We start from the raw sequence: 139,032 nt of genomic DNA, 5'->3' as shown, positions 1-139,032 counted from the left end.
GCCCAGCTAATTTTTGTATTTTTAGTAGAGACAAGGTTTCACCATGTTGGCCGGGAGGGTCTCGATCTCCTGACCTCGTGATCTGCCCACCTTGGCCTCCCAAAGTGCTGGGATTACAGGTGTGAACCACTGTGCCGGCCTCTATAGGCTTCTTAAACCTTTTACTCAAGGCATATGTCAGACCCTGGTCAAAGTAATACAAAAAAGGTATATACAAAAATTGTATTAACTCCAAAAGGTGGAATGTAACTCTTTGAGAACTGCTCCAATAAGTAAACTCAGGTATTATACACATATAGGAAGGAGAACTGTTGCCACTGGTGAATTGTTCGTAGCTTTCACTCTCCTCATGGGTATTCATTTTTAAAGAAAGTCTCCCTCTGTTACCCAGGTTGGAGTGCAGTGGTGCAATCATAGCTCACTGTAGCCTTGAACTCTTGGGCTCCTCCAGCCTCAGCCTTCTGAAGTAGCTGGGACCACAGGTGCTTGCTACCACACTTGGCTAATTTTTGTATTATTGGTAGAGATGAGGTTTTGCCACGTGGCCCAGGCTGGTCTTGAACTCCTGTGCTCAAGCAGTCTTCCTGTCACGGCCTCCCAAAGTGCTGGGATTATAGGTGTGAGGCATTGTGCCTGGCTCTGCCTCAGCCTCTTCAGTAGTTGGAAGTACAGGCACAGGCCACCTCGGCTAGCTAACTTTTAAAATTATTTAAAAATTTGTCTTTTAATAGCTTTTGTAGACAGTCTTACTCTGTCACGCAGGCTGGTGTGCAGTGGGGGGATCATGGCTCACTGCAGCCTCGACCTCCCTGGGCTCAGGTGATCTTCCTATCTCAGTCTCCCAAGTGGCTGGGACTACAGGCATGTGACACCACACCCAGATGATGTTTGTATTTTTTATAGAGACGGGGTTTTGCCTTGTTCATTCTGGTCTCAAACTCTGGGTTGCTAACAATCCTCCCACCTTGGCATCCTTCAGTGCTGGGATTACAGGCTTGAGCTATGGCACTTGGCCTCCCAGGTAGTTGTTGAAAGGCCTAGCCTGAGGCCAGGCGTGGTGGCTCACGCCTGTAATCCCAGCGCTTTGAGAGGCCGAGGCAGGCAGTTCACCTGAGGTCGAGTTCGAGACCAGCCTCAACATGGAGAAACCCCATCTCTACTAAAAATACAAAATTAGCCGGGAGTGGTGGTGCATGCCTGTAATCCCAGCTACTTGGGAGGCTGAGGCAGGAGAATTGCTTGAACCTGGGAGGCAGAGGTTGCAGTGAGCCGAGGTTGTGCCATTGCACTCCAGCCTGGGCAACAACAGCAAAACTCCGTCTCAAAAATAAAAAAAAAAAGAAAGGCCTGGCCTGCCAACGATTCGAGTGGCCTCTTCCCCCACCCATCCACGGTCCCTCTCTTCGGGTACCACTGCGAATTTGCTTGGGGTAACAGAGGCTAAGGCCAGTATGGAGGCTGCAGAGGGAGGGAAATGGAGCTCCCATGGGTGCTTCCTGGGTGGCCCAACCTATTCTGCATGTGGCCTCCAGCTGCTCAGAGCAGCTCCAGAAGGAGTGTGGATTCTGATAAGCCGCAGAGCCCTGGAAAGCAGGAGACTATGTGCAGATGCCCTTGGCAGGATGCTCTCCCTTCTGTGGTTGGACCTCTGGAGCCTGGGGCCATATTCGGGAACAGTGTTTTGGTTCTGACATGCATAGAGTCCCTGGGTTCAGATGGTAATCTGTATATATGAAGAAAATCTGTGAAGGTCAGGTTCAGAGACAGAATTGTTTGGGACCTCACCTGCAGAAACCGTTTATGAAGTTGACTAGCTCAGAAGCTTAGACTGTCACGTGGTAAGAGTTTCCTGCTGGTGGATGTGAAGGTCTGGAAGGAGGGAGCGTTTCCACACTGTGAGGAGGGGATGGGGGGTATAAGAGAAAGCCTTGGCCATGTCTCATCCTCAGTTGCCGCCCCCTGAAGGACACCTGCCTCTCCCTCCTGGTCCAATCATGCCTGGCCTGGTCTTGGTTCCCCTCTGAGGTTCGACTCTGAGGTAACGAGATTGCTCTGCTGGACACTGAGTCTGTAATTCCTAGTACACACTTGTAACCCCAATGGAGAAGAAAGGAGCAGGAACAGCCCTTTGAGTGAGGAAAAAGATAGTGCCCTGTCTAAAAATCGGGAGCAAATTTCACTAAAATGGAAATATCCAATGACCAAGTTGTAGGGAGGGAGCTGGCTCTTAGACGGTGGCTAGAACCCCTCACTCCCGCTCCGCAGGTCCAGGTACCCAGGGCTTCTACTGTCACTCCGGGATGAGGGGATGGGGGCCTGGACCTCTGTCCAATCAGGAGTGCTGGGGCGGGGCCCTGCCAACTGTCCATCCTGTGAAGGTGGGGACGCATTCCCGCTCTCACCTTGGTGACCGTGCCCACTGAGGTTGAGATCCAGTCTTTCCCGCTGTGAAAGGGACCAGGTCCCTACGCCACAACTGCTGTCGCGCTGTCGCTCTGTCGCCTGCACTGTGACCTGCACTAGTCACGGGAGCCCTAGAGAGGTAAGCCAGGACGCCTGGAAATGGTGAGTGTTTGGGGCCAGCTACCCGAAACCCGGCAGGGGCTGGTTGGAAACGGCCAGAACCGGCTGTGACGGGACCCCCGGCCCCCTGTAGGCGACTTCGGGGTTTGGGACCCGAGTTCTGGCACATCTCGGCCCTCAGTCTCCTCGGCCGCAAGGTGGGGTTGGGCCAGCAGCCGGGACCCTGGGCATCCTGTCCCGTCCCTGCCAGGTGACTGCGGTCCTGGAGCCCTCTGGGCAGCCCCGCGCCCGCAACCTCGCGTCTTCCCAGATTGTGCGGGGGCCACACATGACATAAGGAGAGCCCTGCCTTGGGTGTAGGGTTCGTGTGGGAGGAGCTGCGGTCCCTGGGGCCCCCAGTACGTTTTTTTCCTGTTAAACTCGGCTGGGCGTGGTGGCTCACGCCCGTAATCCCAGCACTTTGGGAAGCCAAGGCGGGCGGATCACGAGGTCCGGAGATCAAGACCATCCTGGCTAACATGGTGAAACCCCGACTCTACTAAAAATACAAAAAATTAGCCGGGTGTGGTGGCGAGCGCCTATACTCCCAGCTACTCGGGAGGCTGAAGCAGGAGAATGGCGTGAACCCGGGAGGCGGAGCTTGCAGTGAGCCGAGATCACACCACTGCACTCCAGCCTGGGCACACAGCCAGACTCCGTCTCAAAAAAAAAAAAAAAAAAAAAATGGGGAGCTTCTGGGTTGCTGAACACATGGCGAGGCTGGGATGGTGGGACACCCAGAGAGAGCAGGGAGGCTTTGTATCCCCCCACTCCACCTCTTGCTCTATCATCCTCATCTGGCTGTTCAGCTATATCCTTTGTAATGTCCTTTATAATATATAGGTAAACAAAAAATTAAACTGAGGCACTGTTACAAATTGAACAGTTTGAGCATATGGTGATTTATGAATGAGAATTACCCAGTCGTGGTTTGTGGTTTGTTATCAGAAAAATTTAGAAGAATTGCATTTTAGTTGTGTTTCGCTTCCTTAGGTAGAACTTTAGTGCACTACAAACACTTTGGTCCAGTTGCTGCTTTTAATTTCTTCACACTGCCCATGGAGACTGGTTTCTCCCTGCATTTTCCGCATCTATGGGATGCAGGGTCTCAAATCCTCAACCCTGTGACCCCAGCCTAATTCTTGCAGTAATGTTAGGAAATTTTCAATTTCTTTCCCAAATCTCCAAACGTTAACTCTTTTTCTCCAATTCACAGTATTATCAACGATTTGTTCTTTATTGTAGAGTATATTTCTTCATCTTTTCTCTCACATCAATACAGTATTTAATGGTTACCATTTTTTGACAGGGTCCATGGATGACAATTTTAAAATATTTGTGTTGTTTCTGAAGATTTCACATAAGAGGAAAGTAGAGAATAATCATGTTACACACCAGTGAAAAAACTCTATTTATTTATTTTGTGTGTGTGAGACGGAGTCTTGCTCTGTTGCTCAGGCTGGAGTGCAGTGGTGCAGTCTCGGCTCATTGCAACCTCTGCCTCCTGGGTTCAAGTGATTCTCTTGCCTCAGCCTCCCGAGTAGCTGGCATCCACCACCACGCCCAGCTAATTTTGGTATTTTTTAGTAGAGACAGGATTTCGCCGTGTTAGCCAGGCTGGTCTTTTAACTCCTGATCTCAGGTGATCTGCCCACCTCGACCTCTCAAAGTGCTGGGATTACAGGGGTGAGCAACTGCACCCAGCCCACTGATGTATTTCAAACAGGTTACCTTATGGTGATATTCTGTCTTTGTTTAAGGATATATGACATCTTTCCATTTATTACCCTTTACTTTGATGTCTTTCAGTGTATACTTTTTGCACAATAATTATTTTATATCCTTCCTGAGAATTTTAGGGACTTCAAGAAAGTTAATTGTGGTTGCAGTGGCTCATGCCTATAATTCCAGCACTTTGGGAGGCCAAGGCAGGCAATTCACTTGGGGGCAGGAGTTTGAGACCACTCTGGGCAACATGGCAAAACGTTGTCTTTACTAAAAATATTAACATAAAAATTAGCAGCCAGGTGCGGTGGCTCACGCCTGTAATCCTAGCACTTTGGGAGGCCAAGGCAGGCGGATTGCCTGAGCTCAGGAGTTCGGGACCAGCCTGGGCAACACAGTGAAACCCCGTCTCTACTAAGATACAAAAAATTAGCCAGGCGTGGCTGCGTGCGCCTGTAGTCTCAGCTACTCGGGAGGCTGAGGCAGGAGAATCACTTGAACCCAGGAGGCGGAAGTTGCAGTGAGCTGAGATCACGCCACTGCACTCCAGCCTGGGAGACAGAGGAAGACTACGTCTCAAAAAAAAAAAAAAAAAATTACATTCAACGAGTTGTTGCTGGTAATTCAACATGCACTGAGATTTATTTCTTTAGAGTTTGCATTGTAGAAACTGAAAATATTGCATATGCACTGAATACATAAAACAGTTCACAATGAACCAAAATACTGATGGAGCCAGTATTATAAATTATAATTTCCTTATGTTTCTTCATAGTTTCACAACCTGTATGTGTGTGTATATGTGTCTGTGTGTGTGTGTGTGTGTATTTTTTTTTAATTTTTTGTATTTTTAGTAGAGATGGGGTTTCACCGTGTTAGCCAGGATGGTCTTGATCTCCTGACCTCATGATCCGCCCGCCTCAGCCTCCCAAAGTGCTGGGATTACAGGTGTGAGCCACTGCACCCGGCCTTATTTTTTTATTTTTTAAAAAGTATTTTATGGATGGGGGTTATCACTATTTTGTTCAGGGTTTTCTGGAATTCCTAGTCTCAAGCAATCATCTTGTCTTGTCTCTCCAAGATAGTTAGATTACAGGCATGATGCACCATGCCAGGCCACTAATTTCTTTTTTTTTTTTCTTTTTTTTTGAGATGGAGTCTCACTCTGTCACCCAGGCTGGAGTGCAGTGGCACGATCTCGGCTCACTGCAAGCTCCACCTCCTGGGTTCGCGCCATTCTCCTACCTCAGCCTCCCGAGTAGCTGGGACTACAGGCACCCATCACCACTCCCGGCTATTTTTTTTTTTTTTTTTTTTTTTTTGTATTTTTAGTAGAGACGGGGGTTTCATCGTGTTAGCCAGGATGGTCATGATCCGCCCGCCTTGGCCTCCCAAAGTGTTGGGATTACAGGGGTGAGCTACCGCACCTGGCCACTAATTTCTTTCTTTTTTTTTTTTTTTTTTTTTTTTTTTTTTAGACAGAGTCTTGTTCTGTCTCCCAGGCTGGAGTGCAGTGGTGGGATCTCGGCTCACTGCAAGCTCTGCCTTCTGGGTTCACGCCATTCTCCTGCCTCAGCCTCCCGAGCTGGACTACAGGCGTGCGAGCTGGGAGACTCACCAGGCCGACCCGCCCATCTGCCGGCCCCAGCTGGATTACCTAGCATGGTTTTTTTTTTTTTTTGAGACGAGACGGAGGTTTCACCATGGGTCTCTGCTCCTGCACCTCTGCCACCCATCGATTCTCTTGCCTGGTATCTGGACCCCACCCCCTGCAATGTATAGACCCAGGCGGCTGGTCGCTCCTGACTCAGGATCCACCCCCCTCCCAAAGTGCTGGGATTACAGGTGTGAGCCACCGCACCCGGCCACTGATTTCTTTTTTTTTTTTCTTTGAGACAGAGTCTCACTCTTTTTTCCCAGTCTGGAGTGCGATGGTGCAATCTCAGCTCACTGCAACCTCTGCCTCCTGGGTTCAAGTGATTCTCCTGTCTCAGCCTCTCAAGTAGCTGGGATTAAAGGCATCCACCACCACGCCCGGCTAATTTTTTGTATTTTTAGTAAAGATGAGGTTTCACTATGTTGGCCAGGCTGGTTTCGAACTCCTGACCTCAAGTGATCCACCCGCCTTGGCCTCCCAAAATGCAAGGATTTCAGGTGTGAGCCACTGTATCTGGCCACTAATTTCTTTTTATCACTGAATAATTTATTGAAAAGCTCATCTTGAGCTGGGCTTGGTGCCTTATACCTGAATTGCTACATGGGAGGCTGAGGTAGGAGGATTGCTTGAGGCCAGAAGTTGGAGATCAGCCTGGTAGATACAGTGAGATACCCCATGTCTTGGGGAAAAAAAATTTTGCTCATCTTGTCTGACTTTAGCTTTTGGCAAATATGGATAAGGCTGCTGAAAACGTCTTTGTGAGGACTTTTCTGGGGACATAAGCTTTCAATTCATTGGGGTCAATATGAAGGAGGGTTACTGATGAATCATGTGTTAAGACCATGCTTATCTTCAGAGCTCACCAGACTGTCTTACAGAGTGACTGCAGAATATTCCATTAACATCAACAGTGAATGGGAGTTCCTGTGGCTTCCCTTTTTTTTTTTTTTTTTTTTTTTTTTTGAGGTGGGGTCTCGCTCTGTCACCCAGGCTAGAGTGCAGTGGTACGATCTTGGCTCACTGCAACCTCCACCTTCCGAGTTCAAGCAGTCTCCTGCTCAGCCTCCCAAGTAGCTGGAATTACAGGCACTCGCCACCACGCCCAGCTAATTTTTGTATTTTTAGTAGAGATGAGTTTCACCATGTTAGGCAGGCTGGTCTCAAACTCCTGACCTCAGGTGATCCACCCACCTCAGCCTCCTAAAGTGCTGGGATTACAGGCGTGAGTCACTGTACCCAGCCTGCCTATCTTTTAATTAACTAGTTTATTTCATACAATAATCAATCATTATTATAAAAAACATAAAATTTACCAGCTTAAGCAGTTTGATGTATACAGTTGAATTAGCTTGAGAGCTCTACATAACATCTAATATGAATTATACTTTTTTTTTTTTTTTGGCTACTGGCTTTTTACAATTATAGCATCCTGTCTGAGGTTTCATGCATGTTGCAGCAGGGGCCAGGATGTTATTTTCTAAGACTGAACAATATCCTGCTGTATTTATATGCTTACCATATTTAGGTTATCTATTTAGCCTCTCAGTGGGCAAGTGCATTGGTCCACCTCTTGGCTATTGTGAAAAATGCTTTTCAAATATGTCTTCAAGATCAGGCTTTAGATGGCAACAGCAGACTCTGGGGATTATTTGAGACAGGAGAAAGGGAGAAGGGCAAGTGTTGAAACACTATTGGGTACTATGCTGTGTACCTGGGTAACGGGATCATTTGTACCGCAGAGCTCGAAATCTGAAAGTGCTGGAATTACAGGCATGAGCCACCATGCCCAGCCCTGTTCTTTGGTTTTTAAAATTCAAGTAGACATTGGGCACAGCAGCTGGCTATAGTGTTAGCTTCTTGAAAGGCTAAAGCGGAAGAATCGCTGTAGCCCAGGGATTGGAGGATTTAGTGCACCATGATCTCACCTGTGAATAGCTACTGCACTCCAGCCTGGGTCACATAGCAAGACTTTGTCTCTAAAAAAAGGAAAAAAAAGCCAGGCACAGTGGCTCATGCCTGCAATCCCAGCACTTTGGGAGGCTGAGGCGGGTGGATCATGAGGTCAGGAGTTCGAGACTAGCCTGACCAACATGGTGAAACCCCGTCTCTACTAAAAATACAAAAATTAGCTGGGCGTGGTGGCACGTGCCTGTAATCCCAGCTACTCAGGAGGCTGAGGCAGGAGAATCGCTTGAACCCGGGAGGTGGAGGTTGCAGTGAGCCGAGATTGGGCCACTGCACTCCAGCCTGGGTGACAGAGTGAGACTCGTCTCAAAATTAAAAAAATAAAAATAGAAAGGAAAAAAAACCTTAATTTTTGCTAGAAAAAAGGTTTTTCATTTAGGACATTAAAGAAAATGTTTCTTGGCTGGGTGCAGTGGCTCATGCCTGTAATCCTAGCACTTTGGGAGGCCAAGGTGGGTGTAATCACCTGAGGTCAGGAGTTCAAGACCAGCCTGGCCAATATGGTAAAACCCTGTCTCTACTAAAAATACAAAAATTAGCTGGGTGTGGTGGTACTCGCCTGTAGTCCCAGCTACTCGGGAAGCTGAGGCATGAGAATCGCTTGAATCTGTGAGGTGGAGGTTGCAGTGAGTTGAGATCACACCTGGGTGACAGAGTGAGACCCTGTCTGAAAAAAAAAAAAAAAAAAAAAAACTGGGCACGGTGGCTTATGCCTGTAATCCCAGAACTTTGGGAGGCCAAGGCAAGTGGATCACCTAAGGTCAACAGTTTGAGACCAGCCTGGCCAACATGGTGAAACCCCGTCTGTACTAAAAATACAAAAATTAGCTGGGTGTGGTGGTGCACACCTGTAGTCCCAGCTACTTGGGAGGCTGAGGCAGGAGAATTGCTTAAGCCTGGGAAAGAAAGGTTGCAGTGAGCTGAGATCACGCCCCTGCACTCCAGCCTGCGTGACAGAGTAAGACTCTGTCTAAAAAAAAAAAAAAAAAAGCATTGTGAGAGATGATTGTATACAATATACAGTGTACCCGATAGCCAACCATTTCTGATAGGGTACTGCTGAGTAGGAACTTTAGCCTTTGGTTTTGATAAAGATCCTTCTGAGACAGTGAGTCTGACTATGGTTCCTCTGTTACCCTTCATTTCATGATGTTCTTAAAATGAGGGCCTGTTGGGCACGGTGGCTCACGCCTGTAATCCCAGCAATTTGGGAGGCCAAGGCGGGTGGATCACGAGGTCAGGAGATTGAGACCATCCTGGTTAACACGATGAAACCCCGTCTCTACTAAAAATACAAAAAATTAGCTAGGCGTGATGGCGGGTGCCTGTCGTCCCAGCTACTCAGGAGGCTGAGGCAGGAGAATGGCATGAACCCGGGAGGCGGAGCTTGCAGTGAGCCAAGATTGCACCACTGCACTCCAGCCTGGGCGACAGAGTAAGCCTCCATCTCAAAAAAAAAAAAAAAAAAAAAAAAAAAATAGAAAACACTGGGTTTTCACTAGGAGGGAAGAGATTGTTCTGACCTTTTTTTTTTTTTTTTTTGAGACAGAGTCTCGCTTTGTCACAGTGGCAGGATCTCCACTCACTGCAAGCTCTGCCTCCTGGGTTCACGCCATTCTCCTGCCTCAGCCTCCCAAGTAGCTGGGACTACAGGTGCCCGCCACCACGCCCAGCTAATTTTTTGTATTTTTTAGTAGAGACAGGGTTTCACTGTGTTAGCCAGGATGGTCTGGATCTCCTGACCTCATGATCCGCCCGCATCGGCCTCCCAAGTGCTGGGATTACAGGCATGAGCCACCACGACCGGCCAAGATTGTTCTGACCTTTATAAACATAGGTCACATATATAGGTATATATATATATACACATAGGTCACATATATAGGTATATATATATATATATATATGCGGTTGCTATGTTGCTCAGCTAACCTTTATATTTTTTTCATGACAGCACTATCTTAAGGCCTTACTGGAGGTGGGAAGATCACTTAAGCCTAGGAGTATGAAACCAGCCTGGGTAATATGGTGAAACTTTGTCTCTACAAAATATTTAAAAATTAGCTGGGTGCAGTGGGGCACACCTGTAATCCTGGATACTCAGGTAGCAAAGGTGGCAGGATCATTTGAGCCATGGAAGCAGAGGTTGCAGTGACCTATGATCTTGTTACTGCACTCCCGCCTAGGCAATAGAGCAAGACCCGGTCTCAAAAAAAAAAAAAAAAAAAAAAGAAATTAAGGATCTTTTTTTATTATTATCTGATCAGTGAGGTGAGAAGCAGGTGAATAACCTGCAATGGGCAGCACAGCCTGAGGCCAGTCTGGAGCCTGCAAAGGGAGGAAAATGGCACTTCCCTGGTTGTTGCCTGGGCATTTTGTTCTCCCCTGCAGGTCACCTCCAGATGCTCAGAACAGCTCTGAAAGAGTGGATTCTGAGAAGCTGCAGAGTTCTGGAAATCCGGAGACTCATGTGCAGATATGCTTGTGGCTTCTGTCTCTTGTGGGGTTCTTACCTCTGGAGTTTGGGGCCCTTTCCTGGAGAGTGTTTTGTTGGCATGCATAGGGTTGCTGGGGTCAGACTCTAATTTCTTTTTATATATTTATTTTGAGACAGGGTCTCGCTCTGTCACCCAGGCTGGAGTGCAGTGGAGCTATCTTGGCTCACTGCAACCTCTGCCTCCCAGGATCAAGTGATCCTCCCACCTCAGCCTCCTGAGTAGCTGGAACTACAGGCAGGTGCCAGCACACCCAGCTAATTTTCTTGGTATTTTTTGTAGAGATGGGGTTTCACTATGTTGCCCAGGCTTGTCTCAGACTCCTGGACTCAAGCGATCCTCTCACCTTGGCCTCCTAAAGCGCTGAGAGTACAGACATGAGCCACTACTCCTGGCCCAGACTGTAATTCTACACGTGAAGAAAATGTATGACTGTCAGGCTCAGAGACAGATTTGTTTAAGGATCACCTAGGGGAAGGTTTGATGAAGTAGATAGTTTATTTAGGTCGGAAGTTTAAACTGACCCTGGGTGAGAATTTCCTGCTGGTGAAAATAAAAGTCTAGAAGGAAGGAATGAGCATTTCTGCACTGTGAGGAGGGGATGGGGGGCGGTGCGAGGAAGGCTTGACCTTGCCTCTTCCCAAGTTTCTGCCTCCTGGATGACATCTGTCTCTCCTGGTACAGTGGCACCTGGGCTGGGCTCCACTCCTGGTCTAAGGCAAATGCATGGCTTTGTCAGGGCAATAGGCTGTTGGCCCCCTAAAGGCTTGCACTGACATGAGGCAGATTGATTAATAGAAGAAAAGGCATACAAATTTATTTAACATGTATACACAGGAAGCTTCAGAATGAAGGCCCACCCAACAATAAGATGGGAAAGCTTATATACCATCCTGAGGCCAGGAAAAAAAATTCAGGTTATGTTGGTAAGTCAGATTTAGTGGCAAGACAGCTTAAGAGAGAGGGAAAGTAAGAGGCTTAGATAGCACAGATGGACTGTTATGTAAAAGACGCAAGGTCCCAGAGGGACTAGATGGTAAATGCTTCTTTTCAGACGTTTACTTTTTTCTTTTCTTTTTTTCTTTTTTTTTTTTTTTTTTTTTTTTTTTTGAGACAGAGTTTTGCTCTTATTACTCAGGCTGGAGTGCAATGGCACGATCTCAGCTCACGGCAACTTCCGCCTCCCGGGTTCGAGCGATTCTCCTGCTTCAGCCTCCCGAGTAGCTGGGATTACAGGCATGTGCCACTATGCCTGGCTAATTTTTGTATTTTTAGTAGAGATGGGGTTTTTTCCATGTTGGTCATGCTGGTCTCGAACTCCTGACCTCAGGTGATCTGCCTGCCTTGGCCTCCCAAAGTGCTGGAATTACAAGTGTGAGCCACTGTGCCTGGCCTACTTTTTTCTTATTTAGATGTTTTTTTTTTTTTTTTTTTTTTTTTTTTTTTTTTTTTTTTTTTAAGACGGAGTCTTGCTCTGTCGCCCAGGCTGGAGTGCGGTGGTGCCATCTCGGCTCACTGCAAGCACCACCTCCAGGGTTCACGCCATTTTCCTGCCTTAGCCTCCTGAGTAGCTGGGACTACAGGTGCCCACCATCATGCCCAGCTAATTTTTTTTTTTTTTTTTTTTGTATTTTTAGTAGAGATGGGGTTTCACTGTGTTAGCCAGGATGGTCTCAATCTCCCAACCTCCCGATCTGCCCGCCTCAGCCTCCCAAAGTGCTGAGATTACAGGTGTGAGCCACCACGCCCGGCCTTCTTATTTAGATTTTTAAGTAACAGAAATGGAAGTCTTACTGTGTTGACTAGGCCAGTCTCAAATTCCTCGCTTTAAATTTTTCTCCCTCCTGTGTGTCAAGCGCGTCCGTGTGAAGAGGCCACCAAACAGGCTTTGTGTGAACGATAAAGCTTTTAATTCACTTGAGTGCAGGTGGGCTGAGTCCAAAAAGACAGTCAGCAAAGGGAGATGGGGAAGGGGATGCTTTATAGGAGTTGGGTAGGTCGGCCGGGCGCGGTGGCTCACGCTTGTAATCCCAGCACTTTGGGAGGCCGAGGCGGGCGGATCACAAGGTCAGGAGATCGAGACCACGGTGAAACCCCGTCTCTACTAAAAATACAAAAAAAAAATTAGCCAGGCGTGGTGGCGGGCGCCTGTAGTCCCAGCTACTCGGAGAGGCTGAGGCAGGAGAATAGCGTGAACCCGGGAGGCAGAGCTTGCAGTGAGCCGAGATTGCGCCACTGCACTCCAGCCTGGGCAACAGAGCGAGACTGTCTCAAAAAAAAAAAAAAAAAAAAAAAAAAAAAAAAAAAAGGAGTTGGGTAGGTAATGGAAAATTACAGTAAAAGGTGGTTATCTATTGTTAGCGGAGGAGGGGGTCACAAGGTATGTGGTGGGGAGATCATAAGACTCATTGTCCAGAAGAAGAATGTCACAAAGTTGATTGATCAGCTAAGGTAGGGCAGGGACAAGTCACAATGGTAAAATGTTGTAATGTTGGTTAATGAGTTAAAGCAGGAACTGGCTGTTTTACTTCTTTGTGGTTTTTTGGCTGCTCCAGACTTCTTGGCTCCTGAGGCCACCTGGATGTATATGTGCAGGTCACAGGGGTTATAATGGCTGAGCTTTGGCTCAGAGGCCTGACAGTGGGCTTCCCAAAGTGCTGGGATTACAAGTGTGAGCCACTGTGCCCAGCCTCTGTTTGGGTTTCAAAGGTGTCATTCTCTCAGTGTATCAGAGATCAGGGATAGGAAAAGAAGGAGAGAAAGGGAATAGCTTTATTAATGGAGAGTCTCTACAGTTAACAGATTTCATCCCCACAAAAGACAGCTTTGCAAGGCTACTTCTGTTTGCTGCCAAGCAATGGCCATTCAGAATTTTCAAAGAAATATTTTTTTGGTATGCAGTATTTTTTTTTTTTTTTTTTTTTTTGAGATGGAGTCTCGCTCTGTCGCCCAGGCTGGAGTGCAGTGGCATGATCTCAGCTCACTGCAAGCTCCACCTCCCGGGTTCACGCCATTCTCCTGCCTCAGCCTCCCAAGTAGCTGGGACTACAGGCGCCCACCACCATGCCCGGCTGATTTTTGTATTTTTAGTAGAGACGGGTTTTCACCATGTTAGCCAGGATGGTTTCGATCTCCTGACCTCGTGATCTGCCCGCCTCAGCCTCCCAAAGTGCTGGGATTACAGGCGTGAGTCATCATGCCCGGCCTAGTATGCAGTATTTTAATTTACTTCACCACTGACTCTGGAACTCCCTGCACACACTTGTAACTCCCTGCAGGATGAAGGAGAAGGGACAGCCTATTGAGTGAGGAAGAAGATAGTGCTCTATCTAAAAATCAGGAGCAAGTTTGGCTAAAATACAAGTATCTAATGACCAGGGTGCAGAGAGGGAGCTCTGTCGCCCAGGCTGGAGTGCAGTTGTGCCATCTTGGCTCACTGCAACCTCCACCTCCTGGGTTCAAGCAACTCTCATGCCTCAGCCTCCCGAGTAGCTGGGATTACAGGTGGGCACCACCACACCTGGCTAACGGTTGTATTTTTAGTAGAGACAGGGTTTCGCCATGCTGGCCAGGCTCTTCTTAAACTTCTGGCCCCAGGTGATCCACCTGCCTTAGAATATTATCTTTTTTTGATAATAGGTATGGCTGGGCCATCTTGTAGAGCATGTGATCTTGACTGGGTAGAAAGCATACGCTTTGCTGGACAGTGTTAAAATTGCAAGTGGAGTACTTGTTAATAAACATAAAATCACTGATAAACCCACTAAAATGTGTTTCTCATTGTTCATAGAAGTTTTTTGAGAGACAGACTCTTTGAAAGTAAAGAAGGTAACATGGAGAAGTTTTCACCTAGATTCCAGATGACATGTTGAAGAAGAAAACTCTTCCCAGAGTAAAATTACCTCAAAGCAGTGTGTGTGGAGAAGTTGGCATAGGTCATTCATCCCTTAATGGGAATATGAGAGCTGACACTGGACACAAGCCAGAGTATTGGGAATTTGGACAGAATCCACATAATTGTAAACACTGTAAGAAAGCCTTCAGCTGTCTTTCCTACTTCTGAACACATGAAAGGTCTCACACTGGGAGGAAACCCTATTATTGTAAATAATGTGGGAAAACCTTTATTTCTGGTTTAAGCATTCAAAGACACAGGGTAACGCACAGTGGAGGTAGACCTTGTAAATGTAAGCTTTGGGGAAAGCCTTGATGTGTCTCAGTTTACGTCTTATTCATGAACGAATCACACTGGAGAGAAACCATATGAATGCAGACAATGTGGTTATTCCAGTACCCTTTGAATACATGACAGATCTCACACTGGGGAGAAGCCCTGTGAATGTAAGGAATGTGGGAAAGCATTCACTAGTGCCAGCTCCTTTAAAGCACATAAAAGAACTCACACTGGGGAGAGGCCATATGAATGTAAACAATGTGGAAAAGCCTTCCCCCATCCCATTTCCCTTCAAGTACACAAAAGAACTCACACAGGGGAGAAGTTGTATGAATGTAACAAATGTGGGAAAGCATTCTATAGTACGAGATCCTTTACTAGACATGAAAGGGGTCACACTGGTGAGAAGCCTTGTGAATGTAAGAAATGTAGGAAAGCCTTCATTTATTTCACTTCCTTTGAATGTCATGAAAGAATTCACAGTGGAGAGAAAGCCTGTGAGTGTAAGCAATGTGATAAAGCCTTCCTTTTTCATAGTTCCGTTCAATATCATGAAAGGACTCACACTGGAGAGAAACCTTATGAATGTAAGAAATGTGGGAAAGGGCCGGGCGCAGTGGCCCATGCCTGTAATCCCAGCACTTTGGGAGGCCGAGACGAGAGGATCACAAAGTCAGGAGTTTGAGACCAGCCTGGCCAATATGGTGAAACCCTATCTCTACTAAAAATCTATATGTATATATATAATAATATATATATATTAGCCAGGCGTGGTGGCTGGCACCTGTAGTTCTAGCTACTCGGCAGGCTGAGGCAGGAGAATCGCTTGGACCCAGGAGGCAGAGGTTGCAGTGAGCTGAGATCGCGCCACTGTACTCCAGCCTGGGCAACAGAATGGGACTCCATCTCAAAAAAAAAAAAAAAATGTGGAAAAGCCTTCCAATCTACTTCACACCTTCAAATGCATGCAAGGACTCACACTGGAGAAAAACACTATGAATATAAGCAATGTGGCAAAACCTCTGGATGTGCCTCAGACCTTCCAAAGCATGAAAAGACTCACACTGGAGAGAGTGAGCAATGTGGAAAAGCGCTTAGTAATTTATCTTCATTTCAAATACATGAAGGGGTACACAGGAAAGAGAAGCCATATGAATGCAAGCAATGTGGGAAAGTTTTCAGTTCTTTCAGGTCCTTTCACTGTCATGAAAGGACTCACACTGGAGAAAAACCCTATGAGTGTAAGCAATGTGGGAGGGCCTTTATTTCTTCCAATTCCATTCTATATCATGAGAAGACTCACTGGAGAAAAACCCTATGTGTGTAAGCAATTTGATAAAGCCTTCATTTCTTCCAGTTCCAGCTGCTATCATGAAAGGATTCACAATGGAGAGAAACCCTATGAATGTAAGCAATGTGGGAATGCCTTTAGATGTGCTTCAAACCTTCTAAAGCATGGAAGGACTCACAATGGAGAGAAACCCTATAATCCTAGCACTTTAGGAAGCGGAGGCAGGAGGATCACTTAAGCCTGGGAGTTTGAGATCAACCTGGGCAACTTGGCAAGACTCCATCTCTATTATAAGTTTAAAAGACTTCTAAATCATGGTGGTAGTAGTGGTGGTAGCTGAGGAACCCATGGCAAGGCATGGTGGTATGTACCTGTAGTCCCAGTTACTCAGGAAGCTAAGGTGGGAGGATCACCTGAGCCTGGGAAGTCCAGGCTGTAGACAGCGGACTGTACTCCAGCTTGTACAACAGACTGAGACCCTGTTCCCCTACAAAAAACTAAAATATTTCTACGAATAAGCTTCAAGGAGAATCCTAAATGATTCCTGTAAGATGGTCACAATGAAAAAACTCACATAAGATGCCTTACTGCAAGGGTCCAACCCTGAAGCCACTAAATCTAATTACAAAGAATTAACTTTGTAATTCACTGTCACCTGATAGCATTCAGAAATAAATACAAGAGCAGAAAGCTTTGGATTCAGCTTAGCAGAGCCCTCACTCAGAGACCTAAGACATAGAGTTGGAAATACTCTGGTTAGATACAACACCTCCACTAAGAGCTTATGACAGTTTTGTCTTCATAAATATATAGGTTAGCTGGGCAAGGTGGCAGGTATGTATATTTGTTCATAAAGTTCAGAACAAGCTGTTCCCTCCTGTCAAAAGCCCGATATCTAGGGCTGGGCGCGGTGGCTCACGCCTGTAATCCCAGCACTTTGGAAGGCCAAGGCAGGCAGATCACCTGAGGTCAGGAATTCGAGACCAGGCTGACCAACATGGTGAAACTCCATCTCTATTAAAAATACAAAATTAGACCGGGCACGGTGGCTCATGCCTGTAATCCCAGCATTTTGGGAGGCCGAGGCGGGCGGATCATGAGGTCAGGCGTTCAAGACCAGTCTGGCCAACATAGTGAAACCCTGTCTCTACTAAAAATACACAAAAAATTAGCCGGATATGGTGGTGTGCGTCTGTAGTCCCAGCTACTCAGGAGGCTGAGGCAGGAGAATTGTGTGAACCCGGGAGGCAGAGGTTGCAGTGAGCCAAGATCATGTCACTGCACTCCAGCCTGGGCGACTGAGCAAGACTCTCAAAAAAAAAAAAAAAAAAAAAGCCGGGCACCGTGGCTCACGCCTGTAATCCCAGCATTTTGGGAGGCCGAGGCGGGCGGATCACGAGGTCAGGAGATCGAGACCATCCTGGCTAACATGGTGAAACCCCATCTCTACTAAAAATACACAAAAAATTAGCAGGGGGTGGTGGCGGGTGCCTGTAGTCCCAGCTACTCAGGAGGCTGAGGCAGGAGAATGGCGTGAACCCAGGAGGTGGAGCTTGCAGTGAGCCGAGATTGTGCCATTGCACTCCAGCCTGGGCAACAGAGCAAGACTCTTGACTCTTGTCTCAAAAAAAAAAAAAAATGCAGGGTCATGCTGAACTTAAAGGGTGTGGATGTAGATTTTCTGATCATTGAACACATCCCAGGGAACAAAGCGCCCATGATGTGCCACCTGACTTAACAGATCCCGTGGGCAAAGGAACCCATATATGAACTTCCTCTGCCACATCTAGATGATCCTTAATGAAAAGAAACACATTGTACCTACACTAAAAGAGGAGGCTGCACAGAAAAAAAAAAAAAAAAAAAAAAATCCCAGAAGGCCCAGAAATAAATTCAGCCAAAAGGAAATGCAAACACAAGTTAAAAAACCAACCGCAGGGCAGGTGCGGTGGCTCAGGCCTGTAATCCCAGCACTTTGGGAGGTTGAGACCGGCGGATCACAAAGTCAGGAGTTCGAGACCAGCCTGGCCAACATAGTGAAACCCCTTCTCTACTAAAAATACAAAAAATTAGCCAGGCATGGCGGCACCCGCCTGTAATTCCAGCTACTTGGGAGGCTGAGGCAGGAGAATTGCTTTAACCCAGGAGGCCGAGCTTGTGTGAGCTGAGATCGCGCCACTGCACTCCAGCCTAGGCGACAGTGCAAGACTCTGACTCAAAAAAAAAAAAAAAACCCAAAACCTTACAAAAATCAAAATCAAATACTGTATCAAATATCTCTCTATGGGCTGGGTGTGGTGGCTGATTACATGCCTGTAATCCTAGCACCTTGGGAGGCAGAGGCAGGTAGAACACTTGAGGTCAGGAGTTCAAGGCCAGCCTGGCCAACATGATGAAACCCCGTCCGGTCTCTACTAAAAATACGAAAATTAGCCAGGCATAGTGGCAGGCACATGTAATCCCAGCTACTCAGGAGGCTGAGGCATGAGAATTGCTTGAACCCAGGAGGCAGAGGATGCAGTGAGCCAAGATTGTGCCACTGCATTCCAGCTAGGGCAACAGAGCAAGACTCTGTAAAAAAAAAAAAAAAAAAAAAAAAATCTTTGTATGATACCTCTTTGATAAAGTTGGCTGTGACAGACAAAATGCAGTTAGATATTGCTGACTGGCAGGTTCTGGGTCCATGTGTTACATGACACTTTTCACTTTGTTTTACATTTCTTATTGCCTGGTGTTGACTTGGTAGTGAGATAGTAATAAAGAGATTCCGTCGGCCGGGCGCGGTGGCTCACACCTGTAATCCCAGCACTTTGGGAGGCCAAGGCAGGTGGATCACCTGAGGTCAGGAGTTTGAGACCAGCCTGGCCAACATTGTGAAACCCCGTCTCTACTAAAAATACAAAAAATTAGGTGGGCGTGGTGGCAGGTGCCTGTAATCCCAGCTACTCGGGAGGCTGAGGCAGGAGAATCACCTGAACTCGGGAGGCGGAGGTTGTGGTGAGCTGAGATCACGCCATTGCTCTCCAGCCTAAGCAACAACAGCGTGACTCCTTATCAAAAAAAAAAATTCTAATTGTTTCTTTTACATTACTGATTCGAACTAATGAAAAAAAGTTTAAAGTTTGTTAAACAATAAAAGTGAGTTTGATTTAGAATTCTGACTGAGGACTATAGACCAATATCCATAACCTGGGAGCAGTTCCGTCTCACTGCTCCTATGCAGTGAGTATGTTCAGCTCATGTACAGATGATGAGGATTCACTATGTGAAAAATCACATCTAAGTTTGGGTGCAAGAGTACATCTGGCCATAGTTCAGAGAGGCATAATCACTAACCCCGTCAGATATTATTATTTTTTTTTTTTCTTGAGATGGAGTCTCGCTCTGTCGCCCAGGCTGGAATGCAGCGGCGCAATCTCGGCTCACTGCAAGCTCAGCCTCCCGGGTTCACGCCATTCTCCTGCCTCAGCCTCTCCGAGTAGCTGGGACTACAGGTGCCCACCACCACGCCCGGCTAATTTTTTTGTATTTTTAGTAGAGACGGGGTTTCACCGTGGTCTCGATCTCCTGACCTCATGATCCGCCCGCCTCGGCCTCCCAAAGTGCTGGGATTACAAGCGTGAGCCACCGCGCCCGGCCAAGATATTATCTTATGTGTTACAAAATTAGCTAATTTCTCAGACCAAACCCCACTTTGAATGATTTGCCCTCATTACTCATTTGGGTCCTGGAGGTCCATATTCTTTTTTTTTTTTTTTTGAGTCAGAGTCTTGCTCTGTCACCCAGGCTGGAGTGCAGTGGCGCAATCTCGGCTCACTGCAAGCTCCGCCTCCCAGGTTCACGCCATTCTCCTGCCTCAGCCTCCCGAGTAGCTGGGACTACAGGTGCCCACCACCACGCCCAGCTAACTTTTTGTATTTTTAGTAGAGATGAGGTTATACCGTGTTAGCCAGGATGGTCTCGATCTCCTGACCTTGTGATCCGCCCACCTCGGCCTCCCAAAGTGCTGGGATTACAGGCGTGGGCCACCGCGCCTGGTGGAGGTTCACATTCTTTACCTACCCTGCTCTGTGGCCCCGGAAGCTGACTTCCAAGTACCACAGCAGTCAGGTTCCCATAGCCTCTGGCTTTCGGTGGGCCCAGCTCATGGGAGGTGCTGGCAGGAAAGCAGGTAATAAGAGAGAAAATCAGGACCTCTAGTCCACTGGCTGCCACCCTGCTGTCCTGAGAAGTTGGCAGTCATCCTTTCCTCTGCTCCTGCTGAATCACCCTCTGCTAAAGCCCAGGGTGTTCCTGGGGTCTGATAACAGCTCCATCTTGTCTCTGCTTCAGGCCTAGTGATGTGCTTTGCTCCCTGCTGTTGGTGGACTGCTCCTCTTGTAGGTATATCACAGGCTCCCTGTAATGCTATTGGTTCTCTATTTTAAATAATTTTGTAGGTATATCACAGGCTCCCTGTAATGCTATTGGTTCTGTGTTTTAAATAATTTGTCTCACTTAACTACACTTTTGAGTGTTATACTCTTCCTTCCTGATCTATGTCCAAAACAGAAGTCTCAATAACATGTAAAGATGCAGTGTGTTAAGCAAAAGTGGAAGATACGAGGCCATTTCAGGTAGATTCATATGCTGCAGTCCTACAATGGTATATGGTTAACAGGAAAATGAGGCCATTGGGGTGACTTAGCTCAGGTTGTGCTAATGAAGTGCCATGGGCTGTTTCTCAAACAGCAGACATTATTTTTTATTTTTTTAAACATTTCTCCAGCATGAGATATCTAAAATCTAGCTGCCACGCAATATGATTCCTGGTAAAGACCAAGTTCCTGACTGGGATATAGACACCTTCTTGCTATACCCTCATATGGAAGAAAGAGTGAGGGTTTTCTCCCTCTCTCTTCCCACCCGCCTTGGCTTTCCAAAGCGTTGGGATTACAGGTGTGAGCCTCTGTGCCCAGCCTTCATTGGAAGTCACTAATGCCACCATGAGAGTCCAACCTTGTGACCTTATGTAACCCAAATTATTTCCTGAAGTGCTCATCTTCAAATGACATCATGTTGGGGTATAGAGATTCAAAGTATGAATTTGGTGGGTGACTAAATTCAATACACAGCAAGGGCTACAAGAAAGAAGTTCATAAAAGGGGCTTTGGGCCCATGCATGCAGATCTGACTGTACAGATGGCCAGATGGTGAGCATGTTCAATGGAGAGAGGTCACAGATAGCTATATATTAGCATGTAGGGGCCAGGGGCAGTGGCTTATGCCTGTAATCCTAGCACTTTGGGAGGCCAAGGTGGGCATATCACTTAAGGTCAGGAGTTTGATACCAGCCTGGCCAATATGGTGAAACCCCATCTCTCCTAAAAATACCAAAAATTAGCCAGGCATGGTGGCACATGCCTGTAGTCCCAGCTACTCGGGAGGTTGAGACATGAGAATCGCTTGAACCTTGGGGGCAGAGGTTGCAGTAAGCTGAGATTGTACCACTGCACTCCAGCCTGGGTGACAGAGTAACACTCTGTCTCAAAAAACAAAACAAAAAAAAACATACACACACACACGCACACACACAAAACCAGACTGGGCACAGTGGCTAACACCAGAAGTCCCAGCACTTTGGAGACGCAGTCGAGCGGATCACCTGAGGTCAGGAGTTGGAGACCAGCCTGGCTAACATGGTGAATGAAACCCCGTCTCTACTAAAAATACAGAACAACTAGTCAGGCGTAGTGGCAGGCACCTGTAATCCCAGCTACTTGGGAAGCTGAGACAGGAGAATCAATTGAACCTGGGAGGTGGAGGTTGCAGTGAGCCGAGATCACGCCATTGCACTCCAGCCTGGGCGACAAGAGTGAAACCCCCTCTAAAAAAACCACAAAAACAAAAACTTATGCTGGGACAAAAGTCATGATCAAGGACTATTCTTGGGAAACCAGAATATATGGTTAGATAATTTTTTTCTTCTTTTTTTTTTTTTTTTTTGAGACAGAGTGTCGTTCTGTTACCCAGGCTGGAGTGCAGTGGTACAATCCTGGCTCACTGCTTACCCCTGCCTCCCAGGTTCAAGCGATTCTCCTGCCTCGGCTTCCTCAGTAGCTGAGACTACGGGTGTGTGCCTGGCTAATTTTTGTATTTTTAGTAGAGACAGTGTTTTGCCATGTTGGCCAGGCTGTTCTTAAACTCCTGACCTCTGGTGATCGCCTACCTCGGCCTCCCAAAGTGCTGGGATTACAGGTGTGAGCCACTGCACCCAGCCTGGTCAGGTAACTTCTGAGACAGTTTTGTACTTTTTATGACTGTAGGTAATGTGGGAAATGCATTAGAGCAGCAGTCCCCAACCTTTTTGGCACCAGGGACCAGTTTCGTGGAAGAAAAGTTTTTCTCAGAGGAGGGTGGGGAGATGGTTTTTGGATGAAACTGTTTCACCTCAGATCATCAGGGAGGTTCTTATAAGGAGCACACAACCTAGATCTCTCACATGTGCAGTTCACAATAGGGTTGTTGCCCCAAGAAAATCTAATACCACTGCTGCTCTGACAGGAGGCAGAGCTTAGGCAGTAACACTCACTTCTGCTTACCTCCTGCTGTGTGGCCTAGCTCCCAACAGGCCATGGAGAGGTACCCATCTGTAGCCCGAGAGTTGGGGACACGTGAATTAGAGGACACTCAGGTGGTGTTCAGTGGAGAATGGATGGCTTCTTTGCTGTGTAAGAAAATCCTCCATATATTTGGTCACCGGGATATTGCATCGTGTAAATGCACAGGAAAAACATTTTGAGTTTTTCCACTCTTAGATCCCTGTGCAATTTAGAGAAATCCAGTTACCACAGTGTGTGGATGTTGATGCCACCCTCGCCACAAGAGGGAGCATCACTGACGTTGCCTTTCTGGAAAATGGCTCAAAGGACTGTGCTCTGCTCTGCTCTGTTCTGTTCTCTGCCCTGCTCTGCTCTGCCCTGTTCTGCTCTCTTCTCTTCTCTTCTCTTCTCTTCTCTTCTCTTCTCTTCTCTTCTCTTCTCTTCTTTCTCTTCTCTTCTCCTCTCCTCTCCTCTCCTCTCCTCTCCTCTCCTCTCCTCTCCTCTCCTCTCCTCTCCTTTACTCTACTCTACTCAAGGTCTTGCTCTATTGCCCAGGCTGGAGTGCACTGTCGCAGTCTCAGCTCACTGCAACCTCTGCCTCCCAGGTTCAAGCGATTCTCCTGCCTCAGTCTCCCGAGTAGCTGGGATTACAGGCGGCCGCCACCCCAGCCAGCTAATTTTTGTACTTTTAGGAGAGACAGGGTTTCACCATGTTGGTCAGGCTGGTCTAGAACTCCTGACCTCAAGTGATCTGCCCCCCTTGGCCTCCCAAAGTGCTGGGATTACAGGCATGAGCCACCGTGCCTGGCCCCTGAAATACATTTTAATACAGGATGTAGGCCGGGCGCGGTGGCTCATGCCTGTAATCCCAGCACTTTGGGAGGCCGAGATGGGCAGATCACGAGGTCAGGAGATCGAGACCATCCTGGCTAACATGGTGAAACCCCGTCTCTACTAAAAATACAAAGAATTAGCCAGGCATGGTGGCAGGTGCCTGTAGTCCCAGCTACTCGGGAGGCTGAGGCAGTAGAATCTCTTGAACCTGGGAGGTGGAGGTTACAGTGAGCCAAGATCGCGCCACTGCACTCCAGCCTGGGTGACAGAGCGAGACTCCGTCTCAAAAAAAAAAAAAAAAAAAAAAAAAAAAAAAATATATATATATATATTATATATATATATATATATATATATATGATGTAGGCCAGGCATGGTGGCTCACATCTGTAATACAAATACAAAAATTAACCAGGTGTAGTGGTGTGTGCCTGTAATCCCAGCTACTCGGGAGGTTGAGGCAGGAGAATCACTTGAACCCGGCAGGTGAAGGTTGCAGTGAGCGGAGATCGCACCACTGCACTCCAGCCTGGCCACAGAGTGAGCCTCTGTCTCAAAAAAAAAAAAAGTGTGTAACAATTGGTGAAAAGAAAGGTTCAAAAAAAAAAAAAAGAAAAGAAAAGAAAGGTGACACTTAAATTTGGATTCATTTACATGACTTTTTTTTTTGAGATGGCATCTTGCTCTGTCACCCAGGCTGGAGTGCCGTGGCGCAATCTCGGCTCAATGCAAGCTCCGCCTCCCAGGTTCATGCCATTCTCCTGCCTCAGCCTCCCGAGTAGCTGGGACTACAGACGCCTGCCACTATGCCCGGCTAATTTTTTTTGTATTTTTAGTAGAGACGGGGTTTCACCGTGTTAGCCAGGATGGTCTCGAACTCCTGACCTGGTGATCTGTCCACCTTGGCCTCCCAAAGTGCTGGGATAACAGGCGTGAGCCACCGTGCCCTGCCTACATGACTTTTTTACCTTGTTAAACAGAGAGCAATCAACCCTGTGAACCTTATGTTCCAGATTCTGACAAGTGTGTTGAAAAAATTCTACACACTAAATGAAATAAGAGTAATGGGTGAGAGTGTGACCTTGAGTTTCAAGTTGGGGTAAGAGGGGAAAAAAGAAGACAGTGTCTTGAGGTGGTGACATTTGTAATGAGATCTGAAATGACGTATTAGTATATGAAGTCAGGGGAGAGGATTCTGGGAAGATGGCAGAATAGGAAGTATCAAGCAGAAACTATAGGAAGCCATTTTTGTGAACTGAGTTCCTCTGCTGGGCCCTCAGAAACCAGACCTACTCCAATGATTAGGAAATTACACCTAGGCAATCGTCATTGCCCCATACACTACAAAGAATGTTCAGTAAACAATGGCTTGAGAAATGCGCACAGTCCAATCTTTGGGTAAGCCAGGTGCAGAGATGTAAAAAAAAGACTGTCCTTGGCAAAGTTCTATGGTCACATCATGTTTGAGGCAGTTCTGCATCTCATATGAGGGCCTTATTGGAGTTCTTGTTTATCTCTGCCAAGAGAGTACTGCACAGCAGACGTCATTATTGCAACTTCTGTGCCATTTATTTATTTTGAGACAGAGTCTTGCTCTTTTGCCAGGCTGGAGTGCAGTGGCATGATCTCAGCTCACTGCAATCTCTGCCTCCCGGGTTCAGGGGATTCTTCTGCCTCAGCCTCCTGAGTAGCTGGGACTACAGGCATGTGCCACCACGCCCAGGTAATTTTTTTGTATTTTAGTAGAGATGGGGTTTCACCATGTTGGCCAGGATGGTCTCAATCTCCTGACTTCATGATCCGCCCACCTCGCCCTCCCAAAGTGCTGGGATTACAGGCATGAGCCACTGCACCCAGTCACTTCTGTGTCATTTAATTGTTCACCAGTTGCCACAGGTCTATCTGTGTACACCTGAGTTGCTTGAGTGGTTCTCAACAAATGAATTTAACTTTCATTGTGGCGTTGAATTTTTGTATATATCTTTTATGCATTATTTTTTTTTTTGAGACGGAGTCTTGCTCTTTCGCCCAGGCTGGAGTGCAGTGGCGCAATCTCGGCTCACTGCAAGCTCCGCCTCCCAGGTTCACGCCATTCTCCTGCCTCAGCCTCTCCGAGTAGCTGGGACTACAGGCGCCCGCCACCACGCCCGGCTAATTTTTTGTATTTTTTAGTAGAGACGGGGTTTCACCGTGGACTCGATCTCCTGACCTTGTGATCCGCCCGCCTCGGCCTCCCAAAGTGCTGGGATTACAAGCGTGAGCCACCGCGCCCGGCCTCTTTTATGCATTATTTTGACCGTGGGCTGACCAATATCATGAGTAAAAGATTTAAAAGGCCTGGAGGAGCCAGGCATGTTGGCTCATGCTTTTAATCGCAGCACTTTGGGAGGCCAAGGCAGATGGACCACTTGAGGCCAGGAGTTTGAGACCAGTCTGGCCAACATGGTGAAACCCCAATTCTACAAAAAACACAAAAATTAACTGGGCATGGTGGTGCTCGCCTGTAGTGCCAGCTACTTGGGAGGTTGTGACGAGACTTGCTTGAACCTGGGAAGCAGAGGTTGCAGTGAGCTGAGATCGTGCCACTGCAATTCAGCCTAGGCAACAGAGTGACACTGTCTCAAGAAAAAAAGGCCTATAGGTAGGAAGCAAAATGTAAATAATGAGAAAAATATATATTGTGAGTTCACACTTGAAATATGTAATTTTAAGAAAATTTGGTGATGCTGCAAATAAACTGAAGATTGTAATTATATAAATTACAAGTTTTTCCTGAGAAAAAAACACATTTTCAACCTAAGTACATTGATCTTAAAGGATTTTTCCTTTGCTTTTTGAGCTTGGTTTGTGAAAAAGTGCAAAAATAAGACATGAATAGTCAAAATAAGAATTTTTGGCCAGGCATGGTGGCTCATGCCTGTAGTCCCGGCACTTTGGGAGGCCGAGGCAGGTGGATCACATGAGGTCAGGAGTTTGAGACCAGCCTGGCCAACATGGTGAAACCCCGTCTCTACTAAAAATACAAAAAAATAGCCAGGCACGGTGGCAGGTGCCTGTAATTCCAGCTACTTGGGAGGCTGAGGCAGGAGAATCAGTTGACCTCAGGAGGCAGAAGTTGTGGTGAGCCAAGATTGCGCCACTGTCCTCCAGCTTGGGTGACAGAGTGAGACTCTGTCTCCAAAAAAAAAAACAAAAATTCATGTCTCACAAATCAAGGTATTTTCTGTGTGTCATTACACATAGTTAAGGTTTGGTCAGTCAGTGATTGCTTCTATGTCTGCTGGGACCTGGGATTTTACTCTAGGGAGACTGAAATAAGCTTTTGTGAAGAGAAGCACCCATGACACCTTAAAGGAAATGATTGGCTTGTTCCATGCATGACTTTTCCATGATGTCATTAGCTTCATAATATTAGCATAAGGGGGTTCCTGACAAGTTTGCATCAACAGCATGTTACCAGAGAAAGAAAGACTTGATTGGAATAGTGATGCTGACTTTGTTCCTTACTGGGCAGGAAATTCAGTTTTCAAAAACATATTGGCCCCATAGAACTCAAGGTGATTTTTTTAAAAAGTAGTAGCCGATTGTGGTGGCTCATGTCTGTAATCCCAGCACTTGGGGAGATGGAGGCGGGAGAATCACATGATCCAGGAGTCAATGACCAGCCTGGGAAACAGGGAGACTCCATCTCTACAAAAAATAAATGAATAAAATCATAGTATATACCTTGATAAGAAGTGAATTTATATATTTTAACTGAGGTATGTTATGGTTAACAATGTCCATAAATTATACGGAATGTATCAGGGTTTAGAGAATAGTATGGTAAAAACTGGTCCAGAAGTCTGATGGCTGGCCTCCTCTCACCAGAAGGCGGAGTCTTTTGCCCCTGAACAGGCACATGTCATACACCTGCAATGTGAGATGATGCTCTTCAGTGACCATGATGGAGCAATACAAAAATAACTCATTCTTGGCAGGGCACGGTGGCTCATGCATGTAATCTGAGCACTTTGGGAGGCTGAGGTGGGTGGATCACGAGGTCAGGAGATCGAGACCACGGTGAAACCCCGTCTCTACTAAAAAATACAAAAAATTAGCCAGGTGCAGTGGCAGGCACCTGTAGTCCCAGCTACTCGGGAGGCTGAGGCAGGAGAATGGCGTGAACCCGGGAGGCAGAGCTTGCAATGAGCCGAGATCGAGCCACTGCACTCCAGCCTGGGCGACAGAGCAAGACTCCATCTCAAAAAATAAAAAATAAAAAAAAAACTCATTCTTTAACCATGTCTTGAAATGTGACAGAAGAAAGTACTTTAAATAAAAAACATACCCCCAATTTTTCTCTTCTCACGAATGTGACGACCTTGTAATTCTCATACATCTCACAGTCATCTATGGCTTTTGGTCATACTCATTACTACAGTATATTACACCCTCTTTGACAGCAGTTATGCCACTAGTGGTCTTTGGTCAGAAATCACTCATAAGAACATAAGATGACCTTTGCTATTTAGAATAAATGAAAATTCATGATCCAGATAAAAACCAAGAATATAAGCATGAAAAGTAAAATCTACATGAGGAAAAATATGCCTGACATCCACATGGCAACACTGACTCAGTGTCCACGGGATAACATGGTAACATTATCAACTTGATCTAATACATGATGCTAATGGGATGTTGTAATATAGCTTCTTAATTAAAAAATAATAATTGTTAGTGTGCAGTTGTTATAGTTAATAAGCTTATTTCTAAAATACATGAACAAAAGTCTTTGTTGCCAAGAAACCACATTAGTGTTTTTAGTCAGGTATACTCATACAAAGTTAAAAACGAAGTGAGACATTACATTCAGTTGTGAATAACAGCAAATGCTTGAAATTTCCTGATAAGAGCAAGGTGGCTCTTCTCACATAAAAGCCCTTGGTGAGACCAATCACTGCACAGTGCAGCAGAGGAACAAGCTCCCATTTAGCTGGTTTAATCAAGAACAGGGTCACTATCTGTAGAAACAACAATGCTTGCAATACAAAGTAGACCTCTTAAACCAACTCAATCTATAGAAGAGTTGGGCATCAGAGAGTATTTCCAGCCATAACAACATTTATTAGTTCTTTGGTAAACATTTTAACATTTCTGAAGAAATAGCAAAGTGGGCATGTATCTTTAATGTGGAGCACCTGGGGACATCTCTGGAGACCTACAACTCTGAGGAACAGAGACAAGTGATTTGGGGGATACTCTCGATTAACAAGCCAAAGAATCAGGAAAATGGGCTGGAAGCGGGTAGCCACACACCTCTCTCCCTGTGTGTTGCCTCTAATATGTGACTGATGTCTTCCTTTTCTGTGCCTTTGAAATCTTATGCAAGATTGGCTATAGGTGAATTGTATTACAGAACCATCCAAGTCCTTCTAGATTTTATTGTCCTATCACAGGTCTCTCTTCTCAATTCAAAAGGCAGTTATCCAGAGGTTCTTTCACCACTCTCTTTTCTCGTGTGTCAAAGGAAGTGGGACAACAGAAAGCTTCTCCCATTTCTTCCACTAATAGGATTTCTCATATATTAATGGTATGAGTTCTTTCATGTTCTCGACATGAACTGGCACGAATAAAGGCTTTGCCACATTGCTTGCATTGATAGGGTTTCTCTCCAGTGTGAGTCCTTTCATGATATCGAATGTAATTGGAAATAAATGCCTTACCACAGTGCTTACATTCATAGGGTTTCTCTCCAGTGTGAGTCCTTTCATGGTATCGAATGGAACTGGAACAAGTGAAGGCTTTGCCACATACCTTACACTCATATGGCTTATCTCCAGTGTGTGTCCTTTCATGTATATGCAAGGAAGAGAAATACCTGAATGCTTTTCCGCATTGCCTACATTCATGGGGCTTCTCTCCAGTGTGCGTCCTTTCATGTATACGCAAGGAAGAAAAATACTTGAATACTTTTCCACATTCCTTACATTCATGGGGTTTCTCTCCACTGTGCGTCCTTTCATGAATTTGAAGTTGTGAAGCACATCTAAAGCCTTTACCACACTGCTTACATCCATAGGGTTTATCGCCAGTGTGTGTCTTTTCATGCCTTTGAAGGTCTGAGGTACATCTGAAGGCTTTACCACATTGCCTACATTCATAGGGTTTCTCTCCAGTGTGAGTCCTTCCATGCTTTTGAAGGTGTGAGCCACATCTAAAGGCTTTCCCACACTGCTTACATTCATAGGGTTTCTCTCCAGTGTGAGTCATCTTATGATACTGAATGGAACTGAAAGAAATGAAGACTTTCCCACATTGCTTACACTCATAGGGTTTTTCTCCAGTGTGAGACCTTTTATATCTACGAATTTCACTAGGAAAACTGAATGCATTCCCACATTCCTTACATTCATTGGCTTTCACTCCTGTGTGAGTTCTTTCATGTACTGGAAGGGTAGTGGAACGAGTAAAGGCCTTACCACATTGTTTACACTCATATGGTTTCACACCAGTGTGAATTCGTTCATGGATAAGACATAAATTGAGAAAATAGAAGGCTTTCCCACAAAACTTACATTTATAAGGTCCATCTCCACTGTGCATTACCCTCTGTCTTTGAATGCATGAATGGGAAATGAAGGTTTCTGCACATTCTTTACCATCATAGGGTTTCTCTTTACTGCAAGCTTTATCATGTGATTGAAAGGAGTCAAGGTAACTGAAGGCTTTCTTACATTCCTTATTTCTATATGGATTCTCTCCATATTCCTGATACTCAGATGACTTGTGTCCAGTGTCAGCTCTGATATGCCTATTAAGAGATGAATGACCCATGCCAACTTCTCCACACACACTGCTTTCACATGGTGTTACTCCAGGAAGAGTTTTCTTGTTCAGCATGTCATCTGCAATCTGGTTGAAGCTTTCTCCACAGTGATGACTTTCTTTACTTTCACAGAGTTTCTCTCTCATAAGACTTCAGTGAAAAATGAGAAGCACATTATTAACGGTTTGATTAAAAGTGACTTATAGGGCCGGGCACAGTGGCTCATGCCTGTAATCCCAGCACTTTGGGAGACCGAGGCGGGTGGATCACCTGAGGTCAGGAGTTCAAGACCATCCTGGCCAACATGGTGAAACCCCGTCTCTACTAAAAATGCAAAAATTAGCTGGGCATGGTGGCGGGTGCCTGTAAGCCCAGCTACTCGGGTGCCTGAGGTGGGAGAATCGCTTGAATCCCAGAGGCAGAGGTTGCAGTGAGCTGAGATCACGCCATTGTGCTCTAGCCTGGGTGATAAGGGCGAAACTCTGTCTCAAAAAAAAAAAAAAAAAAAGTGATCTATATTGGCTGGGTGCGGTGGGTCACGCCTGTAATCCCAGCACTATGGGAGGCTGAAGCAGGCAGATAGCTTGAGGCCAGGAGTTTGAGATCAGCCTGGCCAACATGGCGAAACCCTGTCTCTACTAAAAATACAAAAATTGGCTGGGTGTGACAGCGTGCACTTGTAATCCCAACTACTTGGAATACTAAGACACAAGAATACCTCGAACCCAAGTAGTGGCAGTTGCAGTGAGCTAAAACCACACCACTGCACTCCAGCCTGGGACAAAGCGAGACTCTTGTCTCAAGAAGAAAAAAACACTATTTATATCATTAACAACTATTGCACTTGCATTTTTAACACTGCCCGGCAAAGTGTCAGCTTTCTGCTCTGTCTGAATCGTTTGAATATTAATGGGCTATATGCTCTACAAGATGGTCTGGGTATATATATTTTTTAAAAATTAGTATTTCTATGGGGCTTCGTAATCCTATTTTCAAGTAAACTATTTTAGAAATACTAAACATGTGCATCTTTTTTTTTTGAGTTGGGGTCTCAACTCACCCTGTTGTCCAAATTGGAGTGTAGTGGTACCATCATGGCTCACTGCAGCCTCAAACTCCTGGCCTCCAGCAATCCTTTGGTCTGAAAGCCCCAAAGGACTGGGATTTGGGGTATGAGCAACAGTGCCCAGCCTAGCCTATGTTACATTTAAACATATGTTTTTAGGAAAACTTTCTATGAATACATAAATTTGACACTGGGCTTATTTCTTTTGCTTCTTTTTAATATTTTCTCACTTTTTTTTTTTTTTTTTTTTGAGACGGAGTCTCGCTCTGTCACCCAGGCTGGAGTGCAGTGGTGCGATCTCAGCTCACTGCAACCTCTGCCTCCCGGATTCAAGCAATTCTCCTGCCTCAGCCTCCTGAGTAGCTGGGATTACAGGCATGTGCCACCACGCCCAGCTAATTTTTTTGTATTTTTAGTAGAGACAGGGTTTCACCATATTGGCCAGGCTGGTCTCGAACTCCTGACCTTGCGATCCACCCACCTTGACCTCCCAAAGTGCTGGGATTACAGGCGTGAGCCACCCTGCGCCCGGCCTATTTTCTCACATTTTAAGATTTTCTGGAGGCATTGCCTTGTCTTGTGAGAAAAAATTACCTTAGATTTCTCCTGGGATTTTTGTACTCTTCAATGCTCTGAACTTTCCATGTTTTTCCTAAAACACAGACCCAGAGAAAACACAGATCCAGAATTAGTATGAATTTATTTAAAAATCATTAGATTCTGTATTCATGGTACATGGTAACCATGCCTGATTTATTCATCAAAGTGTTTTCTGTACATGTTCCAAATCAATGAACAGCATTGATGAGCTAAAAACATTTGTTCTCTAATTCACTGGGAAGTAATATTGTCATTCTTACCTACAGAGGTCAGGTTCTTGAAGGTTTCCTGCATCACATCCCTGTAGAGATTCTTCTGGGAAGGATCTAGCAAAGCCCACTCCTCCTGGGTGAAGCTCACAGCCACATCCTCAAAGGCCACGGAATCCTGAAACATCTCACATATGTAAAGGAGGACAGGTAAGACTAACAGCCCTGGGGGCCTATACTTTATTCCTAAGAAGTTCCCATGATACTGCGGACTCCAAACATTTATCCCATGACTTGGTCATCACACCTCTTACTTTCTGTCTATACTCATGTCCTCCCACAAACCAAGCCTTTTTTTGTTAAGAGAAAGGGTTTTTGGCCAGGCGCGGTGGCTCACGCCTGTAATCCCAGCACTTTGGGAGGCTGAGACAGGCAGATCACTTGAGGTCAGAAGTTTGAGACCAGCCTGGCCAACATGGAGAAACCCCTCCCTGCTAAAAATATAAAAATCAGCCAGGCGTGGTGGTGGGCGCCTGTAGTCCCAGCTACTCGGGAGGCTGAGGTAGAAGAAGGGCTTGAACCCAGGAGGTAGAGTTTGCAGTGGGTCGAGATTGTGTCACTGCACTCCGGCCTGGGCAACAAAGCAAGACTCCATCTCAAAAAAATAATAATAAAATAAATAGGCCAGGCACAGTGGTTCACGCCTGTAATCCCAGCACTTTGGGAGGCCGAGGTGGGTGGATCACCTGAGGTCGGGAGTTCGAAACCAGCCTGACCAACATGGAGAAACCCTGTCTCTATTAAAAAAAAAAAAACACAATTAGCTGGGCATGTTGGTGCATGCCTATAATCCCAGCTACTTGGGAGGTTGAGGCAGGAGAATCACGTGAACCCGGGAGGCGGAGATTGCGGTAAGCTGGGATTGCGCCATTGCACTCCAGCCTGGGCAACAAAAGTGAAACTCCGTCTCGAAAAAAAAGTAATAATAAAATAAATAAAATCTACACTAATCAAGAGAAAATGGTATTAACAGATGGAAAGATAGAAACGAATGGAAAACAGCAGATTCTGAAAACAGTGAAACCACGACAAAGCAGGTATCACCAGCCAATTATACAAGTGGTCCTCACTTACCAGAAGGAACAGGGATAGATGGTTATCTACAGGAAAACAATCAATCATCTCCATATGAATTAATTCTAGAGTTGCCTGTTACCGTGAGTTCTTATGTTACCTTACCATGCATTTTCATTATGGGTTTCACTTTCTTACAACAGAAGAAACCCGCACTCAAGCCAGGTGTAGTGGCTCACGCCTGTAATCCCAGCACTTTGGGAGGCCAAGGCAGGCCTATCACTTCAGGTGAGGAGTTCAAGACAAGTCTGGCCAACATGGTGAAACTCCCTCTCTACTAAAAAACACAAAAATTAGTCGGGTGTGTGCATGCCTGTAATCCCAGCTACTCGGGAGGCTGAGGCAGGAGAATCGCTTGAACTCGGGAAGTGGCGGTTGCAGTGAGCTGAGAGAGCGCCACTTCACTCCAGCCTGGGCGACAAAGAGAGACTCTGTCTCAGAAAAAAAAAAAAAAAGAAGAAAGCTGCACTTGACCTCAACAGTTTCCAGTTATCCACCTCCTCCCAGTTCCTGCATCTGCTCAACCCACATATGTGACTTACACGGCTGCCTCCTGGTGACCACCTCACTGTGGAAAAGCTAGATAGACCAACTTGACTTGCCCCACTGACCCTTATACCCACATGGATGGCACAGACCACCTCTTAATCACAGCCTGATTTCACAGAACTAGCACCTGCTTGCTCTAAATCTACCAGAAACAACTCCCTAAGAGAAATCTCCTTGGGCATTGCCCTGGACCCCAAGAAAAATTCTGGCCCAAAGGTCCCTGTCTGTCTTTCTCCCCACCTGCTGGTTGAATGTGCATCCTGGATGTTCCCCCCACTCTGTGTTGCCCTGCAAGGCGTGCTGCCCTCATTTCTCTGGAACTGTGAGTAATGCACTGTTATGTCATGGATTTGTTGAGATGACTCTGCTGTGGCTCACTTAACCTACACCTTTCCCTTAATAGCAACATCCAACTGGCTGACCAGCTATGTGTCTCCAAATAATGGAAGCTGGGACTGGGGGAGAAAAACTGAGCATCCCAAGGGGTTGGCTATCTAGATGAAGAGTGTACCAGGAGTCTCCTCCCATTTGGGAAATTCAGTTGCTCCTTTGGGAGGCCCCACACCCTGCCTCAGGCTATCCTCTGGGATACAGGGGCTGATATTCAGTAGGCCAGGAGAGATGGGAGCTGTCGGCATTTTGGCTCAGCCCCAGGTGGTTCTGAAACCCAGGACCAGGGAAAGATAGATTGGGACTCCTGAAGACACATCACCCTGTAAAGTTTTCAAAAAGGAAACAGGCCAGGCACAGTGGCTCACGCCAGTAATTCCAGCACTTTGGGAGGCTAAGGCGGGCAGATCATTTGAGCTCAGGAGTTCGAGACCAGCCTGACCAACATGGTGAAACCCCATCTCTACTAAAAATACACCGGGTGTGGTGGCGCATACCTGTAAACCCAGCTGCTCGGGAGGCTGAGGGCAGGAGAATCACCTGAACCTGGGAGGCGGAGGTTGCAGTGAGCCAAGACCACGCCACTTCAATTCAGCCTGGGTGACACAGCGAGACTCTCTCTCAAAAAAAAAAAAAAAGGAAACAACCCAAAGACATTCTGAGGTGCTGTCTGTGCCTTATGAAGACAAGAGGAGAGGAACTGAGGTTTTTCACTGGAGTATCAAGTGGTTATTCTGTATTCTAGGTGAAATGTTCAGAAACAGAACACAAATATTTTAACAAGAGTCATCCATGACCTTGTGAAAAGATGATAAACCACTAAAATACTGCATCTGTGTGAAAGAAAGGATGAAGAAATATACTCTACAATAAAGTTGATACAGGAGGCTGAGGCAGGAGAATGGCTTGAATCCGGCAGGCGGAGGTTGCAATGAGCCAAGATCATGCCACTGCATTCCAGCCTGGGCAACAAGAGCGAAACTCCGTCTCCAAAAAAAAAAGACAGTTGATAATACTGTGAGTTGGAGAAGGGGAGTTAATGTTTGGAGATGCAGAAAAGTAATTGAAAATTTAAGATGTTACTGCAAATCGCTGAAGAGTTAGGGTGGGGTAGCAGGGTGGAGGATTTGAGACCCTGCATCCCATAGATTAGGAAAATGCAGGAGGAAGCCAGTCCCTATAGACAGTGTGAAAAAATTTAAGGCAGCAGCAATTAGACTGAAGTGTGTTTAGTGCTATAAGGAACTACCTAAGGACACCAAAATCAAAACTCAAATTGAGGCAGGAAAATAGGGTCTGGATGCAGGGAAGATAAGGCCTATTCAAACTTCAGCTACGAAAGGAAATACCTACTCCATAGGGCATAAGCCAAGTAAATGATTTTATAACTTTACTTCATCCTCTCCTTTTACATAGGGTATACCCCAAGTAACCAGTGGAATCCTCCAGGGGGTATTTAAACTCCCAAATATTCTGTAACGGGGTCTTTGAGCCCCTATGCTCAGCCCCGCTCGCACACTGTGGAGTGTTAAATCCCTTCATTCCTTCCTTGCTTTGTGCGTTTTGTCCAATTCTTTGTTCAAGACTCCAAGAACCTGGACCCCTCCACCGTTAACAAAACGCAATTGTTCTTAAAACTTTCTGGTAACAAACCACAAATCATGACTGGGTGTTTCTCACTCATGAATCGCTGTTTGCTCAAACTCTTTCTTTTTTTTTTTTGAGATGGAGTCTCGCTCTGTCCCCTAGGTTGGAGTGCAGTGGCGTGATCTCGGCTCACTGCAACCTTCGTCTCCTGGGTTCATTTGATTCTCCTGCTTCAGCCTCCTGAGTAGCTGGGACTACAGGCGCGTGCCACCACGCCCGGCTACTTTTTTTGGTATTTTTAGTAGAGACTGAGTTTCACCGTGTTAGCCAGGATGGTCTCGATCTCCTGACCTCGTGATCCGCCCGCGTCGGCCTCCTGAAGTGCTGGGATTACAAGCGTGGGCCACCGCGCCCGGCCCAAACTCTTTAATTTTTAACAGAAAAAAAACACCGCGGGATTCCCCCATGACCCTCCCGTGGTCCCCGCAGAATCTGAGGAGACGCGGGGCTGCGGGCGTGGAGCTGCCCAGAGAGGGCTCCGGGGCCCGGGCCCACAGTCGCCCGGCAGGAACAGGACAGGACGCCGCCCCCTGCGGCCCAGCCACACCTTGCGGCCGAGGGGACGGAGGGACGTGCTGAGACAGAGGGATTCGGGTCCCAGATCCAGGAGGCGCCGCGAGGAGGCCCAGATCCCGCCACAGCCGCTTCCGGCCGGGTCCACCCCGCCCCTCCCCCGTCTGGGGACTCCGGCCGCATACACTCACCATTTCCCGGCTTCGGGGTGTCCCGGTGTCCTCTCTAGGGCTCTCGTGAATAGTGCGAGTCACGGTGCAGGCGGCAGAGCGACAGAAGTTGTGGCAGAGGGACCCGGGGCCTCTCGGAGTAGGAAATCTGGCACCCCGACAACAACCTGCATAGCAACAAAAGTAGAAGCTGAAATGGGCCTCCTCTTTCCGGATGGACAGTTGGCCGGGCACCGCCTCGGCGCTTCTGATTGGACAAGGTACAAGGCCCCGCCCCCTCAGAACTGAGTGACGGCAGAAGCCCTGGGTAACGGGCCGGGCCGAGCAGGACTGATCGGTTCTAGTCACAGCTTCTCTCTAAAGGACAACTCTCTCCCTGAGCCCTGATCATTGGATAATTTCTTTTCGGCCAAATTTGCTCCTGATTTTTAGACAGGGCACTATCTTCTTCCTCATTCAATGGGCTCTCCGTGCTTCTTCGTCCTGCACAGGATTCTAAGTGTGTGCAGGGAATTCCAGACTCAGTGTCCAATGGAGCGATCTGCTGACCTCAGAGCAGGAAGGGGAGCCCAGACCAGGCCAGGCACGACTGCACCAAGAAGGGGAGGCAGTTGTCCTTCAGGGGCCCGGAATTAGGGATGAGACATGGCCAAGGCTTTCACACATCTCACCCCACCTCACAGTGTGGAAACGCTCCCTCCTTCCAGACCCTCATCTTCATCGGCAGAAAACTCTCACTTGGTGATTTTAAGCTTCTGACCTAAATAAACTGTCAACTTCATAAGCCCCTTCTCCAGGAGAGGTCCCAAACAGTTATTTCCCTGAACTTGATCTTTACAGATATTCTTCAGATATGCAAATTACAATCTGACCCCAGGGACTCTATGCATGTCAAACCCAAAACACTGCTCCTGAAAACGGCCCCAGATTCCAGATGTACAGCCGCAAAAAGGACAGAATTCCTGAAGTGTACCTGCACGTGGGTCTCCTGCTTTCCAGGGCGCTGCAGCATGTCAGCACCCACACTCTTTCTGGATCTGCTCTGAGCAGCTGCAAGCCACCTGCAGGGGAGGGCGGCTGCCCAGGAAGCACCCAGGAGAGCTCCACTTCCCTCCTTGCCAACGATCCATACTAGCCTCAGCGCCCAGTCCCTGTTGTCGGTCTCTGCTGCCCCCTGCAGGTTATTCACCTGCTTCTCACCTCATTCATCAATTTCCATGAGACAAACATCCTCAATCCCACTGCGAGAATAACACACGAGCAAAGCTCTCCTCCAGTGTGTATGTATAAAGTCGAGGAGGATGCGTCTAAGATTAACTGCATGAAAGTGAGGCAGTAGTGGCCGGGCGCCGTGGCTCAAGCCTGTAATCCCAGTACTTTGGGAGGCCGAGGTGGGTGGATCACCTGAGATCAGGAGTTGGAGACCAGCGTGGCCAACATGGTGAAATCCCGTCTCTACTAAAAACACAAAAAATTGGCCGGGTGTGGTAGTGCACACCTGTAATCCCAGCTACTCGGGAGGCTGAGGCAGAAGAATCGTTTGTATCAAAGAGGCTGAGGTTCCAGTGAGCCGAGATTGCACCACTGCACTCCAGCCTGGGCAATAGACCGAGACTCTGTCTCAAAACAAAACAAAAAAACACACAAATGTATAGTCATGTTACTCATTTCTGGTTTCCAGCCTGACTTTATAACATTCCTGACTCTGGCTCTCTCCAGCTCTCCAGAAATATGCTCTGAAGAAAAAACAAGATAGAGCACAGGGTCCACATGTCTCTTATAAACTGTGAACCAAAATACTGCATAGCAGCCATCCGTCAGAACTGCTTCCAGGCTATTGTCCTCAGTCACAATCCTAAATCAAACTCACTTTCTTTAACAAATTTAATTTTTTTCTTCAGTCCACATGAGTAATCTAAAAGAAACACATAGACAGAAGAATCTCTTTATTATCTTTCTACCAAGTCAACATCAGGCATTAAAAAAATGTAAAACAAAGTGAAAACCATCCATCTCTGATTCGTCATAGACCCAGAATCTGCCAGTCACCAACACCTATCTTCATTTTCTCTATTATGGCCAACTTTTATCTGAGAGATATCATAGAGGCATATTTAATAGAGTATGTCATTTTGTGTTTTATGAATTTTAGAGGTTTTTTTGTTTTGTTTTGAACTTTTATTTGCATTTTCTTTTGGCTGAACTTATTTGTCTCTTAAGTTTATGTTTCTTCTGGGGTATCTTTTTGTTCCGTGCAGCCTCCTTTTCTGCTTTTGGAACAATGTGTTTCTTTTCACTAAGCATCATCTGGATATGGCAGGGGAGTTTGTGCGTGGGTTCATCTGCCCATGAGTTCTGTAAGTCAGGTGGTACATTATGGGTGCCTTGTTCCCTGGATGTGCTCAATAACCAGGGAATCTACATCTATACCCTTAAGTTCGGCATAACTCTGCACTTGTAAGCAAATTTCAGTACCTTTTCTGGGCCACTGATGGTGAGTCCAGCCCCAGTGTTTGTCTTGGGTACAGCTACCAACTCCACTTTCTAAGACTGAAATGGTACACATAATTTCTGTAAAAGAAAATATTTCAGATACTTGGTGGCTTTTCATATAGGCATACCTGTGATGGCCTGAGCACCTTCACAGTTTACAGTGAACATGAGGGTTTCATCCTTCTAACATGCACGACTTCGTGGGATTTTCTGGGTCATAGTGCATAATGTTCATAGATCAACTCAGGCCACACAAGAGGACAGGTTTTCTTTGGTCTTTAAAAGGAAATGATTAAAGAAAAAAAAAAGTGGAAGCCAGGCACAGCAGCTGGCACCTGTAGTGACAGCTACTTGGCAGGCTGAGGTAGAAGGATTGTGAGCCCAGGAATATGAAGCTCTCGTGCACTAAGATCACACTTGTGAATATCACTGCACTCCAGTCGGGTCCACACAGCAAGACCAAGTCTCTAAAAAAAATTAAATTATAAAATAAAAAAGAAAAAATGTTTGTGGTTAGAAAAAAGGTTTTGATTTAAGACATTCATTACAGAAAAAAGTACTTTGAAAAGAGATTAGGGCCAGGCGTGGTGGCTCATGCCTATAATCCCAGCACTTTGGGAGCCTGAGGTGGCAGACCATGAGGTCAAGAGATCGAGACCATCCTGGCCAACATGGTGAAACCCCATCTCTACTAAAAATACAAAAATTAGCTGGGCATGGTGGCGCATGCCTGTAGTCCCAGCTATTCAGGAAGCTGAGGCAGGAGAATCTCTAGAACCTGGGAGGCAGAGGTTGCAGAGCCGAGATTGCGCCACTGCACTCCAGCCTGGCCACAGAACAAGACTCCGTCTCAAAAGAAAAGAAAAAAAAAAAGATATTAGGCCTGGCGCAGTAGCTCACACCTGTAATCCCAGCATTTTGGGAGGCCGAGGCAGGTGGATCACTTGAGGTCAGGAGTTCAAGACCAGCTTGGTCAACATGGAGAAACACATCTCTACTAAAAATACAAAAATGGCCGGGCGCAGTGGCTAACGCCTGTAATCCCAGCACTTTGGGAGGCCAAGGCAGGTGGATCACCTGAGGTCAGAAGTTCGAGACCAGCCTGGTCAACATGGTGAAACCCTATCTCTACTAAAAATACAAAAATTAGCCAGGTGTGGGGGCACACGCCTGTAGTCCAAGCTACTCAGGAGGCTGAGACAGGAGAATCGCTTGAACCCGGCAGTTGGAGGCTGCAGTGAGCCGACAGCACACCACTGCACTCCAACCTGGAGCAAGACTCTGTATCAAAAATAAAAAGATTAGAAGGCTGGAAAAAGATTAGAAGACTGGGTGCAGTGGCTCACGCCTGTAATCCCAGCACTTTGGGAGACACTGGTGCGGATCACTTGAGGTCAGGAGTTTAAGACCAGTCTGACCAACATGGTGAAATCCTGTCTCTATTAAAAATATAAAAAATTAGCCTGGCGTGGTAGTGGGTGCCCGTAATCCCAGCTACCCGGGAAGCCAGGAGGTGGAAATTGCACTGAGCCAAGCTCACACCAACATACTCCAGCCTGGGCAACAGAGTGAGACTGTCTCCAAAAAAAAAAGAGATTAGAGGCTGGGCATGGTGGCTCATGCCTGTAAAGCCAGCTACTCGGGAGGCTGAGGCAGAAGAATTGCTTGAACCCAGGAGGCAGAGGTTGCGGTGGGCTGAGAATGTGCAACTGCACTCCAGCTTGGGTGACAGAGCCAGACTCTGTCTCAAAAAAAAAAAACTCATGAGAAGGAATGGCATAAAATATGTAGTGTATCTGATAACCAGCCATTTATTATAGGATATTTTTGAATAGGAACTTTAGACTTTTGTTTTGATAAAGGTCTTTCTGAAGCAGTGAGTCTGACGATGGCACTTCCATTATCCCTTCAGTGAGTTTCTTAAAATGAAGGCTTGCCACTTAGGTATTGGGCTTTCCATAGGAGGGAACAGATTTTTCTGACCTTTCTGTGTATATACACCTACCACTTTGCTGGGCTAACCTTATTATTATTGTTATTATTATTATTATTTTGAGATGGAGTCTCACTCTGTCACCCAGGCTGGAGTGCAGTGGCACAATCTTAGCTCATTGTAACCTCCACCTCCTGTATTCAAGTGATTCTCCTGCCTCAGCCTCCTGAGTAGCTGGGACTACAGGCGCCACCACACCTGGCTAATTTTTGTATTTTTTAGTAGAGATGGGGTTTCACCATATTGGCCAGGCTGGTCTCGAACTACTGACCTCGTGGTCCACCTGCCTCGGCCTCCCAAAGTGCTGGGATTATAGGCATGAGCCACTGCGCCTGGCCAAACCTTGTATTTTTTTTATGACAGAACTGTCTTAAGGTCTTACTGGAGGCGTGTCTCTCTTAAAAGTTATTTCCAACTCTGTGTCCTAGGTCTCTGAGTGAGGCCTCAGCTAAACTACCCCCAAAAATTTTTGCGCTTGGGCTACTGTCATTTATTTCTGAATGCTGTCAGATGACAGTGACTGCAGAAGCTTCAGAATAATTTTGCGATGGTTCCCATGATTTGAGGGAAACACATTTTTACCATGATTGGATTCAGTGGCTTCTAGGAATCTTATGTGAATTAAGCGATCTTCTCGCCTCGGCCTTTCAAAGTGTTGGAACTACAGGGTTTTTCTCCAGTGTGAGTCCTATCATGGATTTTAAGGCTCGAGGCACATCCAAAGGCTTTCCCACATTGTTTACATTCATAGGGTTTCTCTCCAGTGTGAGTCCTTCCATGTGTTCGGAGGTGTGAGGCAGATCTGAAGGCTTTCCCACATTGCTTACATTCATAGGGCTTCTCTCCAGTGTGAGTCCTTTCATGATATCGAACAGAATTGAAAGAAACAAAGGCTTTCCCACACTGTTTACATTCATACGGCTTCTCCCCAGTGTGAGTTATTTTATGTGCATGGAGACATGTGGAACTATGGAATGCTTTCCCACATTCACTGCATTCATAAGGCTTCTCCCCAGTGTGAGTTCTTTCATGTATTCGAAGGCTACCAGAATGACTAAAGGCTTTACCACACTGTTTACATTCATATGGTTTCTCTCCTGTGTGAGTTCGTTTGTGAATAAGATACAAACTGAGACACATCAAGGCTTTCCCACAAAAGTTACATTTATAGGGTCCATCTCCACTGTGCATTATCCTGTGTCTTCGAATGCTTGAGCGGGAAATAAAGCTTTTTCCACATTCCTCACAATCATAAGGTTTCCCTCCAGTGTGAGCCCATTCATGTGTTCGAAAGTAGGGGAGATCACTGAAGGCTTTCTTACAGTATGTACATTTATATGGCTTCTGTCCATATTCCTGATACTCATATGGCTTGTGTCCAGTGTCAGCTCTGTGGTGCCTATTAAGGGATGCATGACCCACGCTGACTTCTCCACGTGATTTTACTCGAGGAGTTTTCTTCTTCAGTATGTCATCTGGGACCTGGGCCAAAATTTCTCCATGCTGGTGATCTTTTTTACCTTCTAAGAGTCTCTCTCCCATAAGACCTCTGTGAACAATGAGAAGTATATCATAATGGGTTCCTTTATCACTGATTTGATATTCATTAACAAGTCATTGCACTTGCATTTCTAACACTGTACAGCAATGTGTAGGCTTTCTGCCCTGTCTGAACATGAACAGACCACATTCTCTACAAGATGGTCCGGCTATACCTGTTATTGAGAAAGATAATATTGATATAGGGCTTCTTAGTACTGTTTAAAAATTTTTTGAGATAGGGTCTCACTCTGTCATCCAAGCTGGAGTGCGGTGGTGAGATCTCAGCTCACTGCAACCTCCATCTCCCGATCTGAAGCCATCCTGCCACTTCAGCCTACTGATTACCTGCAGCTACAAGCATACACCATCATGCCTGGCTAATTTTTGTATATTTGCTAGAGATGGGGTTTTGTCACATTTCCTGGCTGGTCTCAAATTCCTAGACTCAAGCAATCTGCCCACCTCAACCTCTTAAAGTGTTAGGATTACAGGCATGCACCTGGGCGCCCGGCCAACACTATTTTGAGGTAAACTATTTTACAAGTACTAACCGTCTTTGTCAATTTCATTGCTTCTGAGTCAGGGTCTTGCCCTTTAACCCAGGCTAGAGTGTAATGGTGCTATCATGGCCCTGTGTTGCCTCAAACTCTTCAGCTCAAGCAGTCTCTGACCTGAACCTCCCAAAGGGCTGGATTATAGGCTTGAGCCACAATGTTCAGCCTATGTCACACTTAAATATATGTTTTTAGAGAATTTTTTTTTTTTTGAGACGGAGTCTCACTCAGTCGCCCAGGATGGAGTGCAGTGGCATGATCTCGGCTCACTGCAAGCTCTGCCTCCCGGGTTCATGCCATTCTCCTGCCTCAGCCTCCCAAGTAGCTGGGACTACAGGTGCCCGCCATCATGCCCGGCTAATTTTTTTGGATTTTTAGTAGAGACAGGGTTTCACCATGTTAGCCAGGATGGTTTCGATCTCCTGACCTCATGATCTGCCCGCCTCTGCCTCCCAAAGTGCTGGGATTACAGGTGTGAGCCACCGCACCCAGCCCTAGAGAAAATTTTATAAGAATAAATATGGTGGAACTTGGCTTATTTCTTGTTTGCTTCTTTTTAACATTTTCTTCCATTCTATGATTGTCTAGAGAGACATTGCTTTCTCTTGTAATTCTCTAAGCATGAATTACCTTAGGTTTCTCCTGGGATTTTTGTACTCATCTTCAATTTTCTGATCTTTCCATTTTTTTCCTAAAATACAGAACCAGAAAAATAGTCCTGAATTAGCAAAATTATGAAAAAAGTACTAGATTCTAAGTTCATGGTACAGTGCAGCCTTGCCTCATTTATTCATATTCCTGTTCCCTGTCCTCACTATTCCCTGTCCACACTCCAAATCTCTCAACACGACTGACAAGCTGGAAACACTTGTTCTCTAATTCACTGAGGAAAGTAATATTGTTACCCTTACCTACAGAAGCCAGGTTCCTGAAGGTTTCCTGCATCACATCTCTGTAGAGATTTTTCTGGGAAGGATCCAGCAAAGCCCACTCATCCTGGGTGAAGTTCACATCTACATCCTCAAAGGCCACTGAATCCTGAAACATTCCACATATGTAAAGAAACATGGGTGAGACTGACAGCACTGGGTTCCTATACTCTATTCCTACAAAGTTTCCATGGTGCTATGGACTCCAAACATTTATTCCATGATCTGGTCATTAGACTTTTTACTCTGTCAACACTCACTCTTTCATAAAGAAATTCTGTTTTTAATTATTATTATTTTTTGAGACAGAATCTCATTCTGTCACCCAGGCTGGAGTGCAGTGGCATGATCTTGGCTCACTGCAACCTCCGCCTCCCAGGTTCAAATGATTCTCATGCTTCAGCCTCCCAAGTAGCTGGGATTATAGGTGCCTGCCACCATGCACAGCTAATTTTTGTATTTTTAGCAGAGACGGGGTTTCACCATGTTGGCCAGACTCGTCTCGAACTCCTGACCACAAGTGATCCACCAGCCTTGGCCTCCCAAAATGCTGGGATTACAGGCACGAGCCACCACGCCTGGCTGAGGCCCTACCAATCTGACTGATTAGAGTCATAACTAACTAGAACAAAAAAATCAAGAGCAGAAACCTTTCTTAGAAACTGTGCTTGGGTAGAAAAGCCTGAATTATAATTGATGAATTGCTGAAGGTTGAATGGCCACAAGATTGGAGAGGCAAAAACTCCAGGGTGTCCAGTCTCAACAAAAAGGCAAATATTTATCAAATGTAAAAACTTTTGTGTGAAATGGTGTGACAGAACACCATCAAGAAAGAAAATGAACCCCACGTGCTCCATCCAAAGGATGGTAAATGGCTCAGCCCCTATGGAATAGTATGATGGTGCCTGAAAAAAATAATATAACTACCATATATATATATATTTTTTTGAGATGAAGTCTCACTCTGTCACCCAGGCTGGAGTGCAGTGGCACGATCTTGGCTCACTACAACCTCAGCCTCCCAGGTTCAAGCAATTTTCTGCCTCAGCCTCCCAAGTAGCTGGGATTACAGGCGCCCGCCACCGCGCCTGGTTAATTTTTGTATTTTTTTTAGTAGAGACGGGGTTTCACTGTCTTGGCCAGGCTGGTTTTGAACTCCTGACCTTGTGATCCACCTGTCTCAGCCTCCCAAAGTGTTGGGATTACAGGCGTGAGCCACTGCGCCTGGCCAAAATTAACATATCCTTCAGCAATCTACTTTTGTGTCTACTTATTTTCAATTAAAAAAAATTTGAAATCCAGATCTTGAAGACACATTTGAAAACCACTGTTAACAATAGCCAACTTTGGGAGGCCAAGGCGGGTAGATCACGAGGTCAGGAGATCGAGACCATCCTGGCCAACTTAGTGAAACCCCGTCTCTTCTAAAAATACAAAAATTAGCTGGTGTGGTGGTGGTGGCGTATGCCTGTAATCCCAGTACTCGGGAGGCTGAGGCAGGAGAATCACTTGAACAAGGGAGTTAGAGGTTGCAGTGAGCTGAGATCACGCCACTGCACTCCAGCCTAGCGACAGAGCAAGACTCAGTCTCAAAAAAAAAAAAAAAAAAAATCAATAGCCAAGAGCTGCATCAATTCACCTGTCCGTTCATTGATTGCTGAATGCATAACAAAAATGTGATAGGTATATATATATATATATATATATGCAATGGAATATTATTTAATCTTTTAAAATAACAACCTGTCCCTTGTTACAACAAGCTTGAAAATTTAGGATACTATGCTAACAGCCAAGGTAGTCACAAAAAGAAAAATGCAGTATGATTCACTTAGATAAGTTATGTAGAGTTGTCTAACTAAATCAACTGTACAGTTAAAATTGCATAAGCTGGTAAAATTTAAGTTTTTTACTTTATAATTATTAAAATTAATAAAATACTGTACCAAGTAAAAACCTAATTGATTAAAAGGTGGGCAAAGTATTTCAGGGACATTTCTCAAAGATATATACAAGTGACAAGTAAGCACATGAAAGAGGGTTCAACATCAGGAATCATTCGGCAGAAGCTTTTTTTTTTTTTTTCCAGACGGAATTTCGCTCTTGTTGCCCAGGCTGGAGTGCAATGGTGCGCTCTCGGCTCACTGCAATCTCCACCTCCCAGCTTCAAGCAATTCTCCTGCCTAAGCCTCCCGAGTAGCTGGGATTACAGGCATGTACCAACACTCCCAGCTAATTTTGTATTTTTAGTAGAGACAGGGTTTCTCCATGTTGGTCAGGCTAGTCTTGAACTGCTGACGTCAGGTGATTTGCTCGCTGTGACCTCCCAAAGTGCTGGGATTACAGGTGTGAGCCACTGCGCCCGGCCCGGCCTAAATATTTTACACAACAAAGTTTCAGGTGGTTATTGAGTGCTTTCCTCTCATGAAAAGTATTCATAAACAAAATAGAAACGTTTCCAATGCAGTCATTTATGGCTCTGTGGAAAAATGAAAAACAAAATACTACAGCTCTTTCAACTATATAACGGTGGACACGGTGATGAAGATGTCCATTAGAGAGGGGAAGTGGGTGCTTTGGAATGTGGGAAGGGAATCAGAAATTTAAGGATTTGTTGTCGTCCCAACGAAAAGGTAGCTGTGGGGGTCTCAAGGACTCCCTCTTTGACAAGGCTTTGACCTTGTCCTATAAAGCCCAGTTATAGCAAAGATCCTTCTAAGGGAGTTCAGAGAATCCCCACCCTGGCCCCTCCAAACTTGATACCAATGAAGTTCTGTTACTCTTACTCATGATAACTCATCAGCTTTCTCTTCTGCAACCCTTGATACCTCACCAAACTCCATCGTCTCCCTCATTTTACCCTTGAGCTATAGGTTCAATACTGTTGTTGCTGCATGCAAGGTTGAGGTCAATCTCTCTCCCATATTACAGTTCTCATGACCCACATCACAACTGTCCTGAATAAAGCCTTATTTGTCATTTTTAACATGATTTCAGTACAATCTCTTTTTACAAGGGACAGGGACTTAGACTTGAAACTCTGCTTCACAAGTCTGGAATGCATAGGGGATAATATGCTCTTTCCCTGTGGGAAGAAAGGAGGGTGTCCTGAGAGTATCTCCCACTCACATATCCAGAACTCTGGGTCAGACTTCTCTCCTCATGACCACTCCTTGTTGTCACTCCATAAACTGGGTAAGATGGGGGACTGTGGATACACCATTACCCAGACAGTGTTCCACGGTGGAGCTCGCCTCCTGCAGTGATGGGACACAATGCCTGGGAGTCCTGTCTGCCAATTCAGCCCTTACCTTGTGTCATAAAGGAGACTGAGGTTCCAACTGATATGGATATATGTGAGGACCAGGTGTGTAATTTTCAAGTTTTTCTTCCATTTGGTGAATACTCTTTGCAATTTATTTCTTCTTCTTCTATTTTTTTTTTAAAGCCTATAGCAAGCAGTATTCTCATGCATTCTATAAACCATGCAGTAACCAGACTTGAATCTGCTCAGCTGCTAAGATCAGCTGCCTTCTGAGTGGCAATACCCTATACTCTTGTATTTCTTTTTTTTTTTTTTTTTTCTGAGACAGAGTCTCACTCTGTCATCCAGGCTGGAGTGCAGTAGTGCAATCACAGTTCACTGCAGACTCAACCTCTGGGGTCAAGCAATCCTCCCACCACAGCCTTCTGAGTACCTGGGCTCACTGGAGCATGCCACCATACCTGGGTAATTTTTTTTTTTTTTTTTTTTTTGAGACGGAGTCTCGCTCTGTTGCCCAGGCTGGAGTGCAGTGGCGCGATCTCGGCTCACTGCAATCTCCACCTCCTGGGTTCACGCCATTCTCCTGCCTCAGCCTCCTGAGTAGCTGGGACTACAGGCGCCCGCCACCACGCCCGGCTAATTTTTTGTATTTTTAGTAGAGACGGGGTTTCACTGTGTTAGCCAGGATGGTCTCGATCTCCTGACCTCGTGATCCGCCCGCCTTGGCCTCCCAAAGTGCTGGGATTACAGGCGTCAGCCACCGCGCCAGGCCTTAGTTTTATATTTCTATAAAGAAATATGTGTGGCTGCATAATACATACAGAAAAATTTATTTGGCTCATGGTTCTACGGGCTGTCCAAGAAGCATGGCACTAATGTTTGCCTGCCTTCAGGTGAGGGCCTCAGGAAGCTTTTACTCATGGAAGGCAAGAGGGGTTAGGGTATCACATGTAAAAGAGGAAACAAAGGGTGGAGGAGATGCCATGGTATTTTTTTTTTTTTTTTTTGAGATGGAGTCTCGCTCTGTCGCCCAGGCTGGAGTGCGGTGGCACGATCTCAGCTCACTGCAACCTCTGCCTCCCGGGTTCAAGTGATTCTCTTGCCTCAGCCTCCTGAGTAGCTGGGATTACAGGTGCCCACCACTGTGCCCAGCTAAGTTTTGTATTTTTAGAAGAGACAGAGTTTCGCCATGTTGGCCAGGCTGGTCTCAAACTGCTGACCTCAGGTGATCCGCCTGTCTTGGCCTCCCAAAGTGCTGGGATTACGGGCGTGAGCCACCGCGCCCAGTCATCATTTTTTAAACAGTCAGCTCTCCTGTAAACTAACAGAGCGAGAACTCCCTCATCATTGTGGGATGGGCACCAAGCCATTCATGAGGGTTCCACCTTCATGGCCCAAATGCCTCCCACTAGGCCTCACCTCCAGCACTGGGATCAGATTTCAACATGAGGTTTGGAGGGGTCAAATATCCAAAACATATCAAGACTCAAAATGGTCAACACAATACTTAATAAACAACGCCTGACAAAAAGACTTCATATAAACCTACAGTCATCAGGACAGTGTGGTATTTCAAAAGACTGCATAAATACATCACAGAACACAACGGAGAACTTATAAATAAACTCAACAAAATAAACAAATCTTTCATAAACGAGCCAAGGCAACTCAATAGATATACTACAGTCTTTTCAACAAACGGTACTGAAACACCTGGACTACTATATGCAATGAAATGAATGAGATACAGAATGTACGACTACCATAAAACTGACCCAAAATGCATCATTTACTCAAATGGAAAATGCAAAATCCGCAACTTCTAGACATAATACATGTGAAAATCAAAACAACCTTGGATTAGGCCAGGCACAGTGGCTCATGCCTAAAATCTCAGCACTTTGGGAGGCCAAGGCAGGTGGATCACAAGGTCAGGAGTTCAAGACCAGTCTGGCCAAGACGGTGAAACCCCGTCTCTACTAAAAATACAAAAATTAGCTGGGCACAGTGGCGGGTGCCCATAATCCCAGCTACTTGGGAGGCTGAGGCAGGAGAATTGCTTGAACCCAGGTGGCAGAGGCTGCAGTGAGCCGAGATCATGCCACTGTACTCCAGCCTGGGCAACAGAGTGAGACTCTGTCTCAAAAAAAAAAACCTTGGATTTGGCAATAAGTTTTCACATACAACACAAAAGCATGATCTGTGAATGAGAAAACTAATATATTGGGCTTCATTCAAATTAAAACTTTCTGTTTTGTGTCAGGTGCAGCGGCTCACACCTGTAATCCACCACTTTGGGAGGCTGAGGCAGGCAGATCACTTGAGCTCAGGAATTGAACACCAGCCTGGGCAACATGGCAGAATACTCTCTCGACGAAAAAAAGAAAAAAAGAAATTACCCATGCAGGATGGTGTACCCCTGTAGTCCCAGCTACTTTTGGGGCTGAGGCAGGAGGATTTCTGGAGCCTGGGAGATTGAGGCTGCAATGAGCCAAGATTGTACCACTGCACTCCAGCCTGGGCGACAAAGTGAGATCCTGTCTCAAAAAATAGCAATAAATAAAAATAACAATAAAAAAGCTTTCTGTTTGGAAAACACACTTACCATAATGAAAATACAGGCTGCAGACTGGAGCAAAATATTTGCAAGACACCTATCTGATGAAGGACTGGTATCCAAAAGATAGAACTCCCAAAACTCAATAAAAAAACAACCAACCAGTCCAAAAATAGCATGCCATTAAAGAAGAGCAAATGAAAACAATTAGGCACCACTGAATTGTTGTTGGGTGGAGTGGCTAAAATCCAAACACTGACATCACCAAATGCTGGTGAAAATGTAAAACCTATCTTGAGGTTTAAAGCAATGTGATTCTGGGGTTGAATCATCTGACTGGCAGTAGTAGCATAGCCAGCTGGAACCTTCCTGTCCCTGAGTATAGACTGGCCTTCTTTCTTAACTATATTCTTTTGTAAAATATTGAAAATGCCTGAACAGAGCCAGGAAGGGCCTCTTTTCTCTTGATCTTCATTATAGATTAACTTTCCTCTTACCTTTCTCACACGAAGACTTCATGGCCATCACAATGTCTTAAGCTGGAATGTCAAATTCGATAATGGCTCACTGCAGCACCAAACTCCTGGGTTTCCAGTGATCCTCCTGTCTCAGCCTCCCTTGTAGCGGGAACTACGGGTGGGTGCAACCACGCCTGCCTAATTTTTCTATTTTTCTTTTCTAGAGCTGGGTCTTGTTGTATTATCAAGGCTGGTCTCCAACTCCTGGTCTCAAGCGATCATCCTGCCTCAGCCTCACAAAGCTGGGATTACAGGTTTGGGACACTGCACTAGGTCAAGAGTTTAACTTTTAGCTCCGGAGTTCTAAGCCCATTTCCCTAGAGTCTGTATTTTCTTGAAAGGCAATTCTCAGATTTTCACTTGAATAATCTCCTTATAATAGGAATCTGATCATTTCAATTATTTAAGGTAGAAAAATCCAAATAAGGCGACTACATCACTGTAACCAATAAAGTATTTTTTGATTTTTATTCTAATGCACCATATAAAAGCCTATCCTTCAACCTGTAAACTAAAAATAAAAACCTAAGCTCCCCATCCCACCCCAATCAAGTCAACTGAGTGGCTCTTTACCAAGGGGAGGCCCCCCAAAAACCTGAAAGTTCCCAGTTATGTCAGTAAGGGAGATCAGACACTCCATACTCCCTTCTGGAGTTTAGACGCAGCAACTGACCCACATTCATATTAAAATAGACATAAGACCTGCAAAGAGGCTGGGCACATGGCTCAGTCCTGTAATCCTACCACTTTGGGAGGCGGAGGCAGGCAGATTATTTGAGGTCAGGAGTTTGAGACCAGCTTGGCCAACATGGTGAAACCCCATCTCTACTAAAAATACAGAAATTAGCTGGGTATGGTGGCGTGCACCTGTAATCCCAGCTACTTGGGAGGCTGAGGCAGAAGAATTGCTTGAACCTAGGAGGTGGAGGTTGCCCTGAGCCGAGATTGCACCACTGCACTCCAGCCTGGGCAAGAGTGAGGCTCTGTCTCAAAAAACAAAAAACAAAAAAAAAAAAAACCTGCAAAGAGACCCTTTGTGCCAATAAATACTAAATTGCAAACAAGACCTAAGGCCCTGCAAGGCAAGGGTTAAGTCATGCCTTAGAATTAATAAAATCTAGTGAAACATTTCTGTTTTTTTGTAGGGATGGAATCACATGGCAGGTAACAGACTCCCTTAAACATTCCTTCCTACCGCTTTCAAATTTTAGACACAACTTCACACTCTCAACCAACTGCCGACTACAGAATCCCTCAACCACCTGTGCCTTCTAAGCCCCGCTTCTACGTGTCCTGCCCTTTCGGCCTTCCATGCCTTGATTCATGTTTTTCCCTGCAATTCCTGTCTCGCTGAAATGAATAAGACCAAACTGCCATCGAACCTCCTGGGGACCACTTACTCGAGGCTACATGCGGTTGTTTCCCTTGGTCACGTTCTCTCATATTCGGCGTAGAACACAGTTCAAGTTATTTTGCAGAGTTTTGCTCTTTCCGTTATCAAACCGCAAGCCATGACTGGGTGTTTCTCATTCAGGAAACATTTCTCATTCATTTTTTTCAAACTCCTATTCTGAGAAGCAAAACTCTTAAATTTTTAAGAGGACACAGTTTAGTTTGTTGCTGTTGTTGTTGTTGTTGTTTTGTTTTGTTTGAGACAGGGTCTCGCTCAGTCGCCCAGGACGGAGTGCAGTGGCGCGATCTCGGCTCACTGCAGTACCAATCTCCTCCCTCAAGCGATCCTCCCACCTCAGCCCCCTAGTAGCTGGGACTACAGGTGGGCGGCACCACGCCCGGCTCATTTTTTTTGAATTTATTTTTAATAGAAACTAGGGTCTCAGTATGTTGCCCAGGCAGGTCTCGAATTTCTGGGCTGAAGCAATCCCCCCGCCTCAACCTCCCAGGCGTGACCCACTGCGCCTGGCCTTCAATTTAGTTTTTCAGGAAAAAAGGCGGGACTGGGGACCCCGCAGCCCACCGCTCCTCCCAGACGAACCCCACACCCGAGGCAGGATTGCCTCCATGACCTTCCCGTGGTCTCCGCACAATCTGGGGAGACGCGGGGCTACGGGCGCGGAGCTCCCCAGAAAGGGCTCGCAGTCGCAGCGCAGGGACGGGACAGGAGGCCTGGGGTCCCGGCTGCCGGCCCAACCCCACCCTGCGGCCGAAGGGACCGAGGGCCGAGCTGCGCCAGGGGAACTCCGCTCTGCAGACCCGAAGTCGCTGCAGGGAGGCGCAGGTCCTGCTAGAGCCGGTTCGGGCCGGTTCCTCCCAGCCCCTCCCCCGTCTCGGGACCCCCGACCCCGCACACTCACCATTTCCCGGCTTCCAGGTGTCCTGGCCTCCTCTCCACGGATCCCTCTAACAGTCCAGTCACAGTGAGGGCGATGGAGCGACAGAAGCTATGGCGGATGCACCTGGTCCCTCTGGGGGCCGGAAAACCGAGATCCCAACCTCCCTTTGGTGCAAGACGCCTGGAAAGCGGGAATGCGGCCTCCCCTTCCCCGGATGGACAGTTGGCAGGACCCCGCCCCAGCGCCCCTGATTGGATGAGGCTTCAGTTCTCGTCCCATCGGTCCTGAGTGACAGCGGAAGCCCTGGGTAACAGGGCCCGGCAGAACCGAAATGACCTGTTCCAACCACAGATTATCTAAGCGAGCTCCCTCCCTGTGTCTTGCTCTTTGGGTATTTGCGTTTCAGCCAAATTTGCTCCGAATTGCTAGAGGGGGCACCGTTGTCTTCCTGCTCCTTTGTCCTGCACAGGAAATTCCAGACTCAGAGTCCAGTGGAGGTGAAGGAAATTAAAATATTTTACGCCAAAATATATTTATTTGACAGATTTTGAAATGGCTGTGGCTTGGCCGCAAAAAAAGTGGCCTGGCAAAGCTGTCTTTGGAGGGGGGGAGTTTGCATCTGCAGAGAATCTCCATTGATGAAACCATGCCCTCTCCCCCTTTATTTCTTTCCCTTTATCCAATCTAGAAGAGATTGTGATCCGAACACAGGCAGGGTGCGGTGTTTCACGCCTGTAATCCTAGCACTTTGGGAGGCCAAGACTGGAGGATCGCTTAAAGCAAAGAGTTAAAGACCAACCTGGTCAACACAAGAAGACCCCTGTTTTTTGTTTTTTGTTTTTTTAAATTTTTATTTATTATACTTTAAGTTCTAGGGTACTTGCGCACAACGTGCAGGTTTGTTACATATGTATACATGCGCCATGTTGGTGTGCTGTACCCATTAACTCGTCATTTACATTAGGTATATCTCCTAATGCTATCCCTCCCCCATCCCTCTACCCGAGACCCCTGTTTTTATTATTTAAAAATCTTTACGGCGGGCGCGGTGGCTCACGCCTATAATCCCAGCACTTCGGGAGGCCGAGGCGGGCGGATCACGAGGTCAGGAAATCAAGACCATCCTGGCTAACACGGAGAAACCCCGTCTCTACTAAAAATACAAAAAATTAGTCAGGCGTGGTGGCGGGCGCCTATAGTCCCAGCTACTCGGGAGGCTGAGGCAGGAGAATGGCGTGAACCCGGGAGGTGGAGCTTGCAGTGAGCCGAGATCGCGCCACTGCACTCCAGCCTGGGTGACGGAGCAAGACTCCGTCTCAAAAAAAAAAAAGATCTTTACTTCAGTTGTATTTCCCTATATAAAAGTCTTCCAAGGGGAGCCAGGTGCAGTGGCTCATGCCTGTAATCCCAGCGCTTTGAGCCAGCAAGGTGGGAGGATCACTTAAGGCCAGGAGTTCCAGACCAGCCTAGGCAATATAGGGAGATTGTCTCTACACAAAATTTAAGTTAGCCGGGGATAGTGGCCTACATCTGTAGTCCTAGCTATTCTGGAGGCTGAGGCGGTAGGATGGCTTGAGCCCAGAAGGTCGAGGCTGCAGTGAGTCCAGCTGGCGCCACTGAGCTCTAGCCTCTGAGACATGAGACAGAGAAGACCCTGTCTCCAAAAAAAAAAAAAAAAAATAGGAATAAACAGAAACAGAAAATTCTTGCAGTTAACTGCTTTGAGACATTTTCCAGAAAAAGTCAGTGAGGCTCTCTCTGGTGGTGAGCCAGCCGTCATTAACATCCACACACCCTCTATGGGTGTGAGTTTCTCAGGGTTGTGTTAAGAACTCCAGTATTTACAGCAGATGATTGTCAGGTTATAACATTCTGTGTTTTCCCTCAATGAGGAGGGGACAGAATAAGGAGAATAGAAGTAACTAAAGTAGATGAGGTACTTACCCAAGATATCACAGTCCTGGAAGATATTTTTTTTTTTTTTTGAGACAGGGTCTCACTCTATTGCCCAGGCTGGAGGGCAGTGGTGTGATCACCGCTCACTGCAGCCTTGACTTGCTGGGCTCAGGTGATCCTCTTGCCTCAGCTTCCCAAGTAGCTGGGACTGCAGGTGTGTGCCACCATGTCTGGCTAATTTTTTTTTTTTTTTTTTTGACGGAGTTTCACTCTTGTTGCCCAGGCTGGAGTTCAATGGCACAATCTCGGCTCACCGCAACCTCCTACTCCTGGTTCAAGTGATTCTCCTGCCTCAGCCTTCCGAGTAGCTGGGATTATAGCCATGCACCACTACATCTGGCTAATTTTGTATTTTTAGAAGAGACAGGGTTTCTCCATGTTGGCCAGGCTGGTCTTGAACTCCCGACCTCAGGTGATCTGTTAGCCTTGGCCTCCCAAAGTTCTGGGATTACAGGTATGAGTCACTGCATCCGGCCAATTGCTGCCTCATTTTAATATCTCTCTGGTCCTGATAATTAAAATAACTCACTATCCTCAGACAAAAATTCTCTAATTATGCATGGAGTCACTAGAATGAGACTGTAATTTGTAAATACAAAGAAAATCGGCCGGGCGCGGTGGCTCACGCCTGTAATCCCAGCACTTTGGGAGACCAAGACGGGTGGATCACGATGTCAGGAGATAGAGACCATCCTGGCTAACACTGTGAAACCCCATCACCACTAAAAAAATACAAAAAAAATTAGCCGGGCGTGGTGGCGGGCGCCTGTAGTCCCAGCTACTCAGGAGGCTGAGATAGGAGAATGGTGTGAACCCGGGAGGCGGAGCTTGCGGTGAGCGGAGATTGCGCCACTGCACTCCAGCCTGGGCGACTGGGCGAGACTGTCTCAAAAAAAAAAAAAAAAAAAGAAAGAAAAGAAAAAGAAAAAAGGAAATCCGTGAAGGTCAGAATTAGAGCAAGACCCATTAGGGATGTCTCCTGGAGAAAGGGTTTATGAATTTTTATTTATTTATTTTATTTTACGTATTATTTTATTTTATTTTATTTTTTTCTTTTTGAGACGGAGTCTCGCTCTGTCGTCCAGGCGGGAGGGCAGTGGCGCAATCTCGGCTCACTGCAAGCTCCGCCTCCCGCCCAGGTTCATGCCATTCTCCTGCCTCAGCCTCCCAAGTAGTTGGGACTACAGGCGCCTGCCACCACACCCAGCTAATTTTTTGTATTTTTAGTAGACACGGAGTTTCACCGTGTTAGCCAGGATGGTCTCAATCTCCTGACCTCGTGATCCGTCCGCCTCGGCTTCCCAAAGTGCTGGGATTACAGGCGTGAGCCACCGCGCCCTGCGGGGTTTATGAATTTAACGGTAAATTTAGCTTAAGCTGACTGAAGTTGAGAGCTTCCTGTTGGTGAAAATGAAGGTCTTAAAGGAGAGAATAATTTCTAAACTGAGGAGGGGACAGAAGGGCATTTCAAACTCCCAAATAAATCCTTAATTTTCTCTGCCTCATCATCTGGGACTGATCCGCCCTGGGGGGCTCCATTTCAGCAGTCACAGTTTGGCTTCCAAGCTTGGAAATATCATTTACCTTCTGACAGAGGGTTTTCCTTGTGAACTGTGCCTGAAGCCGGCTGCTTATCTGAACTACTTCAAATGTTTGCTTTACGTTTCTTTTGATTCCTTTATGAAATATTGCTGCCGGCTGGGCGCGGTGGCTCCTGCCTGTAATCCCAGCACTTTGGGATGCCGAGGCGGGTGGATCACGAGGTCAGGAGTTCGAGACCAGCCTGACCAACATGGTGAAACCCCGTCTCTACTAAAAATACAAAAATTAGCCTGGCGTGGTGGCACATGCCCATAATCCCAGCTATTCAGGAGGCCGAGGCAGGAGAAAGGCTTGAACCCGGGAGATGGAGGTTGCAGTGAACTGAGATCCTGCCACTGAACTCCAACCGGGCGACAGAGCGAGACTCCGTCTCAAAAAAAATATATATATATATAATATATGTACATATATATACATATGTACATATATATACATATAATATATGTACATATATAATATATACATACATATTATATATACGTATATTATACATGTACATTATATATTATATATGTATATATGTATATATAATATATAATGTACATGTATAATATACGTATATATTATATACACGTATATAATATATACACGTACATTATATATACACGTATATTATATATACACGTATATTATATATACACGTATATTATATATACACGTATATATACACGTATATTATATATAATATATTATATATACGTATATTATATATAATATATTATATATACGTATATTATATATACGTATATTATATATAATATATATACATATTATATGGCAGCTATATATGTGTATATATATAATATATGTATATATTATATATGCGCATATATAATATACGTATATGTATTATATACGTATATATAATATACGCATATATAATATACGTATATATAATATACGTATATATAACATACGTATATAATATATACGCATATATAACATACATATATATTGTATATATGTATATATATTATATATACGTATATATTATATATACGTATATTATATACATATATTATATATACACACACATATATATAGCTGCCATATAATTCCAGCTTTTCCATGCACTTAGTTTTATTCTGTTATTGGTGTGTTGTTTTCTTGAGTGAAAATGAGTAGATTGGGAGATAAAATATGAAAAATCCTTGGCTATCCCTCATCCCGAATTTATAATCTCTGACGACATCAGGCCTCTCTCCTCTTCCAGTGTTGGCCTGACCAGACCTCAAGGCAGACGACCTCCCCACCCCAAACCCCCTCCCCCCACCCCCACCTCCCCTGAAAGAAAGGCCCACTGAGTACAGGAAGACACCAGTGTCAGCTCTGGAAAGCCTGAAGCATGTTCTGAAATGCCAGTATCCCCAGGGTGGGGGCCAGGCTGCAGCGCAAGGAGGAAATACGGCTGTGGCTAGAATCTATCTTTTTCTTTTTCTTTTTTTTTTTGTTTTGATACAGGGTATTACTCTGTCACCCAGGCTGGAGTGCAGTGCGGTGATCATAGCTAACTGTAGCCTCTACCTCCAAGGTTCAAGCAATCCTCTTTACTCAGCCTCCTAAATAGCTGGGATTATAGTTGCAGGGCCACCAGGTTGGGCTAATTTTTTTTTCTTTTTTTTTTTAGAGATGAGGTCTCACTACGTTGCTCAAGCTGGTCTTGAACTCCTGGCCTCAAGCAGTTCTCCTTTCCAGCCCTCCCCAAGTCCTGGGATTATATAGGTGTGAGCCGCATGTCGGGCCTAGAACCTTTCATTCAAGCTCCACTCAGCCAGGCGTTAAATTCTCTCACTCCGCCTCCCAGAAGGCGGGGCCAGTGGCACTGTCCAATCAGGAGGGGCGGGGGTGTGAGGCTGTGCAAATTGTCCAATCAGGCGCGGCTCCGGGAGGAGGACGCGAAGCTCCACAAAACTATGAGGCGTTCCTTTCACCCGCCCACACGGTGGGTGTCAGGTCTATGCTGCTCTGAGAAGCACCAGAGGTGGCTTTGCTGCAGCTTCTTTCCAGCTGTGACTTGCAATGAACACGAAAGTCGTAAGGAGAACCATAGACACCTCAGAAGCCAGGAAATGGTGAGTGCTGGGGGGATTTCCCGAGACTGTGGAGCAAGGTGCTGGACAGGAACCTGCTGTGACGGGACCCGGGCCAGTCCGGGGCGACTTCGGGACTGGTGGACTGGAGTCCGCCTGGCGCAGCCACCGAGCCCGATTTAAGAGAGAATTTAAGAGAGAATTTTCAATGGCTAAACTGCACATGTACATCTCCTGACACAGAGCACCTGGTGACAACCATCAACTGTGAAGGTCAGGGAGCTGCTGAAGCAGAAGAGAGTTCATATTTCATTAGTTTTTTTTTTTTTTTTCTGGAGACGGAGTCTCGCTCTGTCGCCCAGGCTGGAGTGCAGTGGCACAATCTCGGCTCACTGCAACCTCCGCCTCCCGGGTTCAAGCAATTCTCCTGCCTCAGCCTCCGGAGTAGATGGGACTACAGGCGCACACTGCCACGCCCAGCTAATTTTTTGTATTTTAGTAGAGACAGGGTTTCACCGTGTTGCTCTTGTTGACCAGGCTAGAGTGCAATGGCACAATCTCGGCTCACGGCAACTTCCGCCTCCCGGGTTCAAGCGATTCTCCTGCCTCAGCCTCCCGAGTAGCTGGGATTATAGGCATGCGCCACCACGCCTGGCTAATTTTGTACTTTTAGTAGAGACGAGGTTTCTCCATGTTGGTCAGGCTGGTCTCGAACTCCTAACCTTAGGTGATCCGCCCGCCTCCTCCTCCCAAAGTGCTGAGATTACAGGTGTGAGCCACCGCACCCGACCTTCATTAGTGGTTTTACATAACAGTTTGTTAATGTCGAAATAATAGTTTGCTGGCTTCTTCATTTTCTCAAAGGAATAATTATTTGCCAGTTTTAAAATCCACTTAAACTGTCTTGAAATTTTTCTCTTCTACTTTATGGTAAACACAGGAGGAAAGTAGGGGCTCTGCCGGATTCTTATTCGAACACTGGGATTGAGGGTGTTTGCCTCATGGAACTGAACAATGTGGGTGAAAAGCAGGTGAAAAACTTGCAGGGGGCAGCATACCCTGAGGCCGGTGATCCACACTAAGTCCAATCTGGAGCCTGCAAAGGGAGGGAAAGGGAGCTCCCCTGATTGCTTCCTGGGCAGCCTGCCTTCCCCTGTAGGTAGTCTCCAGCTGCTCAGAACTGCTCCAGGAGCGTGGATTCTGAGAAGCTGCAGAGCCCTGGAAAGCAGGAACTTCACAGGCAAATGCACGTGCGGGTTTCTCTCCTTTCTGGGGTTGTACCTCTAGTTTCTCAAGGTAGTTTTCTGGAAAACTTTTTTTTTTTTTTTTGAGACATTGTCTTGCTCTGTCACCCAGGCTGGAGTGCAGTGGCGCGATCTCGGCTCACTGCAACCTCTGCCTCCCGAGTTCAAGCTATTCTTGTGCCTCAGCCTCCCCAGAAGCTGGGATTATAGGCGCCCGGCTAATTTTTGTAATTTTAGTAGAGACGGGGTTTCGCCATGTTGGCCAGGCTGGTTTTGAACTCCTGACCTCGAGTGATCCGCCCGCCTCGGCCTCTCAAAGTGTTGGGGATTGCAGGCATGAGCCACTGTGCCCAGCCTTGATTTTTCTATGTATAGAGTTGCTGCAGTCAGGTTGTAATTTGTATATATGAAGAAAATATCTAAAAGTCATATTTAGAGACTCATTTAGGTAGCGTTCCAGATAAATGGTTTATGAGCTGGAGAGGTCGGAATTTCAAGGGGCTTAAATTGACCAGAGGTGAGAGTTTTCTGCTGGTGTAAATTATTAAGGTATTGAAGGAGGGAGCGTTCCCACATTGTGATGCTGTGACAGGAGGGCATGTTGAGCTCCCAGAGTTAAATCCTTAGGTTTCCTGCCTCATCACCAGGGTCTAATGTACTCTGTGGCTCCACTTCAGCAGTCACTGACTCTCAAGCTTGGGAATACGTTTTACCTTCTGAATTCATTTTTTCCTTTTTAAATGTTCTGAAGTGCCCTGCTTATCTGAGCTAGTTCAAATTTTTTGCTTTACTTCCCTTTTGATTTCTTTACAGAATATTACGGAAATAGAACTTGTTTTTCCATGCATTTAATAATTTTATTCACTTCTTGGCAGTTTTTTATTTTCTTGGGTAAAAATGAGTAGATTGATTTGGGAGGCGAAAGTGGGAGGTTCACTTGAGGCTAGGAGTTCAAGACCAGCCTGGACAACAAACGAAATCCTGTCTCTACAAAAAATTAAAGAATTTGCCGGGCTTGGTGGCATGTACCTGTAGTCGCTACTACTCAGGGGACCGAAGCGGAAGGTTCGCTTGAACCCAGGAGATGGAGGCTGCAGTGAGCTATGATCATGCCATTGCACTCTAACCTGGGTGGCAGAGCTAGACCCTGTCTCAAATAAATAAATAAAGTAATAAATAAATAAGTAAATAAAGTAAAAAAGAGAGAGAGAGAGAGAGAGATATGGTACGAGAAAGCCTTGGGCACGCTTCCCATATCCTCATCCCAAATTTCCGATCCCTGTGAATATCACGCCCTTTCTTCTGTTCTAGTCCTGCCTGGAACTCCCTGCGCACACCTGTGACTCCTCATGCAAGAGGTAGATGAAGAAATGACCCACTGAGTACAGGAAGTATCTCCTTTGGTAAACCCGGATAAAGTTCTGCTAAAATGCAAGTATCTCCCATCTCCCCATTCCCCGCAGACCAAGTACAGTGAAGGGGACGAGGGGAAGAAGTCCACCCTGCGTTTGAGGGCTGGGGCCAAGACCCTTCATTGCCGCTTCACTCATCTGTGCTTCACATCTCCTGTCATTCACATCTGTCAAGATTCAGGGGGCAGAGCCCGAAGCTGTACCCAATCAGGGGCGCCGGGGCGGAGCTCTGCGATCGGTCCAATCAGGCGCGCCGTCGGGGACGCAGCTGCAGACGTTCAACCTTCTCGCGGGATTTTCATTTCTCGCGTCTGCCGTACTTGGTTTCGCTTCGCTGGTCCCAGAGGCCCAGAGTGGCTCTCCTGGAGTCTCTGTGGCGCCGTTCCCTGTACCTGCCTTGGGATCCGGAGGGAGGAAGCCGGGACACCCGGGAGTCAGGAAATGGTGAGTGTGTCGGGCCCTGCGTCCCGAGACAGGGAGGAGGGGCTGGGTGGACGACCGGAACTGGCTGTGGCGGGGCCCGGGCCTTCCCGTGGGCGACTCTGGGTCTGCGTACCGAGTCCCTCTGGCGCAGCTCAGCCGTTGGTACCCTCCGCCGCAGGGTGGGGCTGGGCCGGCAGCCGGGACCCCGGGCGTCCTTGTCCCGCTCTGTGCCGCGATTGCGGCCCCGGTCCCGGAGCCCCAAGTCTCTCCAGATTGTGCGGGGGCCACGCGAGGGTCATGGGGTGGGGGAAATCCTGACTTGTGCGTGGAAGGAGCCGTGGTCTATGAGGTTCCCAGTTCCTTTTCTCTCCACAGAGGACACCCATTTTTCCCTGAGTTTTCTAAGTGTATGGGATGCAGGGTCCCAAATCCTCACTCCGTCCCCCAGCCTGCTGTTTCCAGGGCTTGCAGTAAATCCCCAAATTTCCGGTTCTCTTTTCGCGTTTGCAAACGTCAGCCTCTCCCATTCTATTCACGACAACATTAGCAACCGTTTCTCCTATATTCTACATTTCAAACATTGTGTTTTCATTGTTTATTTTTCAACAAAGCCATGGATTACCCTTTCATCAAGATTTGTTTTCTGTTCATAGCCTTGACACTCCGTTGTAAAAAACCTTTGTGCTTGTCCTTTTATCTTCTCTATGCACGGATACCTCATCAGAATGTCTTTGAGTTGAGGTTCTCCTTTGGAATCTTTACAGGGTGATATGCCTTCAGCGCCCCCTCCTATCTATTTTTTCCTGGTTCTGGGTTTCAAAACTGTCTGGGGCTGACTCAAGCTGCCCGCAGCTGCCAAGTCTCTTCTAGGGTCTAGTGAATATTGGGTCTTGGGTGACTCTTCCCAGTGGACAGTTGAAATAGAAGGCTGGCAGAATGCCCTGGGACTAGGATAAATCTAGCATACCCGCTTCTAAATAGCCAACCCCTGGGGGCACTCAGCTTTTCCTCCTCCAACCCCAGTTTCCATCCCTTGGAGACACATTAGTGGTCAGCCAATCAGATGCTGGTATTGAGGATTGAGAAAAGAACATTTTTTGTGTGTTTTGAAAGAGTCTCCCTCTGTCGCCTAGGCTGGAATGCAGTGACGTGATCTTGGCTCACTGCAACCTCCATCTCCTGGGTTCAAGCGATTCTCCTGCCTCAGCCTCCCCTGTAGCTGGGACCACAGTTTTGCGCCACCACTCCCAGATAATTTTCTTTTTTTTTTTTTGAGACGGAGTCTCTCTGTTGCCCAGGCTGGAGTGCAGTGGTGTGATGTCGGCTCACTGCAACCTCTGCCTCCTGGATTCAAGCGATTCTCCTGCCTCAGCCTCCCCAGTACCTGGGACTACAGGCGCATGCCACCACGCCCGGCTAATTTTTTGTATTTTTAGTAGAGACGGAGTTTCACCGTGTTAGCCAGGATGGTCTTGATCTCCTGACCTCGTGATCCCCCTGCCTTGGCCTCCCAAAGTGCTGGGATTACAGGCGTTAACTGCACCCGGCCTCAAAAAAATAATTTTCGTCTGATAAATGTGGGTCCTTTTAAATGAACGGGCACATAGAGACATTCCAATGATACAGCAATCACCTTCTAACTCCCTGAAGCTATGAATTCATCTTTTGAAACAGCTATTCCCACAAATAGGTATAACTAACTTACTAATGCAGCACGGGACACTGGAACCCACACCCTATACCTTAACAGTGCATAGCCACTTGCTTATCTATGTTACTTCTGTAAATCAGTGAGAATTCCTGACAAAGAACTTTGTATCAGCCCACATCTTGTCCCCCTTTTTCAGGCACTTTGGGTCATATTTTGTGCTTTAGCCTCTACTTTTTAGGGAAAAGATGGAAATGTTTCCTGTCCTTTGAATTCTCTCAGCCTTGTGAAGGGAGAAAAACTATCTCAGCAAGGTAGTGGAAGAACCCGAGAAACAAAATGCACTTCAGGTACACAGTGGGGCATAATGCAGTGTCTCTTGGGTGGGTGATCACTGAGCATTTCAGTGAGCACGATGGGGTTAGAGGGATGTCCCAACTGATAGACAGGATGAGCTCTGCTGACACTGGAGTCAGATGAATGTCTGTATTCCAGGTCAGCACTGCTTCTCCCTGGGATTGTTGCCTTAACAACAAGTTCAGCTTGAGTATTTCATTTAGTTGAAAGTGCATTTTATCAGTAGAGCTTCATAGAGAAGACAATGTATTTCCGAAGAGGTAGATTTCAGGGGGAAAGAAATTAGTCTTATATTCCACATTTTAAAAATTCTTATTTGCAAGGGCTTGTATCTGTATTTCTCCATATTTTGGAGTAATTATCTACATGATATGTGTAGGTGCTGTGGCTTTTCACCTAAGAAGCAGAATCTCATTCCAGTACATTTGAGAGTCATGAAGCCAAATCTTTGATGGTCTGTGTCAGAGACACAAAGTCTACAATGTGTGTGTTCACAGTGGTGTGGATTTTATGCCTCAAGTCACTTAGAAAAGTGTCCTAGAAAACCTGGACAGTGCCCTTGTGTCTTCACAATAATTCTTTGTGTATTTATGGAGATGATTCTGTAATCTTTTGGGACATGGACCAATGTGTATCTCTTCATACTCATATTCTGCACCATCTGTATGTAGCATGTCAAACTTAGCGGTGTGACCTTAAACTTAAAAAAAAAAAAAACTGGAAGGTCAATAAAATTTAAACTGCTGGCTGGGTGCGGTAGCTCACGCCTGTAATCCCAGCACTTTGGGAGGCCGAGGCAGGTGAATCACCTGAGGTCAGGAGTTTGAGACCAGCCTGGCCAACCTGGTGAAACCTCGTCTCTACTAAAAATACAAAAATTAGCCAGGTGTGGTGGTGGGCGCCTATAATTCCAGGTACTCAGGAGGCCGAGGCAGGAGAATCACTTGAACCCCGGAGGTGGAAGTTGCAGTGAGTTGAGATCGTGCCATTGCTCTCCAGCCTGGGTGACACAGCAAGACTCCGTCTCAAAAAAAAAAAAAAAAAAAAAATTTAAACTGCATAACAACAATAACAACAACAAATTCTTATTTTCTTTTATTCTTTCCCAGAGCATGTGTAGTATATGTGTAGTATGTTTGTCAGATCTGTGTTCTGTTGGGTGACTTGAAATGGAATTCCGGGGCTTAACCTTGAGAATATTATCAGGGAAACGAAATGGGGATGGGGAGAACCAACTCTTCTATTATGGCTTCAGAAAAATGAATATGGTTTCCCAAGAAAGTTAGTAGATAAATTGGAGAATTACAAAGATTCATCAAAACAACAATTTCTCTTGCAAGGTGGAGAATTTGTGACAGTGAATAACTGTTCTGTTTCCTGTTATTGGAACTTGGCAGATGAATTCTAAATCTTAGGGAACAGGACCTGGCAACAACTAGGAATCCTCTAATAGGATTTTTGTTTACTAAATGATTTGTTATCATGGAAATAGTAGTTAAGTGACATCTTTGTCTGAAAAGAGTGGATTCCTGTGCTTTTTCTGTTCAGCTATGATGTAAATGTGCCTTAATTTTCTTCCCTCCCATAAACATTGAGATTGATTTTGCTGGATTCGTCAAACATGAGTCATCAAACATGGGTATTTTCTTTATATATCCACATGAGGTATGTAAAGGGAAGTGGGTAGCCTTGACTGGGGTGCAGAGGCCTGAGGCCAGCGACTCCAAACTGAGGCCAATCCAAAGGAGTACTGCATAAAGGAAGGCACCAACCAAATATAAGATCTGCAAAGATCTGAAAGTTTAGGCAGAAAAGTGTTTTCTTTCATAGGAAGGGGCAAGCAAGATTAGAAAGAAGATGAGGAGGAAGAAGGCAGGATAGAGGGTGCAAAATCAGACCTAGATCAGAGCATGTTTTATTCTGAGGTTATTCTGTTCTTAGGAAGTGTTACCTATTTGTTCAGGCTGAGAGTGGGTCAAAGTTAAGGGTCTGGAGGAAATTTACAAGTCAAGGGCTTGCATCTGTGTTTCTCTATATTTTGGAGTAATTATCTACATGATATGTGTAGGTCCTGTGGCTTTTCACCTAAGAAGTAGAATTTCATTCTAGTACATTGAAGAGTCATGAAGCCAAATCTTTGATGGTCTGTGTCAGAGACACAAATTTAAGGAATGTTTGGTTAACAAATGTTTTGTTCCCACTGATCAGTGAAGACAAAACTGTTCAGCTAATGTTTTATGAAGCAAAGAATGGGCATTTGTAGGCCTGATGCCGTGGCTCACGCTTGTAATCCCATCACTTTGGGAGGCTGAGGCCAGAGGATAGCTTGAGCTCAGCAGTTTGAGACCAGCCTAGGCAACATTGCCAGACTTTATCTCAAAAAAAAGAAAAGACCGGATGCGGTGGCTCACGCCTGTAATCCCAGCATTTTGGGAGGCCAAGACAGGCGGATCACCTGAGGTCAGGAGTTCAAGACCAGCCTGACCAACATGGAGAAACCCCGTCCCTACTAAAAAAAAATGCACGTGCCTGCCACCACACCCCGTCTCTACCTAAAACCTTTCTACAAAAGACAAAAGCATCTAAGTCTGCCCCTCAGAGACTTTCCCAATTTGTACAATTTATTCTACAATTAAACTAATTCTGTGAAAGCAAAGCCAAACTGCTAATAATGTTGAGTTTTACTCAAGCCCTATAATCCAGTTAAATAAATAGGGTCATAGAAATCACTGCCCCGTTAACCACTCAGTTCTTTCTGTTTTGCAGAAGCAGACTCATGCAAAGATACCTTTTCCATTACTTTATGGCCTTTTTTTTAAAAAAATAACAAAGCCAGATACTGACTACAAATGCCCTTTTTTTTTTTCTTTTTCTGTTTTTTTTTTTTTGTGTGTGTGAGATGGAGTTTCACTCTCATTGCCCAGGCTGGAGTGCAATGGCGCGATCTCGGCTCACTCTAATCTCTGCCTCCTGGGTTCAAGCGATTCTCCTGCCTCAGCCTCCCAAGTAGCTGGGATTATAGGCGCACACCACCACGCCCGGCTAATTTTTTATTAAGGTTTCACCATATTAGCCAGGCTGGTCTCCAATTCCTGACCTCAGGTGATCTGCCTACCTCAGCCTCCCAAAGTGCTGGGATTACAGGCATGAGCCACTGCGCCCCCGACAAGCCCCATTTTTGACCACAGTAAAGGGGGAGAGGCTGGATATTGAGTTCTGTTAATGTAAAAATTCTGGAATGAAGACATTCGGAGAGCTTCCTGGTCGGTGAACACAGTGATGTGCTAGGAGGGTGGTACTCAAGTCCTGTAGGGAAGGGGGTCCTATACTCCCTTCCCTGGAGGGTCTGGTGAATATTGGCCCTTGCGTGACTCCTCCCAGAGGACAGTTGAAGTAGAGGGCTGGGGCCTTCCAGGGGACCCCCACTTCCCTGGTCCTATATATCTTTTCCATTTGGCTGTTCTTGGGTTTGTTTTTTGTTTGTTTGTTTGTTTGTTTGTTTGTTTTGAGATGGAGTTTCACTCTTGTTGCCCAGGCTGGAATGCAATGGCAGGATCTCGGCTTGCTGCAACCTCCACCTCCCAGGTTCAAGCGATTCTTCTGCCTCAGCTGCCCAAGTAGCTGGAATTACAAGTGCCTGCCACCAGGCCCGGCTAATTTTTTTTGTATTTATAGTAAAGATGGGGTTTTATCATGTTGGCCACGCTGGTCTCGAACTCCTGACCTCAGGTGATCCACCCGCCTTGGCCTCCCAAAGTGCTAGGATTATAGGAGTCATCCTTTATAACAAACTGGCAAACTTGTGTTTTTCTGAGTTCTGTTAGTAGTACTAGCAAATTATTGAAAGTGAGGAGCGTTTGTTGGATTTATATGCAGTTGGTTAGAATTAAGGGTGCCTCCACTCCCCCCTGCTGTACCACCCTCCCAGCACACCAGGGCTGGGACTGGCATCTGCAGTGGGGGCTGTGTCCTGGGGTGGACCCTGGACTTGTGGGGTCTGGGCTAATGCCAGGTGATGTCAGAATTGAATTACTGGATCCCCAGCTGGTGTTGGAAAGTTAGTTGATACTGAGCAGTCTCCACATATTTGTTGTCAGAAAAAATGACATCACAGGTCAGAACCTTACATCGACTCTGGGTGAGTGGTTGCTGGTGAGAATTAAGACCCTGGAGGAGGGAGCATTTCCACACTGAGGAGGGGACAGTAGGGTGAGTAGTGCTCTGAGGATTATATTTTCTAATTACTCAAATATTCCTCACTCATTGCCTAGGAGGAGCCACTCTGAGCTACATCTCCACAGTGAGAGTGTAGTAAACTTTTGAATGTGGGTAAAGGTAAACAAATAAGCCTTGGGCATTTCTGGCGTGTCTCCCTAATTTCACCCTCCTTCTCTGTACCCAGAGGTGACCACAGTACTGATTCTGATTTTTTTGAAACGGAGTCTCGCTCTGTTGCCCGGCTAGAGTGCAATGGAACGATCTTGGCTCACTGCAAGCCCAGCCTCCCGGGTTCATGCGATTCTCCTGCCTCAGCCTACCGAGTAGCTGGGACTTACAGGCGCCCGCCACCAAGTCCAGCTAATTTTTTTGTATTTTTATTATTATTATTATTATTTTTTTGAGACAGAGTCTCTCTGTGTCCCCCTGGCTTGAGTGCAGTGGCGTAATCTCGGCTCACTGCAAGCCCCACCTCCCGGGTTCACGCCATTCTCCTGCCTCAGCCTCCCGAGTAACTTGGGACTACTGGCGCCCGCCACCATGCCTGGCTAATTTTTTGTATTTTTAGTAGAGACAGAGTTTCACCATGTTAGCCAGGATGGTCTCGATCTCCTGACCTCGTGATCTGCCCACCTTGGCCTCCCAAAGTGCTGGGATTACAGGCGTGAGCCACCATGCCCGGCCCTTTTCTTTTTTCTTTTTTTTTTTTTTTTTTGAGATAGCGTTTCACTCTGTCACTGAGGCTAGAGTATGATCTTAGCTCACTGCAACCTCTGCCTCCTGGGTACAAGCAATTCTCCTGTCTCAGCCTTCCAAATATCTGGGACTACAGGTGCACGCTAGCACACCCAGCTAATTTTTGTATTTTTAGTAAAGACAGGGTTTCACCATATTGGTCAGGCTGGTCTCGAACTCCTGACTTCACATGATCCACCAGCCTCAGCCTCCGAAAGTGCTAGGATTACATGGGTGAGCCACCGTGCTGGGCCCTGATTCTGATTTTTTTGTTATTTATTTATTTATGAATGGATGAATGAGACAAGGTCTGGCTCTATTGCCCAGGCTGGAGTGCAGTGGCACAATCTTGGCTCACTGCAACCTCTACCTTTCTGGTTCAAGCCATCCTCCCACCTCAGCCTCCTGAGTAGCTGGGACTATAGACGTGCACCACCACGCCTGGCTTATTTTTGTATTTTTTGTACGGATGGGGTTTTGCCATGTTGCCAAGGCTGGTCTCTGAGTCCTGAGCCCAAGCAATCTGCCCTCCTCGGCCTCCCAAAGTGCTTACAGGTGTGAGCCACCGTGCACTGCATCTTTTATTTTTTATAGCTTTATTGTTGATTTGTCACAGAGTTTTGCCACTTGTAAGTTTTCAGTAAGTTGATATTAACATGAATATGCTGAAAAGGTATTTTTGTGGTTTCTTTTTTTTTTTTTTTTTTTTTTTTCGAGACAGAGTCTAGCTCTGTCGCCCAGGCTGGAGTGCAGTGGCGAGATCTTGGCTCACTGCAAGCTCCTCCTCCTGGGTTCATGCCATTCTCCTGCCTCAGCCTCCTGAGTAGCTGGGACTACAGGCGCCCGCCACCACGCCCAGCTAATTTTTTTGTATTTTTAGTAGAGACGGGGTTTCACCGTGTTAGCCAGGATGGTCTTGATCTCCTGACCTTGTGATCCGCTCGTCTCAGCCTCCCAAAGTGCTAGGATTACAGGTGTGAGCCACTGTGCCCGGCCTTTTGTGGTTTCTTTGCCTCAGTCCATTGCACACATGCTGCTGTCTGAGGCTGTGGGTCACCCAGATTACTAACCATTCCACTGCTTGATTTGAGTTGTTAGTATTTTATCTGTTGCCAATGTAATTGTTTTTGTCTCCCAAGTGCTAATGCTTCATAAACTTCTTTTTTTTTTTTTCCTTTGAGGCAGGTCTTCTTCTGTCGCCCAGACTGAAGTGCAGTGGCGCGATCATAGCTCACTGCAACCTTGGCCTCCCAGGCTCAAGCAATCCTTCCATCTCACCCTCCCAAGTAGCTGGGACTACAGGTGTGCGCCACACGCCTCACTAATGGTTGTATTTTTTTATAGAGATGGTGTCTTGCCATGTTGCCCAGGCTAATCTCGAACCCTTGGGCTCAGTACTGGGATTATAAGGCATGAGCCACTGTGCCCAGCCATGCTTCATAAATATTTTTTTTTTTGAGACGGAGTCTCGCTCTGTCGCCAGGCCAGGCTGGAGTGCAGTGGCGCGATCTCAGCTCACTGCAACCTCTGCCTCCTGGGTTCAAGTGTGATTCTCTTGCCTCAGCCTCCCAAGTAGCTGGGATTGCAGTCACATGCCACCACACCCAGCTAATTTTTTTTTTTTTTTGAGACGGAGTTTCACTCTTGTTGCCCAGTCTGGAGTGCAATGGCAAAATCTCAGCTCACTGCAACCTCCGCTTCCCAGGTTCAAGCGATTCTCCTGCCTCAGCCTCCAGAGTAGCTGGGATTATAGGCATGCACCACCAAGTCTAGCTAATTTTGTTTTTTAATAGAGACAGGGTTTCTCCATGTTGGTCAGGCTGGTCTCTAACTCCTGACCTCAGGTGATCTGCTCACCTCGGCCTCCCAAAGTGCTGGGATTATGGGCATGAGCCACTGCGCCAGGCCCCACCCAGCTAATTTTTTTTATTTTTAGTAGAGACGGGGTTTCACCATGTTGGCCAGGATGGTCTTGATCTCTTGACCTCGTGATCTGCCCACCTCAGCCTCCCAAAGTGCTGGGATTACAGGTGTGTGCCACCGCACCCGGCAGCTTTGTAAATTTTTTATACATTGGAAAAAAAAATCCCTGGGATGTAGCTTATAGATAAATTCAAATTGACTTGGGAATGCCAATGGAATATGTGGATTAACCATCTGACCATGTATGCATGTGTATTTACTCTTTATAAGTAGTTCTCTTTATTTTTCTCTCTGTGATTACATGTTGCTTTTTACACTAGGACTGAGCATTTTTTCCTGTGTGGCCTTTCATCTTCTGTAAAATAGTTTTCAGTCATCTTGTCACATTGAAGTCATTTGTATATTTATTGCTTCATTTCTTCCCTTTTTTCTTTTTTTAACGTACTCTGTAGACTAATTCTTTTTCATTTGTAGGGATTGCTAATATATTGTTCCAGGGAGTGATTTATCTTTTCACTCCATTCTACATTTTGATGGACTCTTTTAAATTTTTTTGTTCGTTTGCTTTTTTGGCCGCCTTCTGCATGCATCATCATCAAGGGTGGGGAAGGGTACTCTTCTTGATTTTAATTGAGTTGACTTTGGCTCTTCCTTTCAGGCCTACTTAATTTTCTTGTAAGAAAACACTCTAGGGAGTGTATATTTAGGGCAACTTGAATCCGTGCTCCCAGGTTAAATAAAGAACACTCTCCCTACTGTGAAGCTGAAAAAAAAATTGTAACTTATGAAAGTTTGCTACTTTTTAAAATTTTTAAATTTTTTATTTTTTATTTTCTCTCTCTCTCTCTCTCTCTTTTTTTTTTTTTTTTTTTTTTTTTTTGGAGACAGAGTCTCGCTCTGCCACCCAGGCTGGAGTGCAGTGACATGGTGTTGGCTCATTGCAGCCTTCGCCTCCTGGCGTCAGGCGTTTCCAGTGCTTCAGCCTTCCGAGTAGCTGGGATAACAGGCGTGAGCCACCACGCCCAGCTAATTTTTGTATTTTTAGTAGAGACAGGGTTCCTGACCTCAAGTGATCTACTTGCCTTGCCTCCCACCATGCTGGGATTACAGATGTGAGCCACTGTGCCTGGCCTGCTTTTGTTTTTAACAGGTTTGTGTTTTTCTAATTTGATCTTGTTTATAGCTGGAGACTGGCTAAAACTTTATCCCTGTCCTGGTGAGGCTCTGGGGGATTTCTTGGAGGATATTTACAATGTGCCTTTCAAGGGATATTTCTTCATTCTGTTGGAGGGCCTGATGCCTAGATGTTATACCCATGACCAGGTGTCCCTCTCACAGCACACTTGTTTATACTTGCTCTGTACAAGCAGGCACTTTGTAGATCTTGTCTGACCATTGTCAGTTTAATCCTAGACTAGAGTAGCCACTAATCCGGTATCTATTAGTGGCTAATAAACACTACCACTCTGTTCCTACCAAGAGAGCCCCGATTGATAGTAGTTAGGTTCAAATAGTAGTCAGGTGTGTCAGTTAGGCAATTAGGTGAGACTCAGAGGAGACAATTCAACAAACACAGGAAATAACAGGAGTTTATTACTTATAAATCCCAGAGGCCGGGTGTGGTGGCTCACGCCTGTAATCCCAGTACTTTGGGAGGCTGAGGCAGGCAGATCACGAGGTCAGGAGATCGAGACCATTCTGGCCAACATGGTGAAACCCCGTCTCTACTAAAAATACAAAAATTAGCTGGGTGTGATGGTGCGTGCCTGTAATCCCAGCTACTCGGGAGGCTGAGGCCAGAGAATCACTTTAACCAGGGAGTCGGAGGTTGCAGTGAGCCGAGATTGCGCCACTGCACTCCAGCCTGGCGACAGAGCGAGACTCCATCTCAAAAAAAAAAAAAAAAAAATCCCAGAGAGAGGAGAGCAGCATGCCTTGTAGGCCAGCAGGTAGGTGGAACTATTTGTGACACATACCCTCAGCCTGTCAGTGGGGAGCAAGGGAAAGAGAGGGAATTGTGGGCCAAATCCTTTATTGGGGTCCAAGGTGTTACCTAACCCAGTTTCTCTTCGGGAGGTTTTAGTTGGTGTGTTTAGAAGAAGGAAGCACGAGTTATATGGAGTCACACTGTAACTGCCAGGTGGTCACTGCAGCGTGTCTGTTCAGTCCATAGGAGTGTGGGTGTCAGTGGAAGAGTCAAGTAAATTGTATCTAGGTGTTCCTTAGGGAGGTGATCTGTAAGGCAGATGAGTGGATCAACCACTTGGAGGAACTGGGAGGAAGCAGAAAACTGCAAATGGTGCCAAGGGTGATTGAGCCCTGCTTCTGGTATGAGAAAGTTAAGTCTATATTAAAAGGAATGACAAATGCCTGGGTGCGGTGGCTCACACCTGTAATCCCAGCACTTTGGGAGGCTGAGGCAGGTGGATCATTTGGGGTCAGGAACTGGAGACCACCCTGGCCAACATGGCGAAACCCCGTCTCTACTAAAAAATACAAAAATTAGCTGGGTGTGGTGGCACATGCCTGTAATCCCAGCTATTTGGGAGGCTAAGGCAGGAGAATCACTTGAACACAGGAGGTGGAGGTTGCAGTGAGCCAGGATGGCACCACTGTACTCCAGCCTGGGCAACACAGTGAGACTCTATCTCAAAAAAAAAAAAAAAGAAAAAAAAAAGTAATGACAAAAACCCCAATTACTTTTGCACCAACCTAATAAATTGGATACTGAAGTAACATAAAATTATATGAATTCAGGATAACAGGCAAGTCTACAATTAACTGATTATAGAGAGATTGTGATTTTTATATATAATGGTATATATATATGCTTTCATCCACAGTCCTTTCATAGCCTTTGTTTCTCTCCGAGACAGGCCAAAATATACTCTGATCTTCCCCTGCCTTTCTGTCTTGGAGCTGGCCGTAAAGAAATTTTCTGACATATCTTGTCTCTTTGCAGGTCTTAAGACCCCCATTTCAGAAAGGATCCTACCCTCTACCCAGGAGGAAAGAATGTACACAGAGGCTAAGAAGAGTCAGCAGACAGGCGTTATTGGTTTTCCCACTCAATCTATTAGTATTAGTCCATACCCTTTTTGTCCAATTGCAGTTCTACGGGGTGTTCCATACTTTTATCATTCCAATTGAGTGACGTCTGTATAAAACGCCATGCTTTTATCATTCCTATTGAATGATGTCTGTATAAAAGGCCCAAGAGGATGAGGTATGGGAAGCTTCTGGACAGCTGAACTCAGGGAGGCTTGTGTTACAGGAAGGTGATCAAGAACTCATCCTCATGCCAGGAGCGAGTCATACCCTAACTACCGGAATGGAAGCTGTGCTTGGGACCCTTGTACACCTTGCCCTATACATCTCCACCTGGCTGTTTATTTGTAGCCTTTAAAATAGCCTTTATAATAAACTTGTAAACGTGTTTTCCCGAATTTTGTGAGCTGTGTTGGCAAGTTAATTGAGCCAAAAAAGGGTGTTATGGGAACCTCAGTTTGAAGCCTTTTGGTCAGAAGTTCCAGAGGCCTGGTCTTGCCACTGCTGTCGGATGTGTGGGGTCAGTCTCATAGGACTGAGCCCTCAACTTGTGGCATCTGCTGCTGTCCCCAGGTAGATAGCTTAATAATCGAATCGGTTTGGCAGGCACCCAGCGGCTATATGCTGCACAATTGATTATTTGCCTTTTTTTTTTCTTTCTGAGACAGAGTTTTGCTGTTGTTGCCCAGGCTGGAGTGCAATGGCTTGATCTCGGCTCACTGCAACCTCTGCCTCTCGGGTTCAAGTGATTCTTCTGCCTCAGCCTCCCCAGTAGCTGGGATTACAGGGATGCACTACCACACTTGGCTACTTTTTTATTTTTAGTAGAGGCGGGGTTTCTCCATGTTGGTCAGGCTGGTGTCGATCTCCTGGCCTCAGGTGATCTGCCTGCCTCAGGTGATCTGCCTGCCTCGGCCTCCCAAAGTGCTGAGATTACAGGCGTGAGCCACCACGTTTGGCCAATTACTTGCTTTTTGATGTGGAGAAATCCCCACACAGTTGGTCACAGAAGCCTTTTGTGTTGATTGTTGTGGTGTGAGGGGAATAGCAAGGTGTGTTTTCTTCACTTAGATGATATGCAGAGGGTTGAGTATTCTCTTGTAAATAACCATTTGTCCCTGCCCCTGTGTTGAAGTGTCTGTCATCTCTATCCCTGCCTGACAATGCCTGCTCTGTCACAGGTTCTTGGGCCTTAAATAGATGCCCTTGTTTCAGATTTTGCTATTTTTTCATTGGTCTGTCTGTCTCTCTGGTAATACCATACTCTCCTGATTACTATAGATTTCAAATCTTTGATGTATGTTAGAGAAAGAACCTCCCTATCTTAGTCATTTTTGGCTGCTGTAATAAATAACCACAGACTGGATGCCTGAAACAACAAGCATTAATTTCTTTCTTTTTTTTTTTTGAGACAGAGTCTCGCTCTGTTGCCCAGGCTGGAGTGCAGTGGCACCATCTCGGCTCACTGCAAGCTCTGCGTCCCGGGTCCATGCCATTCTCCTGCCTCAGCCTCCCGAGTAGCTGGGACTACAGGCGCCCACCAACACCCCCAGCTAATTTTTTGTATTTTTAGTAGAGACAGGGTTTCACCATGTTAGTCAGGATGGCTTTCTTTTTTTTTCTTTTTTTTTTTGAGACAGAATCTTGCTCTGTTGCCCAGGCTGGAGTACAATGGTGTGATCTCAGCTCACTGCACCCTTCTGTCTCCTGTTTCAAGCTGTTCTCCTGCCTCAGCCTCCCGAGTAGCTGGGACTACAGGCTTGTGCCACCACGCCCAGCTAATTTTTCTTATTTTTAATAGAGACAGTGTTTCGCCATGTTGACTAGCCCCAAGACAGAAAGGCAGGGTAGGTTAGAGTGTATTTTTGGTTTATATGGTCTGCCTTGCAGAGAAAAAAGAGCAAGTGAAAGGAGGTCAGCCTAAGGGCAGAGAGAGAGATTCTGTTTTCTTTCCTTTTTTTTTTTTTTTTTTTGGGACAGAATCTTACTTTGTCGCCCAGGCTGGAGTGCAGTGATGCTATCTTGGCTCACTGCAACCTCCACCTCCTGGGCTGAAGCGATTCTCCTGCCTCAGCTTCCTGAGTAGCTGGGATTACAGGCCTGCGTCACCACGCCTGGCTAATTTTTATATTTTTAGTAGAGACAGGGTTTCGCCATGTTGGCCAGGCTGGTCTCAAACTCCTGACCTCAGGTGATCTGCCTGCCTCAGCCTCCCAAAGTGCTGGGATTACAGGTGTGAGCCACCACGCTTGGCCTTATACTTTACTTTTTAGAGTAGTTTTAGGTTCACAGCAAAATTGAGCACATAGTACAGAGTTTCCTTATGCCCCCTATTCCCACTCAGTCACAACCCCTCCAGCTATCAACATTCTGCGCCAAAGTTGTACATTTGTTACAATTGAACCTATTTTGAGACATTATTGTCATCCAAAGTCTAGCCTACATTAGAATTTATTCTTGCAGTTGTACATTCTATGAGTTTCGGCAACTATACAGTGACATTTCTATTATGGTATAATACAGAGTAGTTTCATTGTCCTAAAAACCCTCTCATCCACCTATTTATCCCTCTCTCCCCCTGACTTCTGGCAACCACTGATTTTTGTACTGTTTTATGATTCTGTCTTTTCCGCAATGTTATATAGTTTGAATCATACAGTATGTAGTCTTTTCAGAGTTGTTTTTTCCACTTAGTAATAAGCATTTGCGGGCACGTGATCATGAAATTTTTTTTAAAAAGTAATACGCATTTAAGGTTCTTCCATTACCTTTTAGCTCATTTATTTTTAGTACCTCCATTGTCTGGAGGTAGCTGTTATGTATCCATCTGTCTACTGTAAGGCATCTTAGTTGCTTCCAAATTTTGAAAATTATGAATAATGCTGCTATAAACACCTGTGTACAATTGTTTGCCTGGACCTAAATTTTCAGCTCATTTGGATAAACCTACCTTTGGTCTGGAGGTTAAGAGACACCCCTCTGCCACATGGGATGGGTTTTAAAGAATTCACTCTGAAAATCAAGTGAATGTGAGCCTATGATGAGGTTTGTGTAAAACCCCCGTGTGTGTATGATCTCCTGATTCAACGAGTACTTTTTTTTTTTGAGGCAGAGTTTCGCTCTTGTTGCCCAGGTGGGACTGCAGTGGTGGGATCTCGGCTTACTGCAACCTCCACCTCCCTGATTCAAGCGATTCTCCTGCTTCAGCCTCCCAAATAGCTAGGATTACAGGTGCTTGCCACCACACCCAGCTAATTTTTGTATTTTTAGTAGAGATGGGGTTTCACCATGTTGGCCAGGCTGGTCTCAAACTCCTGACCTCAGGTGATCCACCTGCTTCAGCCTCCCAAAGTGCTGGGATTAAAGACGTGAGCCACTGCGCCCAGCCTTTCCATGAGTATTAATCTCCTTTTTTGTAACAGATCTCCTAGTGGGTGCTGCATTAAACAGAGCTGAACAAATAACCCTATCTGCTTGAAGCAGGGTGAGAGACAAGAAATAAGATATAAGTAGAATATGCAGTGTGTCAGATGGTGCTTAGTCCTAAGGAGAGAGAGAGAAAGCTGGGGAGGAGTGGAGAGGCCTGTGCCGTGTTTGTCTCTGCAAGCACCTGTTTATGTCTCTGAGGTGTTATCTCTGAGGGTTTGTGTGTCTGCCTGGGTATGTCCACCTATATGTGCAGTGACAAAATGTGAGTGATTTTGTATGTCTGATGGGGAGACAGAGGCTGTGTTTGTTGCCCTTTAAAATCTTGAATGCTTTAATTTCATTTTCTTGCCTGATTGCCCTGGTAGCATCTTTTAGCATGTTAAATAGCTGTGTTGAAAACAGACGTCCTTGTCTTGTATTTGATCTTAGGGGGAAACATTCAGTGTCACCATCGGTATGATGTTATAGTGGGGTTTTCATGAATACCTTATTTCAGGTTAAGGAAGTTTCCTTCCATTTCCAGTTTACTGAATGTTTTCATAGTGGAAGAGGTATTGAAAGGATATTGACCTTTGTCAAATATTTTTGATACTGATTCTATTAATATTGTGATTTTCAAATGTGAAAACAGTGTTGCTTTTCTGGGCTACGTCCCACTTGAGTATGGAAGTATTTTTTGTTCTTTTTTTTTTTTTTTTTTTTTTTTTTTTTGGGACGGAGTCTCACTCTGTAGCCCAGGCTGAAGTGCAGTGGTGTGATCTCGGCTCACTACAACCTCTACCTCCCGGGTCCCAGTTCAAGCAATTCTCTTGCCCCAGCCTCCTGAGTAGCTGGGATTACAGGCACATGCCACCATGCCCAGCTAATTTTTGTATTTTTAGTGGAGATGGGGTTTCACCATATTGGCTAGGCTGGTCTTGAACTCCTGACCTCGTGATCCACCTGTCTTGGGCTCCCAAAATGCTGGGATTACAGGCATGAACCACCGCACCCAGCCTTTTGAAAAATCTTGTTGGTAACAGTCATTCTAGTAGGTGTGATGTCTCATTGAGGTTTTAGTTTGCATTTCCCTAATGATTCGGGATGTTAAACATTTTTTCATGAATGTCTTTGTCATTTATATGTGTTCTTTTCAGAAATGTCTGTTTAGATCCTTTGCCCATTTAAAAAATTGGAGGCCAGGCCCAGTGGCTCATGCCTATAATCTCAGCACTTTGGGAGTCTGAGGCAGGTGGATTGCCTGATCTCAGGAGTTTGAGACCAGCCTAGGCAACATGGCAAAACCTCATCCCTACCAAATATACAAAAAATTAGCTGAGCATGGTGGCACGTACCTGTGGTCCCAGCTACTCCCAGCTGAGGTGGGAGGATGGCTTGAGCCTGGGAGGCAGAGGTTGCAGTGAGCCAAGATTGCGCCACTGCACTCCTACGTGGGTGTCAGAGTGAGACTCAATCTCAAAAATAAATAAATAAATAAATAATAAAAGTTTAAAATTGGGTTGTTTTCTTGCTGTTGAGCTGTTTGAATTCTTTATATATTTTGGATTTTAACACCTTATCAGATATATGGTTTGCAAGTATTTTCTCCCACTCCGTGTGTTGCCTGCCTTTCCACTCTGTTAATTGTTTCCTTTGCTATTGCTAAAAAGCTTTTTAGTTTGACATCCACATCCACAATGGTGCTGTCAAAAACAGCTACATGGGAACTTGTTTATGTACTCTTTCTGCAGTGTCTGGTTTCACCCAAAACTCTTTTGTGAGATTAAGCACCTTCCTCATATCAGGAAGATTGTGGGTCTTTCCTATTATTCAGAGCTAAATCCCTGAGTTAGGTTTAATTGTATGTGATCAAACATAGTATGTATTATTTCCTCAAGCAACATTTTTGGACATGTTTCTTAGAAATAGTTTACTAACTGGTTTCGAACAGCATGTATGCTAACAAATGTTAACGTCTTTTTCATTTGCTGCTAAGTTATATAAAAATATTCCATTGCAATCATGGATCAGATCAACTTTATAATAAACTTTATGATTTTGCGGTGTTATTTGTTAAATATTGTGAATCGGGCCGGGAGCGGTGGCTCACGCCTGTAATCCCAGTACTTTGGGAGGCCGAGGAGGGTGGATCATGAGGTCAGGAGATCGAGACCATCCTGGCTAACACGGTGAAACCCTGTCTCTACTAAAAATACAAAAATTAGCCGGGCGTGGTGGTGGGTACCTGTAGTCCCTGCTACTCAGGAGGCTGAGGCAGGAGAATGGCGTGAACCTGGGAGGCGGAGCTCGCAGTGAGCCAAGATCACGCCACTGCACTCCAGCCCGGGCGACAGAACGAGACTCTGTCTCACACAAAAAAAAAAAGAAAAAAAGAAAAATTGTGAATCAATATTCTGTGCATACAATTTTAGGTGTGTTTTTTTCACATAAATTTTCATTTTCATGCTCATGTAGTCACAGTTTTTATCACAAGAATTATTTCTCATTCACTTATGATACCAAAAGTTAAATCAAGCTTTTAACCTTTTTCCAAAGATCATCAGGACCACAGCTCTTGTCAAAGAAGGTATTAAAAAAAAGTCATCATAAATATGATAGTAAACCATATGTGACTGTGTGGTGTATCAATAGGAGAGCGCTCAAAAGAATTTCTTTTTTTTTTTCTTTTTTTTTTTTTTGAGACGGAGTCTCACTCTGTTGCCCAGGCTGGAGTGCAAGTGGCACAGTCTGGGCTCCCTGCAACCTCTGCCTTCTAGGTTCAAGTGATTCTCCTGCCTCAGCCTCCTGAGTAGCTGGGATTACAGGCACAGATCACCATGCCTGGGTAATTTTTGTATTTTTTATAGAGACATGGTTCCTCCATGTTGGCCAGGGTGGTCTCGATCTCCTGACCTCAGGTGATCTGCCAGCCTCGGCCTCCCAAAGTCCTGGGATTACAGGCGTGAGCCACCACACCCGGCCCAAAAGAATTTCTTATAGGACGTGTGCTTGCTTTAGGTGTATCGATTGCTATTCAAAGCAATTCTCTGGATTGTATACTATGAAGAAGCAAGGTTGTTTCTGGCCTTGGTTATTGTGATAGTTCTTACCTAGAAGTAAAAACGATGGAGTGGTGCTAAATTTATTACCTAAACACTGAAATATTTCTTATGATGAATTAGACATGGCTTCCCATAAGAGACTTCAGTTGAAATATATCCATTCTAACTCTTGATTTTTTTTTTTTTTTTTTTTTTTTTTTTGAGACAGAGTCTGGCTCTGTCACCCAGGCTCTGGAGTGCAGTGGCATGATCTTGGCTCACTGCAAGCTCCACTTCCTGGGTTCACACCATTCTCCTGCCTCAGCCTCCTGAGTAGCTGGGACTACAGGTGCCCGCCACCACGCCCGGCTAATTTTTTTTTTTTTTTTTTTGAGACGGAGTCTCGCTCTGTCACCCAGGCTGGAGTGCAGTGGCGCCATCTCAGCTCACTGCAAGCTCCACCTCCCGGGTTCACACCATTCTCCTGCCTCAGCCTCCTGAGTAGCTGGGATTATAGGCGCGTGCCACCACGCCTGGCTAATTTTTTGTATTTTTTAGTAGAGACGGGGTTTCACCATGTTAGCCAGGATGGTCTCGATCTCCTGACCTCGTGATCCACCTGCCTCGGCCTCCCAAAGTGCTGGGATTACAGGCGTGAGCCACTCCGCCCGGCCCCGGCTAATTTTTTTATAATTTTAGTAGAGACGGGGTTTCACCATGTTAGCCAGGATGGTCTTGATCTCCTGACCTCATGATCCGCCTGCCTCGGCCTCCCAAAGTGCTGGGATTACAGGCGTGAGCCACTGCGCCCGGCCAACTACTGATAATTTTTAAAAGTCTCCCTTATTAGGCTAATGCCTCTAGGAAAGTTGTCAGAATATAAACCTAGCGAGGGACAGAGACATGATCACTATTCTAATCAAGCCTCTCTTGCTCAGATAATATGCTCTTGATGCTAATTTTTCCATATGCCTCATATGCCAGAACTGTAGACTCAGAACATCCAGAATTAAGCACAAATGATGGAGGCACTCAAGGCTCTGATATGGGAACACGAAGTGAATAAATTCTTGAAATCCTGGTGCTTATATTTTTGTGAGAAAGGAGAGGGGTTGAAAAAATGGTAAGACTGGTTTATAAGAAGGAAATAAGCACTTTGAAGGAAAGTAAATGATGGTGTGAGATAATACAGAAGCTGAAGTTGTCTGTAAATGTTCTCTGTGGAGGGTGGCAACATCAGTGAGTGAAGAAATGTCACCATCGGTCATTTATATTTCCACCTCTAATACATCTTCAGCACCATTTCAGGAACTACTTAAGTGTGGATGTAGATAGTGCATAGCAATATAGACAGTCCTGCCTTTTTGAGGTTAACAATAATGATTCCCCGTAAAGATACAGGTATGGCTTATTGTCATTTTTGCATTGGTTAAAAGTTTTAATGTGTGTAATATGTGATCTTGACTTTGGACATGGGTATCTGGAACCTGGAGGAAGGCACACCACTGCATGCAGTGTGTGCTAGAACCATGCTGGATCCCTGTTGGAACATCTTACGTGTTCTGCCCCTTAAGCCACAGGGGGCGGAGCCTGAAGTTATATCCAGTTAGGGGTGCCAGGATGGCATCCTACTTATTGTCCAATCAGGCGCGCCTCAGAACCCTGTCTGCCCCCAACCTCACCCCACCCCGTATGATATTGTGGTGAATTTTCTTTTCTTGAGCCGGCTGCATTACCTTTCTTCTGGCTCCTGGCTCCACTGCCCTGGCTGTGTGCTCTGTGCTGGCCGTGGCAGCTGGAGGGAGGACCCAGGAGACCCCGAAGATGGGAAATGGCGAGTGTGGGAAATGGCAAGTGTGCAGGGGCCCGGGGTCCGACATGGCTGGAGGGGCCCAGGCCTCCTCGCCATCAGCATCAGATTCTGTTTCATCTGAGTTGCTCAAATGTGTGGGAAGCAGGGTATCAAATCCACCCGCAGCATAACTCTCCTTGATCTGGCAGCAAACTGCTAAATTATAGGTATAATTTCTGCAGTCCCCAACACCAACTTCTGTTCTCGAATGCACAGTGTTATCAACTATTTGGTTTTTTTTGTTGTTTTGTTTTGTGTTTTTGTTTTGATGGAGCCTCACTCTGTCGCCGAGGCTGGAATGCAGTGGCGCAATCTCCGCTCACTGCAATGTCCGCCTCCTGGGTTCAAGCGATTTTCCTGCCTCAGCCTCCCGAGTAGCTGGGATTACAGGCACCTGCCACCAGGCCCAGCAATTTTTTTTTTTTTTTTTTTTTTGGAGACGGAGCCTCACTGAGTCGCCCAGGCTGGAGGGCATTGGTGCGATCTTGGCTCACTGCAAGCTCCGCCTCACGGGTTCACGCCATTCTCCTGCTTCAGCCTCCTGAGTAGCTGGGACTACAGGCACCTGCCACTATGCCCGGCTAATTTTTTTGTATTTTTAGTAGAGACAGGGTTTCACTGTGTTAGCCAGGATGGTTTCGATCTCTTGAACTCGCAATCTGCCTGTCTCTGCCGCCCAAAGTACTGGGATTACAGGCGTGAGCCACCGTGCCCGGCCATTTTTTTGTATTTTTTAGTAGAGGTGGGGTCTCACCGTGTTGGCCAGGCTGGTCTCGAACTCCTGACCTCAAGTGATCTACCCACCTCGGCCTCCCAAAGTGCTGGAATTACAGGCGTGAGCCACCATGCCCAGCTGACTATTTGTCCTTCATTCTCCATTAGAGAAAGATGTCATATTTTATAATTTTGCAGAAAGCAGTGGATGACTGTTTTATAAAGATTTCTTTTATGTTTGTGACCTTTTTGCCTGAGAGGTAAGCAGAGAATAACTACCTGAAACTCCATTGTGAAAAAGCTTTGTGTCTGTCCTTTATCTTCCCTAAGTGCAAACCCTTATCAGAATACCTTTGTGTTGAGGTTCCCCTTTGGAAACTGCAGGGTTGATTGTCCTCAGCCTGTCCTCTCTTTTCCTGGTCCTGGGGTTCAGAACTGACTGGGGCTGCCCCAAGAAGCCCATAGCTTCCATGTCTCTTGGAGGGTCTAGTGAGTGTCAGCTCATGTGGCCCCTCAGGGGTGCCGCTGGATGCCTTGGACCTAGAAGCAGTGACATGGTTTACTCTTCCTCTGAAAAGCTCACCCCTTGGGACACTCAGCTTGTTTTTCTCCAGCCCCAGTTTTCATTCTTTGGAGACATGTTACTGGTCAGCTAATTGGATGGTGGTATTGAGGGGAAAGACAGAAAATGATTCTTGCCCTCTGGATTCTCTCAGGGTACTTGAAGGCAGAAAAATGATCCCAAAAGACAAGGAAAACCCACCTCTGCCAGGTTATGCAAGAACTTGAAAAGCAAAGTGCACTTAGGCATGGGGGTGGGGGGGGTACAGTCCGCTGTCTCTGGGAAGGATCGGTGAGCAGCACTTTAGTGACAGGATGGGGGTTGGGGGGAATGTCCCATGTGATAGGATGACCTGACTGGGCAGTTAAGTCAGATTTCTCTGTGTTGCAGGTTAGCAGTGGCCTTCCCTGATTTTGTCACCTTAAGAAGATTTGTTTACCTACTTCATCATGTAAAATGTATTTTACCATTAAAGCTTGAAAGATGGGCTAAAATATTTCCAAAGAGATAAGAGGTGATCTCAGAAAAATAAATATCTACCCTTATATTTGTTAAAAATTTGTATTTAATTTTTCCCCCCAGAACATATATGCAGTAAGTTCCTCAGGTCTGTTCTTTTTTGTGATTTTGTTGTTGTTGTTTTGTTTTGTTTTGGTTTGTTTGAGACACAGTCTGTCTCCAGGCTGGAGTTCAGTGGCACAATCATGGCTCACTGCAACCTCCACCTCCCCGGTTCAAGCAATCCTCCCACCTCAGCCTCCTGAGTAGCTAGGACCATAGGTGCAGGCTACACGACTGGCTAATTTTTTGTAGAGATAGAGTTTCACCATGTTGCCCAGGCTGGTCTCAAACTCCTGAGCTCAAGTGATCCTCCTACCTTAGCCTCCCAAAGTGCTGGGATTTTAGGCGTGAGCCACCGCTCCCAGCTCTTTTTTTGTTATTTCAAATAGAATCCTAGAGTTTAGCCTTGAGAAGGCTACCGGGAGAAAAAGCTCAGAGAAATAGGGAGAATCACTCTTCATTATGGCTTCACATAACTGAATCAATCAATCTATCTATCTATCTATCTATCTATCTATCTATCTATCTATCTATTTATCTTGAGACAGGGTCTTCCTCTTTTGCCCAAGTTGGAGTGCAGTGGCACCCATCACAGCTTGCTGCATTCTCATACTCCTGGGCTCAAGCAGTCCTCTCACCTCAGCCTCCTGAGTAGCTGGGACTACAGGCGTGCACCACCACTGCTGGCTAATTTAAAAATTTTTTTGTAGAGATGGAGGTTCTCACTGCATTGCCCAAACTGATCTTGAACTCCTAGGCTCAAACAATCCTTCTGCCTCAACCTCCCAGTGTGATGGAATTACAGGTGTGAGCCAGTTCACCCAGCCACTGACACATTTTGATGGGAAAGTAGGTAGATAAATTGGTGAATTCACCAATTTATTTTCACCAATTTAGTGAAGATTCACCAAGCTGGGTGTGGTGGCTCAGGCCTGTAATCCCAGCACTTTGGGAGGCCAAGGCTGGCAGATACTTGAGGTCAGGAGTTTGGGACCAGCCTGGCCAACCTGGTGAAACCCCATCTCTATTAAAAATACAAAAATTAGCTGGGTGTGGTGGCACGTGCCTGTACTCCCACCTCCTCGGGAGGTTGAGGCGGGATAATCGCTTGAGCCTGGGAGGCAGAGGTTGCAGTGACCCAAGACCGTGCCACTGCACTCCAGCCTGGGTGACAGAGCAAGACTCCATCCAAAAAAAAAAACGGGCTGGGCGTGGTGGCTCATGCTTGTAATCCCAGTACTTTGGGAGGCCGAGGTGGGCGGATCACGAGGTCAGGAGATCGAGACCATCCTGGCTAACACGGTGAAACCCTGTCTGTACTAAAAAATACAAAAAATTAGCCAGGCGTGATGGCAGGCGCCTGTAGTCCCAGCTACTCGGGAGGCTGAGGCAGGAGAACGGCAGGAACCCGGGAGGCGGAGCTTGCAGTGAGCCGAGATCACGCCGCTCCAGCCTGGGCGACAGAGAGCCAGACTCCGTCTCAAAAAAAAAAAAAAGGTAAAAAATCCTTCATTAGTCTCATTTAGTACTTAAATATATTTGATCTGCAGGATAGGTACGAGCTTGCGAGTATTCTCTCTTAGTATAATAACAGAAGATGGGCTTAATTTTCCCAGTAACCAATTGTGAGAACACATGTGAAATGCTTCCTGGAGTGTTTCTGGGGGCTCATCAGGTGGGCACTATGTGTTGCATGTGTAACAAATTTCCAAACTCTCAGAAGGTGGGAGACCAGAAATTTTCATATTTTTTCCATAAAGAGTTTAGGCACCAAGCTACTCTTACATAGATCATTGGTCTCCTTCCCCAAATCCATTTCCCAGATACCAGGAATGGATGTGATGCAGGACAGGCGCGCCCTAAAATTGGGGCTTATCCCAGGATGGTTTCTGGCTTTGCCCAGGGAAGAATTCAAGGGCAGGCTGGTGGTGTTAGATAGCAGTGTTTTATTTAACAGTACTGGTCTTTGTGGATCAGTGGTGACTCATAGGCAGTACACCCAGAGTCAGCAACATATGGGCTCTTGGGCAACTATATTTATACCCACTTTCAATTATATGCAAATTAAGTGGTGGGTTATTTAAAACTTTCTAAGGAAGGAGTGATAACTTTCAGATCATTGCCATGGCATTTGTAAGCTGTCATAGCATTGGTGGGAGTGTTTTATGCTAATGAGCAGTGACAGCATCTAGAGATCGCCGTTCTTGTCATCTGCTGGTTTTGGCCCCTTTCTTTACTTTGTCCTGTCTGTGCCAGATCTTGTTTTGGCCATAGGGTTGTGATCACAATACAAGTCCTGTTGGTCTCCTACCTCAGATGAATGTTGTGAGGAGTGAGGAGCCTTTTTTTAAGGGTAAGTCGTCTCAGGACTGTTAATATAAACTCTTTTGCACAGTAGGTGGTAGGACTTCATTATGACAGGTTCTACAGGTCCACTGTATGAGCGGACATTAGCTGTGACTCAGGCAGCACGTATTACTCCTTGGGACCACCACCAAGAAAGATGATCAGACACTGCTATTGCTCTACCCAATAGTTCAATTCTAGTATGAGAGTTGCTGTGTGGAAGGAAGTGAGTATGATGACCAAACAGTGCAGTAAATGTTTGGAGACCCCTGAAACATGTGAACTTCTTGTGAATTGAGTATAGTTCCCCAGCCCTGTCTGTCTCACCCAGTCTCCTCTCCACATATGTGGGATGTTTCAGGACTCGGTGGCTTTTGAGGATGTAGATGTGAACTTCACCCAGGAGGAGTGGGCTTTGCTGGATCCTTCCCAGAAGAATCTCTACAGAGATGTGATGTGGGAAACCATGAGGAATCTGGCCTCTATAGGTAAGGATTGTATACTTCCATCACTTAGTCAATTAAAGAAGTGTTTCTTGTGCAGTGATGCTGTTCCATGGTTTGCATCATGGAGGGAGAATACTTGGGGGGCTAAAACAGGCATAGTCACAGGGTAACATAAACCTAGAATCTAATAATTTTTCTATAATTTTGCACTAATTCAGAATTTTTCTGGGTCTCTGTTTTAGGGAAAAAATGGAAGGACCAGAACATTAAAGATCACTACAAACACCGAGGGAGAAATCTGAGGTAATTTGTACTCAGAGAAAGCAAATTCACTTGAAAGTATCTTAGCATGTCATGAAATTTTAAAAACAGGCAAACATAACTGATAAGCCAAGCTTCAAATTGATTTATTTTTTGAATATTTTCCCCAAATACATATTCTTCAGTGTAAACAGATGTTCAGTTTTTATAAAAACGTTCATTTGGCAAGAGAATTAAGAAACTAAGAATATCACTGTTTGAGTGATAGTTGCGGTCAAGCCCATTGCAGAGCATTGAATTCATTCATACTCAAACGAATCAGACTTGGCATCGAGTCTACGCTTTACCTGATAATATTGAAAATGCAAGTTTAATAGCTATTAATATAAAACGATTAACAAATCCTTAGTAATGTCCTTCTCATTTTTTACAGAAGTCATATGTTAGAAAGACTCTATCAAACTAAGGATGGTAGTCAGCGTGGAGGAATTTTTAGCCAGTTTGCAAATCAGAATCTGGGCAAGAAAATTCCTGGAGTGAAACTCTGTGAAAGCATTGTATATGGAGAAGTCAGCATGGGTCAGTCATCCCTTAATAGACACATCAAAGATCACAGTCGACATGAACCAAAGGAATATCAGGAATATGGAGAGAAGCCAGATACACGTAACCAGTGTTGGAAACCCTTCAGTTCTCACCACTCCTTTCGAACACATGAGATAATTCACACTGGAGAGAAACTCTATGATTGTAAGGAATGTGGAAAAACCTTCTTTTCTCTCAAAAGAATTAGAAGACACATTATCACACACAGTGGATATACACCATATAAATGTAAGGTGTGTGGGAAAGCTTTTGATTATCCCAGTAGATTTCGAACACATGAAAGAAGTCACACTGGAGAGAAACCCTATGAATGTAAGGAATGTGGAAAAGCCTTCACTTGTATCACAAGTGTTCGAAGACACATGATAAAGCACACTGGAGATGGACCTTATAAATGTAAGGTATGTGGGAAACCCTTTCATTCTCTGAGTCCATTTCGAATACATGAAAGAACTCACACTGGAGAGAAACCTTATGTATGTAAACATTGTGGTAAAGCTTTCGTTTCTTCAACATCAATTCGAATACATGAAAGAACTCATACTGGAGAGAAACCCTATGAGTGTAAGCAATGTGGGAAAGCCTTCAGTTATCTCAACTCCTTTCGAACACATGAAATGATTCACACTGGTGAGAAACCCTTTGAATGTAAGCGATGTGGTAAAGCCTTTAGATCTTCTAGTTCCTTTCGACTACATGAAAGGACTCACACTGGACAGAAACCCTATCATTGTAAGGAATGTGGGAAAGCCTATTCTTGCCGTGCCAGCTTTCAGAGACACATGTTAACACACGCTGAAGATGGACTACCTTATAAATGCATGTGGGAAAGCCTTTAATGCTCTGGGTTCATGTCAGATACATTAAAATACTCACTGAAGAGAAGCCCTATGAATGTAAGTAACGTGGGAAAGCATGAAATTCTGTTGGTGCCTTTTTTAATACATGAAAGAATTCTAGAGAGAAGCCATATAAATGTAAGTAACATGGGAAAGCTTTCAATCATTTTAGTTCCTTTCAAAAACATGAAAGAACTCATCATGGAGAAAACCAAACAAATGCTTTTTGGAAAGGAACCCATATTTGGGAGAAACCCTGGGTAAAGAGTGTAGGAAAGGTTTTGTCATCACACAACCCTGTCACACATGAATATGTAGTGGAGAGAACCCTGGTAAATGTAAAGAGTATGGGAGAGCCTTTAGTCATTTTAGTTCCACTTGAAGCCATGAAAGAACACACAAAAGAGAGAAAGCTCTTGAATATAAGCAATGTCCAAACGTTTTTAGCCAGCCCATATGCTTTCAACAACATGTAAGAACGTTCCCTGGATCAAAACACTATAAATGTGAAAACCACAAGGAAGGTTTTCCATTATACTTTTAAAGTCATTTGAGGGCTCTGTGGCTTTGTGGGTTAAAGTACTTGTCTGGCAAACAGGAGATGCTGGATTTCAATCCCAGCAGGTCCTCACTAGTTGAGGTATTGAATTTGAACAGATGTTTTGGCTCTGGCTGGGTGTGGTGGCTCACACCTGTAATCCCAGCACTTTGGGAGGCTGAGGCAGGAGGATCACTTGAGGTCAGGAGTTTGAGACCAGTGTGCAAAACATAGCAAGACCTCATCTCAGCAAAAAAAAAAAGGTCATTTGAAAACTTCTAATATAGCAAAATCCTATAAATGTAAGTACTTCAAAAAGCCTCATGCATAGCAGGTCATGTAGTCTCTAGAAAATACATAACCTGATGGAAATGTAGAAGCTATATGTATATTTTGTTAATTAGTGGCTCATATTTAAAATAGTTCTCTGACTATGGATTTCAAATGCTTAATCTCACAAAGAAATGTTAAATTGATATAATCCTGTAAGTAATCTGAAAGCAATAGTGCATGAATTTCATAGGTAGTGGTGTTTTAGGTCAGTAAATATTTGTCTTTCCATTTTGAAATGTGTTTAATCCAACGATGAATTTAAATGTGTTTCTCATATTCAGGTATGTTAAATTGTATATGGTTGCTTAATTGTTCTGTGATTGAGGACCACTGAAAAATAAGTCTTAATAAATGTTGGTATGAACCTACTTGCTTCATTTAGCAGGTTCTTGATTCCCTTTCCACATTATATATATTCCATCATATTTATTGGAACAACTCCTTTTTTTTCCTTTTTTCTTTTTTCTTTTTTCTTTTTTCTTTTTGAGACAGGGTCTCGCTCTGTGCTCTGTTGCCCAAGCTGGAGTACAGTGGTGCAATCTCGGCTCATTGCAACCTCTGCCTTATGGGTGCAAGTGATTCTCCCACCTTAGCCTCTTAAGAAGCTGGGACTACAGGCATGTGCCACCACACCTGGCTAATTTTTTGTATTTTTAGTAGAGATGGGGTTTCACCATGCCGGCCAGGCTGGTAGAACTCCTGACCTCAAGTGATCTACCCGCCTCAGCCTCCTAAAGTCTGGGATTACATGTGTGAGCCATCACAGCTAGCCCATTTTTTTTTTTTCTTGGCTCAAAGAATTTTATTTTCCTTCCTATTAAAGACTTGTTATTAATTCTAAGTATGTAAAGTTTATCATAGACTGTAGTCTCGTGAATTATTATTTTAACCTGTCGTTCTTTACTCCTTGTTATTTATTCTGGCTGCTCTTTGTATAATTGATTTTGGGATAAGGAGACAGCTATGATAGAATAATAAAATCTAAAATGGGAGATGCCTTTCATGGATTGTGTCATGTCAATCTGGGTAATGGGAACTAAACTTTTCAGACTTCATTTCTTTCTTTCTGAAATAGGGTCTCACTCTGTCACTCAGGCTGGAATGCAGTGGCACGACTGTGGCTCACTGTAACCTTAAACTCTCGAGCTCAGGTGGCCTTCTGACCTCAGCCTCCCAGGTGACTGGAACTATAAGTATGTGCCACCAAGCCCAGCTAATATTTTTACTTTTGGTTTTTCATCTTTTTTTTTTTTTTTTTTGTAGAGATGGTGTCTTGCTATGTTGCCCAGACTGGTCTCAAATTCCTGGCCTCAAGTCACCCTCTAGCCTCAGCCTCTTAAAGCACTAGGATTATAGGCATAAGCCACTGTGCCTGGCCCAGAATTTATTTCTTTCATGGTTACATGTAGACTGCATCCATCAATAGCCTAAATTCCCGGAAGGTTAGAATGCAGAAGTGAAGAAGGCATTAGTCAGATTTTGGAGGCATCATACGGATAGACAGATTCATATTGGCTGTTTGGACATGGTCATCTAGCCCATTTTCCTGATTCTTTGCCCTGCCAATCAAGAGTATCCTCAGCTGGGTGTAGTGGCTCACACCTGTAATTCTAGCACTTTGGGAGGCCAAGGCAGGTGGATCACCTGAGGTCAGGAGTTCAAGACCAGCATGGTCAATATGGTGAAACCCCATCTCTACTAAAAATACAAAAATTAGCTGGGTGTGGTGTCGTGTGCTTATAGTCCCAGCTGAGGCAGGAGAATCGCTTGAGCTGGGGAGGTGAAGGTTGCAGTGAGCCAAGATCATGCCACTGCACTCCAGCCTGGGTGACAGAGTACGGAGTAAGACCCTGTCTCAAAAAAAAAAAAAAAAAAAAAGAGTATCCTCTAATCCACCACTAGCTACTTCACTTCCATGTTCTCAAAGTTACAGATTTCCATAGATGTTCTTAAAAGCCTCATATCAAAGATTCAGCTGCCATTTGGATATTCCTGAAAGCCCTAATATATCTGCCAAGTAATCAGTTCATATTGTCATTGTTGGGAATAGTCTGATGATCTGACTGGTTCCTATACGGTCCAGTTTGTACATAAACATTTTTGTCCATAGGGATAGTGAGTGTTACTGATGCAGGTTGAGAGCTACAATGGCACTATCCAAAAGCAAAACGAAAAACCCTACATGGAGCTTGTTCCTCTGCTGCATTATGCAGAGATGGGTCTCACCCCGTTCTTTCATGTGAGAATAAGCACCTTATTCATTACAGAAACATTGTGGGTGTTTCCTGTTACTCATAGCTGAATGCAGTCCCTCAGTTTATTTTGAATTATGTTTGATTATATATGATTACAATATACATGTCTTCCTCAAACAAAAGTTCTCTACACATTTCTTAGAAATATGAAAAGTATGCAAGCAACTTGCATACTGTCTAGTGAGTTTTGTATTTATTGAGAATATATATTAAAATATCCCATTCCAATCATGGGTCAGATAAATTTTTTTTTTTTTTTTTTGAGACGGAGTCTCACTCTCACCCAGGCTGGAGTGCGGTGGCGCAATCTCGGCTCACTGCAAGCCTCGCCTCCCGGGTTCACGCCATTCTCCTGCCTCAGCCTCTCCGAGTAGCTGGGACTATAGGCGCCTGCCACCACGCCCGGCTAATTTTTTGTATTTTTTAGTAGAGACGGGGTTTCACTGTGGTCTCGATCTCCTGACCTCGTGATCCGCCCGCCTCGGCCTCCCAAAGTGCTGGGATTACAAGCGTGAGCCACCGCGCCCGGCCGATCAGATAAACTTTAAGCTATTTGTCCAACATTGTGAGTCAATATTACTGTGAGCTTACAACTTCAGGCCTTTTTTTCTTCATAAATTTTAGTTTTCATGCTTATTTGATTACAACTTTTATGATGATAGTAGTTTTTCATACGCATAATACCAAAAGTCAAATCATGTTGTGAGTGATTTCTTTCCAAGGACTATCGGGAACATTCCTGTTGTCAAACAGGGTATAATAAATTGTGGTGATAAATACTACCACAGGCCGGGCGCAGTGGCTCACCCTGTAATCCCAGCATTTTGGGAGGCCAATGCGGGCAGATCACTTGAGGCCAGGAACTGGAGACCAGCCTGGACAACATAGTGACACCCTGTCTCTACTAAAAATACAAAAATTAGCCTGGTGTGGTGGTGCACATCTGTAATCCCAGCTACTTGGGAGTGGAGGTTGCAGTGAGCCAAGCATGCCACTGCACTCCAGCCTGGGCAACAGAGTGAGACTGTCTCAAAAAATAAAAAACTAATAAATACCACCACAAACCAGTAATGACTGTAAGGTGTATCAGTAAGAGGGTATTTAAAAGAATTTATTGCAGATTTATGCTGCTTTTAGGTTGCTTGATTCCTATTTAAGGAAGCAAAAAATTTCTCTGTATTTGATGTAGTGAAGAGGTGAACTTAAATTCTACCCTTGGTAATTCCTTTTTTTTTTTTTTTTTTTGAGATGCAGTCTTGCTCTGTCACCCAGGCTGGAGTGCAGTGGCGCAATCTCACTGCAAGCTCCGCCTCCCGGGTTCACACCATTCTCCTGCCTCAGCCTCCCGAGTAGCTGGGACTATAGGCACCCGCCACTACGCCTGGCTAATTTTTTGTATTTTTAGTAGAGACGGGTTTCGCCGCGTTAGCCAGGATGGTCTCGATCTCCTGACCTCGTGATCCACCCACCTCGGCCTCCCAAAGTGCTGGGATTACAGGCATGAGCCACCGCACCCGGCCTTAGTAATTATTTTTTTTCTTTCTTTTTTTTATTTTTTGAGACGGAGTCTCGCTCTGTCTCCCAGGCTGGAGTGCAGTGGCGCAATCTCGGCTCACTGCATGCTCCGCCTCCCGGGTTCACGCCATTCTCCTGCCTCAGCTTCCCAAGTAGCTGGGACTACAGGCGCCTGCCACCATGCCCGGCTAATTTTTTTGTATTTTTAGTACAGACGGGGTTTCACCGTGTTAGCCAAGATGATCTCGATCTCCTGACCTCGTGATCCACCCGCCTCAGCCTCCCAAAGTGCTGGGATTACAGGCGTGAGCCACCGCGCCCGGCCTTTTTTTTTTTTTTTTTGAGACAGTCTCGCTCTGTCGCCCAGGCTGGAGTGCAGTGGTGCGATCTTGGCTCACTGCAACCTCCACTTCCCTGGTTCAAGTGATTCTCCTGCCGCAGCCTCCAGCGACAGTGCGAGACTTAGTCTCAAAAAAATCCCAGAAAACAAAAAGACAAAAACCTTTCAGAATACTTCCTGAAGGATCTGCCAGAGCCTGCTTTACAGCTAACTTTTTTTCTGGAAGCGGAGGGGACATGGTCTTGCCCTGGAGTAGCTTGGATTACAGGTATGTGCCACAACACCTGGCTAATTTTTGTATTTTGTGTCGAGACGGGTTTTGCCATGTTGGCCAGGCTGGTCTCAAATTCCTAGGCTGAAGTGATCGGCCCACCTCGGCCTTCCAAAGTGCTGGGATTACAGGTGTGAGTCACAGCACCCAGCTGAATATACATTTTTCTAAGGAAGATAAACAACTGAGCAAGGGGACCTGAAAAGATGCTGGACATCATTAAGTAAATGCTAAACAAAAAGGCAAAAAGGCAAGGAAATACCACTTCAAACCCACTAGGATGGGTAGAATGAAAAAGTGAGATAATAATGCCTGTCAAGGATATGGAGAACTTGGAACCCTCATACACTGCTGGTGAGAATGGAAAATAGAGCAGCCGCTTTGCTTTTTTGTTTGTTTTTTTATTTTTTCTTTTTTAAGAGATGGGGTTTTGCTCTGTAGCCCAGGCTGTCAAGACTCACTGCACTCTCAAACTTCTGGATTCAAGAAATCCTCCCATCTCAGCCTCCTGAGTAGCTGAGAACACAGGTGTGCACCACCATGCCCAATTAATTTTTTTTTTTTTTTTTTTTTTTTTTTTTTTTTTTTTTTTTTTTAGAGATGGGGTTTTCCTCTTTTGTCAGGGCTGGTCATGAACTTCTGGGTTCAAGCTATCCTCCTGCCTTGGCCTCCCAAAATGCTGGGATTACAGGCATGAGCCACCGTGCCCTGCCAGGAGTTTCTTTTTTGAGGTAATGAAAATGTTCTAGGCCAGGCGCGGTGGCTCATGCCTGTAATCCTAGCACTTTGGGAGGCTGAGGCGGGCGGATCACGAGGTCAGGAGATAGAGACCATCCTGGCTAACACGGTGAAACCTGTCTCTACTAAAAATACAAAAAATTAGCTGGGCGTGGTGGCAGGCCCTGTAGTCCCAGCTACTCGGGAAGCTGAGGCAGGAGAGTGGCGTGAACCCAGGAGGCGGAGCTTGCAGTGAGCCAAGATCGCGCCACTGCACTCCAGCCTGGGCGACAGAGTGAGACTCCGTCTCAAAAAAAAAAAAAAAAGAAAATGTTCTAGGCCAGGTGCGGTGGCTCATGCCTGTAATCCCAGCACTTTGGGAGACTGAGGCAGGTGGATCACTTGAGGTCAGGAGTTCAAGACCAGCCTGGCCAAAATGATGAAACCCCGTCTCCACTAAAAATACAAAAATCAGCCGGGCATGGTGGCGCGCGCCTGTAATCCCAGCTACTCTGGAGGCTGAGGCAGGAGAATCGCTTGAACCTGGGAATCGGAGGTTGTAGTGACCCGAGATCGCGCCATTGCATTCTGCACTCCAGCCTGGGCGACAGAGTGAGACTCTATCTCAAAAAAAAAAAAAAAAAAAAGTTCTATAATTGACTGTGGTGATTATCTGTTTGCATCTTTGAATATACTTTACTGAATTGTACACTTAAAAGGGATGCATTGTGTAATGTGTTTTATTCTGATATACCTTTTCAAATAAATACATATGACTTCAGATTTTTGATCTAATCTGTTAAGCATACTGAGTTTCCAGATATACCCTAATTTACATCACTTTTTATTGTTCATTTTTGTATCAGTGAAAATAGGAATTCAATTACCTTAGGTATATCATAGTCGTTTACATTTCAAAGTTCTTTGCGAACACAATCTGTAACCTATCTAAAATAAATTTTCCTTTAGTGTGAAATGTACACTTCAGAGTTTAATTGAACATATCTCACAGCTGTGGTTAATCTGATAGGCGTCCTTGCATCCATGCTAGAGATGTGGGGTTCAAAGAGATTGTGTGTAAAAGGCTCTGGAGGCCAAGGGATTCTTTATTTAAAGTAAATGTGTGGGAATTGGGGAAGGGATGGGTGGGGGTCTCAGTGCCGTTAGCCGTCAATATCAGAATGGAGCTAGACTCTTATTACACACGGTGAAGTCACTTTTAAGTGTCTGTGTTTGTGAACGGAGCTCACAGTTCCACGAGTGCCCTCTAGACTCAGGCCAAGACCCTGGCCCCCGGAGGAGTCAGACCCTCTTGTTTCAATCTGGACTTGCCTGGGTGACCCTCTTGCTGTGGACTTGTTCCTTAAAGGGTCACTACATCTGGCAACTGAGGCTGGAATTCGCCGCGCACACTTGTGTCCCCGCCTTCAGAGACAGCTGCGACAGGATGCCAGCGTCCATCGAGAGGCTGGGAACAAGTTCGGCTTCTAGGCAACTGCCCCTCGCTGGGACTGGTTTCCGCCGGGACTGAAGCAGGGTTGCCCCAGCGACATGACCTTTCGCAGCTGTCACTTCAAGTGAAGAGGGCGGGGCTTCGTGAACTGTCCAATCAGAGGCGCCACGTGGGAGGTGGGTGGGGCAACGCGTCACAAAAGAGGTGGGCGTCGTACGCCGTTACGCAGCGAGGTTGCTGGGCACCTCCACTATCACCTGACCGTAATAGCCCCTGCTACGTGCGTTGTGACCAATGCTGCATAGAGGAGATGAGGGAGGACGGCCAGACACCTGGAAGCCGGAAAATGGTGAGTGTGCGGGGCCGGTGTCCCGAGACCTGAGGAGGGACAGGTTGGAACCGGCCGGAACCGGCTGTGGCGGGACCCGGGGCTCCCCTCGGCGACTTTGGGGTCTGGGACCGGGTCCATCTGGCGCAGCTGGGCCCTCGGTGCCCTCGGCCGCAGAGTGGGGCTGGGCTGGCATCCGGGACCCCGGGCATCCTGTCCCGTTCCTGCGCGACGCCTGCGGCCCCGGCCTCAGCCTCGGCGCCCTCTCTGGGCAGCTGCACGCCCGCAGCCCCGTGTCTCCCCAGATTGCGCGGGAGCCCCGGGAGGGTCATGGGGAGGATTCCGACTCGTGTGTGGGGTTCGTGCGTGGGAGGAGCAGTGGTCTGTGTGGTCCTCAGTCCCTCCTTTCTCCATAAAGGTCACCCGTCTTCCCTTGAGGTTTCCAAATGTATGGAAGTCAGGGTGTCAAATCCATAATCCTGTCTCCAGACTACCTCTTCCTGGGGCTGGCAGCAAATTCCTAAGTTTGCGGATCCCTTCCCGCATTCCCAAAGTCTAACGTCCCCTCTCCAGTTTACGGCGTCGTTGTCAATTGTTTGGCCTCTGGTGCATTTCACACGGACGCCGTGTTTCTCATTTTTCCAAAGAACCAGGGATAACTCGTTTTAATGGATTTATTTTTTGTTTGCGGATATTTTACATGCGAGGAAGGCAAAGAATACCCACCTGGAATTGTTGTATAAATCCCTATGACTCTCCTTCTAGTATCTCTCCTAAGCACAGACACCCTGCAGGAACTCGGGTTGAGGCTCCTCTTTGGAAACTTCCCTGGGTGACCTGTCTTTTTAGCAGTTTCAGGTCGGCACTGCCCGTCCTTGACTTTGTATTCTTGAAAAGATTTGACCACTTATTTGTGTGTCATTTTCTTCATGTATCTAAAATGTATATTATCAATAGCTATTAAAAGTATTATAATTTTTTATTTCTAATTTTTGTGGGCACATAGTAGGTGTATATATTTATGGAGTACACGAGATGTTTCGATGCAGGCATGCAACGTGAAATAAGCACATCGTGAAGAAAGGGATATCCCCTCAAGCATCTGAGTTGCAAACAATCCAGTTACACTCCATAGGTTATTTTAAAATGTACAGTTCTGTTTTTTTTTTTTCCACCCATTAATTGTCCTCTCCTTTCTCTCAGGCTCCCACTACCTTTCCCAGCTTCTAATAACCACCCTGCTCTCTAAGTCCATGAGTTCAATTGTTTGATTTTCTTTCTTTCTTTCTTTCTTTTTTTTTTTTTGAAATGGCGTCTGGCTCTGTCGCCCAGGCTGGAGTCCAGTGGCGCGATCTCGGCTCACTGCAAGCTCCGCCTCCCGGGTTCAAGCCATTCTCCTGCCTCAGCCTCCTGAGTAGCTGGGACTACAGGCACCCGCCACCATGCCTGGCTAACTTTTTTTTGTACTTTTAGTAGAGACGGGGTTTCACCGTGTTAGCCAGGATGGTCTCGATCTCCTGACCTCGTGATCCACCTGCCTTGGCCTCCCAAAGTTTCGAGATTACAGGCGTGAGCCACCGTGGCCAGCTTGTTTGATTTTTGTAATAGATCCCACAAATAAGTGAAAAGATGTGGTGTTTATCTTTCTGTGCCTGGCTGATTTCACTTAACATAATGATCTCCAATTCCATCTATGTTACAAATGACTGGATTTCATTCGTTTTTTATGGCTGAATAGTACTCCATTGTGTATACGTACCACTTTTTTTTTTTTTTTTTTTTTTTTTTTTTTTTTTTTTTTTTTGGCAGAGTCTCACTCTGTGCACTGGTGTGATCTCGGCTCACTGTAACCTCCGTCTACAGGGTTCAGGTGATTCTTGTGCCTCAGCCTCCCGAGTCACTGGGATTACAGGCATGTGCCTCCACACGGGGCTAATTTTTGTATTTTTAGTAGAGACCGGGTTTTGCCATATTGGCCAGGCTGGTCTCGAACCCCTGATCTCAGGTGATCACCTGCCTCGGCCTCCCAAAGTTGTATCACATTTTAAAAATCCATTCATCTGTTGAGGGACACTTACGTTGCTTCCAAATCTTAGCTATTGAAACAGTGCTGCTACAGATATTGGAGTGCAGCTATCCCTTCGATACACTGATTTCCTTTCTTTTGGGTATATTCCCAGCAGTGGGATTGCTGCATGGCATATGGTAGCTCAATTTTTAGTTTTTTGAGGAACCTCCAAACCGTTCTCCATAGTGGTTGTACTAATTTACATTCCCATCAACAGTATACAGAGGTTCCCTTTTCTCCACATCCTCTCCAGCTTTTGTTATTGCCTGCCTTTTTAACATAAGCCATTTTAACTGGGGTGAGATGATATCTCACTGTAGTTTTGATTTGCATTTCTCTGATGATCACTTTTTCATATAAACACCTTTTTATATGCCTGTTCGCCATTCATATGTCTTGTTTTGAGAACTGTCTATTCAAATCTTTCGTGCATTTTTTGATTGGATTATTAGACTTTTTTTCCTGTAGAGTTTGAGCTCCTTATATATTCTGGTTATATTAATCCCTTGACAGATGGGTAGTTTGCAAATATTTTCTCCCATTCTTTGCGTTGTGTCCACTTTGTTGATTGTATCCTTTGCTGTGCGGAAGCTTTTTAATTTTATGTGATCCCATTTGTCCATTTTTGCTTTGCTTGCCTGTGCTTGTGGGGTATTGCTCAAGAAATTTTTGCCTGGACCAGTGTCCTGGAGATTTTCCACAATATTTTCTTGTAGTAGTTTCCTGATTTGAGGTCTTCAATTTAAGTCTTTAATCCATTTTGATTTGGTTTTTTATTTGGCAAGAGATAAAGATCTAGTTTCATTCTTTTGCATATGGATATCCAGTTCCCAGTACCATTTATTGAAGAAACTATCTTTTCCCCAGTGTGTATTCTTTGCACCTTTGTCGAAAATGAGTTCACTCTAGGTGTGTGGATTTGTTTCTGTGTTCTCCCTTCTGTTCTGTTGCTCTATGTGTATGTCTTTATGCCAGTACTATGCTGTTTTGGTTACTATAGCTCTGTAGTATAATTTGAAGTCTAGTAATGTGATTCTTCCAGTTTTGTTCTTTTTGTTTAGGATAGCTTTGGCTATTCTGTGTCTTTTGGGGTTCCATATCAATTTTAGGATTGTTTTTTGTATTTCTGTGAAGAATATCCTTGGTATTTTGATAGGGATTGCTTTGAATCTGTAGATTGCTTTGGGTAAATGGACATTTTAACAATATTGATTCTTACAATCCATAAACATGGAATGTTTTTCCATTTTTTTGGTATCCTCTTCAATTTCTTCCATCAGTGTTTTATAGTTTTCATTATAAAGATCTCTCACTTCTTTGGTTAATTCCTAGGTATTTAATTTTATGTGTGGCTATTATAAATGGGATTACTTTTTAAATGTATTTTTCACGTTGTTCACAGTTGGCATATAGAAATGCTACTGATTTTTGTATGTTGATTTTGTATCCTGCAACTTTACTGAACTCGTTTATTCTTACAGTTTTCCTGTAGAGTCTTTAGGTTTTTACAAATATAAGATTATGTCATCAAAAGTATAAAAAATTTTAAAGAGGCAAGAAAGAGGTGAATTTCATAAAAAATAAAACACTTCAGTATTACATTGAAGTTGGTGAACATTTTTTTCTTTTTTTCTTCCCCTTAGGTTGTGTAGTAAGTTTCTGAGGTCTGTTCTTTTTTTTTGTGGTGATTTCAAATTAGAATTTCAGAGCATAGCCATACAACGCCTACAAGTATTCAAATATGATTATGAGAACATTTATTGCCATAGAAATAATAACTGAAATTTCTTTTTTTTTTTTTTTGAGAAGGAGTCTTGCTCTGTCACCAGGCTGGAGTGCAATGGTGCAATCTCGGCTCACTGCAACTTCCGCCTCCCGGGTTCAAGTGATTCTCCTGCCTCAGCCTCCTGAGTAGCTGGGACACAGGCGCCACCACCATGCCTGGCTAATTTTTGTATTTTTAGTAGAGTCGGGGTTTCACCATGTTGGCCGGGATGGTCTCCATCTCTTGACCTTGTGATCTGCCTGCCTTGGCCTCCCAAAGTGCTGGGATTACAGGCATGAGCCACCGCACCCGGCTCAATAACTGACATTTCATTTTCTGAAAACAATAGACACTTGTGGATTTCAGGGACTAGTGCTGGTTTGCTAAGGTGCCTTACAATTTTCTTAACACTTTACACATCAATACTTGATTTGAGAGATTTATGCAGAATTCTTCAAACATTGGGTTTGTCTCATTTAAAGTATCTGTTTAGGCTGCCTGTGTTGGCTCATGTCTAATCCCAGAACCTTAGGTGGCTCATGAGGCAGGAGGATTGCTTGAGTCCAAGAGTTCAAAATCAGCTTGGGCAACATGGCAAAATCCTGTCTTTACAATAAAATAAAAATACAATATCACTGGTGGTCCAAACTAACATCACTGCCCAAGCTAAGGCCACCCTTGAGCCTGCCAAGAGCAGTAATTAAAGGCCCTGCTGGTTCTTCTTGGGGAGCCTCCCTGTTCATACCACTAAGCCCTTTATACCGAGAGAAGCTACAGAGCACTGAAAAGCTGGGGATCCACATGCACATGTTTTGGGTGGAGGGGTTGCTTTCTGAGGTTGTAATTGTGGTTTTCTTGGGCGTGTTTTTTAGACATGAGGTTTGTTTTGCATTCATAATGTTGCCACATTCAGAGTATAATTCTTACATATTGAGAAAGTGTGTGAAGTTCAGAAGTGCTGTCTCCAGGACACAGGGTTAATGAATTTCGGAGGTTATTTTTGGGCCAGAACCTTAAAGTAAATCCAGCTGAGAGTTTCTTCTGCCCGAGAATTGAAGCCTGGGAGGGGAAGTATTTTCACACTGCCAGGGGCCAATTAGAGTGTACGGAGCTCCTAGAGTTCATTCCTGTGGCTACTCAAGTGTCTCTTCCCTTCATCACCAGGGACTGTTCCACTCTAGAAGTTATATGTCAAAGGGAGAGCATGGACCTCAAGCATGTTAAGGTGTTTAACCTCTTGAATGTGGGTTTTCCTTGTGAATTGTGGGGAAGCAGCCTGCTTATCTGAGCTAATTAGAATATTTATGTTTCCTTTGGATTATTTTACCTGTTGAGTATTGTGGCCCTTCAACTCTGGTTTCCCTTATTTTATAATTTTATTGCCTGTGTCAGTGTGTAAGGTTTTAGTTTCTTTCACTTTGAAAATGACGGTTGTTAGATATGGTGGGAGTAAGGCAAGAAAATTCTGGAACTAAACAAAATGTTTGTTTCTTGAGGCCAGAGAACCTCAAGATACGAGATGGGTATATTTAAGTTCTCAGGTACGTTTTCATTTTTAGATCAGTTTTTGTATGTGAATGTCCATAAAGAACTTTGAAATTTAAAAGGGTATACAGTTACTAAGACAAATGAATTCCTGATTCCATTAGTAAGAGGAAAACACAGTTGAATTCTTGTTTTAACTGATGTGAGGAAAACTACGAAAGTTTATGTAATCTTTGAAACTCCTGCTATATTTAAGGGATTAGGCCCAAATCCATAATGCATTTTATTGTATTTATTTATTTATTGAGACAGAGTCTCACTCTGTCGCCCAGGCTGGAGTGTAGTGGCACAATCTTGGCTCACTGCAACCTCCCAGGTTCAAGTGACTCTCCTGCCTCAGCCTCCCCAGTAGCTGGGATTACAGCCGTGCGCCACCACACCCAGCTAATTTTTGTATTTTTAGTAAAGACAGGGTTTCACCATGTTGGCCAGGCTGGTCTCAAACTCCTGACCTCAAATGATCTTCCCACCGTGGCCTCCCAAGGTGCTGGGATTACAGGCATGAACCACCACACCTGGCCCGGAATCCCTATTTAATGTTTGCTAACAACCTAAGACTCACCCTTCCCTTTTTCCCTTGTGACCCACCCCTGGACAAGCTGATGAGTCTAAGGGCTCTCTTCTCTGTCATAGGCAAGAGATTTAAACCACGTAACCACCCGCCCATACAGGGGATCTTGTGCCCAACTCTACCCCAACCACAGTAAACAACCAGGCCAGGCTCCTTTCTTTGCTCTCTCAGGCCATTTCAGTTACGCTTGATGGGTCTGCCCTGCTCTCCCCAAGATCTCAACAATGTGAGCAATAAGCCTTTTAATACCCCCTCTGTGAGTGCCAGACCATCATCAGTTTGTCAGAACTATGTCTCTGAAGGTGACCACAATGATTGGTGCCGTGAGCATGCTGTCCAGACACTGATCGCCACTGTGGATCCTTCGTCTCTTTATTTTTATTAGTATTTTTTGAGATGGAGTCTCGCTGTGTTGCCCAGGCTGGATTGCAGTGGTGCGATCTCGGCTCACTGCAACCTCTGCCTCCCAGGTTCAAGCGATTCTCCTGCCTCAGCTTCCTGAGTAGCTGGGACTACAGGCATGTGCCACCACGCCCAGCTAATTTTTTGTATTTTTAGTAGAGATGGGGTTTCACTATGTTAGCCAAGATGGTCTCAATTTCCTGACCTCGTGATCTGTCTGCCTTGGCCTCCCAAAGTGCTGGGATTACAGGCGTGAGCCACCACACCTGGCCTTTATTTTTTTAATTATTATTGTTATTATTATTTTTTGAGACAGAGTCTTGCTGTGTCACTCAGGCTGGAGTGCAGTGGCGTGATCTCAGCTCACTGCAACCTCTGCCTCCCAGGTTCAAGCAATTCTCCTGCCTCAGCCTCCTGAGTAGCTGGGATTACAGGTGTGCATCACCACGCCCAAGTTATTTTTTATCTTCTCTTGCTCTGACTTGCTAACCCACTGTCCTGCCTGATGGCCAACATGTCCGGTGAGCTGCTGCTGGCTAGAAAGCTGGTGCTTCGAGTGTGCTGCTCTGTGTTGCATATTGAGCCCACCAAGTATAGGTTCTATATTCAGCTGATTGAGTCTGCCTTTTTAAAAATAATTCTTTGGCATTTAAGAGTAGGAATATGCTATTGGAACCCTCCTTCAATTGGTGCTGGATCTATCTGTGTGTTTAGAGTGAAGCTGTGCCTGATGCTGGGTTGGCCCGGTGTGCAGGGTGCGGCGGGAGGGTGGACTATATACACCCTGTACAAGAGGTGCTCCTGAAACAGTAGTCATTTAAAGAGAGAGAGAGAGAGAGAGAGAGAGGAAGGAGAGGCAGCCATCAGGTGGCGCACTGAGTCCACACCCCAAAAGGCAAAGGGCTCACCAGGACCTTAAGGACCTCTGCTGCTGCTGCTTCTGCTTCAGGTGCCTTTATCACAACAAATATCCTGACCCTGGGGCATAGACAGGACAATATCCATGATTCCCCAGTGGCATAACAAAGGGGTTAGTTTACACCTGACATAGGCTAGGGATTCTTAAACCCCGTGAAGGAACCATTGCCATGGAGGAGGCCTCTAACTCTGATGACACTGAACTGAGCCTCTCTGGAGGAAAAAAAATTGTAACTGTCCCATTAGAGAAAATACCCCTTTTCCTTGAAGTATATCCACTGACCAAAAAGAAAGAAAGAAAAAACATGGAAGGAAGGGAGGGAGGGAGGGATCTCTTGACCTCAAACTCTTAGCCTGGGGAACCTAGTGTGACCCCATGTCTCTCTCTCTCTCTTTTTTTTTTTTTTTTTGAAACAGAGTCTTGCTGTGTCGCCCAGGCTGGAGTGCAGTGGCGCAATCTCGGCTCACTGCAAGCTCCGCCTCCCAGGTTCATGCCATTCTCCTGCCTCAGCCTCCCAAGTAGCTGGGACTACAGGCACCCGCCACTGCAACCGGCTAATTTTTTGTATATTTAGTAGAGACGGAGTTTCAACGTGTTAGCCAGGATGGTCTCGAGCTCCCGACCTCAGGTGATCCGCCTGCCTCAGCCTCCCAAAGTGCTGGGATTACAGGCATGAGCCTCCGCGCCCAAACAAAACTGAGAGTAAGTTTTGAAACTAGGAAGAGTGAGGCTTCCAGCTTTGTTGTTGTTTTTCTTTCTTTTTTTTTTTTTTGAGATGGAGTTTTGCTCTTGTTGCACAGGCTGGAGTGCAGTGGTGTGATCTTGGGTCACTGCAACCTCCGCCTCCCAGGTTCAATCGATTCTCCTGCCTCAGCCTCCCGAGAAGCTGGGATTACAGGCATGTGCCACCACACCCAGCTAATTTTTTGTGTTTTTAGTAGAGACGGGGTTGCTTCATGTTGGCCAGGCTGGTCTCAAACTCCTGACCTCAGGTGATCCACCCACCTTGGCCTCCCAAAGTCCAGAGATTACAGGTGTGAGCCACCATGTCCAGCCTGTTGTTCTTTTTCAAGATTGTTTTGGCTATTTGGGGTCCTTTGAGGTTCCCTGTGAATTTTAGGATGAGTGTTTCTGTTTCCAGAAAAAATGTCATGGGCATTTTGATAATGATTGCTTTGAATTTGTAGAGCATTTGCAGTAATATATTGACACCTTAACAAAATTAAGTCTTTTAAACTATGAACACAGAATGTCTTTCCATTTATTTACAGCTTTAATTTCTTTCAGTAACGTTTTACAGTTTTCAGTATTCAAGTCTTTTGCTTTTTTGGTTAATTTTTTGTCATGGCGTTTTGCTGTGTTGTCCAGGTTGGTCTCAAACTCCTGGGCTCAAGCTGTTCTCCCATCTTAGGATCTTCAGTAGCTGGTACCACATGTCTGTGTCACCATAGCTAGCTGTTTTTTTGTTTTTGTTTTTGTTTTTGAGACAGGGTCTCATTCTGTCTCCAGGTGGTAGTGCAGTGGTGCAATCATGGCTCACTGCAGTCTCAACCTCCTGGGCTTAAGTGGTCCTCCCATCTCAGCCTCCCAGTAGCTGGGAGTACAGGCACAGGCCAGCACGTCCAGCCAATTTTTTGATTTTTTTTTTGTAGTATGAGGTCTCACTTTGTTGCTCAGGCTTGTCTTGAACTTCTGGGCTCAAGTGATCCTCCCACCTTGGCCTTCCAAAGTGCTGATTTTGCAGGCGTGAGCCACTGTGCTTGGCCTGTTTTATTCTTTTTGATGTTATTACTAATGTAATTGTTTTCTTAATTTCCTTTTCAGATTATTCACTGTTAGAGTATTGAAATGTAATTTTAGGCTGGGCACGGTAGCTCACACCTGTAATCCCAGCACTTTGGGAGGCTGAGGCAGGTGGATCATGAGGTCAGGGGTTTGAGACCAGCCTGACCAATATGGTGAAACCCTGTCTCTACTAAAAAATACAAAAATTATCTGGGCCTGGTGGTGGGCGGCTATAATCCCAGCTACTCAGGAGGCTGAGGCAGGAGAATTGCTTGAACCTGGGAGGTGGATGTTGCAGTGAGCCAAGATCGCATCATTGCACTCCAGCCCGGGAAACAGAGCGAGACTCCGTCTCAAAAAAAAAAATGTAATTTTAAATGTTAATTTTGTACGCTGCAACTTTGCTGAATTCATTTATGAGTTCAGTTTTTGTGTACATATATGTGTATGTAATCTTTAGGATTTTCTACACATAGGATTATGTCATCTGCCAACATAATTTTATTTCTTCCTTGCCCATTTGGATGCCTTTTCTTTTTCTTTTTCTTTTTTTCTGAGACAGAGTCTCACTGAGCCACCCAGGCTGGAGTGCAGTGGCGCAATCTTGGCTCACTGCAACCACCGTCACCTGGGTTCAAGCAATTCTCCCGTCTCAGCCTCCCAAGTACCTGGGATTACAGGCACTCACCATCATGCCCAGGTAATTTTTGTATTTTAGTAGAGACGGGTTTTCATCTTGTTGGACAGGCCGATCTTGAACTCCTGGCCTCAGGTGATCCACCCGCCTTGGCCTCCTGAAGTGCTAGGATTATAGGCATGAGCCACTGCGCCCAGCTGGATGCCTTTTCTTTTTCTTACCTAATTACTCTGACTAGCTCTTCCAGTACTATGTTGAATGGAAGTGGTGAAAGCAGTTATCCTATCTTGTTTCTGATCTTAGGGGAAAAGATCACCATTTTTGTATTTCACCATGAAGTATGATAGTCTTGTAGATTCTTCATATATGGCCTATTATATTGACCTAGTTTCCTCCCATTCCTAGTTTGTTGTTTATCATCAACAGGTCTTGAATTTTGTCAGATGCCTTTTCTGTATCAATTGAGATTACTGTGATTTTTCCATCATTCGGCTAATGTGGTATATTGACTGATTTTCATAGGATGCACTGTTTGCATTCTGGAGATAAATCTCACTTGATCATGGTTTAGAAGTTTTTAAAAAATTCAGATGGAGTCTTGCTCTGTTGCCCAGGCTGGAGTGCAGTGGCATGATCATAACTCACTGTAGTCTCCAAACTCCTGGGCTCAAGCAATCCTCCCACCTCAGCTTCCCAAGTAACGGGGACTACAGGTGCATGCCACCACACCTGGCTAATTTTTATACATTTTGTAGACACAGGGTCTTGCTATGTTGCTTTTCATATGCCTGTTTGCCATTTGTATATCTTCTTTTGAGAAATGTCTATTCAAATCTTTTGCCCATTTTTTGACCAGATTATTAGATTTTCTTCCTGTAGAGTTGTTTGAGCTCTGTATATATTCTGGTTATTAACCCCTTGTCAGAGAGGTAGTTTGCAAATAAATATTTTCTCCCACTCAGTGGGTTGTACTTTCACTTTATTGATTGTATCTTTTGCTGTGCAGAAGCTTTTGTAACTTGATGTGATACCATTTGTCCATTTTTGCTTTGGTTGCCTGTGCTTGTGGGGTATGCCCAATAAATCTTTGCCTAGACCAATGTCCTGGAGATTTTGCCCAGTGTTTTCTTGTAGTAGTTTTATAGTTTGAGGTCTTATATCTAAGTCTTTAATCCATTTCAGTTTTTGTATATGGTGAGAGATAGGGATCTAGCTTCATTCTTCTGTACATGGATATCCAGTTTTCCCAGCACCATTTGTTGAAAAGACTGCCTTTCCCCAGTGTATGTTCTTGGCACCGTTGTCAAAAATGAGTTCACTGTGGGTGTATGGATTTATTTTTGGGTTCTCTTCTGTTCCATTGGTCTGTGTGTCTCCTTTCATGCCGGTACCATGCTGCTGTGGTTACTATAGCTCTGTACTGTAATTTGAAGTCAGGTAATGTGATTCTTCCAGTTTTGTTCTTTTGGTTTAGGATAGTTTTGGCTATTCTGTGTCTTTTATGGTACCATATAAATTTTAGGTTTTTTTTTTTCTATTTCTGTGAAGAATGTCCTTGGTATTTTGAGAGGGATTGCACTGAATCTGTAGATTGCTTTAGGTAGTATGGACATTTTAACACTTGATTCTTGTAATCCATGAACATGGAATATCTTTCCATTTTTTGGTATCCTCTTCAATTTCTTTCCTCAGTGTTTTACAGTTTTCATTATAGAGATCTTTCACTTCTTTGGTTAAGTTGGTTTCTCGGTAAAATTTAATTTTACATGTGGCTGTTGTAAATGGGATTAATTTCTTATTTCTTTTTCACATTGTTCACTGTTGCATAGAAATGCTACTAGTTTTGTATGTTGACTTTGTATCTTGCAACTTTACTGAATTTGTTCGTTCTAGTTGTTTTCTTGTGAATTCTTTAGGTTTTTCCAAATATCATATAATCAGCAAACAGAGATAATTTGACTTCTTCCTTTCCAATTTGGATGCCCTTTGTATTTTCCTCATCTGATTGCTCTAGCTGGGACTTCTGGTACCATGTTCAATGACAGTGTGACAGTGGGCATCCTTTTTGTGTTCCAGATCTTCGAGAAAACGCTTTCAGTTTTCCCCCATTCAGTATGATACTAGCTATGGGTCTGTCATATATGGTTGTGATTATGTTGAGGTATGTTCCTTCTATACCCACTTTTTTGAGGGTTTTTATTATGAAGGGATGTTGAATTTTATCAAATGCTTTTTCAGGATCGGTTGAAATGATCATATGGTTTTTATCCATCATTCTGGTCATGCAATGTATCACATTGGTTCATCTGCATAGGTTGATCCTTGCATCCCAGAGATAAATCCCACTTGGTCATGATGAATGCTCTTTCTGATGTGTTGTTGAATTTGGTTAGTATTTTGTTGAGGATTTTTACATCAATATTCATCAGTGATATTGGCCTAGAGTTTTGGTTTTTTTGATGTGCCTTTGGTTTTGGTATCAAACTAATAGTGGCCTTGTGGATTGAGTTTGGAAATATTCCCTACTCTGTTTTTTGGAATAGTTTGAGTAGGATCGGTATTAGTTCTTTAAATGTTTGGTGGAATTCAGCAGTGAAGCCATTGGGTTCTGAGTTTTTCTTTACTGGGAGACTATTATGGCTTCAATCTTGTTACTTATTATTGGTCTGTTCAGGTTTTGGATTTCTTCCTGATTCAATCTCAGTAGGTTGTATGTATCTAGGAATTTTTTACATTTTTTCTATTTTTTCCAATTTATTGGCATATAGTTACTCATGGTAGCCACTAATGCTTTGAATTTTTGTAATATCATTTGTCTTCTTTTCCATTTCTAATTTATCTGGATCCTCTTTTTTTCTTATTTAGTCTGGCTAAACATTTGTCAATTTTGTTTAACTTAAAAAATTGATGCTTTGGCCAGGCGCGGTAGCTCATGCCTACAATCCCAGCACTTTAGGAGGTTGAGGTGGGCGGATCACGAGGTCAGGAGTTCAAGACTAGCCTGGCTAACACGGTGAAACCCTGGCTTTACTGAAAATACAAAAATTAGCTGGGTGTGGTGGCGCATTCCTGCAATCCCAGCTACTAGGGAGACTGAGGCAGGAGAATTGCTTGAACTGGGACCTGGGATGCAGAGATTGCAGTGAGCTGAGATCACACCACTGCACTCCAGCCTGGGCTACAGAGTGAGAGTCCGTCTCAAAAAAAATAAAAATAAAAATTTGTCTTTTGTATTTTCATTTACTTCTGCTCTAATCTTTATTATTTCTTTTCTTCTACCAATTTTGGGTTTGGTTTGCTTTTGTTTTCTAGATTTTTAAGATGCATTGTTAGATTGTTTCAAGTTCTTCCTCCTTTTTTTTTTTTTTGAGACGGAGTCTCACTCTGTCACCAGGCTGGAGTGCAGTGGCATGATCTTGGCTCGCTGCAAGCTCCGCCTCCCGGGTTCATGCCATTCTCCTGCCTCAGCCTCCCGAGTAGCTAGGACTACAGGCGCCCACCATCACACCTGGCTAATTTTTTGTATTTTTAGTAGAGACAGCGTTTCACTGTGTTAGCCAGGATGGTCTCAATCTCCTGACCTCGTGATCCACCCACCTCGGCCTCCCAAAGTGCTGGGGTTACAGGTGTGAGCCACCGTGCCTGGCCTCCTCCTCCTTTTTTATGTAGGCATGTAGTAGCTATAAACTTCCCTCTGAGTACTGCTTTTGCTGTATCCCATAGGTTTTGGTATGTTGTGTTGCCATTATCATTTGTTTCAAGAAGTTGTTCCATTTTCTTAATTTCTTCATTGACCCACTGGTCATTCAGGAGCAATAATTAGGAAATTAATTAAACAATATTGTTTAATTTCCATGTATCTGTATAGTTTCCAAAATTCCTCGTTATTTATTTCTAGTTTTATTCCATTGTGGTTAGAGAAGATGCTTGATATTATTTCAGTATTTTTTTAAGTTTTTAAATTTTTATTTATTTATTTTTAGACAGAGTCTTGCTCTGGAGTGCAGTGGTGCAATCTCGGCTCACTGCAAACTCCGCCTTCTGGGTTCAAGTGATTCTCCTGCCTCAACCTCCTGAGTAGCTGGGACTACAGGTGCATGCCACCATGCCTAGCTAATTTTTGTATTTTTAGTAGAGACAGGGTTGCACCATGTTGGCCAGGATGGTCTCAATCTCTCGACCTCGTGATCTGCCCACCTCGGCCTCCCAAAGTGCTGGGATTACAGGTGTGAACCACTGTGCCTGGCCTTTTTGAATGTTTTAAAACTCATTTTGTGACCTATATATGGCCTATCCTTGAGAATGATCCATGTGCTGAGGAAAAGAATGTATATTCTGCAGCTTTTGGATGAAATGTTCTGTAAATATCTATTAGATCCGTTTGATCTATAGTGCAGATTAAGTCTGATGTTTCTTCATTGATTTTTTGTCTGGAAGATCTAAGTCTGAAAGCGGGGTGTTGAAGTATCCAGCTCTTATTGTATCAGGGCCTCTCTCTTTAGCTCTAATAATATTTCCTTTTTATATCTGTGTGCTCCGGTGTTGGGTGCATATGTATTTACAACTGTTATATCCTCTTGCTGAACTGACCCCTTTATTATTATATAGTGACCTTCTTTGTTTCTTCTTACAGTTTTTGTCTTGAAATCTATTTTGTCTGATATAAATATAGCAACTACTGCTCTTTTTTGGTTTCCATTAGCATGGAATATCTTTTTCCATCCCTTTATTTTCAGTCTGTGTGTGTCTTTATAGGTGAAGTGTATTTCTTGTAGGCAGCAGATCAGTAGGTTTTGGTTTTTCATCCATTCAGCCAGTTTGTGTCTTTGGATTGCACAGTTTAGTCCATTTATATTATTATTGATAAATAAGGACTTACTCCTGCCATTTTGCTATTTGTTTTCTGGTTGTTTAGTGGTCTTCTCTTCCTCTTTTCCTTTCTTCCTGTCTTCCTCTAGTGAAGGTGATTTTTTCTGATGATAAGATTCAGTGTCTTTTTATTTTTTGTGTATCCATTGTTTTTTCGGTTTAAGGTTACCATGAAGCTTGTAAATACTATCTTTTAACCCATTGTTTTGGACTGATAACACCATTTGCATAAACAAGCAAAAAGAAAATAAAAACTCTACCACCTGGTTCACCCCCTTTTTAACTTTTAGTTGTTTCTATTTATATCTAATTGTACTATGTCTTGAATTATGTTTATTATTTTTGAGTTGTTCACTGTTTAAGTCTTTCTACTTAGGATAGGAGTAGTTTACAGGCTGGGTACGGTGGCTCATGCCTGTAATCCCAGCACTTTGGGAGGCCGAGGTGGGTGGATCATGAGGTCAGGAGATCGATACCATCCTGGCCAACATGGTGAAACCCCATCTCTACTAAACATACAAAAATTTTCTGGGCATGGTGGTGTGTGCCTGTAATCTCAGCTACTCAGGAGGCTGAGGCAGGAGAATCACTTAAACCAGGGAGTCGGAGGTTGCAGTGAGCTGAGATTGTACCACTGCACTCCATCCTGGCAACAGAGTGAGACTCTGTCTAAAAAAAAAAAAAAAAAAAAAAAAAAAAAGTAGTTTACATAGCACAGTTACAATGTTACAATATTCTGTATTTTCCTGTTTACTATTACTAGTGAGTTTTGAACCTTCAGGTGATTATTTATTGCTCATTAATGTCCTTTTCTTTCTGATTGAAGTACTCCCTTTAGCATTTCTTGTAGGACTGGTCTGGTATTGATGAAATCCCTCAGCTTTTATCTGGGAAAGTCTTTATTTCTTCTTCATGCTTGAAGGATATTTTCACCAGATATACTATTCTAGGGTAAAAGTTTTTTCCTTCAGCCCTTTAAATATGTATTGCCACTCTCTCCTGGCCTGTAAGGTTTCCACTGAGAAGTCTGCTGCCAGATGTATTGGAGCTCCATCGTATGTTATTTGTTTCTTTTCTCTTGTTGCTTTTTAGGATCCTTTCTTTATCCTTGAACTTTGGGAGTTTGATTATGAAATGCCTTGAGGTAGTCTTCTTTGGGTTAAATCTGCTTGGTGGTCTATAACCTTCTTGTATGTGGATACTGATATATATCTCTAGTTTGGGAAGTTCTCTGTTACCACTTCGAATAAACTTTCTACAACCTTTTTTCTACTTCCTCTTTAATAAACTCTTAGATTTGCCCTTTTGAGGCTATCTTCTAGATCCTGTAGATGTGCTTGTTTCTTACTCTTTTTTCTTTTGTCTCCTGTGTATTTCCAAATAGCCTGTCTTCAAGCTAATTCTTTCTTGTTTGATCAATTCTGCTATTAAAGGAGTCTGATACATTCTTTAGTAAGCCAGCTGCATTTCTCAGCTCCAGAATTTCTGCTCGATTTTTAATTATTTCAATCTCTATGTTAAATTTATCTAATAGAATTCTGAATTCCTTTTCTGTGTTCCCTTGAATTTCTTTAAGTTTCCTCAACACAGCTATTTTGAATTCTGTCTGAAAGGTCACACACCTGTTTCTCCAGGATTGGTCCCCTGGTGCCTTATTTAGTTCATTTGGTGAGGTTATGTTTTCCTGGATGGTGTTAATGTTAGTAGATGTTCTTTGGTGTCTGGGCATTGAAGGGTTAGGTATTTATTTTAGTCTTCACTGTCTGGGCTTATTTGTAGCTGTCCTTCTTAGGGAAGGCTTTCTAGATATCTAAGTTATATCTGCTTTAAGGGGCACCCCAAACCCAGTATGCTGTGGTTCTTGCATACTCATAGAGGTGCTGCCTTGATGGTCTTGGACAAAATCTGGAAGAATTCTCTGGATTACCAGGCAGAGACTCTTGTTCTCTTTCCTTATGATCTCCCAAACATAGTTTCTTTCTCTCTCTGTTCTAAGCCACCCAAGGCTGAGGGTGGAATGACACCAGCATCCCTGTGGCCACCACCACTGTGACTGCACTGGGTCGCACCTGAAGCCAGCTCTGCGTCTTGCCCAAGGCCTGCTGTAACCACTCCCTGGCTACTGCCTGTGTTCACTCAAGGCCCCTGGGGTCTACAATCAGCAGATGGCAAAACCAGCCAGGCCTGTGTCCTTCCTTTCAGGGTGGGGAGGTCCCCCAAGCCCCAGGTGAGTCCAGAAGTGCTGTCCAGTAGTCAGGGATTAGAGTGATAAAACCTTAGAAGTCTACCTTGTGTCCTGTTGTATTGTGGCTTGGCTGAGCTGGCACTCAAACTACACAAGTCCTTCCCTCGAAAGGCAGAGGAACCTCACCCCATAGCCACCGCCCCAAGCCACAAGGAGTTCTGTCAGAGTACTGCTACTGCTCATGTTCCCTTAGGGCCAAAGGTCTCTGAAGTCAGCTTGTCACGAATGCTGCCTCTTCAGGGCAGTGGGCTCCCCTCTAGCCCAGGACGGGTCCAGAAATACTATCAAAGAGTCAAGTTCTGGAATCAGGGGCCCCAAGAGCCTGCTTGGTGCTCTGCCCCTCTGTGGCCATGCTGGTGCCTAAGGTGCAAGACAAGGTCCCCTTACTTTTCCCTCTGCTTTTCTCAAGCAGAAGTTTTCCTCTGTAGCCACCACAGCTGGTTATGCGCTGAGTCTCACCTGAAGCCAGCAAGTCTCAGAGGCTCACCAAAGGCCCTTGATGTAGTGCCTGGGTATCGTTGCTGGTTATTCAGGGTCCAAGGGCTCTTCAGTTAACAGGTGATGAATGCTGGCAGGACTGGGTCCTTCCCTTCAAGGCAGTAGTTCCCTTCTGGCCCAAGGTGTGTCTAGAAATGTCCGGGAGCTAGGATCTGGAACAGGGGCCTCCTGATTCTGACCAGTGCCCTGTCCTACTGTGGCTGGGCTGGTATCCGAGATGTAAGACACAGTCCCCCCAATACTGTCTCCTCCCTCAAGTAGAAGGGGTCTCTTTTTTAGCTGAGAGCTGTGCAGCCTGGGGTTAAAGGAGGGGTGATCCCATATGTCACCACCCCTCCCTGCCCCCTGTCAGTTCACTGTCTCTGGGCCTAATTCAGCACTAGGACTTGCCTAAGAGTTGCAGTCCTTATGGGCTAGACTGCCTTTCAACTTTGCTTGGAGAGAGAGAGTGCTGCAGCCCTCAGCAATGAGGTTTGCAGGCACTTAAGTTCAGACCACTGGGATCAGCAATTCCTCCCTGGCTGAGACTGGTTAAATGCCCCCTCCGTGGGCAGGTATCAGCTGAATTTGGTCTGGTTTTCCTTTCTGCTCTAACAGGACAGCACTGAGTTCAGTGCCTCATGATTGCTGTGTTCTCGCTCCCACTGCACCTAGAGTTACTCTCTGCATGCTGCTGCTGTTGCTGGGGGTGGGAGAGGGTGGGAGAGGGGTGCTGTTCCCGATTCAGGACTGTTTTTTAAGTCGCTTCATTTCCTCTTTCAGTGATACAAAGTTAAAACCAGGTACTATAAGTGCTTACCTGATTTTTGGTTCTCATGAAGGTGTTTTTTCTGTGTGATAGTTGTTAATTTGGTGTCCTCGCAGGGGGATGATCAGGGGAGCTTTCTATTCCGACATCTTGCTCTGCTCCCTCTCTATAGTTTAAAACATTTGAGGTACGTTAGGGAAGGTCTCATCTTGTTTTTCAGAAAGCAAAATTGTTTTTGTTCATTATTCCTACAACATTTGGTGAATATGTATCACTACACACCTCAGAATGGCTAAATTCCAAAATACAACACCAAATGCTTCCAAAGATGCAAACAAACGAACATTCATTTCTGTGGTAATTCAAATGGCGGAGGTTGCAGTGAGCCGAGATTGCGCCACTGCACTGCAGCCTGGGTAACAGAGCAAGACGCTGTCTCAAAAAAAAAAAAAAAAAAAAAAATCACAAAGTGATCCCATTTCACACAAACTACAAACTAGATAGGCAAAAATACATTATTCCACATGACTGGCAACACTGGAATTATCTAAATATACATGAAGAGCGGTGGGAGGGTCCATTCATATACTCCATTGGGACTTGGTGGCAATCTTAAAGTTGCTCAGAATCTACAACCCAGCAAGTTTTCTCTAATGTATAGAGAATTTACTGTGCACAGGCACATGGGGACTTAAAGTATGATTAGAGCAGCATTTTCCATAAGAACAAAACACAAAATTGAAGCAACATGAATCCTACAGATACTGGAATGGATGAGCAAATTGAGTAGCCCAAGCCTCAGACACCAGCATGTGTGAAACAACTGGGGCAAAAACCAAGGAAACGCCCGTCCATGATTTCCTTCCACAGAAAGTGCTAAGAGGCAAACTTAAGCAGAGCACTGCTGGTGATAAAATAATGGTATAGCCATAAAGAATATCCACAAAATTAGGGGCAGCGGTCACCTCTGGGGACAAGAGGGAAAGAAAGTCAAGGTGGAGCCACACTGGGAGCTGTGACATGCCCAGGGTCTGTTCATTCCGAGTGCCCAGTCTACGGAAGTTTACAGTTATGATTAAACATAAAACACTCTATGCATTCTATCAGAAGTATGCTATATCTCACTACAAAAATATAATTCAGCTGGGCATGGTGGCTCACACCTGTAATCCCAGCACTTTGGGAGGCCAAGGCAGGAGGATCATTTGAGGCCAGGAGTTCAAGACCAGTCTGGGCAACATAGTGAGACCTCCATCTCTACCAAAAAAAAAAAATAATTCTTTGTTTGAAAAATAACTTTCAAATATTTATTTTGCCATGTTTTCTAACTACCTTCCCAGTTCTCATTTCACTGCCTTAGTTCAGTACAGATTTCTAAGTCTTTTAGACTGTACCTATTGCTATTCACCTTGATTTCAGCAAGAAATGACTAGCAAAAGAATGGGAACATATTCAGTGTTTAATAGAGAACTGGCTATATAAACTTCCATCTTTTAAAAAAATATTAAAAAAATTTTTGGGGGGAGACAGGGTCTCACTCTGTTGCCCATGTTGGAAGTATAGTGGCACATAGTTCACTGCAGCCTCGAAGTCCTGGGTTCAAGTGATCCTCCCACCTCAGCCTCCCAAGTCGCTGGGACTACAGGCATGTGAGCCACCACAACTGGCTCAACTTCTATCATCTTGTGAACCTTTATAAAAATTAGAGAAGACACCAGTGGATATGAAAAAAGCTGCAGGATTTATTTTCAAAAGAATAAAAAAGCAAAGTGTGTAAACCATGTTGCCTTTTATAGTGAAGAAAGAAAAATATGTAATTTAAATTGCTTTTTGTGTAAATGCTGAACAGACAAGAAAGTAATAAAATTGTTATCTTGGGGAACCTGAGGCCACTAGACACAAATGCTAGAGGACATGCTAAGAGTGAGCCTTCAGGTAGACTGCTTCCAAATCTCAGGCTTTGGGTGGGTGGGTGTGTAACAGTCAGGTAGACTGCTTCCAAATCTCAGGCTGGGTTTTGGGTGTGTGTGTGTGTGTGTGTGTGTGTGTGTGTACACACAAGGTTTTTTGTTTTTTTTTTTTTTTAGAGAGAGAAGTTCTTGCCATGTTTTCCAGGTTGGTCTTCAACTGGCCTCAAGTGATCCTTTGGCCTCAGCCTCCCAAACAGATGTGAGTCACTGTGCCCAGCCTCAGGCTGAATTTTTGAATCTTAACATTGACTATAAACAATGATTAAGAAAATTTACATTAACTATATTTTAATAGTTCATAAATCAAATGACTAATTTTTAACAGGAAACCAGTTCTCTGTGTTATAGTCCTCTAAAGAAGTTTTATGAAGTGAGCAGTATGTTTTTGTAAACCAGGAAAAATTGTTATGCACATAAAGATGGGAGCAATGGACGCTGGGGACTGCTGGAAGGGGGAGGGATGGTGGAGAGTGAGGGCTGAGGGACTGCCTGTTGGTTGCTGTGCTCACTGCCAGGATGACAGGCTCACCCATAGCCCAGACCTCAGTGTCACAGTGTTCCCATGTGACAGACCTGCACATGTACCCCCTGAATCTAAAAGTTGAAATTATTAAGAAGGTAAATAAATTGAAATGTGTATTTTTTGTGATACGGTTCCTGATGTTCCTGAGATGTGGGTTTGTGTATTCCATCCCAGGAATCTTTAAAAAATAAACGTTAACAAAACATTTTTTTATCACTTGAGCTCAGTAGTTCGAGACCAGCCAGGGCAACATAGCAAAACCCCATCTCTATAAAAAAATTTTAAAATTAGCCAGGCGTGGTGGCATGTGCCTGTAGTCCCAGCTACTTGGGAGGCTGAGGTGGGAGGATGGCTTAGAGCCCAGGAGGCAGAGGTTGCAGTGAGCTGAGATCGTGCCACTGCACTCCAACTTGGGCAATAGCGTGAGACATGTCTCAAAAATGAAAAAAGATAATTTTAAACATTTGATTCTTAAATTAGAAGTGATATTACAGGTTGTACTGCCATCACATATCAAACTGCAGGGCATTTTTTGATACGGGCAGAATCTTAAGGCATTAGGATGGCATAACAGTATGAGGAGCTTCACTAACCCACTCCCCAGAGACACTTGTGACAGTTACTTTAAAACAACCATTTAAAGCCCCTGGAGTCATCCTAAAGGCAGACAGCCAGTGAGGAAAACTATCCAAGAGAATCTGTGAAAATTCTGTGAGAAATGTGAGTCTGTGGTATTTAAACCGTTACTGTTCCCTGATCCTGCACCCCACATCCTCACCCCAGTGAGGTGAACACTCCACTCTAGACTGTGTAGCCAAGGATACAAGGTTCTCTGTTTCCCCAGTGTAAGAGTTAAAGAGGAAAGAGGCTGGGCGCAGTGGCTCACACCTGTAATCCCAGCACTTTGGGAGGCCGAGGCAGGCGGACTGCCTGAGCTCAGGAGATTGAGACCTGCCTGGGCAACACGGTGATACCCCGTTTCCACTAAAATACAAAAATTAGCCAGGCATGGCAGCGTGCGCCTGTAATCCCAGCTACTCAGAAGGCTGAGACAGGAGAATCACTTGAACCCAGGAGGTGGAGGTTGCAGTGAGCTGAGATTGCGCCACTGCACTCCAGCTTGGGCAACAGAGCAAGACTCCATTTTAAAAAAATAAAAAGAGGAAAGAAACACCGAACACTGCTTGACAGTCAAAGACAGGTTTATTATAGAAAAGACCTGAGAGAGGCTTCTGGCTGATGTCAGTCAGGAGCACTTTTCCTTGCAGACTAAGAGTGTACATTGGTTTTAGGGTGAGGGAGCTTATTACAAGCTTGGAATGTCTCTGTGTGGGGGAGAAGTTTATGGTGGGGTTGGAATGTTCTGGGCAGAGGGGCGGTTATCTTGGGGGTGACATCTTTCCAGCAGGAGAGGGGTTATCCCCAGGCTAGCATGTCTCTGTGGGAGGTGTCTGGAATGTTTTTGGTTGGAGATGTTATCTGTGGTTTGTGATCATGCTGACCTTAGCCATTAGGCTGATGCCCTTTGGATTTAGGCAGTTTTTGATTAAGGTGAATTTTAAAATGAGGTGCTTATCCACGATGGTGATGCTTCTGCTCTGTCAATCCAGACCTTATAGTTATAAAAAGGACGAGGGGCAGCATGTTCTTTCTGGCTACTTCCTGCTGACGAGGGGATGGAGAGTTCTCTGATATCGGGTTGACTGTAGGAGCAGTGCCGTCTGTAGATGTTTTTGGGTAGTTGTCTGTGAAATGGTCATGATCCTGTCAGTTAAAAAAATATTTGAAAAAGGTTAATTAGGCAGGGTAAGAACATTAGTCCCATAATTAGGTATATTATTAGGAGAGGGCCCAGGAATGGGATGACCCATGCTATGATTTTGTTCCCAAACCAAGAATCTGTTTTGGTACTCCTTAGCTTTTGTTTTTTAATAGCACTTTTTACTAGGTCTGATTGGCTGATATAGAAACAACATTCCTTACCTAATGAGAGGCAGAGGTGCTGGTTTGGAAAGGCCCATGTGTTATTTTCTGTTAGTAACCATTATTCCTGCTATGAGAATAATAATTAAGCAAAATGCTATAGTAATTGAGATTGTGTGTCTGATATTTTACCCTGAGGGTGCTACAGTATATAGTCCTACTGCAAATAGTAGAGTGAGTAAAGCAGTTCCCACAAGGTTGGCATAGTAAATAATTCCCATTAAAACATTTTAATATTTGGCTTAAAAGGAGAGGTAGGAACGATAAAAGTATTTGATGAGGTAGGGGTGAGGCTGAATAGGATGAGTAATTCTCTCTTGGTTACTTACTTTTTATGATTTTTAGATTAATATTTCCTATAATTTCCTCCTGTGAGAGTCAGGGGGCTTAGAGGCAGCACCTGCTGAAACATCAAGTTTTCAGTTTATAGGGCTTTTAGAAAGCACAGCTATTTTGGAAACTTGTAGCCAGAAAAATTAGAATTTAATTTAAACAGAAAATAGTAAGAATTGAAAAACATTAGGCAACACCAGAATTTAACAACAGGTGTGCTACTGTTTTTGAAACATAATTTTCTCTCTCAAGTTTACCATTTTCATTAAAAGACAAATCATGCTAGTAGGACTGATTTTCTGTATTATATTTGGCTTAGTTATTTGCATACAGTGGAGCAAGAATAATTATTTGTTACATAGGTCCTTTAAATTGGCTTTGATGGAACTTTGTTTTGTAGAAGGAATCTGAGATAAGACCTTTTTAAAGGCAAGCCCAGCCATGGATTTGTACCATTGAAAACCTATGAGTTGGGAGAATTCCTCTCTTCTTGAGGTTCCAAGATAACTTGGGACTCCTGGCCTGTCAGAAAGTGACATTCTTTACTTACCACAGATCAGAAACCCTGTACAAGGACTGTACACGAAATCTGAGGCCAGCTTTCCAAGGGCTTTATTGGCTCCATAAGTCAAATTTGATTCCTTAAAGGAAGGCAAACCATTTCAGTCAAAGCCTTGGTAAAATAACCAGTTTTCCCAATTGTGTCCTGTTACAAAAGAAAACAAATTCTTGTTGCACTTATGCAAATAACCATATTACCATAACTTAAGAATACATACAGATAGTTTCCAAATTCTGGAGAAAATCAGGTAGAGAGAAACAAGAATGCTCCAAATTTTGTTCATGGAAGCATACTAAATTGTTAAAAGGTGTCAATAGCTCAAAAGAAAAGATTCTTGGACTTTGAAAAGCAAAACAAAGGATTAGCAATATTTTAAGCAATATGTTAAAAAGATCACTCCAGGCTGGGCGTCGTGGTGGGTCACATCTATAATCCCAGCACTTTGGGAGGCTGAGGTGGGTGGATCACCTGAGGTCAGGAGTTAAAGACCAGCTGGGTAACATGGTGAAACCCCGTCTCTACTAAAAATACAAAATTAGCCAGGTGTGGTGGCGCACACCTGTAATCCCAGCTACTTGGGAGGCTGACACAGGAGAATCTCTTGAATGTAGGAGGAGGCTGCAGTGAGCCAAGATCGCGCCACTGCATTCCAGCCTGGGCTACAGAGCAAGACTCTGTCTTAAAAACAAACAAACCCTCCCTCCCTCCCTTCCTTCCTCCCCCTTTTTTTTTTCCTTCCCTCTGTGGCCCAGGCTGGAGTATAGTCGGCTTGCTGCAGGCTCCCGTGATTCTCCTGCCTCGGCCTGCGGGCTGCCTGGGATTGCGGGCGCGTGCCACCACCCCTGCCTGGTTTTTGTCCTTTGGCTGGACGCGTGGTTTCGCCATGTTGGCCACACTGGTCTCCAGCTCCTGACCTCGAGTGGTCTGCCCGCCTCGGCCTCCCGAGGTGCTGGGACTGCAGACGGAGTCTCGCTCACTCGGTGCTCGGTGTTGCCCGGGCTGGAGCGCGGTGGCATGGTCTTGGCTCGCTGCAGCCTCCACCTCCCAGGGTGCTGGGATTGCAGCCGCCGCCCCGTCTGGGAGGTGGGGAGCGTCTCTGCCCGGCCGCCACCCTGTCTAGGAAGTGAGGAGCGCCTCTGCCCGGCCGCCCTGTCTGGGAAGAAGTGAGGAGTGTCTCTGCCCGGCTGCCCCATCTGGGAAGTGAGGAGCGCCTCTGCCCGGCCGCCCCGTCTGGGAAGAAGTGAGGAGCGCCTCTGCCTGGCTGCCCATCGTCAGGGAAGTGAGGAGTGCCTCTGCCCGGCCACCCTGTCTGGGAGGTCTACCACAGAGGCCAGACGCAATGTGGGGGCTGGACGTGGTGGCTCATGCCTGTAGTCCCAGTACTCTGGGAGGCCGAGGTGGGTTGATCACTTGAGGCTAGGAGTTCGACACCAGCCCGGCCAACATGGCGAAACATATGAAAAATACAACAGACAAACCAACCAACCAACCCAGCAACAACAAAACAGGTCTACCCTGGAGTCATACTCTAATTTTTTCTATTTTCCTCCCTTTCTGATCCTTTATCCCACTTTCTTTTTCTTCCTCTTCCTTCTCCTTCTTTGTCAAATAGAGGATTGAGTTATCATTGATCCATACAAAGTCCCTCTCTCATTTATTTTCTTTAATTCCCACCCCCCATTTCTATTCCCCATCTTCCCATGTGCAACCTTCCTAATATGTTTGATATGCATCTTTTTGTTTGTATGTATTTTTAGAAAATGTTTTGTGTGCAAAAAAAAATAAAATAAAAATAAAACCTAAAAAGATCACTACAGTCTCCTACAGTTTAGTTCATGTAGTTAATTCCTGTCCTGATTCATATTAACATTTTAGCTTTTTAAAAGTTCTGAACGTTTTTCCTCTATTGTGGTATCACAATTTTCAAAGTTTTCAGAAACTTGCATTCAAGGGCACCTGTTAGACCTTTATAGCTGATTATAAAACCACCTTTTTAAAGAGGACCAAAACAAGACAACAATTGTTTATGGATGACAAAAGTTTTAGGATAGGTCAGGCGCAGTGGCTCATGACTGTAATCCCAGCAGTTTGGGAGGCCAAGGCAGGCAGATCACCTTGAGGTCAGGAGTTTCAGACCAGCCTGACCAACATGGTGAAACTTCGTCTCTACTAAAAATACAAAAATTAGCCAGGTGTGGTGGGGTGCACCTGTAATCCCAGCTACTCTGGAGGCTGAGGCAGGAGAATCACTTGAACCCAGGAGGTGGAGGTTGCAGTGAGCCAAGATCGTGCCATTGCACTCCAGCCTGGGCAACGAGTGAAAATCCGTCTCAGAAAAAAAGTTTTAGAATAGCCATAGTTAAAGACGCAATTGACAAGGATATCTGTTACCTCTGTGGCACACAATAATTTTAACATAACAATTATAATTATTACTTATAAGGTACACTAAGATATGTCAGAATTATAGGAGTCTCCCATAACTTTGGAACACATACCAATAACATACTTATACAAATATAGCCCAAAGAAAGCCAAACACCATTTTGTATTTGACAACGCTTCCTGTATGATTTTATACCAAATATGCCAAATTTTACCTTTATATTAGTGTGCCATGAATATAAACTCCATTTTTAATAAAATCTTGTAGACACATTTACTCAATTTTAATGTTTGACCATAAGGTAAGATTTTTATAGACCCTTTTTAACCCTTTATAATTTTTTTTTTTCTTTTTTGTCTTTTTTAAAAAGCCAGGGGAAAGCGCGAACCCTTTATAATTTTTGTTAAAGAGCAGGTTAGTGCTTTAAGAGAAACCCGTTGTGCTTTTATTTTAATGCTCAATTTACAGAAAAACTAGATGCTACCCCTTCAACTTTAGCCAATATTTTTACACAGAATTTCCTTTACAATTAACCTGCCAAAACTTGCTTAAACCTTCAAAACAATTCTTTAACTTTTTAATGTAGGTAAAAAATCCACGTTCTTATGCCTCCTCGTAATCTTTTTACCAAAAGTATATTTTACTTTCCTTACACACTTTCCACATAATTAACTTTCAGGAAACTTTACTTTTGTTGAAAACCTTGGTACGTTTGGGATTTTAATTATGTGCTAGGTGTAGAGCCTGGGACCTAGACTTCTGTGCAGATAAGGTCTGGCTTAGTCCAGCATTTAATTCCGTGTGTCCTAGGTCTTACCTAGCTGCAAAGCAGGCAAGTTGTACAGGTAAGAGTTATAGGGGCATTTTATAAAGCAGTCAGGAGGCCTAATCACTTTTAAATTGTACATTTCTTGCATAAATTCCATTTATAAAATTTTCCATGCCTTTCACAGACAATCTGACATGCCTCAACTTTCTGACTTGTCGTAAACATCTCTCTCTTTAAACAACCAGTTAATTTATTTCAGTACAAAAATTTACCATATAAAAATTTTTAAATGTAAATTATCTTTTAATATCAAAGATAACAGTCCTTTCCCAAAACAAACTTCCTTCACGCCTGTGGACTAGACTGCCTAAGTCCATAAGATAAGATCAGAAGTTAGGATATTAAACGGCTTAGGATGTAGCTATTTTCATTAAACCAATATTAATGTTTCACTTATTAAAAAATTATACAAAGATTATTTTGTTTGGGCTGAGTCATAGTTTTGTTTTGATACCTTATAGTATTTGGCAGAGATAAGAATGAAATTGCTTGATTAATAAATGCAAACAAAAACATATGCTGGCAACTCTTAAGACCCTTCTAACTTTACTGTACCAGTAAGTTTTAAAGATTAAAGTCATGTGAACCAAAAGATCCCACAGCTTTTACTTTTCCCTTAAAAATATTTGATTTAAGCACTTATTTTTTTTTGCCAATTATAATTAGAGTTCTTTTAATAGACATTGCACACATAACACATATATAGCCACACAACCAGAAGAAGATTCAGTAGTTATGATATTTTTTTTCTCCTAATTTCCCAATTGGCTTATTGGCCTTTGGGTGGTGCCCTTTAAGAACAGGGCTAGGAAAACAGTTTCCAGCACCTAATAAACAAGTAGAGCTGGAAGACAAAGATTTTGAGAGGTACTTATTCACCTTCAATTCCAAGGGTTCCATAAGGAAAACAGATTTTTCCCAAAATGGGGTTTGTAGTGCCTTTTCTGTTTTCCCAAGGGGTCCCAGGCCACCAGAAACCATTTTAGGGTCTTTTATACATGCACCAAGAGTGGCAAGACAGAGTGGAAAAAAGTAATTCAGTTAACTGGGAAAAAAAAACCTTTTCCAGGAAAACAAGATCTATGAAGAGAAGCCTTTTGAATATACGCATAGCTTGGAGGAGGGAGAGACCTGGAGAGGGTTTTCATTAGGACGAAAGTTTTTTTTTTTTTTTTTTTTTTTTTTTTTTTTTTTTGAGACATTGTCTTGCTCTGTCACCCAGGCTGGAGTGCAGTGGCATGATCTCGGCTCACTGCAAGCTCTGCCTCCCGGGATCACGCCATTCTCCTGCCTCAGCCTCCCGAGTAGGTGGGACTACAGGTGCCCGCCAGCACGCCCGGCTAATTCTTTGTATTTTTAGTAGAGATGGGGTTTCACCATGTTAGCCAGGATGGTCTCAATCTCCTGACATCGTGATCAGCCTGCCTCAACCTCCCAACGTGCTGGGATTATAGACGTGAGCCACCATGCCCAGCCAGGAAGAAAGATTTTATGAGAGGTGGAAGCTTGACACAGGGAGAGTTGGGATTTAAGGTAGAAGCAGAAGGCCGGGCACGGTGGCTCACGCTTGTAATCCCAGCACTTTGGGAGGCCGAGGCAGGCAGATCACAAGGTCAGGAGATCGAGACCACGGTGAAACCCCATCTCTACTAAAAATATTTTTAAAAAAATTAGCCGGGCGTGGTGGCGGGCGCCTGTAGTCCCAGCTACTCAGAGAGGCTGAGGCAGGAGAATGGCGTGAACCCGGGAGGCGGAGCTTGCAGTGAGCTGAGATTGCGCCACTGCACTCCAGCCTGGGCGACAGAGCGAGACTCCGTCTCAAAAAAAAAAAAAAAAAAAAAAAAGTAGAAGCAGAAGAAAGCCTGAATATAGAGAACCTCTTGCCATTTGCTGTTCTTGGTTATAAAGTTGTTAAGGTTCCTGAGAATTTGCAAGTTAAAGGTGCCATTTTTGGGCCATCAGCTGTCATTATCTAATGTGTATTGGGGCCAGGCCATGTTACAATAAAAGACTACACGCTTAAGCCAGATTTGGCGAGGTTGTGAAGGAGACAGCACAGTGGAGAGGGTGTGGGAATGTGGGATTGTTTGGCACGCACATGGATTGGCAAGAAGCCGAGGGTGTCTGTTTTTGTTCTAGGCGTCCCCAGACAAAAGACAGAGACCCGGAGTCCTCTCTCTAAAGAGAATGGTCAAGCTGGGAAGAAACTGGGCATCCCCAAGATTTCCTCTAGCTTAGTCCCACTGGTCCTCTGAGGACCGAGACAGCAGACCTGACTTTTTCTGGGTACCGTGAGACAGCCAGGGGAGGGCAGATCTTACCAGTCAGCTGGATTAGTGTTTGATGTTGATGTTCCGGTTGGCCTCTTGGACTGCAGCTGCACAAGGGAGAGAGACAGAGAGAAAAGGGAGGATGAGAGAAAAGTGAACTGAATGAAAAGACAGAGTGGTGGCCAGAGACCTTCAGGATCCAGGAATTAGGACGAACTGCTGTTGCCCACTGCTTCCTGGATTGCAGGAGAGCCTCTGCCCCCAGCACCTGGGTTTTGGCACCAAATGTAAGAGTTAGAGGAAAGAAACATGAAATGCGGCTTGACAGTCAAAGACAGGTTTATCTTAGAAAAAACCTGAGAGGGGCTTCTGGCTGACTTCTGTCAGAAGTGCTTTCTCTTACAGACTAAGAGTGTATATTGGTTTTAGGGTGAGGGGGCTTATTACAAGCTTTGAATGTTTCTGTGTAGGGGAGAAGTTTATGGGGGGGTTGGAATGTCTCTGGGCGGAGGTGGATTATTTTGGGGCTAGCATGTCTCTGGTCTGGGAGGAGTTTGGAATGTTTCTGGTTGGAGATGTCATTTGTGGTTTATGATCATGCTGACTTAGCCATTAGGCTGATGCCCTTTGGATTTAGGCAGTTTTTGATTAAGGTGACTTTTAAAATGAGATGCGTGTCCATGATGGCGATGCTTCTGCTCGGTCACCCAGCCTCTAGTCAGAAGGCTTTTTTCCAGGAAGGGCAGAACTTCAACTTTTCTGATCTTACCTCCACCTGCCCATTACTGAGGTTACACCTTGTGTGGGTATGTTTGAAAAGTGGGGACATGGTTTGTGAGCATGGTGCACTCAGACTACTAGGACACTGATCAACTTTGCCTCAGCTCGTAGAGGTGGTGGATCCATGCCAGGACATAGGCCAAGAGGACATGAGGCTGCTGTCCCTCCCTGCCACTGAACACTCAGTTCCCAAAAAGAGAGGATTACTCAGAAAGCAGCTTGCCAACACTCCTACCCAAGCTTCAGAGCCCCGTCAGATTCTGCCTTGAGGTGGAAGAGAAGCAAGCTGTGAAACACATAGCTCCTAACCTCTTGCATAAGAATTAACTTCAATTGCAACAGATCATGAGACATTTAAGTCAAAGGGCACTCAATCCTTGATGCAGTGGAAATGGAGGTGAAAAACAATTCACAGGAGATTCGTGGATTTAATGAAGATACTGCCTGCACTGTAGGCCAGCTAATTTGTGGACAAAACCAGGAAAAAACACTGTTAGGAGGAGTCCATTAAGCATCTAAACAAACAACTATTAAACGCTGATCTCAGATAGTATTCTTAGAAAGGAGAGAAAACATATTTGGATTTACAGGGCAAATTTGTCCCTGGACTTTTTTTGAGAACAAGAGAGCCATCAGCCAGCAATTAGTGCAGTTTAACATCTGAGGGCTGTCCAAGAGAGGAGGAGATTCCCACCATACCATTGTCATGCCAGGTTGACTGAAGGCAGAAACAAAGCTGAGCCACTTCCCCTCCCCTCAAGAGCAATATCAGAGACTTAAAGTTATGAAGAAGAAATTGACAGAGCAAGAGCATCGCCCTCGTGGACAAGCACCTCATTTTAAAATTCACCTTAGTCAAAAACTGTCTAAATCCAAAGGGCATCAGCCTAATGGCTAAGGTCAGCATGACCATAAACCACAAATAACGTCTCTGACCAAAAACATTCCAGACTCCTCCCTGACCAGAGACATTCCAAGCTTGTAATAAGCCCCTCACCCTAAACCCAATACATACTCTTAGTCTGTAAGAAAAGGTGCTCCTGACCAAAATCGGCCAGAAGCCCCTCAGATTGTTTCTAAAATAAACCTGTCTTTAACCATCAAGCTGTGTTTCTTTCCTCTTTAACTCTTACAGAAATAGACTTCACCAAAATAGTCCAATCGGTCACTAAACAAAATAAAGCAAATAACAATAACAAGGCCTGGAGAAATTGAATATACTCTGAGAAGGTTCAGTATGTTATCAAAAATGTCCAATTTGCAACAAGTACAACCCATACATCCAAAAAAAAAAAAGCTGACAATAGAAACTGCCTGTGAGAACAGATAGCAGATATAATCGAAAAATACTTCAAAGTGTACATTATAAATATGTTCACAGAACCAAAGGAGAGCATGACTTAAACACATTGAGATTTGGAATCTAGCTGAAGGTTTCTCCACACCAACTACCCTACTTTCACAATCTTTCTAATGTAATGACTTCTGTAAAAAATGACAAGCCTGGCTGGGCGCAGTGGCTCACACCTGTAATCCCAGCACTTTGGGAGGCTGAGGCGGGTGGATCATGAGGTCAGGAGTTCGAGACCAGCCTGACCAACATGATAAAACCCTGTCTCTACTAAAAATATGAAAATTAGCCAGGCATGGTGGTGGGCACCTGTAATCCCAGCTACTCAGGAGGCTGAGGCAGGAGAATTGCCTGAACCCAGGAGGCGGAGGTTGCAGTGAGCTGAGATCGCGCCACTGCGCTCCAGCCTGGGTGACAGAGCGAGACTCTGTCTTAAAAAAAAAAAAAAATGACAAGCCCATTATTAGTGGTTCATTAATAGGTTTTGAACGTACATTGCTACCAGTATCACAGAAAGTGCAGGTTTTCTGCCATGTATGAATTGTTTGAAGGTAAATGCACTGATTACTCTGCAACAAGGCTCCCCATAGCTATTATAAAAATAATAATATCCATGTATGAAGTTTCTTAGTTCTGTTTCCCTGTGACGTATTTTATAAATACTTCAACATCTATGTTACATTAAGTATATATTTTTGTTGAAAATTTTGTTTTAAAAATTGATAACATGCAAAGATCCCCTCAAGGGACATTTTTTTTCCTCCTGTGAGGGCAAATCACCTTAGATTTCTCCCAGGCTTTTTCTATTCATCTTTAATGTTCTGGTTTTCCCATTTGTTTCCTAAAATGTAGACAGAGAAAAATCATTATCATTTAGAAAGTATGGAAAAATTACTGGATTGTAGGTTCATTGTGCACTGCAGCCATGCTTGATCAATTCATCAAAATACCTCCTTTCCACATTCCAAATTTTGGAACAGCGCTGATGGCTAAAAGGCACTTGTTCTCTAATTGACTAAAGGAAAAAAAATACTATCCTCACCTATAGAAGCCAGGTGCTGATGGCTTCCCTCATCACATCTCTACAGATTCTTCACAGAAAAATCCAGCAAAGCCCACTCCTTCTGGATGAAGTTCACAGCCACATCTTCAAAGACCACCAAGCCATGACATATCCCAGATATGTGTAGAGGAGAACAGGTGAGACGGACAGCACTAGGGGTCTAGACTCAATTCATGAGAGTTCACACTGAAGCGGTGTCATTGTCTCAGAGCCATGGAAAACTAGGACATGGACAAACAGAGAGGTTCTGAGCAGAAGTTTAATAGGCGAAAGAAAGACATGAGCTTTCTCTGCTGCAGAGAGAAGGGTCTCAGAGAAGTGGGTTGCTGTTCCCACAGTGAAATGCAGTTTTATAGATGAGCTTGAGGAGGCAGTGTCTGATTTACATAGGGTACAAAAGATTGGTTGGGGCCAGGCGTGGTTGCTCATGCCTGTAATCCCAGCACTTTGGGAGGCCGAGGCAGACGGATCACGAGGTCAGGCGATTGAGACCATCCTGGCTAGCACAGTGAAACCCTGTCTCTACTAAAAAATACAAAAAATTAGCCAGGCGTGGTGGCAGGCGCCTGTAGTCCCAGCTACTCTGGAGGCAGAGGCAAGAGAATGGCTTGAACCCGGGAGGCGGAGCTTGCAGTGAGCCGAGATAGCGCCACTGCAGTCCAACCTGGGTGAAAGAGTGAGACTCTGTCTCGTCTCAAAAAAAAAAAAAAAAAACATGACACCAGTTCACTACAATCTTTCTATAAAATACAAGAGTAAACACTTCCTAATACATGTTAGGAGGCCAACAGAATCCTACTGCCGAAACTAGATAGATACATTACAAAGGTAGAAAACTCTAGACCAGTAACTCTCATGATCACAGATCCTAAAAGTTCTCAACAAATATTCACAGATTGAATCTAAAAATGTATAAAAAGAATTATACACCACAGTCAAGTGGGAATCATTACAGGTGTACAAGGCTGATTCAAAATTCAGAAATTGCCGGGTGCAGTGGCTCATGCCTGTAATCCCAGCACTTTGAAAGGCAGAGAAGATTGCTTGAGCCCAGCAGGCAGAGGTTGTCCTCTGGGAGTGAACCAGAGGCTGATATTCACTAGATCCTCCAAGAGACCTGGCAACTGTGAGCATCCTGGGTCAACCCCAGGAAGTTCTGAAACCCAGGAACAGGGACAGATCACCCTGTAAAATTTCCAAAAGGGAACCTCAATCCAAAGACATTCTGGCAAGGTGTCTGTGCCTAGGGGAAGATAAAAGGAGGAGAGGCACAAAGATTTTTTGCAGCAGAGTTTCATGCACTTACTCTGTTTTCCTCATGTGAAATGTTCACAAACAGAAAAATATTTTTAAAAGAGCTATCTATTGCTCTGTGAAAAAAATGATAAAGTACTGCATCTGTTTGAAATGTACAATAAAGGACAAATAGTTGATAATATTTTGAATTGATGAAGCAAAGTTGGCACTTGGGAATGTGGGGAAGGAATTGGAAATTTAGGAATTCATACAAACCCTAGAAGGGTTAAGTTCAGCAAACAGAATTGTGGATTTGAGACCTGCGTCCCACACTTTTGGAAAACTCAAGGGCAAACAAATACACGGGAAAATCGGTACCCCTGGGGAGTGTTAAAAGAAGTAAGAGGCAATCAGACTGGAGTGGCTATAGTGCCCTGAGTTGCTTTCCCAAGGACACCAAAATCGAACACAAATGTAGCTTGTAAATTACCAATTTAGAGGAAAATGAAATTTAGCCTCCGACTACATAACCAGAACATTTCCACCTGGATAGACCTGTCAGAAATAGGAAGAACTGAAAGAAATTTTTTAAAAAGTGACCTAAGATGGCTGCAGGTTGGACATACAGGTAATAGAAACCAGGCCCATGAAATAAAGCTGAACTCTCAGCCTGCAAGTCCAATATTTCACTGACCTGTACTAATGACAACCTTGCGTATCAGATGAAGCACAGGTAGGACAGATTCAATCATCCCTGTCTAATCCTAAGTTGCCTGTGTACTGGTTAACCTTTCATATACTTTCACCACATACTTGCTTTATCTTATGTGTAAGGTCACTGCCCACCTCTCCCATTTTCTGTGTAACACAAGGTATAACACTTCACGTAGCCCACTCCAGGACACATTGTTTGTGCTGGGTCTGCATTCCCAGGCTATCGTCCTTAAACTTGGCTCAGAATAAAACGCCTGTTTTTTTAACCTTTGGTTGACAGACCAAATAAGGCGACTTATAACCAAAGATTTAATTTGGCTTGCTTCCTCATACACCTTATAAAAGCCTTTCCTTCAAGCCCCCCTGACGGGACCCCAAAGAACAAGCCATGGTTGCATTATTCATGAATTGCTCTTGGCTAAATAAATATTTAACGGTGCTGCATTTTAATTTTTACAGGTGAAAGGCGGGCTTGGGAACCCCACAGACCACAGCTCCTCGCAGGAGAACCCCACACGAGTCTGGATCCTCGCCATGATCCTCCCATGGCCCCCACACAATCTGGGGAGATGCGGGGCCGCGGGCACTGCGGGCGCTGTGCTGCCGAGAGGGCTCCGGACCGGGGCTGCAGTTGCCACGCAGGGACGGGACACGATGCCCGGGGTCCCGGCTGCCGGCCCAGCCCCACCCTGTGGCCGAGGGGACCTAGGGCCGAGCTGCGCCAGGGAGACTTGGGTCCGCAGACCCCGGAATCGCTGCTGAGAGGCCCGGGTCCCACCACAGCAGGTCCCAACCAGCCCCTCCTCCCACCCCGCCTTGCACACTCACCATTTCCCGGCTCCCAGGTGTCCCGGGTCCTCCCTTGGCTCCGGGGATCAGTGCTAGTCACCACCGGACAGAAGCTGTGGTGGAGCCACCTTGCCCTCTGGAACGCTGATTTCAGTGGGTTAGGGGAACAAGAGCCCCTTAGACTTGCGGAGCTTGACCCCACCCTCCTGGCGGAGCGCCTGATTGGATGATTTACACGACCCCGCCCAGTACCCCTAGGATAGGAATCAAGCCCCACCCCTTAGGCCCGGGTTTCAGGAGAAGCCACGGAAAGCGTGGAAGTGTGGAGCAGGACTGACTGGTTCTAGCAACAGCCCTCCCACCCCGCCAGGCCAGGCTTCCTTCTGGAGCTTGGATGTGACCCCACACTGGGGACATTTGCATTTAAGAAAAACTTGGCTCCGGATTTTCCACAGTGGGCACTGGCATCTTCCTATACTCACTGGGCCCTTTCTGTTTCTTCCTCCTGGACAGGGGTTCACAAGTGTGAGCAGGCAGTTCCACACACCGTGTCCAATTGAGCCAATACCTTTGCTGGAAGCTACTGGGCTGGAACAGGAGGGAGGGCCCAGATGTCTCCCAGGGATCAGGAATTTGGGATAAGCGGCTGGTGGCATGGCCAAGCCTTCCTCATACCTTACCTCAGTCTACCCATTTTCAGGGAAGAAAATGAAATATGCCAACAAGGGAACAAAAATTAAGTGCGTGGAAAAAAGAGTTATACTACAGCAATATTCTGTAAAGAAATCAAAAGGGGCCGGGCACGACGACTTACGCCTATAATCCCTGCACTTCGGGAGGCCAAGGTAGGAGGATCACCTGAGGTCAGGAGTTTGAGACCACTCTGGCCAACATGGTGAAACCCCATTCTCTACTAAAAATACAAAAACTAGGCCAGGCGCGGTAGCTCACGCCTGTAATCCCAGCACTTTGGGAGGCCAAGGCGGGTGGATCACAAGGTCAAGAGATCAAGACCATCCTGGCCAACATGGTGAAACCCTGTCTCTACTAAAACTACCAAAAAAATTAGCTGGGCGTGGTGGCACGTGCCTGTAGTCCCAGCTACTCGGGAGGTTGAGGCAGGAGAATTGCCTGAACCTGGGAGGCAGAGGTTGCAGTGAGCCAAGATCACGCCACTGCACTCCAGCCTGGCAACACAGAGAGACTCTGTCCCAAAAAAAAAAAAGAAAAATAGCTGGGCATGGTGGCACGTGCCTGTAATCCCAGCTACTGGGGAGGTCGAGGCCAGAGAATCACTTGAACTCGGCAGGCGGAGGTTGCAGTGAGCCAAGATCGTGCCACTGCACTCCAGCCTGGGCAGCAGAGTGAGACTTCATCTCAAAAAATGAAAAGGGAAGAACAGCAAACATTTGAACTAGCTCAGATAAGCATCCTCCTTCACAAGGAAAAGCCGCATTCAGAAAATGAATCACATTCCCAACCTTAAGAGCCAGGTTCTGACTGCTGTAATGCAGCCCCAGAGGGGATCAGTCTGTGAGTTCCTGTCCCCTCAGTGTGGAAATGCTCCCTCCTTCAGGACCTTAACTTTCACCAGCAGGAAACTCTCACCTGGAATCAGCTTAAGGTTCTGATCTAAATAAACTGTCAAAATCATAAACCCATTCTCCAGAAGACAACCCAAACAAGTCTTTCTCTAAACCTGAACTAAACAGACTTTTTTTAGAGGGAGTCTAGCTCTGTTGCCCAGGCTGGAGTGCAGTGGTGCGATCTCGGCTCACTGCAGCCTCCACCTCCTGGGTTCAAGCAGTTCTCCTTCCTCAGCCTCCCTGAGCAGCTGTGACTACAGGTGCGCACCACCATGCCCGGCTAATTTCTGTATTTTTAGTAGAAACGGGGTTTCACCATGTTGACCAGGCTGGTCTTGAACTCCTGACCTCAGGTGGTCTACCTGCCTTGGCCTCACAAAGTGCTGGGATTACAGGTGTGAGCCACTGCACCTGGCCTTTTTTTTTTTTTTTTTTTAAACGAGATGGGGTCTCATTATGTTGCTGAGGCTGGTCTCAAAGTCCTGCCTTCAAGTGATCCTCCTGCCTCAGTCTCCCAAAATGCTGGGCTTATAGGTGTGAGCCACCAAGCAAGCCCAGCCCAAGTTGCATTTTTTTTTTTTTTTTTTTTTTTTTTGAGATAGAGTCTAACTCTGTCATCCAGGCTGGAGAGCAGTGGCATGGTGTCGCTCACTGCAACCTCCACCTCCCTGTTTGAGTGATTCTCCTGCCTCAGCCTCCCAAGTAGCTGGGACTACAGGGGTGTGCCACCACACCCAGCTAATTTTTGTATTTTTAGTAGACATGGGGTTTCACTATGTTGGCCAAGCTGATCCTGAACTCCTGACCTCGTGCTCCACCTGCCTTGGCTTCCCAAAGTGCTAGGATCATAGGTGTGAGCTACCGTGCCCAGCTCCAAGTTGCATTTTTATATATTAACAGCAAACGGTCTGAAAGAAAATTAATGAAACAACTCTATTTACAAAAGCATCAAAAACAGTAAAAATTCAGCCAAGAGGCCTGTATCTTGTACACTGAACACTACAAAAGATTGCTGAAACAAATTAAAGAACAGACAAATAAATGGCAAGTAATCCCATGTTCATGGATTGTTAAGACTTCCTATTGTTAGGATGAGCATACTACCCAAATTAATCTACAGATACAATGCAACCCCTATCAAAATCCTTATGGCCTTCTTTTTAGGCCAGGCACAATGGCTTACACCTGTAATCCCAGCACTTTGGGAGGCTGAGGCAGGCGGATCACTTGAGGTCAGGTGTTCAAGACCAGCTTGGCCAACACGGTGAAACCCTGTCTCTACTAAAAATACAAAAAATTAGCCGGGTGTGGTGGCTCGTGCCTGTAATTCCAGCTACTCAGGAGGCTGAGGCAGGGAGAATTACTTGAATCCAGGAGATGGAGGGTGCAGTGCACTGAGATTGTGCCACTACACTCCAGCCTGGGAGACAGAGTGAGATTCCATCTCAAAAAAAAAAATCCTCATGGCCTTTAAAAACAAAAACAAAAAAAAAACAGAAAAAATCAACCCTAACGTTCATTTGGAATCTCCCCTAATACCAAAACAATCTTGAAAAAAAGTTCAAAGACTCACACTGCCTGATTTCAAACTGGCTATAAAACTACCATCATCAAAACCACATGGTACTGCACAGGGACAGACATACAGCCCAATGGAACAGAACAGAGAGTCTAGAAAGAAAATGCTTGCATATGTGGTCAAATGATTTTTTGACAACGGTGCCATGATCATTCAATGGAGAAAGAACAGTCTTTAGGGCGAGGCATGGTAGCTCATGCCTGTAATCCCAGCACTTTGGGAGGCTGAGGCGGGTGGATCATGAGGTCATGAGATCGACATCATCCTGGACAACACAGTGAAACCCCGTCTCTACTAAAAATACAAAAAAATAGCCGGGCGTGGTGGCAGGCGCCTGTAGCCCCAGCTACTCAGGAGACTGAGGCAGGAGAATGGCGTGAACCCAGGAGGCGGAGTTTGCAGTGAGCCAAGATCATGCCACTGCACTCCAGCCTGGGTGACAGCGACAGAGCGAGACTCTGTCTCAAAAAAAAAAAAAAAAAAAAAAAAAAAAAAGGACAGTCTTTAAACATATGTTATTGGGAAAACTGGATATCTACATTCCAAAGAATAAAGTTGGACCCTTATCTTATATACAAAAATTAACTTTGAGTCAAAGATCTAAACTTAAAAGCCAAAACCATAGAAGACTTAGAAGAAAATATAGGGGAAATTTTCATGACATTGGATTTAACAATCATTTCTTGGATATGAAATCTAAAGCACAGGCAAACAAAAAATAAACTGAACTACATGAAAATTTAAAACTTCTGTGCACCAAAGGACACTCTCAAGACAAAAGACAACATACAGAATGAGAGAACATATTTGCAAATCATATATCTCGGAAGAGATTAATACCCAAAATACATGGGAACTCCTACAACTCAAGAAAACAAACCAATGACCCAATTCAAAAATGAGTGAGGGACTTGAAAACATTTGTACAAAGAAGATATATAAATGGCCAACAACCACATGGAATAATGCTCATTACCACTGGTAATTAGGGAAATGTAAAAACACCAGTGAGATAGTTCACAACTGTTGGAATGGCTGCCATTTAAAACAAAAAGTAGAATATAACCAGGGTTGGTGAGCATGCAGAGAAATTGCAGTCCTTGTGTATTGCTGGGGGGAATGTAAAACACAGCCACTGTGAAAAACAGTATGGCTATAAATGAACACAGAAAACTCTGTGACCCAGTAATTCCACTCCTAGGTATGGATCTAAAAGAATCGAGGCCAGGCACGGTGGCTCACGCCTGTAATCCCAGTACTTTGGGAGGCCAAGGTGGGTGGATCACCAAAGGTCAGGAGTCCAAGACCAGCCTGCCTGGCCAACATGGTGAAACCCCATCTCTACTAAAAATACAAAAAGTTAGCTGGGCGTGGTGGCAGACACCTGTAATCACAGCCACTCAGGAGGCTGAGACAGGAGAATCACTTGAACCCGGGAGGTGGAGGTTTCAGTGAGCCAAGATTGCACCACTGCACTCCAGCCTGGGCGGCAGAGCGAGACTCCGTTTCAATCAACCATGGAAAGCAGGGACTCGGACACGTATGCACCAATTTTAGAGCAGTATTCACAGTAGTCAAAATAGTTTTGTGGAAACAACCCAAGTGCTCAACATATGGATGGATAAACAAAGTGTGGTGTATCCAATATACCACACTTGTGAATATTATTCAGGCACAAAAACTGAATTACTGGTACATGCTAACATATGGATGAACCTTGAAAACATCATGCTAAGTGAAATAAGCCAGACACATAAGGACAAATACTGCATGCTTCTACTTACATGATGCACCTAGAATCAGCAAATTCATAGAGCAAGAAAGGAAAATAGAAATTACCAAGGGATGGGGATGGGAGGAATAGGGAATGGTTGTTTAATGGGTACCAATTTTTTTTGGACTAATGAAAAAATTCTGGAGCTAGCTAGCTAGCTGTGGTGGTTCTAAAGCACTTTTAATGTATTTAATGCTACTGAATGGCATACTTAAAATGGTAAATTTTATGTTACTATATTTGACCTTAAAAAAAATAAAAGGCCGGGTGCGGTGGCTCATGCCTGTTTGGGAGGCCGAGGTGGACAGACCACATAAGGTCAGGAGTTTGAGGACCATCCTGGCTAACACAGTGAAACCCCGTCTCTACTAAAAATACAAAAAATTAGCTGGGCGTGGTGGCGGGCACCTGTAGTCCCAGCTACTCAGGAGGCTGAGGCAGGAGAATAGCATGAACCTGGGAGGCGGAGCTTGCAGTGAGCCGAGACTGTGTTACTGCACTCCAGCCTGGGTGACAGAGCAAGACTCCAGCTCGAAAAAAATAATAAATAAATTAATTAATTAAAAACTGGCCAGGCACATTGGCGCATGGCTCACACCTGTAATCCCAGCACTTTGAGAGGCCAAGGCAGGAAGATCCCTTGAGCCCAGGGAACCTGCCTGGGCAATATAGTAAGACCTTGTCTCTCCAAAAAAAAAAAAAGGGGGTTTAAAAAATTACCCGGGCATGGTAGTGTGCACCTGTAGTCCCAGCTATTCAGGAGGCTGAGGTGGGAGGATCATTTGCTTGGGAGGCAGCAGTTTCAGTGAGCCAAGATAACACTACTGAACTCCAGCCTGGGTGACAGGGAGAGACCCTGTCTGAAAGAAAAAAAATTAAAAACTAAAGACACAATTTGAGCTACTAGAAAGGAAAACAACAATGCCTGGTATAAAATATACACTGGATTGAATAACCAGATCAGATATTTCAGGAAGAAATTAAGACCCAGTAATAGAAATAACATAATTTTAAATACATGCACTTAACAGATTGTCAAAATACGTCATGTAAGAACACACGGAACTGCAAGGTGAGACAGAAAAATTCAGTTAACTGAAGACTTCAACACTTCTCAGTAATACAAAGATCTACCAGGCACAGATTCAGTAAACATTCCTTTTTTATTTTAAAATACTTCACAAAGATTGTATATGTTTATGATATACAGTTATGTTTTGATGTATATATATACATTCTGTAATGGCTACCACAGTCAAATTAACACATTGATGACCACCCATGCTGTACATTAAATCTCCAGAACTTGTTCACCTTACAACTTGGTTTTTAACCTTTGACCAACATTTCTCCATTTTCCCTACCTTCTGGACTCTAGTAACCACCGTTCCTCCCTCTGCCTGAGTTTCAGTTTTTAAGATTCCACAATTAAGTGGGATCATGAAGTATTTGCCTATGTCTGCCTTATTTTATAGTGTCCACCAGGTTTATTCATGTGACAAATGTCAGGATTTCCTTTTTATGGCTGAGTAATATTCTGTTTAAATATACATCACATTTTCTTTATTCATCCATTAATGGATGCTAAGTTTGTTTCCATATGTCGACTATTGTGAATAATGCTGTAATGAACATATGCGGGTGGCAGATATCTCTTTGAAATACTGATCACTGCCTTTGGGCATATATGCATATACCCAGGAGCGAGACTGTTGGATCATATGGTTTTTTTTTTTTTTTTTTTTTTTTTTTCCAGAACCTCCATATTTTCACAATGGCTGTACCAATGTACATTTCCACCAACAGTATACAAAGCTTCCTTTTTCTCTGTACTCTAACACTAATCTCTCTTGATAGTACCCATCCTTGCATGTATGAGGTAACATGTAATTGCGGTTTTGATTTGAATTTCTCTAATGATTAGTGATATTAAGTCCCTTTTCATATGCTTTCAGGCCATTTGTATGTCTTCTTTGAAAAAATGCAGAAACCAGTCTATTTTTCTTAATTTGTTAGTTCTTTGAGATGAGAGGGGTCTCATTATGTTACCCAGGTTGGTGTTGAACTCCTGGATTCAAATGATCTTCCTGACTCACACTTCTGAGTACTGGGACTATAATTGGGCACCATTATGCCCAGCTAATAACTTATTTATTTTTTTAGACATGAAGTCTCCCTATGTTGCCCAGGTTGGTCCCAAATTCCTAGCCTCAAGCAATCCTCCCAAGTACATGGAATTATAGGCATGAGCCACGGCACCTGGCCTCCTAAACTTATAAGAGCGTTCCAACTTGTAATAGACTTTGAAACATATACAACTTGTTGGTGCTTCCCAGGCCGATCCTCACATTTGGCTTTGATTAGCCTTTATCAGATTATTTCTGCCTCAACAGACTTAATTTTGGTCAACAATTTAACTGAGGTACAGTGTCCATTATACCACAGCAAATACTTGTGTTGAGATAATGAGAAAAGCAAAAGCTGTTCCCAATGACAGCTGCTCCCCAACTCACCACAAGGCGAAGTCTTACCCTGTTGAAAACCGTAACGAACCTCCATCAGACAAAGCTACCAGGTGACCATAATGGATCAAAATGAAATTCTGTAACCATGTCTCCGATAACCTAAAAGAAAACAGACTCCAAACCTTAAAAATGACCAGAAATCTCCTAATATGACTTGTGCTTCTTATGAATTAGGGTTAGTGCCACTCTATTCTTTCTGCCTCCTAGATAAGAACTATTAGAATTTCCAAGGATGGAATTGAGTTCACCTAACAGCATCCAATACAAACACCTCACTTTGTTGAATGGCAATGAAATCACCTAAAAGAAACAAATCCTGTAAGAAGTCCTCTTGAGCACCCTCTTATTGATAACCCTCCATCACTGATGCTTTGTGTTCATCCTTATTACAACTCTTTACACGCCACTCTGTGACTATAGGTGTGATTCTAGTGGTCTTTGGCAAGATGGCACAAACAAAAGCATGCGTTTTTCCTGTGGTATTCTAAGTGAGAAATTAGATTCATGAGAAAAATTGTGACCATGTAAGAATTAAAAAAAATTTTTTCCTTTACATTTTCTTTAACATTTTTTAAAGAAAAAAAGTACTTGGACTTTTATGCAAATGGTAATACTGACTCATTATTTAGAATGTATAATGAATAACCTGACAAAATTACAAAGTTGACCTGAAAATGCATAATTGCAATGGGATATTTTAATATATATTCTCAGGTAATGGAAAATATTAATACAATAGTTGTTAGTACACAAATTGTTTTAAAAGAGTTAATAAAATATTTCTAAGAAATACCTGCAGAAGTTGATAAAAATGCATTGTTTTTATCACATACAAACATAATTGAGAATGTGCACATGATCACATTTGGCTGTAATTGGAAATTCTCACAATCTGCCTAAGACATTTGTTTTCACATAGACTGTGTCACAGCAGTTACTGCATAATGCAACAAACGAACAAGCCCCCATGTTGTTCTATGTGACTGTATCATTGTAGCTGTCACAGGGGAATCAGGAACACAGTTATTACCAGTATTAACAGAATGAAGTGTTTACTATGCAAATTAGATCTTGTTTGAATATAATCTAGAGATGAGGGGAGTCAGAACAACAGAAAATACCCTCAACCATGACAGTTTTAATTAGTTGCCTGGTGGATTATGTTGATATGGGTAATGTTGTTAACTAAATTTTCTAGAATCTTTTTTTTTTTCCATGTTAGAATTCACC

At 44.8% G+C, this 139,032-nt stretch overlaps 3 protein-coding genes across 5 annotated transcripts; 2 read left to right on the top strand and 1 right to left on the bottom strand.

Moving 5' to 3' along the window:
- Nucleotides 1-28,370: 28,370 nt before the first annotated feature.
- ZNF625 (zinc finger protein 625) lies at nucleotides 28,371-52,721 on the bottom strand. Of its 2 annotated transcripts, XM_012509328.2 has the most exons (8): nucleotides 52,537-52,721; nucleotides 43,867-43,993; nucleotides 43,586-43,646; nucleotides 41,687-42,408; nucleotides 36,395-36,540; nucleotides 32,022-32,157; nucleotides 31,756-31,813; nucleotides 28,371-30,245 (listed from the first exon to the last, which is right to left on the bottom strand). In XM_012509328.2, the coding sequence occupies exons 1-8, from the start codon at nucleotides 52,537-52,539 to the stop codon at nucleotides 28,847-28,849; spliced, it is 2,652 nt and encodes an 883-aa protein (XP_012364782.2). In that variant the 5' UTR covers nucleotides 52,540-52,721; the 3' UTR covers nucleotides 28,371-28,846. The 2 variants fall into 2 exon arrangements, with proteins under 2 accessions (XP_012364782.2, XP_030676603.1); XM_030820743.1 differs by lacking the exons at nucleotides 28,371-30,245; nucleotides 31,756-31,813; nucleotides 32,022-32,157; nucleotides 52,537-52,721 and having other exon boundaries at nucleotides 36,477-36,540; nucleotides 41,442-42,408; nucleotides 43,867-44,126.
- Nucleotides 52,609-88,986, top strand: LOC100580991 (zinc finger protein 136). The gene is made up of 6 exons (XM_004089308.3): nucleotides 52,609-52,796; nucleotides 52,922-53,012; nucleotides 60,811-61,203; nucleotides 85,957-86,083; nucleotides 86,284-86,344; nucleotides 86,736-88,986. Exons 1-6 carry the CDS (start codon nucleotides 52,609-52,611, stop codon nucleotides 87,745-87,747), a joined length of 1,872 nt encoding a protein of 623 aa, XP_004089356.2. The 3' UTR covers nucleotides 87,748-88,986.
- Nucleotides 88,987-95,392: 6,406 nt separating this feature from the next.
- On the top strand, nucleotides 95,393-131,179 carry LOC115836973. Of its 2 annotated transcripts, XR_004032011.1 has the most exons (3): nucleotides 115,682-115,718; nucleotides 127,625-127,736; nucleotides 130,009-131,179. XR_004032011.1 is itself a non-coding variant. In XM_030820766.1 (2 exons), exons 1-2 carry the CDS (start codon nucleotides 95,464-95,466, stop codon nucleotides 130,566-130,568), a joined length of 615 nt encoding a protein of 204 aa, XP_030676626.1. In that variant the 5' UTR covers nucleotides 95,393-95,463; the 3' UTR covers nucleotides 130,569-131,179. The 2 variants fall into 2 exon arrangements, 1 of the variants encoding a protein (XP_030676626.1); XM_030820766.1 differs by lacking the exons at nucleotides 115,682-115,718; nucleotides 127,625-127,736 and adding an exon at nucleotides 95,393-95,518.
- The last annotated feature ends 7,853 nt before the right edge of the window (nucleotides 131,180-139,032 follow it).

The sequence above is a fragment of the Nomascus leucogenys genome, chromosome 10, assembly GCF_006542625.1.
Source record: "Nomascus leucogenys isolate Asia chromosome 10, Asia_NLE_v1, whole genome shotgun sequence".
Taxonomy (NCBI): Eukaryota; Metazoa; Chordata; class Mammalia; order Primates; family Hylobatidae; genus Nomascus; species Nomascus leucogenys.
This window is presented reverse-complemented; position numbering and strand designations above follow the sequence as displayed.

Excerpts from the sequence above, each read along its gene's own strand:
- ZNF625 (XM_012509328.2), bottom strand. Across the intron at positions 36,541-41,686 it reads TGGAGAGAAGCCCTATGAAT|GTTGTTGTCGGGGTGCCAGA; the intron begins GTAAGCAATGTG and ends GTTGCTATGCAG. Across the intron at positions 31,814-32,021 it reads CAAGAACCTGACCTCTGTAG|GAAAAACATGGAAAGTTCAG; the intron begins GTAAGAATGACA and ends TCTGTGTTTTAG.
- LOC100580991 (XM_004089308.3), top strand. The coding sequence starts at position 52,609 with ATGGAGCGACAGAAGCTATGGCGGATGCACCTGGTCCCTCTGGGGGCC. Across the intron at positions 53,013-60,810 it reads AGACTCAGAGTCCAGTGGAG|ACCAAGTACAGTGAAGGGGA; the intron begins GTGAAGGAAATT and ends CATTCCCCGCAG. Across the intron at positions 86,345-86,735 it reads CACCGAGGGAGAAATCTGAG|AAGTCATATGTTAGAAAGAC; the intron begins GTAATTTGTACT and ends CATTTTTTACAG.
- LOC115836973 (XM_030820766.1), top strand. The coding sequence starts at position 95,464 with ATGCTGCATAGAGGAGATGAGGGAGGACGGCCAGACACCTGGAAGCCG. Across the intron at positions 95,519-130,008 it reads CACCTGGAAGCCGGAAAATG|GTGAAAGGCGGGCTTGGGAA; the intron begins GTGAGTGTGCGG and ends TAATTTTTACAG.